At 48.0% G+C, this 121,896-nt stretch overlaps 2 protein-coding genes, 1 long non-coding RNA gene and 1 other non-coding gene across 9 annotated transcripts; 2 read left to right on the top strand and 2 right to left on the bottom strand.

Moving 5' to 3' along the window:
* Window positions 1-5,075: 5,075 nt before the first annotated feature.
* LOC116581559 lies at window positions 5,076-5,215 on the bottom strand. The gene has a single exon (XR_004282105.1). It is a non-coding gene; the product is annotated as a U4 spliceosomal RNA (small nuclear RNA).
* A 38,341-nt stretch (window positions 5,216-43,556) lies between these two features.
* On the top strand, window positions 43,557-69,307 carry CYTH3 (cytohesin 3). Its single transcript, XM_032328743.1, has 12 exons — window positions 43,557-43,615; window positions 45,232-45,296; window positions 45,826-45,892; window positions 54,307-54,425; window positions 59,886-59,966; window positions 60,349-60,461; window positions 60,578-60,726; window positions 60,848-60,959; window positions 65,739-65,815; window positions 65,925-65,996; window positions 66,076-66,230; window positions 66,450-69,307. Exons 2-12 carry the CDS (start codon window positions 45,259-45,261, stop codon window positions 66,520-66,522), a joined length of 1,056 nt encoding a protein of 351 aa, XP_032184634.1. The 5' UTR covers window positions 43,557-43,615; window positions 45,232-45,258; the 3' UTR covers window positions 66,523-69,307.
* Window positions 69,308-69,526: 219 nt separating this feature from the next.
* Window positions 69,527-121,051, bottom strand: USP42 (ubiquitin specific peptidase 42). Of its 6 annotated transcripts, XM_032328742.1 has the most exons (18): window positions 120,904-121,051; window positions 116,293-116,542; window positions 113,419-113,619; window positions 90,139-90,249; window positions 87,578-87,680; window positions 86,648-86,715; window positions 85,900-85,970; window positions 84,945-85,027; window positions 83,746-83,857; window positions 82,820-82,960; window positions 82,538-82,638; window positions 81,317-81,470; window positions 78,834-79,550; window positions 78,594-78,688; window positions 75,293-76,801; window positions 74,005-74,306; window positions 71,748-71,791; window positions 69,527-70,536 (listed from the first exon to the last, which is right to left on the bottom strand). In XM_032328742.1, the coding sequence occupies exons 2-17, from the start codon at window positions 116,531-116,533 to the stop codon at window positions 71,784-71,786; spliced, it is 4,017 nt and encodes a 1,338-aa protein (XP_032184633.1). In that variant the 5' UTR covers window positions 116,534-116,542; window positions 120,904-121,051; the 3' UTR covers window positions 69,527-70,536; window positions 71,748-71,783. The 6 variants fall into 6 exon arrangements, 4 of the variants coding, with proteins under 4 accessions (XP_032184633.1, XP_032184632.1, XP_032184630.1 ...); XR_004282097.1 differs by having other exon boundaries at window positions 71,748-74,306; window positions 75,293-76,789; XR_004282096.1 differs by having other exon boundaries at window positions 71,748-74,306.
* Window positions 79,546-82,542, top strand: LOC116581537. The gene is made up of 3 exons (XR_004282099.1): window positions 79,546-79,736; window positions 81,142-81,604; window positions 82,050-82,542. It is a non-coding gene; the product is annotated as an uncharacterized LOC116581537 (long non-coding RNA).
* Window positions 121,052-121,896: the final 845 nt, after the last annotated feature.

Consider the following 121,896-nt stretch of genomic DNA (forward strand, 5'->3'; position numbering starts at 1 on the left):
GGCATCCTCCCTGGCACGGTGGACAGCACCCCATCTGTCTGGAGCAGCAGTCTCGCCAGACGGAGAATCTCATACAGACATGAGATCCCAGAACCGACCCAGTCGCCTCGCGGAGAAGCAGACTTGCAGGGATGAGGTTCCCCCCGGCAAATGGGGATGCCTTTGTAGTGTCTCAGCCCTCTCCTTGCAAGCTTAGAGCGGGACAAACCACCAGACTCGACGGCGTCCTACAGAGAACCAGCTGTCCTGTTCTGGAGGGCGGTTGGGCCTGCGTATCATTGTTTAAATTAAAAAAAAAACCAAAACAACCCAAACAACCTGTCGCCAAAATAAAATGAGTGGTGTGGTATTGGGGGGAGGGGAGGGGCAGGAACATACTTTTTGAGGGAGAGGAAAATACCATTTTGAGAAAGGTTAATTACAGAAACTAGAAGTAAATTTCAGGTCGAATCTGCTTTGTGCTGTTTTTGATAAAACTCAAGACAGACTCTGATATGAGGAAGTGAGGAGGACCTACCTCACAGGACACGAGGTCGGCCACCAAATGGAAAACGAGCTGGTTGGGAGGCAGATGAAGCAAGACACCTGAGCGGAGAGAAAGAAACTGTGATGGTACTAAATGCTGCACCCAAAGGAGGTTCCCTTTCTTTTATTTTACTGTATTTTAAATGTAGGGAAAGGGCTTTATTTTAATTTTTCAAACTAACTTTATATAGGGGTAGACTGTCGGGCAAGGGAGAGACAGAATCTCAACCAGACTCCACACTCTGTGTGGAACCTGATGCGGGGCTCGATCTCATGATCCTGAGATCAGGACGCGAGCTGAGATCAGGAGTCAGATGCTTAACCGACTGAGCCACGCAGGCTCCCCCATCTGGAGAAATTGTAAGACTCCCGTTAGGGTCCACAAAGAGCAACGTTTACAACATAGAAGGTTCAAGGAGTGCTGTGAGCTCAGGAAGCATTGCTCTTGAAGAACCCACAGAAAACCTCTCTTGGGAAAGCGTCTCTCTGAGCTGGGGAAGGACACCAGCCGCAACCACGGGGCAGAAAGGCTCATCACTTTGTATTGGGTGAAAAGGGGAAAAGCGCAAGGGTGTGCTGGCGCCATTTTTAACGTCGAGAATATAGTGACCTACAAACAGAGGGGGGTGGGGGGAAGCATACTGCAAAGAAGGAAACTTCTGGATGGTTTCAGGCTCTCCTGTAACATTGCTGGAAGACAGTGGAGTGAAGATATAGAGTTCAGGGGTAAATGGTTGTAACCAGAAATGAAATAATCATGCTTCGTGGTGTTACTGTGTGAAGGTAGCAGAAAGCGGTTCTCTGACGGTACAGAGTCGGATCCGCATGTTGCCTTCGATGCTAGCGCGCTCTGCCTTTGGACTTCATTGGGCCCTGACGTTTCTTTACTGCTGAAGGCCATTCGAACCCCCCCTGCACCCCCCACCCCACAACCTGTAAGTTGAAATTTTCCTGATAGAACATCAGTGAGTTTTTCTTGAATAAAACTTTCAAAGGTATATTCTGATCCGCTAAAAGATTACTGGGAATAACTCAGGAAGGGAATGGCTGTGATACAAAATAACCGATGCTGCCCTGAAACCATTCAAATGTAAATAAGTCTAAATAGTTATAAATTTAGTTGCAGATAAAAACTCCAGTAATTCTCAAAAGGGAACATATGTAGTGAAAATGTAAAAAAAACCCACCCAGTTATTCAGTAAACACTGCCACGAATAATAAGTCTGGGCTCAGGTTCTGCAGATGAAGCTGAGAAGTGGGTGATGGGAGTGGCGGGGTGGGGGCGGGGGAGTAAAAGCCGTCTTTCCTTCTTACAATGCAGGGCAATCATATCCTGTTCTATTGTTGACATTGACAACAAGAATAATGCAGGTAGCAGTGTGTTTTGGGGGGAAAAAGGGGGAAGTGGGTGCCTCGGGGCTCAGTCAGTTATGCGTCTACCTTCAGCTCAGGTCATGATCCCGGGGGTCCTGGGGTCGAGCCCCGTGTCAGGCTCCCCGCTTGGCAGGAGTCTGCTTCTCCCTCCCCCTCTTTGTGCACACTCACTCTCTCTGTCTCTCTCAATCAAATTTTAAAATAAATAAAAATAAAGGTAACCGCTAAAAAACTTAGAAGTAGAATGTTCACATTCCACATCATGAGAAGGAGAAAAACCTATAAATTTGATCATGGGATAAGGTCATGTCAGATAAAAGTAGCTCAGCCTGTTTATGTGTTCTTCATTTTTAAAAAATCTTTATTTATTTATTTGAGAGAGAGAGAGAGGGGGGGGGAGCACATAGGCAGAGAGGAAGGCAGAGAAGGAGAAGCAGGCTTCCTGCTGAACAGGGAGCCTCTTGTGGGCTCGATCCCAGGACCCTGGGATCATGACCTGAGCCAAAAGGCAGTTGCTTAACCGACTGAGCCACCCAGGCTCCCCTCTTCATTGGGTTTTAAACTTTGTTCAGAGTACAGTCACCTACTTAAAATCTTGGATCCACATTTTGGAAAATCTTTAAGAAACAAATGCCTTTTGGAGGGTTGGGCTGGTGGGAAATGGTCCATTTTGCAAAGTGAATTTGTTCAAAAATTTGGGTTCTCTGTGACTCATCCCCATACTGTTTTGAAGTATTTTGGGGGAGACCTTCAGGAAGGTCTTTGAGGTGGAAAGCCTTGGGATGGGTGGCAGTGTGTCAGGAGATAAGGTAAGGGAGAATCTGGCATGGTGGCCACTTCCCTGTCCCTTTCCTCAAAGGAGAACCTTCCAAGGGCAAGGCAGGCTGAAGAGAAGGAGGTGGAGAAAGCCCTGGATTGCCCAGTGGAGCACTGGTCAACTGGGAGGAGCCGGCTTCCTGGGCCCTGAAACTCTTACAAATTGGAATGTCCTCTTTAAGAAAAATAATACAAAATTGGCTATTGAAGTGAAAATTTACTTAGGAAGGAAAAGTCACAATAGCTTATAAGTTTTAAAAACCTCATAAAACCACAAAGAAGTCAAAACCCAGAAAAATCCTATAATCCCTTTCTTTCTTTCTTTCTTTCTTTTTTTAAAAGATTTTATTTATTTGACAGATTTCTAGTAGGCAGAGAGGCAGGCAGAGAGAGAGAAGGAAGCAGGTTCCCTGCGGAACAGAGAGCCCAATGTGGGGCTCGATCCCAGGACCCAAGGATCATGACCTGAGCCAAAGGCAGAGGCTTTAACCCACTGAGCCACCCAGGCGCCCCCTACAATCCCTTTCTATTCTTGGCACAACTTTATAGTCCTTTCCCCCTATGTTTAGGGTTGCCCACTCTGGCTAATTGATGTCTCTTCCCATAACAGTACTCTTAGAACATACTTTGTTGTAAAGGGGATAGAAAGACCATCCAGTCTTTCCTCTAGGATGGTTGAATGAAATTTTTTTTTTTAAATTATTGGTAATTTAGGAAAGTTTCTTTAAGATTTCAGTCATCAAGGGCACCTGGGTGGCTCAGTGGGTTAAGGCCGGCTCTTGGTTTTGGCTCAGGTCTTGACCTCAGGGTCCTGGCATTGAGCCCGAGTTGGGATCTGCGCTCAGCTGAGGAGCCTGGTTCAGGATTCTGTCTCCCCCTGCCTTCCCCTCCCCCGCTCCCTCACACGGGTGCTCTCTCTCTCAAATGAATAAATCTTTACAAAAAATTTGTCATCGTGGGGCGCCTGGGTGGCTCAGTGGGTTAAGCCGCTGCCTTCGGCTCAGGTCATGATCTCAGGGTCCTGGGATCGAGTCCCGCATCGGGCTCTCTGCTTAGCAGGGAGCCTGCTTCCTCCTCTCTCTCTCTGCCTGCCTCTCTGCCTACTTGTGATCTCTCTCTGTCAAATAAATAAAATTAAAAAAAAAAAACCTTATTTAAAAAAATTTGTCATCAGTTTTAAGTTTCCATTGGAATAAAAACTTTTCTTCTTCTTCTTCTTTCTTTCTTTCTTTTTTTTTTTTTTTTTAACATTTTGAAGATTTCCCCTGTTTTCTTCTTCTCGTTTTGGATTTTACCAGTTTTTTGAGTTCCTGGACCCAATTATAACGTGGGATGGGCATTCCTCACACACCAAGTAATTTTCAGACACCAGTGGGGTGTTTGGGAATTCAGCTCAGTTCTGACACTGTCCACCAGGAGACAGCATGGCATCCCACAGGTTAAGGGTTTGGTCCTACAGGACTGCTCCTCACCCCTCCCCTTCAGAGGCCATTGGAAGGCGCCAGGCTGTCACCTGTGCTTCTCACCCACCCGCTCCTGCTTGGAGTTTCCCATCACCCCCTCCTTAGGTCCCACTGATTTGCTAGAGGCTCACAGAACTCAGGAGACACTCACTTTAGGTTCACCAGCTTGTTAAAGGATATGTAAAGGACTCAACAGCCAGATAAAGGGTGGTGTCCCCAGCCAAGGAGCTTCTGTGCTTGGGAGGTTGGGTGTGGCTTGGTCACGCATGGAAGCATTCTGAGTCCCCAAGCATGGAAGCTCTCCGAAGAGGACCAAGAAGCTGTTGGTTTTTATGGAGCTCTTGGTTTTTATGGAGGCTCCATTACATGATCATCATTGACTAAGTCATTGGCCATTGGCTGTGTCAACCTTCACCCCTCTCCCTGGAGGTAATAAGTAGTGGGGACTGGAAACTTCCAACCCTCTGATCACACGGTCTCCTGGCAACCAGCCTGTGGCCTTGGTGAGGTCTAAGAGTCACCTTCATTAATAACAAGACACTCATTTCACCTTATGGCCCTGATGCATTTTTTAGGGACCATGGATGAAGACTAGGACTACCAGAGAGCAAGATTTTAGTCAACTAAGTGACCAAATAATACATTTCTTATAAATCACAAATTTCTTATAAAATATACAAATCAAGATTTGTATAAAATAATACAAATCTTATAAATCAGCTTGGATCCTTCCTTCCCATTGTGTTTGCAATTTAAAAAAATTTTTTTTAAAAGATTTTATTTATTTGATAGATCACAGGTAAGCAGAGAGGCAGGCAGAGAGGGGGCAGGGGAGGGTGGAAGCAGGCTCAGGTAGTAGGTTCCTGACAGAATTTGCATTTTGAGAAGACTTGGGTAAGAATCCCATGTTCTGTTTGAAAATTTACGCGATGATGGGAAGAATTTGCCATGACCTTGTGACTCTGTCTGGTTCAATTAGCAATAATCGCGCCTCGGATAAACCTCATTGGCTATGATACTGCCACTGGTTCAAACCTGATTTGTCCTCCACCACCTTCCTTTCTGGTGCTGGGCACTGGAAGACCTGGTCATATGGGACCACGGCCCCTGACCGCCTCCTGCTGCCTCACGTGGTCAGTTTAGTAGGTGCTGAGGGCAGAGGGAGATTTCCCGGAGGTCATCTGTCTCTGTGGGTTGGCTGCCTGTAATTGTACTCAGAAGTGGCTGGAAAACACATAAATATATCCCAAGGATCCAAAACTAAAGTGGCTGGAAAACACATAAATATATTCCAAGGATCCCAAACTAAATCCCAAACTATTCCCAGATCGGCCTCCCCGTGGATCTTGAGAATGCCCTCCCGTGCCAGGGGGAGAGGACAAGGCAGCGTGGGAAGAGTGGTCCTAACCCAGTCCTGCTTGCTGGAGGTTCAAGTGCGCAAATGGGTGAGGAGGGGACGCGCCTCTGGGGCCTGGCCAGTGCGCAGGATGCTGGAGCCTGTTCCTGCCTCAGCTCCGTGGTCACTGATGGGTGCGGGTGGCCCGACCGCAGAGCCAGCCCAGGCTCAGCCAGGTGCTGCCCTTTCAGAGCTGGCCTCTTGCAGTGACGCGGGTCCAGTCCCACCTCAAGACCAGCTTGCTTTCTCCCGTCCGTAGGTGTTAACCCTACACTCTGCTCTAGTTCCATTAGCTTCTCCGTCCAGATCCGTGGCAGAGAGCAGCTGGCGTGGTGCTTTTGAGGGGAGTGGAGAAGCTGTTTGGAGCCCCTAGAGTTAGCGGTGGGCGAGGCTTGCATCTCTGCAGCCCATCTGCCTTGGGAGGGCTCGGGGATGGGAGGAGTGGAGCCTGCGTGAGCGCAGGTCTCCCTACCGGAGCCCAGTTGTCTTCGCAGCGTGGAGGCTGGATTGGTGGCCGGGGTCCCGTCCGGAATCACAGCGTGGTAGCCAGAGTCAGAGCCTCTTGGAGCAGTAGGGTCGTAAAGGAGCTGGGAGGCAGTGGGCACGGGGGCGCTGTAGCATGACCGAGAGTTTCTGTTAATCAGAGCTCCTTGCCCTGTTCTTGAGCTCACCGCCGTTGGGCTACGTTTATTGGACGCAAACAGGCCTGGGCTCTGGGTGCTTTATGAACAAACACGAACCTGTTTTCTCCTCATCCTGCTTCTTAGAAGTTCGTTCGTTTGTCCATACAACCTTTATTGATACAATTTAATAAAAATCACAGGGGCGCCTGGCTGGCTCTGTTCCTAGAGCATGTGAGTCTGGGCCTCAGGGTCATGAGTTCAAGCCCGCGTTGCTTAAAATATATGTAAATTCTTACTGATGCTTTCTCTTCACCTGGCCTTTCTCATTTAATTTCCCGGAAGTCCTTCGTTATTGGTACCTGGTACCTGGAGATCTCTCTCCCTTCTTAAATTTTTTTTTTTTTTCCTTTTTCCCTGTCCCTTGTAATCATGGCCTTAATCCCAACTTTTTTTTCCTTTTTCCTCTCATTTTTGAGAAAAACAGCTACAGAATATTCTATTGTGCAGATGGGCCAGTTTGTTTAACCAGCACCTTATTAAGGGATGGGCATTTGGTTTGTTCTGATCTTTTGATACTAAATTTTAGTGAATAATAGCCTTGTGGATATGCCACTTTTTTGGTAAATATATCTGAGAGAGGAGTTTCCAGCAGTGGTATTCCTAAGCCAAAAGGAAAATGCATTTGCAGTGTTAGTAGACACTACCAGCCTTGGCTCCACACCCCTTTATTACTATTTTTACTTCCCACCACCAATCCGGGAGACTGCTGGTCGCCCACAGCCTCGTGGCCAGGGGATGCGGTCCAGCTTTTGGATTTACAACTCGATGGGTCAGAACTAGCCTCTCAGGCTCTCGTTGGCTTTTCTCATCATCTGGCCATTTATCTAGCAGGCTACTGGTCTTTCCAGCTTCTAGAAGGTCTGTGTTAGAGTAATTAGTTCCCATGGTTTGCAAATGTTATTTCCTGATGTGCCATTTCTCTTGTGACTTTGCTTAATGCCTTTTCGTTGGCTTCATTGTTTTTATTTTGTTTTGCCATAAAGACCACCTTGCTTTTCTATTTAGTCAAATATACTCATTTTTTTCTTTGGTGGTGTCTACATCTGGAGTCATACTTAGGAAGGTCTGCCCCATTCCAAGATGATAAAGGAGTTTGCCCATGTTGTCTGTTTTATTTTATAGTTAATCTCTGGAGATTTGGAGTTTATCCTGGCGTGTTCTGTAAAGTATAGATACAACTTCATCTTTTTTTCTCAACACCATTTATTAAAAAGTCCGTCTTTACTTCACTGCCTTTATCATATACTGAATTTCCAGCCGCTTTGAGCCTTTCTGGACTTATTCTTCTTCTGCTCCCTTCATCTGTCTTTTGTTAGACCAGTGACTGTCTCTTTTCCTTATGTGGGAGATGATATTTTTATTTTTAAAAAATATTTAAAAACTTCTTGGTGGGCAGGGGAAGGGGCAGAGGGAGCAGGGGAGAGAGAATCCTAAGCAGGCCCCGTGCCCAGCAGGGGGCCTGACATGGGGCTCGATCTCAGGACCCTGAGATCATGACCTGAGCTGAAACCCAGAGTTGGACACTTAACTGACTGAGCCACCCAGGTGCCCCGGCAGATGGTATTTTGATAACCCTTAGGATTAGTCTTTTAGCCCTCATTTTTCTTCCTTTTCAGAATTTTCCTGGCTATTCTTGTGTGCTTGTTTTAATTTATGACCCTTAGAGTCTGCTAGTCTACCAACAGAATTTAAAACAGGTGCTGTACAGAGTCTCATTAAATTTACAGATGACCTTGGGGAGAAGGACCTCTTTCTGATAGTGCGTCTTTTTATCCAAGAACATGGTATGCCTTTTCATTTGCTCAAACCTGTTACGTCCTTCAAGAGCATGTTTGCATTTTCTTTCCACTTCCATATGTTTTGTGCATTTACTTTAAATCTGTTTCTGGGGGTACCTGGGGGCTCAGTCAGTTAAGCGTCTTCCTTCAGCTCAGGTCATGCCTGGGATCGAGCTCTGTATCAAGGGGCCTACTTCTCCCCTTGCTGTTCCTTCTGCTTGTGCACGTGCTCTCTCCCTGTCTCTCTGTCAAATAAATAAATAAAATCTTTTAAAAAAAAAATCTTTCTGGATATCTGATGTCTTATTGCTGTTGTCATAAAGGTACCCTTTCCTGTTGATTATCTAACTGGTTATTTGAATTTATGAAAGGTTTTGGTTTTTGTACATTAATTTTATATCTCACTAGCTTATTGAATTGTTTTGTTGTTTGTAGGAACATAGATTTTCAGTTTGTTCTCTTGGATTTTCCACCAATATGGTCATTTCCTTGGCAAGTGATAACTTTATCTCCTCCTTTCCAGGTTTGGTTTCACGATTTTAGTCTCTTGTCTCAATTGCGCTGGCCGGTGAGTTCTGTTTGGAAAATGTTCATTTTGCGATTTTAGTGAGCCCTTCATATGGAGATGTAGGCTTGGCTCTTGGGAGAGAGATAATAGGGTAAAATCAGGTTTGGAAGCCATTGACTAGAAAGATGGTGCTTAAACTGGGAGCATATATGTTTATTAAAGAAGGGGCAGCAGGGAAAGGGGACGGAGCTGAAGAGGGCACCATGGTGATGTGTGGCAGAAGCCCCGGAGGAGAATGGAAGAAGGGCTGCCCCTCCCCGCCTTTAAAACAGACCTTCTATTTTAGCTTCACAGCAAGATTGCGCAGAAAGGGCACAGATCTTCCCGTTTCCCACTGCCTCCTCTTGTCCCCGCGCTGCGGACCTCCCTCATGGGAGTGGTACCCTTGTAAAGGTTCCTTCCGTGAACTTCCAGTGATGCGTCCCGATGACCCAAAGCCCACAGGTTACGTTTAGGCTTCGCTCTTGGTGTTATACATTCAGTGGCCTTGGACAGATGTAAGGTGACGCGTGTCCATCCTTAGAGTGTCCGACAGGATAGTTTCTCCGGGAGCCTTTCTTCCTGAAGCCCTCCTGCCGGCTCAGCCTGCTTACCGCCGTCAGGGTTTCCGTCTCCTCGCTCGTGTTTCCTTGCTGAGCGCGCCACTTTGCTTAGTCTTTACTGAACCTCATCTTGTTGATCAGCAGTCATTTCTTTAATCTTTCCATGTTCCCCTCCTCAGTCCTTGATTCTTTTTGAAAGAAGGATTTCTTCAGTGGAAATTGTTGGATCCATCACCTGCCGGGAGGAGACACGTTTGAACGGGAGCCTGAGGGTGGTTCTCCAGGTTACAAATGAAGCCAGCGAAACAGATAGGAAGATTCACAGTGTTTTTCCGGGTCTTCATGGACTTAAAAGCAATTCATTTAAAAAGGTTACAACCAAGTCTTAAAATAGGAATAGCTCATTCTTACTCCATTAGAGTGTTGGAATGACTGAACACTGGTGTCTTTGCCTCCCACAGGACCCTGTCCTCGTGGCCTAGCAGCGCAGGCAAACTGATTTGCAGGCTTGTGTTCTAGCAACACAACACACGTGCTCCAGAGTGGAGGTCCGTCTCTGCTTCTCTCTCGGGTTTGCCTTTCTTGCCATCCCTGGCAGCTGGCAGAGTTAGGAGACTATAGGAAGAAAGTAGTCCAATTACTACATCAGCATGTAAGTGGACCTTTCTAATCAGCCGGAGCTCTTGTGAGAATAAAATCTGTGTTTTCGGTGGAAACCAGAGAGTAAGATGGACGAGCGGTGGGTGCTGCTTCTCAGTCAGGAACTGCGTTGACGAGGCCATTGGTTTGCAGAGCCTCGTGAGTGGGGCCATGAGCTGTCTGAGCGCGGGCTAGAGCTCAGACGGCACCAGGCAGCCGTGCCCTGCAGAATCTGGCTGCGCCGTGTCTCTAGTCCCTGGTGGGCCACACGGCTCCAGCCTCCTCTCCCGTGGGCCATAGAGGCGCCCAAGGGTGCTGGCCGTTCAGCTCCTGCACCACACGTGGCTCCTGGGATCAGGACGTAGCTGAGCCACTTTTCACCCGGCCTTCCTCTGCTTGGACACAAGCCTTCTCGGAGCTGTTGAGTGAAGAAACATGCCATTCCCCCCGCCCCCACCCAGATAGAAGCTGGTCCAGCCAGGCTTATTGACGGCTGACCTTGAGGCGATTGTTCTGACGAAGTTGGCTTTCATAGGAAGCTTTATTTGTTTGTGTTAAGAGAAGAAAGACTTCTTTTTAGGACAGTAGTTGGGAAATTCAGAAGTTTCAATAATCTCTTTGAAATCGTGCCCAGCGGCAGGTGGATGTAAGTAAGCTCTCAGAAGAATGGGGGCTGCCAAGTTAATCATACGAAATGGTTATTTGCGATTCATATAATCTCCAGAATTTCTAAATCCCTGTCTGTGTCTGCATGGCATGGTTGGTTAAGATTTCAAAGCTTAGGATTCATGCTTGGGATGTAATCCTAGAGTAGTAAGTTGAAAAAAGACCGTTAAAGTGGCCTGCTGGTCTATACCTCCCCACCCCCCCTGCCGCCCCACAAAGTACCAGGAAGTCAGGTTTGCTGAAGCTCTTAGTCGCTGGAGGGTTATTCGCTTGTGAGGTCCTCAGCTGGCTGGGCAGGTTTGATTTTTAAGCAAAAGATAATCCCATCTATATACACGCTTGAGAATTCCTTTAAACAGTGGTGTATTTGTAAATCCCGACCTCGACTGGCTTTCCATAATGCGAGGCTTTATTATTTGGTGGTATAGAGCGGTAGAGAGAACACACAGGAAACTTTGTGCCTGAGCGGGGCTGTTTTCCCAGACTGCTCTGCCGGATTTCCAGAGAAGCAGCAGCTACGTAAGTTAGCTCTCAGCTGTGGGGTTACTTGACTGACGCGTGGCATTTTGTTTTGCGTCTGGGAGTACCTCTGCAGCGGCTACCACGGATGAGAAAGCTCCTGTGGTAGGTGTCTGAGAACCACGGATGACACTGACACAGGGCTCTCTGGTGGCCCAGTGCAGGGTGGCGGGGGGGGCTGTGCGCGGAGACGACTAGCGCGAGACGGGAGCACGGGGCAGCAGGTGCCGAGCGGACGGTAAGCGGATGTGCAGGTGACACTGGACGTGGAGCCCCAAAGGGTGAGAGGTTGTCCACAGGGCAGGGACACGCATGGCAGAGAAGCAAGACATACTCAGGGAGCGAGCACTCGGTGTGGCTGTCGTTCGGTGGGAGCAGAGACTGGAAACCTCTAGGCCGGGATGAGAGATGCTGGAATGATGCACCCGAGGCTCTCGGTCTTTCGCTGAGTCAGTGGGGAGGAGCCGCTGACGGCGGGGTGACCTTCCTCATCAGCTTGGGCCACATTCCTTGTTTATTTATTTATCTATCTATTTATTTATTTATTTATTTCAACAAATCACATAAGCCCTCTCATTGCTGATAATTAGGAAGTCCACTGCTTGTTTTCGGGATGACTCTTCTCGACTAGGAATTGTCCTGTAGAGCTCCACGGATCCCTTAAATCACAAGGGTCAGTTCAGCCACTTGCGGTGAGAACTGAGGACCCTCGAGTTACAGCTCCGTAGTCGGGGCTTCACGTTCTCCGCTCTCTTCCCTAAGCACAGCTGCCTGGCAGGCTCCCTGGGTCCCAGGGGCTTCTGGTGGTGGGCACGAGTTTGTACTGAAACCCGGCCCTTGGTGTGAGCATCGAGGCCTCGACACTGAGCACACGTTCCCTGTGGTGACATCCTCTTGAGGGTTCTGGTGTCCTTGCTTGCCAGCAGACCTCAGTTGGGGACACACAGTCAGGTTTTCTTTGAACTTGTACGAGAAAAGAATGAGGGTCTCTCTCCTTTTTGTTCTAGAGATTCCTCGGCCCAGAGGCACATTTGGCAGGTAGGTTTTGAGTTATTGGGAGGGCAGCCCTTGGCCAGAACCTGGCATGTCCTTGAGCTCTTCTTCCAGAGCTGTGGGTTCCTACTGGCCCCATAATTGCTGGGTAGTAGAAGGCCGGCTTGCAGGACCTCCTTGTTAACAGGATCTCTGGCGACTTCTAGAACGGGGCAGCCCTGTCTCACCAGGCTCCTGCTCCGGCGGCAGAGGTTGCTGCCTGGGGCTCTGTGCGCCGGGGAGGTGGCTCTGTCAGCCCTGTGCGGAGGAAGGTAGCTGTATATTAACGGCTGGATTAGGGGTAAGGTCTTGACTGAGGATAGAGGCGGGGGCTACAGATGAAGACACAGATACACGGTGTCAGACAAAACAGACTTCTTATTGAGGCAGAATTGGGGGGGATTTGGTGACCTCTTGGATGTAGGACCGAGCAGACCTGAAGCTTGTCCAGTGTGGTTTCTAGTAAAGGCTTGGGTCAAGGCGTGCAGTAGAACAAACAGAATGTGTGGGGGATAAGCTGATGGGTTAGTTTGAGGCACGTTGATGCATGCGTGGGGTCGCCTGGGGTAGGTGTCCGGCAGGCAGAATACACTGGAGGGATCAGTGGCTCGGTGGCTTGGTGGTCACAGCATGGAGGTAACCTGCGCAGTGTTGGGAGGTGGAGGGGCGACAGCCGAGCGGTGGGTTTCAGGGAGCAGCAGTATTACAGGAATTGGGAAGCAGGGCGAACTCCTGGGTACCAGGAGACTGAGACAGAATGGGTAGGGAAGTGAGAGACACGGGGCAGCGGTTTCACGGAACCCGAGAAGTGGAGTGCCACAGGGAGGTGCGCAGAGCGCAGGGGACGCTGGACACGACCGTAGACGCGTGCCGACCGGAAGTGGACGTAGCACCTGTGGGTTTTGATTGCAAATCACAGAAAAGTGACTTGCTTATTTCAGTATATAAGGAAATCATGGAAGTATACAGGGGAGTTACAGAACCTACGGGAAGTCTGGGGAGCCAGGAAAACTGACCGCAGCCAAAGGAGGCCGGGCAGTGAGAACCACAGGCACAGCGGGCCACGTGAACGGTGTGGTCTAGGTTGCCCACGGCTGCTGCTTAGCTGCCGTCCTGTGCAGATGGGGGATCAGGCCAGGATCCTGATGCCCTTAAACTGTTGTTTGAGCTCTTCCCTCTGGGTTTAATTCCACGGCAATTTTCCAGTTATAAATGGGCTTCCCACTTGGGAGCTAGTGAGAGGGTCATGTGAATTTCTAGTCTTCTGTTACCCGTGACAGGTTTATATTTATCTCTGTGAACTGGTCCGTTAGCACTGAGGGAATGCAGTGAGCGGATGCTCCGGGGCTCCCGTTTGCTTGGCGGTTTGTGTTTCTTACTGTAAATTGATAAACGAGGCATGCTGATCTGCAACAGAGAGTTCTCGCGTGTGATTAATGTGTGTGAGGGCCTGAGAGATGGATCTGCTCCGGGCACGTGAGCATCTAAGTCCAGCTTCTGGGCTTGCAGAGGCCCGCAGGCAGCGAGGCTCCTCGGGAGACTGTTCTCCCCAAGAACCGTGGTCACGATGGCCCACGGGGTGCCAGCGGGTTTCTGACCTCCTGCAGACCCTCGTGTCTTTGCACTCAAGCGGTTCCCCCTTGCCCGGGATCCTCTTCGTTCTCCCTGATCCTGCTCTTGGTCTGCGGACTCCCTCTCAGCCTCGGGTGTCCGTGTGACTGAGGTCTCCTTAGCCTTCCCAGACCCCAGTCAGAGTTTTCTGTTATCCTCTCTTTCCGCTCCTAGAACTTCTGGGCATTTTGTAAAAATGTATGCATGCATGTATGTGGGAACGTAGCCTTTCCATTTTACTGGACAAAAAGCCTGGTTTTTCTCCCCCTGTATCGCAGGGCACAGAGCCTGTCACCAAGCAGGGGTTCAGCAGTGTTTGGTAAATGAAAGGAAGTCCAGGGTGTGGTTGGCCCAGTTGGGTGTGGGAAAGGCCGAGAGGACCCCAGGGCGACCCTGGGCACCTGAAGGGAAACGTGGAAACCCTTGCAGGAAGCTTGCAAGAGAAGCTGTTGGCCGTGTGCTCACTTCCCTGGCCACACAGTGCTTAGTTCAGGATGGAAATAGCATTATTGATTTCTTTTTTCTGATTGTTAAGACTTCAAGCTTCCAAAATTTTTCAGAAAATGGCAAATAGGTAGAAATCACCCGTAATTCTACTGCTTTCACATTTTGGGTCGTGAAACTCCTCTTTCCTGTGAGTGAATGAGTATATTTTTCGAAACACAGACAGGATCCTGTGTGCTTATGACCTGGTCCCCGGCCCTCTTCGCTCGTGTCCGTGGGCGCTGAGTGGCCGTGCGGTGCTGCGTGGCCCGAGCTCGCGCCCTGTGTCCCGGGAACACTTGGGCTCGGGACCCGCTTTGTGCGGAGCGGATGGTGGGGTGAGGAGCCGACTTCTTGTCCCTGACGTCTGTCTTCCAAGACACAGGGCTTTCCTTCAGTCTGGAGCCTCCTAGAGGAGGCTGGGAATTGTGGTTCCAAGCTTTTGTGACCAGTTCTGTCTCTCTGGGGGTTTGCGTTAGTTGTTGGATGTTCTCCACAGAGCCAAAAAGACCCCAAAAAAGTTCCTCCTTCTGCCCCGCACCTCCCGCCCCTCAATGAGGAGAATGGGTATTTTTAGTCTTTCAGGGCCTGAAGCTCCACTTCAAGAAGGAGAAACTGCTTTTAAGCTTCTGGGTGAGGATGTTAAGAGTGATTACTTACCCTGATGGCAACGCAGTCCAGGACCCCGTGGTTACACTGACTCAGCCTCTGCCAGGTGCCGGGGCTGCGCTGGCACTTCGCGTCTGGAGCATTAGCTCACTCGTCATTCTTTTTTTTTTTTTTTTTTTTTTTAAGATTTTTTAATTTATTTATTTGACAGACAGAGATCACAAGTAGGCAGAGAGAGAGGAGGGAAGCAGGCTCCCCGCTGAGCAGAGAGCCTGATGCTGGGGCTCGATCCCAGAACCCTGGGATCACGACCTGAGCCGGAGGCAGCGGCTTAACCCACTGAGCCACCCAGGCGCCCCTCACTCGTCATTCTTGCAGGAAACCTTGAGGTGGCTGTCCCCAGCCCCCAACGCACAGTAGAGAAACTGAGGCTTAACGAGATAAAATAAACTTGCTCGAGGTTTGCAAGGGTGGAGTTCCCTTGGCAACATTATATTTTTAAAAGGAGAAGCAGAAATGTTTTATCCTTTTTTAGAATGTGTTTAAAATGAAGATGTAAGTGATTTTATTTATTTGGCTGTCGGCGGCAGTGCCTGGAAGAAGCAAGCCCGGCAGGGTAGGCTGGGGCCCGGGCTCACTGGCGTGACTGCGTGTTCTCTCCCTGGGTTTCCCTCCCCGTGCCCTGGCGGGTCCTGGCTTCACCTTCTGTTCCTCTGTCCTGCCCTGTTGCCTGGCAGCATCTGTTCCTGTCCGCTCTGAGGACGTGCGGTTGCTGTGGGCGCAGGACAGCGGCCCTCAGTATCCTGCTTGTGTGTGCCCAGGAGCCTTCAGAACACCGAGGGGGCTCCCTCAGCACTGCTCTGTGTTCTACCGACGCCGTGTCCCCAGCAAGTCACCCGCTACCAGCGAAGACGTCTAACAGGATCAGGTACTTTGCCCCCCACAGGAACGAAGGAAAAGAAGAGAAGACAGAGCACAAGGAGGACATCTATAGAGAAACGGGCGGGTTTGACGTTCTCAGAAAGCGTGTTCTCAAGTGTGAGGGAACCCTGTTGTGATCTGGATGGCGGGAGGGCACTTGTCAGAGGGGAGCAGCCCGGATTTCCAGAAGCTAAATGTTAAAGTTCAGCATGGTTTGGATGCAGATAAGAAGTTCTCCCGCCTCCTCTACTGGCTTTAAAACTCTTTTTTTTTTTTTTTTTTTTAAGGTCATCTAGGGGGAGCCTCTTTGCTACCAGCTTTGCTCTTTGAGTGTGGCCTGACCCCTGAATCTTACCCTCCCACACAAACTGGAGATCTTGATTCTTTTCTTACAAAGACTTCTTTCCAACCCCTGCCCTCCCTCCAAAATACTCCATATTTGGAGCTAAGTATTTTGAGCAGAGCCTGGCTTCAGGGCTTGTTAAGAACGTTCTTCTGCCCCATGGATATGGCAAAGTATGACGTAAAGCAAATGTATATAAAACAGGAAATGTCCCTCTACGCTGGGGACGCGCTCTTTCCCCTTATGAACGCTCTGCACCGTGGGGGTCTGTCCTCTTGGACAAGCCTGTCTGCCGCTGGAGAGAAGGTGATCAGCCGTGGCTGCGGTCCCAAGAAGAACTAGAGTATGGAGAAAATCCGGTTTCTTAGACCGTTCTTCTCGTGAGCCTCGGGTTAGCAGAGTGAAGCACTTACACTGGGATATCAAATGAGGGAAAGCTTCACACTCTCACGTTCCTTACTGACAAAGTTTTCCTATAGGAGAACCTGACTCAGAACGCACCTGAGCGGTTGTTCCTGCTGGTGGTGGAAATCTCGTCTACCTACCACACGCTCATGATGAAAGAAACAGACCCAGACCGAAGATCAGGGGCCGTTAATGCATTCTCCAGAAAGTTGGGGCTTGTGCTTTGTCTGAGGTCCAGTACGGTTGTTTGTTTTCATTCACAGTAAGAATATTCTACTTGAGAGAGAAGTCTTCAGGACATTTTCTGGGTGTTTTCAATGAAGTTTCCTGAGGTCTTACTGATTTGGAAGATAGACGAAGAATTTGACAGCCCATTTGGGCTGAGAAATGCAGATATGCAAATTATTACCAGCCTAGCTGATGTAAATGCTTCCTTTTGGTTTCCTAACCAGAGCCCCGACCCAGATTTGGAGCACGTGCCAAGCCGCCTGCACAGAACAGCGCCCGGGATAGGGGCATCTGCCTTTCGGTCCCGTCTTGAGTGGGAATGCTTCCAAGTCTGATGCTTGCTGGCGGTTTCTGCAAGAGATCCTTCACTTAGGTTAAGAAAGCTTCCATTCTTAGTTTACTGGTTTTTTTTTTTTTAATCAGGAAAGGCTGTTGAATTTTATCAAATGCTATCTTCCCATCTCTTGAGATGGTCATATGGTTTTCGTTATGAGCTTTTCTGTCCCAGTTGACTTTTTATTTTTAAACCGTTTGCGCACAGCATGCCCACCTACTCCAGGCTTTAGGACCCTTTCGAGTCACCAACTTTGCAGTAGGAATACTGCATGTGTTTTTCCCTGGACTTGATTTCTCTTTCACTCTGTTCCTATCTGCTCTCTTTTTGGTAACGATTTCCGCTTTTCTAGGCAGTTAATGATTTATTGATCGACTGATGTGAAAGCCTCTCGTGCCAGTCCCAGGGTTTTGGGGTGAGTGGGGGCACACCCACCTGGCAGGTCGGCCAGGCTCAGGGACGCTCCAGCCCCCAACCTTCCTTGTGTAGCTTCTGCCCAGGAACTGATGTGGTCTTGTGACCTTCTAGGTGTCCTGTTGCTTTACCTGGAGATCCTGACTGCGATTCCGAGCTTGGAGTTGCATTATAGAGCCTAACCACTCCGCCTGAAGTTTCAGGAGAAAACTGGAAGTTTCCTAGGACCTCAGCCATGGAGTAACTGCAGGCCTCCCCGGTGGGGTGTCCAGCCCCGACCGCTGACCGCACCGTCCTTCCTGGGCTGTGAGATAGAAACCACATGGATTCCACCCTGCTTTGCCCTAAAATAGCATTCCCCACTTCCCCACCCCCAGTCACCGTGAAATTCCTCAAGCATTCCACCTTCCAGATGTTTGAGAATGGGAAGCCGAATGCCAGCTGTTGTACCTCTGTATCCAGTCTGCTTTAGACCGAGCTGTGGTTCACACTTCCCGGCAAGGAGTCAGGACGTTTCTGCGTTGCTTTCCAAGCGAGGTCACTGGGGCATGTTGTCTGTGGGTATGGTTGTATGGTAGGTGTGGGGGGAGTTCTGGGTCTTCAGATGGAGACCTCTCCCATTCTTCCAGCTTGAAGCAGAAGCCAAGCACAGATGCATTGCCTTTTTTCTTTTTTCTTTTTTTTAAAGATTTTCATTTAATTTGACAGAAAGACACAGCAAGAGAGGGAACACAAGCAGGAGGCGTGGGAGAGGGAGAAGCAGGCTTCCCGCTGAGCTGGGAGCCCAATGCGGGGCTCAGTCCCTGGACCCTGGGGACATGACCTGAGCTGAAGGCAGATGCTTAACTGACTGAGCCCCCAGGCACCCCAATACATCGCCTGTTGAAAGTATGCCCTCTTTGCCTGGGATGGGGTTTTCCAGGCTAGTGACGCAGATTGATGTTTTTCTGGGCCAATCGTAATGAACATCTCAAATTGGGTGTTCTTTGTTTAGAGTCAAAATGACCTTCCTTCTCCCCCTTATTTATTTTACAGAGATTTATTTGAGAAAGAGAGCGAGTGAGCGAGCGTGTGCGTGAGCGGTAAGGGCAGAGGGAGAGGGAGGGAGAATCAGAAACAGACTCTGCGTTGTGTGTGAAGCCTGACTCGGGGCTTGATCTCAACCCTGAGATCACAACCCGAGCTGAAACCAAGAGTCACATGCTTCACCAAATGAGCCACCCAAGTGCCCACCCAACTTCTTTAAAAAAAAAGAAAAAAAAATTTTTTTTTTCAGCATAAACTTTCTTCACCTTTAATTTTTGCAAGCTTCATAGTAACACAGGCCGTGTTTGGACAATGTTTGTCCCATAGCTTGACCTTTGTACCCAGAACAGTCTCTGTGAACACCTCATTGGATATGTGGCAGAGAATATATACGCATCTCGCTGGACAATATGACTTAAGTAATACCGAATTGTCTGGATTTAGCTTATAATTCAGGCTTTACTAACACTAGGCATTTAATTCAAAATACAACAGGTTAACCACTGGTTTAGAATTTGTTTTGAGGCCCAGCATTGTGGGTTGCGTGTTCCAGACTTTCTCCTTCCGTTGGGTTGCATCAAAAGTGCAGATGACGAATAGGTAGAGTAGGGAACCAAGGAGCCCAGATCGCGACAGGATCCTACCACAGGGAGACTCACCAAAAACCTTATGTTTTCCCTAATAGCTTTATTGAGACATAGTTTATATCCCCATAAAATTCATGGATTTGTAAGTTTTTAAATTTTAAGTAATCTCTACCTTCCATATGGGGCTCCAACTCACAACCCGGAGATCAGGAATCACATGTTCCTCCAACTGAGCCAGCCAGGCACCCCAAAGCTCACCCATTTAAAATGTGTAGCTCAGGGGCGCCTGGGCAGCTCAGTGGGTTAAGCCTCTGCCTTCGGTTCAGGTCATGATCTCAGGGTCCTGGGATCGAGCCCTACATCGGGCTCTCTGCTCCGCAGGGAGCCTGCTTCTTCCTCTCTCTCTGCCTGCCTCTCTGCCTATTTGTGATCTCTTTCTGTCAAATAAATAAATAAAATCTTTAAAAAGAAAGTATAATTCAAAAAAAGAATAAAGTGTATAGTTCAGTGACTTTGGTTAAATTTACAGAGTTGTGCAATCATCACCCAATTTTAGAATCTTTCCATCACATCAGGGAGATCCCCGGTTACTGGTGACAGTCCAGCCTTGCACCAGCCCCAACCAATTCTGTTCTGCTTTCTGCCTAGACATTCGCCTTTTCCGGACATTTAGCATCCGTGGGAACATAGAATACGTGGTCTTTTCTATCTGGCTTCTTTGACTTAGCATCGTATTTTCAAGGTTTGGATATGTGGTAGTAGGTATTAGTAGTTCTCTTTTTTCCCTAAATAATATTCCATTTTGTGCATACACCACACCCTGCTCATCCATTGATGGACATCTGTGTCCGCCTCTTATCTGTTGTAAATCAATGCTCCTGTGAACATTTGTGGAGAAATATTTGTTTGAATACCTGTTTTCAGTTCTTTGGGCTACATACCTATCAGACTTCCTGGGTCCTTTGGTAATACTGTGTTTAACTTTTTAGATTGCTAAACCATTTTCCAGGCCAGCGGAACCATTTCACTTTCCTACCTGCAGTGAATGAAGGTTCTAGTTTCTCCACACCCTTGCCAAGGCTTGTCAATCAATACCTTTCGTTTAAAAATTACCGTAGCCGGCCTGGTTGGTGTGAAGTACAATCTCGTTGTGGTTTTGATTGGCATTTCCTAATGACTAATGATGTTGAGAATCTTTTCATGTGTTGTTGAGTGTTTGCACCTCAGTGTTGAGGTGCTTTAAATTTTTTAATCGGGTTGTCTCCTGTTGAGTTGTAGGAGTTCTTTCTGTATTCTGGATACTGGACCCTTATCACATGTATGATTTGCAAGCATTTTCTCTCCTTCTGTCATCCATTCACTTTCTTGATAATGTTCTTTTTTGTGAAAGTTCTTAATTTTGATGAAGTCCAGTTTACTTACTTTTTTCTTCTGTTGTTTGTGCTTTGGGTGTCCTGTTTCAGAGTGCATTGCCAAATCCAAGGTCAGAGAGATGAACCCCTGTGTTTCCTTCTAGACTTTTATGGCTTTAGCTCTTACATTTAGCTCATTGATCCATTTGGAGTTAATTTTTAAAAAAAGGTTTATTTACTTATTAGAGCACATGCAAGAACTCATGCATGAGCAGGGAGGCAGAGGGAGAGGAAGAGAGAATCCTAAGCAGACTCCACGCTGAGCTCAGAGCCCAATGCAGGGCTCAATCTCATGACCTTGAGACCACGACCTAAGCTGGAACCAAGAGTTGGATGCCCAAGTGACTGTGCCACCCAGGCACCCCAGGGTTAATTTTTCTATATGGTGTGAGGTAGGAGTTGAACTTCATTCTTCTGTGTGAGGATATCCAGTTGTTCTAGCACCCTTTGTTGAAGAGGCGGTTCTTTTAAATATTTCTTTGTATGTGACTCTGTTTTTAGGCTCTATATTCCTTTTTTTTTAAATTCTTTTTTTTAAAAGATTTTATTTATTTATTTGACAGACAGATCACAAGTAGGCAGAGAGGCAGGCAGAGAGAGGGGGAAGCAGGCTCCCCGCTGAGCAGAGTAGGCTCTATATTCTGTTCCACTGATCTTTTAACCTATTTTTGTACCAGTACATACCACACTATTGTTTTTAGTGCTTTAATACATTTTAGTCTATACTTCAGTATGTGTAGACTTAAGCTTATTAATGTGTCCAGAACATCTCTATATTTAAGAAACAGAGTGTAAGTACAGACTACTCTTTCTAGTAATTTATGTGGGAAAAAAAGATACTGCACCCATTTTCCTTCAGAATGGTCACACAGAGTAGATGGGAAGGGGCAGATTTGAACATGTTTACAGATTGCTGGAAAGAAGCTGGTGGGAAAGAGAAAGTTGAAGTTCAAAGAGAGAGGCTGTGGCTTAGGGACAAGGTTTTGGAAGAGGAATGAAAGGTAAGGACACAGGCTTGTATGTGGTGAAAGTTGCCCACTTTTACCTGACGCTGTACAGACTGTCACTCCCAGTTAAGGCTAAAACTTCAGTTCTGCAGAATAACATGAACACACTTTGGTTTTTGTAAACCAAGTATGGCTTGGATACTGGCATTTAAAATAAGTAGATGCACGAAAGCTTGTCATTCTTTCTCTGTTCGATCTTGCTGTTGAAATTAATTTTTACATTAATGAGTGCCTTCTTTTCCCTCTGGTAGTGAGTTTTGATTTAAAATAAACTAAGAAGGATTGAGATTAAATTTTGACCTACCGAACTGAGTTTTGAAATAAAAGCCATGTCTCAGTCCTGTGATATTTGAGACTTATATTTTGTTTTTATTCATACAATATCTCTACAGAGTTGTGTGGGTTTTCTTTTTTCTTTCTTTTTTTTTTTTTTAAGGGTAGAATGGTGTTTTATGAAGTCCTAGTTTGTGTGGTTAAGAGAAGAGTGAGCTGCTAATGATAAGAAAACAAGGGCCATGGGACCAAGGCACACTGGTGCAACCTGGCCCCCTCTTGCCTGAGGCATCAGAGACTGTCAGACAGATGTTTTGTGATCTTTCTTTTTCTTGTCTGATTTTGCATATGTGACACTTCACTGACTGAGCCACCTAGGTGTACCCTGGGGAACTTTTAAAAAATGTTCTTTTGTCATATTAGCTGTGTTGTCCAGTAAAAAAGAACCATTACTGGAAATGTGGAATATTCCGTTACTATAATGAGCAGTGTAGCCTATAATGAATTGGTTCAGGTAGGCTATTCCTTTAAAAAAAAGGGGGGGGGTGCACCTGGGTGGCTTGGTCGTTAAGCGTCTGCTTTTGGCTCAGGTCACGATCCCCGGGTTCTGGGTTTGAGTCCTGCATCTGGCTTCCTGCCCCCAGGGGGTGGGGGGGGAGTCTGCTTTTCCCTCTCCCACTCCCCCTGCTTGTGTTCCCTCTTTCGGTGTGTTGTTGAGTGTTTGCATATCTTTGGGAAATCTTAAAAAAATCCTTAAAAATCTTTAAAAAATCTTAAAAAAAAAAAAAATAGGCACTTCACAGTACTCTTGCCAGGCCTGCTGTCTCCCTAGATGTTACAATGTCACGTGAATCCTCCAGGTCTGTGGATGACAGGGATGTCACTGAGGAAAGCAAGGCGCTTGCCATGTTCAGCACAGACAGTGGTTGGGTGTGGTCTCCCTGTTTCCATTTGGTGCTCCATTTCTGGAATCAGTCAGCCCTGTTATTCACCTGGTATAGATGGACCTTGACATTTCTTGACCCTGAAAGTCTAGGTGGTGTTTCATTCGCACCCTGTCTGGTCCCAACCCCCGCCTCCCGCCCCCAGGCTGTGATGTCCCCCCTGGCAGGAGGGACCGCATCTCTCTGCCCCTGACCGCAACGTCTCCCTCCCCCCCGTGCTCCCTCTCCTCGGGGTGGCTCCCAGGGCCTGTGTGACTGGAGATCTGAGCATCCCAGTTCATTCTTCCTGGTCATCACAGCGTAGAAGACACTTAGGTGTCTTTTTTCCTTAGGTGATATGACTGCTTTTCAGAAGTGGTAAATTTTGAATGACAGATTCACAGAAGGTTGTTGCAAAGAAAGTTGTGCAGAGAGGTCTTACTTGTCCGTCACCCCTCTCCTCTGGTTGGTTGTGTCTTGTGTCATTGTAATACAGTATCAAAATCAGGACATTGTGTGCGTGTGTGTGTGTGTGTGTGTGTGTGTGTGTGTGTGTGTATCATCTTACCACTCCCGTAGACTCATGTAACCAGGACCGCAGTCAAGACCCGGCAGTGTTGCGTCACCACGAAGATCTCCATCTTTGTCCTGCTAACCCACTTACCGTCGCCCCTGGTGTCCTTCCTCCCAGACCGTCCTGAAAGCCAGGCAGCGACTAATCTGTCTGCCATCTCTGTCGTCTGTCATTTCAAGAGTGCCATGTCTGTGGAATCATACAGTCTGTAATCTTTTGAGGTTGGGCTTCCCCCCCCCCCTTCACTCAACATAATGCCCTTAAGACCCATCCACTTGTTGCCTGTGTCACTTTTACTGCCAAGTCCTATCCCAAGGTGTGGTCGGGCCGCAGTGTGTTCATTCCCTCACGTGCTGCCCGACACCTGGGCTGTTTCCACTTTGGGGATATTATAAGCAAAACTGTGAGGAACATTTGCATATAGGTTTTCGTGTGCACAACCTTTTTTTTTTTAAGTTTCCCTGGGGTTAATGTCCGGGAGTGGTATTGCTGGGTCATTGGTAGGTGTGTGCTTACATTTGTAAGAAACTGCAGTTTTCCAGAGAGTTTTCACCATTCTGCAGTCCCATTAGCAATTTGTGTGAGATCCGAGTTCTCGGGATTCTCCCTTGCTGCTCTTCAGGTCAGCCGATGTAGCAGCTGTGTAATAATACGTTCTAGATGTGAGTCCTTCAAGGGGTGTGTGGCTTACGGACACCTCTCCCACTTTGTCTCCCGCCTCGTCAGCCTCTTAACAGCGCCTTCTGCAGAGCAAAGGGTTTTTTTTTTTTTTTAGTTTAGTCGAGGTTTGGTTTACTGACTCTCTTGTATGATTAGAGCTCCTGGTCGCATCTAAGAACTCTTCACTGAGCTCTAGCACCTCAAAGATTTTCTTAGATCTCCTTCAGAAAGGTTTATACTTTTACATTTGCCAGTTAAGTCTGGGATCCGGGTTGTTTGGGTGGCTCAGTGGGTTAAAGCCTCTGCCTTTGGCTCAGATCATGATCTCAGGGTCCTGGGATCGAGCCCCGCATCAGGCTCTCTGCTCAGCGGGGAGCCTGCTTCCTCCTCTCTCTCTCTCTCTGCCTGCCTCTCTGCCTACTTGTGATCTCTGTCTGTCAAATAAATAAATAAAATCTTTAAAAAAAATCTGTGATCCGGGGCACCTGGGTGGTTCAGTGGGTTAAGCTGCTGCCTTCGGCTCAGGTCATGATCTCAGGGTCCTGGGATCGAGCCCCGCATCGGGCTCTCTGCTCAGCGGGGAGCCTGCTTCCTTCTCTCTCTCTCTGCCTGCCCCTCTGCCTGCTTGTGATCTCTCTCTGTCAAATAAATAAATAAAATCTTTAAAAGAAAAAAAAAAAGCTTTAAAATAAAAAAAAATTTAAAAAAAATTTTAAAAATCTGTAATCCATTTTGAGTTAATTTTTATATAAAGTGTGAAGGTTAGGTGGCGGTTCCTTGTTTTGCCGGTGAAGATGCAGTTACTTCAGCCCCATTTGTCGCAAAGCCTATCATCCTCTGTGGAACCTCTGTGGTACTTTTGTCAAAAATCAGTGGGCTGCATGCGTGGCTCCTTGGAGGGTTCACTGAGTGTTACTCCAGTTTAATCTTTTTCAAAATTGTTCTGCGTATTCTGATTTCTTCAACTTGGCATATAAATTTTAGAATAATTTTCACTATATGTGCCTATGGAAAATCTTGCTGGGATTTTTTTTTTTTTTTTTTTTTAAGATTACTTATTATTAGAGAGCACGAGTAAGGGTAGCAGCAGAGGGAGAGGGAGAAGCACGCTCCTCACCAAGCCTGGAGCCCAACACGGGGCTCGATCCCAGGACCCCCGGATCATGACCTGAGCCAAAGGGAGACGCTTAACGACTGAGCCACCCAGGCGCCCCATCTAGCTGGAATTTTGACAGGAATTACATCAAACCTGTTATTTTCTGTTTTCATGTTCATTGACTTCCGTTGTTTATTATTTTTCTCTTTCTGCTTGATTTTGGTGTGTTTTGCTTTCCCTTTTTTGGTGTTTGAGATGGGAACTTAGATTATCCATTTGGTCCCTTTTCCCTTTCCTAATGTAAAAATTTTATTGCTATAAATTTCCCTCTTAGCGCTGCTTTAGTGATGCCCCCAACCGCTCATGTGTTAGATTTTCATCCTCACTCAGTTCAGTGTATTTTTTTTTTTAATTTCCCTTGGGATTTCCTGTTTATCCCATGGATTAATTAGAAGTGTATTTAGTTTCCTGGTATTGGGAGACCTTCCTGTTATCTTTCTGCTACTGATCCCTGATTTGATTCCATTGTCATTAGAGAATACTGTGATTTCAGTTCTGTTAAGTTGAAGGTTTGTTTTATTCACCGACATGTGGTCTATCTCACTATGTGTGTTTGTTTAATTTATAGTAGATTAGGTTCTGGATGTGGGGGAGGGGATGTTATCCCTCCTACCAAAGATCCGTCCCACACCCAAAATACATTCATCCCTCACCCAGCATCGTCTGAAGTCTCAGCCCATTACAGCATCAAACCAAAGTCTCTTCTAAATATCATCAGATCAAAAGTCCTAAATCTTGGGGCACCTGGGTGGCTCAGTGGGTTAAAGCCTCTGCCTTCAGCTCAGGTCATGATCTTGGGGTCCTGGGTTCGAGCCCCACATCCGCCTTTCTGCTCAGCAGGGAGCCTGCTTCCCCCCAACACTCTGCCTGCCTCTCTGCCTACTTGTGATCTCTCTCTGTCAAATAAATAAATAAAATCTTTATTTTTATTTTTTTAAAAGATTTTATTTATTTATTTGACAGATCACAAGTAGGCAGAGAGGCAGGAAGAGAGGGAGAGGAGGAAGCAGACTCCCCGCTGAGCAGAGAGCGTGATGCGGGGCTCGATCCCAGGACCCCAGGATCATGACCTGAGCCGAAGGCAGAGGCTTTAACCCACTGAGCCACCCAGGTGCCCCATAAATAAAATCTGTTAAACAAAAGAGCAGAGTCCTGAACTCTGCTCAAAAAAAAAAAAAAAAGAAAAGAAAAGTCCTACATCTCATCATCTCAACCAGGTGCGGGTAAGACTCTGGTATGGTCTATCCCGAGGCAAATTTCCTCTCTATCTGTGGGTCTGTAAAGTTAAAAACCAATTTATCTGTTCCCCAGATAGAGAGCTGGGCAGGCACAGGGTAGCACCTACACATAAACCCGTTCCAAGAAGAACAACGATGGAGAGGGAGAGGAGGAGGGACAGTCACTGGTTTCCAGCAGTTTCACAATCCACCTCCGCAAGCTCCGTGAGGTTTCCCGGCCCAGGAGTCCTCCTCTCGTGGCTTGAGGTCCCGCCCTGCAACCCCCAAGGCTCTGTGCTCCGGGTCGTCTTTGCCCTGAAGGCAGCCTGTGTGAGCGTGGAGGGGAGTGGTCGGAGCAGCCTGGCTTCTGTCTGCAGAAACGGGGGAGCCTGGCAGCCTCCTCGCATTCTCTCGCTCCTTTTCCCTTCCAAGTTGGCAGTTTTTCTGCTGGTATAACATTCTCAGAAACTGGGGCGCCTGGCTGGCTCAGTGGGTTAAAGCCTCTTCCTTCAGCTCAGGTCACGATCCCAGGGTCCCACATCAGGCTCTCTGCTCAGCAGGGAGCCCGGTTCCTTTCCCCTCTCTCCGCCTACTTGTGCTCTCTGTCAAATAAATAAATAAATAAATAAATAAATCTTTTAAAAAAAAATTCTCAGAAACCTGTGGGTCTCCTGTCGCGTGTCCCAGGGCCTGACTCCAGTAGACACCAGGGTCCTCCGTGGATCGTTCCTGTATGATCCCGTCTCTGTTCCTGGCCTCTGCTGAGTTGGGCAAAAGGATCTATGAGTGACAGGCTTACTCTCGCCAAAGAGCCTCCTTCTGTCCTTTGATTTCTTCCGAGAGCCCTAGCGAGATGTGAGCTGGCTACCTCCTTGCCTTTCCTTTCAGAGCACAATCCCCAAACCATCGCATCCTGGTTCCTTTTTGCCTCCTAGTGTTTTCCTCAGTTTCTCTCTCCTCCCTTATGTTTTACTGTAAGCAGCAGGAAGACACCGGCCCCTGCCTCTGACAGTTTGCTTGGAAATCACCTCAGTTACACCTCCAAGTTCATTGCCCACAGGCTCTGCTTCCCACGCAGTCGCAGGTGCCATTCCGCTGGGCTTTGCCCTTGTCTGTAACAGATTCCAGACACTGGTACCTCCTTCCTCGCCGATCGAGGCATCCTCCGGCGATTCAGACTTTCTGCTCTGCTTCTCATTTCCTCCTCAGCCCTCCATGGCCGAGTCTGTGACGCCCGCATTTCCACCATCCTGTTTCAGGCGGTCCAGGCCTTTTCCATGATTCAGGTCAGAAGTTCCTCCTACACTGTGAGGCTTCGGGCGCAACAGAGCCCTACTTGTCGGCGTTGAAATCTGTATTTCTTTCCTACAGCTGATCTGACAGACCTGGCGGCCTAAAGCAACAGACCTTTGTTCTTGTGTGCTTCTGGCGGTCCGTAGTCTGAAATCCGTTTCACTGAGCTGAATAAAGGTGTCAGCAGGGCTGGGCCCCCTTTGGAAACATCCGTTTTCTTCCTTCCTTCCTTCCTAACTTTCTTCCAACTCGGGTTCTCCATCTGTGGAGCCAGCAGCCTGGCTGGCGTCTTGCTTCTGTCATCCCATTGCCTTCTCTGGGTCAGATCTCCCCTGGTTCCCTCAGGGAAGGACCCTCGTGGTGGCGTTTAGTGCCCCTTCCCCACAAACCAAACTAACCTTGGATTGACCCTTTTATTGTTATATGACGTCTCTGTCTCTGGACATTGTTTTTGGTCTCAAGTCCACGATATCTGATACTGAGGCAGACAGTGGTCAGACGTGCTTTCTTAGTTTGTGATAATGTGAAAGTGATACACGTTCAGGAGAGAGCAAACTTCAAAATTTTGAAATTTGACCTTTTCCCAGGCTAGTAAGAGGTGGTATGATATTCTGTTATGGTGCTGGGCAGTGCCGGCCATGCGATCCCAAGAGTGAACCACCAGAATAGTGAGAATCCTTCTGTACGCTCGTAACCATCCTGTTTTTCCAGTCTCGGTGCAGAATTCTCTACATTTCCTGAGGGAGTGAACACTTCATTATAAGACAGGCTTCGTGTTAGATGATTTTGCCGAACTGTAGGCTAATGTAAGTGTTCTGAGCACGTTGAAGGTAGGTTAGGTGTATCAAGTGTTTTCGACTTAGGATATTTGCAGCTTACTGTTGGTGTACTGGGATAGAAACACATTGTAAGTTAATGTAGATGTATATAGCCACTTCTGTTTTCTTTTGAGTAAGGTTTGCACAATCCTTTTTCATCCTTTTACTTTCAACCGACATATATTGTCATATTTGAAGTGGGTTTCTTGTAGCCAGCATACAGTTTGGCCATTTTTAAAAAAATCTGCCCATCCGTGTCTTTTAGCTGATATATTTAGACCTTTTATATTTAAGGTGATTATGATATATATATTATGATATATTATGTTGTCATGTCTTTTTCATGTTCTCCTTTTTTCATTCCTCTGAATTTTTTCCTGTGAGTTACTTGGACCTTTTCTTTAGAATTCCAGTTCAGCATAGACATACTGTCTTTTTGTGTATCTCTTCATAGAGTGTTTTCTGTGGATGCTCAAGGTGTGTGTGTATGCGTGTATGTGTATAAGCTAGAAACATGAAATACCTAATTGTATAGTTTTTAAAAAAACATTTTGTTTATTTATTTATTTGAGACAGAGTGAGCACACGGGATCCAGGGGAGAGACAGAAAGAGAGGGAGAAGCAGGCTCCCCACTGAGCAGGGAGCCCTGATGCAGGACTCGGTCCAAGGACCCTGGGATCATGACCCGACCCAAAGACAGACACTTAACTGACTAAGCCACCCAGGCACCCCTGTAATTACATATTTATATAATTATAGTGTACTGGTATCATTTTTTCCAGTTCAAATGAACTAAAGAAACCTTACCTCTTTTTATATCGCTTAACTATTTTTTCTACATACTCCATCAGAGTTCTAATTTTTGTCTCACCCGTAATTTAGGAAACCCGAGAAGGAAAGTTTATTGCACTTGCCCACATTTTTGCTCTCCCTGCTGGTCTCCCTTCTTTTCTGTATTCCAGGATTCCTTCCTTCGTCATGTCCTTTCTGTGTAGAGAACTTTAGCCATTCTTGTAGGACAGGTTTGCTGGTGACAGATTCAGTTTTCCTTCCCTTAGAATGTTCCCTCAGAATGTACCTTCACCAGGTACAGAATTGAGAGTTGACTGTTCTTTTCTTTCTTCACTTTAAAATTGTTGCAGTATCTCCCCTCGCCATCATGGCTTCTGATGAGAAATCCAGTCATTCCAACTGTCCTTGTCCTATAGGAAAGGTGTCATTTTCTCTGGCTGATTTCACACTTTTTTCTCTTTCAAAAGCACGTGGAAAGGGGCACCAGGGTGGCTCAGTTGTTAAGCATCTGCCTTCAGCTCAGGTCATGATCCCAGGGTCCTGGGTTCGAGCCCCGCATCGGGCTCCTGCACGGTGGGAAGCCTGCTTCTCCCTCTCCCAACTCCCCCTGCTCGTGTTCCCTGTCTTGCTCTGTCTCTCTCTGTCAAATAAATAAATAAAATATTTTTTTTAAAAAAGCATGTGGATGATCATGACTTGGCATAGGTCTCTGGGTTTATGTTATTTGGAGTTTGCTCACCTTCTTGAATTTGGGGATTTTTGTTTGTGGTTTTGTTTTTCTTTTTGTTTTTTGGCCAATTGGGGATGTTGTCAGTCACTTAAAAAAAGACTTTTTCCAGCATTTCCTCTTTGTCCTCATTTGTTTCAGGGAAATTCTTTGTTGCCTTCTTGACTGTTGAATGCCCCTTCGAGTGTGGAGCATCTTCTGCTCTTGGCTCATGAGAGATCACGGAGAACTTTCTGGTCATGTTCATCCCTCTGGGATTTTCTTTGATGACTCAGGTGCCCCGCATTGGAAGTGGTGTCTCTAAAACCCTATCATTACTCTTTCCAAAACACTTGGGAAGTAACAGATATAATCCCCCTCAAAGGAGGAGGGGGCATCCTGTTCCACTTTCTTCACAGGCAAAATGACTCTCGTTTTGCATAGGATGGGTTTTGTTTAAATATTTTCTTCTGGTTTTTCAAAATTACTTTCCTGAAAGAAATTCACTCTTTGGTCCAAAGCTGATCAAAATAAAGACAAAGGGGGCACCTGGCTGGCTCAGTCCATGGAGCATGCGACTCTTGATCTTGGGGTTGTGAGTTCGAGCCCCACGTTTGGTGTAGAGATTACTAAAAAAATTTTTTTTTTAAATCAAGATAAGAGACACCTGGGTGGCTCAGTCGATTAAGCGGCTGCCTTCAGCTCAGGTCATGATCTCAGCGTCTTGGGATGGAGTCCCACATCGGGCTCCTTGCTCTGCCTGCCTTTCTTTCTTTCTCTGCCTGCCTGTGCCCACTCGCTCGCTCTCTGACAAATAAATAAAATCTTTTTAAAAAAATCAAGATGGGGCACCTGGGTGGCTCAGTTCATTAAGCCTCTGCCTTCAGCTCAGGTCATGATCTCAGATTCCTGGGATCGAACCCCGCATCGGGCTCTCTGCTCAGTAGGGAGCCTGCTTCCCCCCACCCCGCCCCGCCTGCCTCTCTGCCTACTTGTGATCTCTGCCTATCAATAAATAAATAAAATCTTTAAAAAATAAAAAAATTTAAAAATCAAGATAAAATACTGTTTTCTCTGTACTAATGGTATGAATGGGCAGCTCTTGCCTGTAGTGGCAAGAAAGCACAGAGCTTCCCAAAGCAGAGGTTAGCAGTAGCCTACATGGGGATCGAATCAGTTTTATTAGTGGTAATCGGATATGACTGTGGGAAGTCTCATCAACCTTTCGCTTACTTCAGGTTAGATAAGAAGAAAGCAGTACATCTAAGCTCCCCTCCATATCAGGTTTCCCTACTGTTAATATCACATGTTAGTTACATTTGTAACATTTGTAATGACTGATGAGCCATGAGCCGGTATTGAACATTTTTATTACCTAAAGCCCATAGTTTACAGTAGGGCTCTACTCTTCGTCCTGTGTAGTTCTGTGGGTTTTGCATAATGACCTGTATGCACCGTGACGGTGTTATACATGATACAGTCACCACCCTGAAATCCCTGTGCTCGCCTGTTCGTCCCTTCCCTTGTCTCCCTAGCCCTAGCCACCATTGCTCCTTTTCTGGGCTCCCTTGCCTTTCCTAGAACATCATGTAGTTGGAATCGTAGGTGATGCAGCCTTTCCAGACTGGCTTCTTTCACGTACTAACATGCATTCAGACTCCTCCGCGTCTTTTCTTGGCTCGTTATTCTCTTTAGTGCCGAGTAGTATTCTCCTGTCTGTTGTACCACAGCTTACCTCGTCACCTGCTGAAGGACCTCTTGTTTGCGTCTCGGTTTTGGCAGCTCTGAATAAAACTGCTGTGAACATGGTGTGCAGGGTTTGGGAGAATCCCTGGCATTGCGATGGCAGGGTTGTGTTATGAGACTGTGTTTAGTTCTGCAGAACTACCAAGCTGTCCTCATGCGATTTTTATTCGTGCCTCTTTGTGAAGCTGCCCCCCCCACCACCACCCTGACCTTCTACCCTGCACTGCACCTTCTGGCTGTGGGGAAAAAACAACAACAATTAAAAAGGCTTGATGTCCCAATGTGTATTTTGCACTATCATTCAGTTATGTGGGAGAGAAAATCTCATTGTTCATTATTAATATTTCATGATCGAGGTAAAAATGTATATGTTTTAAGATCTCTAAATACGGGCGCCTGGGTGGCTCAGTGGGTTAAGCCGCTGCCTTTGGCTCAGGTCATGATCTCAGGGTCCTGGGATCGAGTCCCGCATCGGGCTCTCTGCTCAGCGGGGAGCCTGCTTCCCTCTCTCTCTCTCTCTCTGCTTGCTCTCCATCTACTTGTGACTTCTCTCTGTCAAATAAATAAATAAATAAATAAATCTTAAAAAAAAAAAAGATCTCTAAATACTTGTTTAAGAGTCAGTATTTATTTACAAATTTCATATGACATTCAAGAAGAGAATTTTATTTTGGTTAGCTTTTTTACATAGTGATAAATATTATTCCACTTATAGACAGGAAACTGAAGCACAGAGAGGCTAGGTGAGTTGTCTGTCGTGGTCACAGCTGGTGGAGACAGGGACCAGCTTTGAGATGGGTAGTCAGGCTCCTGAGGACTCTGTGAGGTTGCCTCTGTATACTGTGTTGTGTTCGTGGCCTGACATGTCTGTAGCCATCTTTGTAGCAGGGCTTCTCAAATTCCAGCATCCAACAGAATCGTTCGGGAAGCTTGTTAAAAATGGGGAGCCCTAGGCCTCATACCCAGAGGTTCTGATCCAATAGGCATGTGATCGGAACCCTAACTTAGACCCCTCCAGGAGCTGCTGACAGGCGAGGCCAGCAGACCCTGTGTGGGGAACTGCGCTGGAGAACGAGCCGGAGTCCCCGGTTTCAGATAAGGAACCCCGAGAGCTGGCCAAGTCACCCATTCTTCTGTGTGGTCTTACCGGGTTGGGTCAGGGAATGAACTGTCCCTAACCACAGCTGTCCGTCCTTGGGGATCAGCAAACAGTGACAGCTGTGGTTGGCGTAGTGGTCGTCAGAGGGGGTTTCTGTATGAGGACAGAGGCATCGGTGGGGGCGGGGGCTGACCCGTGTGATGCAAGACAAAGCAGTTCGCCTTAGGAACTTGCCTGGAGCGCCCTGGTCTCAGCGTGTGGCTGATTTTATCTGTTACCTTTGTATTGTGTAGACATCGTGCCCTGCCTTGTCCAGTGATGGACGTGCAGATCCAAGGTGGCCGGGGACCTGGGAAGAACAGCTGCAGGACACGAGGCAGGCATGGCAGTGAGCCCATCTGGGACCTGTGTGTCCCTCAGGCCGCATTGTCCTCAGGTCATCCTAGGTGCACGCGCATCAGTTCGGGGAGCCGGTGGCAGCTTGCTAGAATGTCGCTTTTGTGTCCTTTGCAGGAAATGTATTCTTCCTTCTCTTTATTGAGGAGTAAAAGGGACTACTTGGGGCTCCTGAGTGGCTCAGTTGGTTAAGTGTCTGACTGTTGATTTCATCAGGTCGTGATCTCAGGGTCCAGGGATGGAGCCCCACATAAACACGTTGAGCTCCATGCTCCGTGGGGAGTCTGCTTGAGACGCGTTCTTTCCTCTCCCTCTGCTTCTCCCCCTGCTCTCGTCCACACACACTCTCTCTGAAATAAATAAAATTAAAAAAACTTTTTTAAATAAAGGGATTACTTATCCATAAGTAGATTTCCAGGGGCAGTAAATACAGTGCTCCCATGTTAAGTGTGCATAGAAGTCCAGGTGTTTTACACGTACATGTGTGCAGACACTTGTGTAACTGCCACCCGGATCAAAATCTAGAACGTTTGCAGTGACACACAAGGCTCTTCTGTGCCCTTCCCCATTCAGTACCCCCCTCTGCTTTCCAGAGTAACGTTCTCCTGATTTCTGTGACTGCAGATGGATTTGTCTGTCCTTGGCCTATTCTGGACACATCAGTGGAGTCCTACGAAGTAGAGTCACTTGTGGCTGGCTGCTTTTACTCGGCGTAATGTTTTCAGGCATGGACCCATGCTTCATTCCTTTTTGTGGCTGAATACTACTCCGTGTGTCGGTGGTCCACACTGGGTTGGTCCATTCATCTCGAGATGGACATCTGGGTTGTTGCTGCTCTGTGGCTGTTGTGCCCAGTGCTGCTGTGAAATCCAATTCCACTCTGTGTGCACCTGCGCCCCGGTGCTCTTGGTAAAAACCCAGGAGAGGGGCTGGAGGGTTGTGTGCGGACTTCATGGTTTTTTGTTTTGTTGTTGTTGTTATTTTTGAAGAGTTGCTGAAGTGGCTTCAAGGCATATTTTGAATGAGTTTCTTCTCTGTATTATTTTCTCCTTTGGGTTTAAACACTTGTGATTTTTTCCAATCTCTGGGGGTGAATGCTTAGCTTATTTTCAGCTTTTTTTCTAAAATAAGCATTTTCAGTTGTGACTCCGGGATTTCCTAACACACAGGCACTGGTATTTTCTTCATTATTCTCACCTCAGAATTTTGTCACTTTATATCTTCTTGGATCAATGCATTCTTTAGAATGGTGCTTCTAAGAATGGTGCATTCTTTAGAATGTTTGTTCTCCAAACAAAAATTTTTTTCCTGGTCACTGATTACTCTTTCTATCGGAATTATTCTGTGGTCAGAGAATGTACTCTTCACGATACCAGTTTTTTCCAGTAAGAGTTCCGTGCAGGGAGCCTAAAGCACGCCAAGTATTTGGAGCAGGAGGGGAGAGCGTAATCCAGAGAACTGGGTAGCCATTGGTCTCCAGAATGCAGTCACCAAAGGAATGCCTCCCTGGCAACCCCTGGAACCACTGGTTCTGGGTATGTCCCCAGCTGCGATGGTCCCCCAGAGGCTGAATCAGGAAGCCGCTGCTCCTGCAGTGCAGCCTTCGCAGTTCCTAGGGTGCTGGAGCCCGAGCATGAGAATGCTGTTCCAGAAAACCCTCCGTGTTCACATCCTTGCTGACTAGCCAGGAATAAGGTGGGAGGAGGAGCTCCTGAGAATCTGGGCTCAGCCCCATTCATCCTTAGCAGCCTAAATGTAAAGGAGTCTGGGAATGTAATGTCCAGTTTTCAGAGAAAGGCACCTGCAGAGGTTGGATCCACCCTACCAGTGCTGGGAGGTGTACTGACTTGTTCTGACGCAGTGCGCAGTCACTGGGCTTGAATGTGCCACGTGCCCTCGAAAAGTGTGTGTGTGTCCCCCCGCCGTCAGGTACGGGGATCTGATTGGATCTCCGTCTCCATCACTTGTAAGGGGCATCATTATTTTCTGTACCACTAAGAATAAAAAAGCTGCCAATTGAACCAGACTTCATGATTTCTTATCACTTAGAATTTTTCATTTATACTCATGGAGTACTTTAAATTTATTTCAACTTCTTAAAAATAAACTTTTCCATTGTGCATTCATATAAAAATTAAGATATGACCAAAATAAGTTGGTCAGGGTATTTCCAAAACTTCTTTACAGAGTCCCACTCTTCAGATTTACTCTATGGAGAGTGTTTGTGCTTTTCTGCAAAGCCTTGTGCTCTGTGCCACTGAAGGCATGGGTGACGCAGCATTCTGAGAAGAGGGCTTCTTTGTTGTCTTTGGGATTTTTCAAATTCTGGAAGTTTTTATGCTGTGACTTTGGTGATTCTACCAGAAGGTATCAATGAAAGGTTTGAAGCAATAACCAAGCAATAACCTTTCATCAGATGGCTCTTACATTGTGTGTGTGACAGAAACGTCAAGTTCAATTATGCTTATAGCAATAAGAAGCATATTCACAGATAAGGCGGCGGTGACCTATATATGTCATAGCTGATTTCAAAGATGTTAAAATATGAAAAAAAAGTGCACCTTAAAATTGTTGAAATACATTATGTCCATTAGTGCAAGCCTGTGAATTGTGTTAGTCAAATCTGTATATTTCCTTTTTTTATTTTTTGGGAAAAATGCAATTTTTACATATATGTCAATATCTGCTTTATGTATTTTGAGCCTATTTTGTTAGTGGTATACAAATTCAGTCTTGTTAGTCATGTAATTAAATGAACCACAGTATCTAGTGACTGTCTTCGATTTCGTATGTTACTGTAGTGGAAGCAACTTAACTTTGGTTAGGGTTCGTCTGGCTGCCCTCACACCATCAGTCATTACAGATTCTGTTCTGCGTGTGCCTCTTGTAGAGAACATATAGTTGGGTTTTTCTGAGTCTGTGTTTTGAAACTTGGTCCTTTTTTCCATTTATGTATGTTGTAAATATATCAGTTATTTATTACTGCATAATATAACAAAGTATTCCAAAGTAAATGGCTTAAAACGAACACTGGTCTGTTTTGTGCCCCTATTCTGTGAGTTGGCCGGTGGTTGACGGGCATCGCTAGTCTGGGTCCCTGCCTGTGGTGGCGTTTCAGCTGGGAGCCTACAGTCTTCGTTTCTTTTCTTTGTATGATCTCAACACTTCAGTAGTAGCTAGGAACTCAAGCTAATTTAACCTGTTCTTTTAGTGTTACAAGGTAGGTATTATTTCTATGTGGGTTAAACCACAGCTTGTACAGAATTCCTGTGGAATGAGTCAGCAGGACCAGTTGCCAAGCCCAGGCTCTGCCCGTGTCCTGTGTGCCCCGTGGAGCTGGTCCATCTCTGAGCGGACCGAAACTCTAAAACACAAAAGCAAAACCAAAACAACGAAAAACCCAAATGAGGAAAAAAAAATAGTTAGTATTGATTAGTAATCACAGTAAAATTTAAGGGTAAGTGACATCACTTTCAGTGAGGCCTGGGTAGCCAAAAATGGGGGGTTGTGAGTTAGCTGCCTGTGATTATTTGAATTCTATTTTATCAACTTTTTATCAAACTTTGGTGCAATGGGTAATTTATTAGATACCACATTGGACATATTGTGACTAAAACATAATGAGGGTTTCTGCCTGTGGTTCATACTTGGGGACCGTTCTTGTTGCCTGGAAGAAGTTGGAGAGCCACTGATGCACTTTAAGGAAGGGAGAGAGAGAGAGAGAGAGAGAGAGAGAGGGAGTGTGTGTGTGTGTGTGTGTGTGTGTGTGTGTGTATCAGGTTTGCAAGAGTCCTTAGATATGGGGCACCTGGGTGGCTCAATAGGTTAAGCCTCTGCTCAGGTCATGGTCTTAGGGTCCTGGAATTGAGCCCTGCATCGGGCTCTCTGCTCAGCAGGGAGCCTGCTTCCCTTCCTCTCTCTCTGCCTGCCTCTCTGCCTACTTGTGATCTCTCTTTCTGTCAAATAAATAAATAAAATTTTTTTAAAAAAGAGTCCTTAGATAGTTACAGTAGTAAACCAAATTGCGGCTTCTTAGTAGATTGGAATGTTAGATAAGTGGATTATTAATATAATTTGAAAATTAGAAAATACTTAATTTTAGAATACCATCTGCTTATATTTTAATGTGATAATCTTCCATATTAGTGTGAGAATCTTCCATTGTCTGATTTGTTAATTTTCCACATTTTAACATCTCTGAAATGGAGGATTCATCTTACACTCGATGAGGTCTTTGATGTTATTAAATTTGGTAAAGTAATGATTCTGATTCTGAATTTCTTGATGTAATACTGCTTACTCTATTTCAGTGGATTATTTTCATAGTTTTTAAATACTGATGGTTATAAGATATCATATAGCTTTAATTTATCAGTCTACCCTGAAATGATATTATGCCACTTTACATCTATGATGAGGACCTTAAATCACTGTACTTTGATTTTTCCCCTCCCAGGGAGAAATTAACCTAACACATTTGTCATTATTTTTGCTTTTAACAGTAACAATAAATCTATTAAAGAGACTCACTCACATCATGAGGGAACAGTGTTTACTCACATAGTTACCATTAATAGTACTCTGTTCTTTTATGGAGATACAGATTTTCATCTTCTATAGTTTTTTTTTTCTTCTCCTGCCTGAAGGACTTTCACATTTCTTGAATTCTTTCAAGTTTTTTATGTCTGAAAATGTGTTTGTTCTCCCCCCCACCTTTTTTTTAATAGTGAGAGAAGCAGGAAGGGCAGAGGGAGAGGGAGATAGAGAATCTTTTTTTTTTTTAAGATTTTATTAATTTATTTGACAGAGAGAGATCACAAGCAGGCAGAGAGGCAGGCAGAGAGAGAGGAGGAAGCAGGCTAGCGGCTGAGCAGAGAGCCCGATGTGGGGCTCGATCCCAGGACCCTGGGATCATGACCTGAGCCAAAGGCAGCGGCTTAACCCGCTGAACCACCCAGGCGCCCCTAGAGAATCTTTTTTAAAAAATTTACTTATTTTAAGGCACCTGGGTGGCTCAGTGGGTTAAGCCTCTACCTTCAGCCCAGGTCATGATCTCAGGGTCCTGGGATCGAGCCCCGCATCGGGCTCTCTGCTCGGCGGGGAGCCTGCTTCCCTTCCTCCCTCTCTGCCTGCCTCTGCCTATTGTGATCTCTGTCTGTCAAATAAATAAATAAAATCTTTGGAAAAAAATTTCTTATTTTTAGGGAGAGAGCATGAGTGGGGGAAGGGGTCAGAGGGAGAGAGAGAATCCTAAGCAGACTCCCCATTGAGTGTGGAGCCTGACATCGGGCTCAATCCCAGAATCCTGAGATCATGACCCAAGCTGAAGTCGAGAGCGGAGCCCGCTGCCTAACTGGCCCACCCCGATGTCCCAGAGAGAGACTCTTAAGCAGGCTCCATTCCCAGAGCAGAGTCCAATCGGGGCCTGATCTCACAGCCATGAGATCATCACCGGAGCTGAAATCAAGAGCCGGATACTTAACTGACGGAGCCACCCAGGGACTCCTTCCCGTCATTTCTGAAAGATATTTTGCCGGGTGTAGAATTGGGTCTGGGTTCTTTGCAGAGCCATTCTAGGCAGGAGGTAAATCTAGTCACTGTTAACTCCATCTTGGCTGGAAGCGGATCTCACTTTCTTACTTCAGTTAAGTTCAGACAGTCCTGAACCCAGAACATAACATCTCACCACCTGTGGTTTTGCTGATCTCCGTCTGTGTAGACTAGAGCAGGAGAAAAGCCAGAACCTAGCCCGAATTCCCTGAATCTGCCCCTGATGCTCCCAAGGAAACGTCACTGGAGCATTTTTGTACTAAGATGGGGAATTTTTGCCTTCTTTTCCCATAGCCTTTCCTTTGTGAAAATACTTACATTTGCTGAAACTACACCTGCTCCTCCGAGGCTAAAAGACTCATTCTGCTTTGGAGCTTGCAGTGATGATCCAGTCCTGGAGTCCTTCCAGCCTCCCCGGCATTCTGCGGGCGGGGAACTGAGGCCCGGGTGGTGAAGGGCCTTGCTCTGTCTCTGGGAAGTCGGGATTCTATTTGGAAGCACACGATAGGCGCGTTCAACGGTAAAGTGACTTCACTGAATTTTGCCAGTAATTTCCAGTTAATTTGCCTTTTTGAAAAAATTTTATTTATTTGACAGAGACACAGCGAGAGAGGGAACACAAGCAGGGGGAGTGGGAGAGGGAGAAGCAGGCTTTCCCAGTAGCAGAGAGCCCAATGTGGGGCTCGATCCCAGGGTAGTGGGATCATGACCTGAGCTGAAGGTAGACACCTAACGACTGAGCCACCCAGGTGCTCCAATTTGCCTTTTTTTTTTTTTTAAGACTATTTATTTGTCAGAGAGAGAGAGAGAACAAACAGGGGGAGCAGCAGGCAGAGGGAGAGGGAGAAGCAGTCTCCCCCCTGACCAGGGAACCCAGTGCAGGACTCAATCCCAGAACCCTCCGCCTAACCCCTAATTTGCTTATTTTTTATTTTTATTTTTTTTAAGAGATGGGTTGTATTGAGGCTGGAAGGGAAAATTTTATCATATGTCCGTGTGTGTGTGTGTGTGTGTGTGTGTCTATCCACGGATTAGGTTTTCAATTCAATAGGACCAGCTTTTTGAGGAGGGGGAAAAAAAAATCAACCGTGAGACTTTTCTGTTTGATCCTACCTAACGGTGTCAGCAGGACAAAATGATGGTGACGTCAGGCAGCGGATGCAAACGCTTCCGCCGCCGCGGGTGCTGCGATAACCAAGGACGCCTGCTCTGCGCACCGCCCCGGGCGGGCGAGCACCTGCGTGTCAGCAGATTCTGCGGATTCTGCGGCTGCGGAGTTATTTTGGATGCAGAGAGATGCTGCTGGAACTCCCCCCTCAACAGCCGGAGCCAGAGCTGAATGTCGGTTTTCACTGCACATCTTGGGTGTCAGGAGAAGGCGTGTAGGATAGTGAGGTAGTTAAGTGACAGGATCTGGGCAGAGATCGGTCTAGTATTTTATCACGTATTTCTGTTCCGCTTACTTCTTGATTCTTGGTAATGCACGAGGGAGCGTCCCACGCTTTCCTGTTCATAATTCAGCCGAATGCCCCAGTAGCCAGGGACCGTAAGAGATGCTCCTGGCCAGTGAATACCAGAACTTTCTTTTTTACTCTCTGCTGTGAAGGACCTCAAACCCTTAGAAGATGAAACACGATGGATACCGTCAGTCTGTCATACAGGCTTAATGATTGTTGTCATTTGCTCAAATTTTTTTTTTTTTTTTTTTGCAGAAGTATTTAAAGTACATAGTATCCTTACAACCCTTAAGCGGAACAGCGTGAAGCTTGAGAATAAGAACCTTATTCTACATCTCATCCCACCTTACAAAACGTTTCTTTCTTGTAGACCAGCAAAATCTGGTCGGAAGTGCTGGTAGAGTAGATGGGCCAGTACTTGATCTGTTTAACCCCCTTGGGGCCTTCCGGGACAGGAGAAGGTGCGAGTCAGTGGAGAGTTGAAGTGGTGGGTACAAGCTTGAGGGTCTAGTGTCAAATCACCCGGTGTGCTCCAGCCAGCCCTCCTCAACCTCGGGGCCGGCGGTGGACTCTGAAAAGAAAGGAAAAATGTCTGTTGAGGATGGTGTGACCGCCCTCGCCTTGCAGTCTTATGTTCCTCTCCCTGCGTGGAGGGCTGAGCAGAAGAAAACCGAAAATAAGAACTCTCTGTGGCTTCTTGAGGGAGGGGGATCTGGCCAGTGGTTTTGCTTCTTGACCGTTGGTTTTAATGACTAATACACTTGGTCGCACCTGCATAAGCAAGATCTTTCCCTGGGGCCTGGGGGCTCAGTGGGTTAAGCCTCTGCCTTAGGCTCAGGTCCTGATCCCAGGGTCCTGGGATCGAGGTATCGGGCTCCCTGCCTGGTGGGAAGCCTGCTTCTCCCTCTCCCACTTCCCCTGCTTATATTCCCTCTCTCGCTGTGTCCCTCTCTGTCAAATAAATAAATAAAATCTTAAAAAAAAAAAAAAAAGATAAAGATCTTTCTCTGCTTTAATTCTCAGGGTTGTTGTAACTACTCCGTGGAAGAATGGAGTCTGGACGGTCACTCAAGGGCCAGGAGCTTTGCCTGGCTGCTTTTTACAAAATGTTTTCATTAAAGATTTAGAAATTAAATTTTTATTTGAGAGCAAGATGAGTATTTGTTCTCAAAAGAGCGTTCCTTTGGAGCATATACTGCTCCTTTCGAAGTGTCCAGTGTGTCCCTTTCTTGCCTCCTAAGAAGTCAGACCGCTTTGAATTCCGTATTTATTTTTCCAGCGATTGTCTTTAGTGCGTCACTGTGTATATATTTGTATTCCCGAACAACATAGTTTAATTTTTTTTTTGTTTCTGAAATTGATAGCGTTCATCTCCATATTATTTTCTTGAGATGATCTCTTTGTGCTTGTGTGTGATGTTTTTTCCAAGGTTCAGGAGTCTCTCACCTGAACGTACAGCGTATCTTTCCATCTTCTCTCTTCTTCTACACAGAGTGCTTCTTTGACATTACCGTAAGCATCTCCTGTTGCAGCCACCGAGCATGTAGTATATACACACCCAGGGGTAAGACAAGCACTGGCCCATCGCATGGGCCGCCTTCGGTAGGGACAGACAGCACCAAATGGTTTTCCAAAGTGGTGATGCCAGTTTCCACTCTGAGCAGACTTCTCCTCTCTCCCTCTCCCAACCCCTTTCTCTCCCCACCCCCGCCGGTGGGTGATTGGGACATGGCGTGTGTTTTTTTAGGTTTTTACATTTCTCAGTCATGTACGCATCAGTCCGTGGCTCCGCAGGGCCGCCATCAGGGGAGATGAGTGTCACCCTGGCTTCCCACGTGTCTTGCTCCCCAAGGTGTAACCACCGTGACCTCTGTGTGTCTGTTCTGGTATTTGTCCTGCATGTTGGAGGCTGAGCCCAGGAGAGTGCGGGGCTGGAGGTTACTGGGAGCTCTGAGTGCGTCAGGAGACCTTGTTGGCCGGTTTCTCTGTGGGGTGATCTAAGGGTGCTGGTTGCTGGTGGACCATCCCCCCCCAAACCAAGTCTCTGCATCTAAAGCTGGTCTGATTCTGCAGAGAACAGCCTCCTGCCTCCAGCCCAGGATGGTGCAGGTTGGTGAGGGCGGTTGCTAGTAGTCCGGGGGTCCCGTGGGGAGGGGACAGGTGGTGGTGGGGACGGGGGCGTCATCCCTGCTCATGTCCCTGCTCGTTGGCATGGTGCGCTCTCTGGTGTGGGGGTGAGCCCTGGGCCTCCTGACTGACTCGGAGATGAGCAGTCTTCTGTGGAGCTGCAGGAGATGAAGGGGGTCCCGCAGCTCTCACACGGCCCCGTCCGGTCCTCTCCGCAGCTCACTCCTCTTCTCGGCCCGCCCCAGCCCGAACCTGCTGGCTCCAGTCCCCAAGCTCTTGGACACTTGAGGAGTCACGTGATGCCTTGGTGGCCTCCGACTCCACCTCTGGCTTCAGATCTTCTTGCTCACCTGGGTTAAGCAAGTCACTGCTGGTCACTAGCCTCAAAACATGTTGTTTCGTTTTTCCCCATTATCTTTGTTCTTAGGGTTTTTGAGTTTTAAGAAATTTACCTTCCTGTGGTTCCAGGGAGCTCTGCCGCCATAGGAGAGCTCTTAATAGAGGTCTCTCTCCTGAGAATTTGAATTTGCATTTCCCCGAGGGTTAAGAGAGCTGATCTCTTTACACACGTCCGTTGATTCCCTTTTCAATTTGTGGCTGTTTCAAGGCTTTTGCCCATTTACTACTCTTGGTTTTAAATTCTCTGCCCCTTTTTTGTCAGATTTCTATATTCTGGATACCAACCCTTTGATGGTGTTTGGCTTAGCTCTCTACTTCATGGTGTGGAATTTTGGTGACCAAAGGGTTTTAGTTTTAATGGTGAATTTATTGATATCTTTATTTCAGATTTACATTTTTTTCTATATTATTTAAGAAATCCTTTCCCACTCCGAAGCTGGATACACGTTCTCCCCTAGTCTAAAAATTGTGGTGTTGCCTTTGCATTTAAGCCTTTGCTCCACTTGAAGCTGGGTCGGAAGCATGTGTGATGATAAACGGGGATTTGGCTTCAGTTTGTGCCCAAGGATAACGGACGTATGTCGCGCAGCACATGTCAGCCTGTCTGTGTGAGCCGTGCTGTCAGCTCTGTGTTACCCGTCCCTGTTCTGGGAGGCTCGCCTGTGCGGGTAGACAGAGTTCATCCATTTTTTGTTACTGCGTGGGATTCCTGTTTTAGAAGTATCCCGCAATTTATTTATCACTTGTGGATATTGGGGTGGTTGTTCATACTTGGATACAAACAAGGCCGCTACGAGCCTGTTACACGGGGTCTACGTGCTGGGGCTCCTGTGGGGCTCGATGGCTCCGGACCTGCTGGCTTGGGGTACGCCTGTCTCCATCCCTCACTCGCTGTTTGCCACCTGAGCTCAGACCGGTACTAGTCTAACTGTTTGATTTTGATTTTCTTTTTTTTTTTTCCAGTGCCCGAAGACCTCTCCTTAGAAGAGAGAGAGGAACTCTTAGACATTCGTCGAAGAGAAAAAGGAACTTATTGATGACATTGAGGTAAACAAACCGAAAAACTCCCCGTAGTTTTAGGTTTTAGGTAAATAATCAGGTAGTTTCATGAAAAGGAGAAGACTAGGCATCTCCTATGTCTGTGCACTAACGCGTGAAGGGAGCCAAGAGGGTTCCCCATGTTGGTAAAGCAGATGGGCCTCGCCGGCCAGGGTGGCCTCGGGTGCACGTCGAAGAGGCCACGGAGCTGGAAGTCTGTGGTAAGCGACGCGTGACTCCAGGGTCACAAAGGGCACGTAGAGACAACGTCTGCAGTCCCCAAACGTGTGTACTCTCAGGTTGAATAAGTCCCCATTCGTGTGCCAAAATCCCAGGCACTAGAGCCCGCCGTCGCACTTCTGGCGCGCGGATAGGCTCTGAATGAACTTATAGACTTGTCTCGCGGTCTGGCCGGGCCCCCAACGCACCCACGGCTGGTGGGAGCAGGATGATGGGACGTGGGCAAACGCCACGCTTGCCAGTGTCTGTGTCCTCGGAGCCCGTGGTGGCAGGGCCTCCCCAGAGAAGCAGCAGCACCACACCACAACTCAGGGTCGCAGTGTCTGCAACCGTGGCGGGAGGGACTCAAGAGACTAGGCCTGCTTGCACGTGGGGCTTCTGTGGGCACGTGAGTCCGGGTGTGTGGCCTCCCCCTCGGGAAGGGCCCTCAGCGTCATCAGGCCAGAGCGAATGTGGCCCCGCAGCCACATGCTGCTGGAGCAAGCCTCGTCCCTCCTCAGCCCACATCTGAGGTCTCCGCTTCCTTGGCGAACCAAATAAGTGTCCCAAGTACACATTGCCTTGTGTTTGAAAGATAATTTGTGGGACTTTATCTTGTAAGGTTACCCTTCGTTCGTGTAAAAATCACTGTTCCCCAGAATGGGCGTTTTGCTCGGAGAGTAAGGATGTATTTTAAGGCTCATGGTCCTAGCTGGACATTAACAAGAAGAGCGCCTGTGGAGGCCCAGGTCGCCCTAGTGACCGCACCTTCAAGTTGAGAACACTGAGGCCCAGAGGGGTTAAGAGGGTTGCCGAAGGTCTCTCAGGTAGTGAGTGGTGGAGCCACACGGGGGGGACACGGGAGCCTGTCCCTTCTGGTGTCCTTGCTAGGTCCAGGCGCCCCCAGTGAGTTCGGGGCATTCTGCTGAGGGCCTCCTGGGCTCTGTCCATGGTGCTCAGTCTCGGGCACAGACTGGTGGCTTGGGACCTGACACTGGTCTCAGCACCTTGGCCCTGGTCTTTCCCCAGAGGAGAGGGAGACCATGGCTGTGAAGGTGGGGGTGGGGGTGTGGCCGGGGCCGGGGGCGGGGCAGGGACTGAACAGCCGCAGTGAGCTAGCTGAGGGCCCCCTGCTTCCCTTTGCGGTTGTGTTTTACACACAGTCTAGAACCTCTCCCGGTGACCCGTCCGAGCTTGTTCTGGTGACAGGCGGACAAATGAGAATTGTGCTTTCTCCTGAGTTGGGGTCGCTCCAACTGATGGAAAATACTGGTGTTTCTGTCCCCGGGACATCCACCTGAGGCGTCAGGGAAAGCTCCTATCGGGGAGACTGAACTTTGTCTGAGTCTCGGAGGGGGTCGGTAGAGAGCGCCCCCCGCCCAAATGTCGGTCTGCTTTTTTGGCAGAGGCTGAAATATGAAATCGCTGAAGTGATGACTGAGATTGACAATCTGACTTCAGTGGAGGAGAGGTAAACAGTCGGCGCCACACCGTTGAGCTACTAACCTCTTCTCTCCCCACCTCCGCTGCCGGGTGACCTCAGCGGGGGCAAGATGGTCGGGATCGCGAAGTGGGGCGGCCATTGGGGGGCTGCTGGTGCCTCGGCTCTCCACCCCTCACCCCTTCCTGCTCTCTGCGGAGGAGTCGGGTGCTGCCCCAGGGTCCGCGGGTCTCTTCTCCCTTCCCTGGAAGCACAGGCCCCTCCGAGTTAGCCTGGGAAGAAGCGCCTCTCCGTACAGCAGGGGACGGTGCTCTCCTTAAATCGCTCTTTGTCATTGTCAGCTTTTTCTGAAGCAGGAATCAAGCGTAGGGAAGAGCCTGGCAGCCATGTGTGCCGCCTCTGCGGTGGGGGCTAGAGGGGCGGGGATGGGGGGTAGAGGGGGCCGGGGAAGCCCGGGTGGTCTTCTGCACGGAGGGGCTGGCTGGGGAGCTGCGTGCCCTCCTGCGCTCAGTGCAAATGTTCATTCACTAATGACTTCTTAACTGTTTGAAATGCGTAGCAAAACTACCCAGAGGAACAAGCAGATAGCTATGGGGAGGAAGAAATTCAACATGGATCCCAAAAAGGTAAGTGGACCTGCCAATGTTCCGGCCTGCGAGAGGTTGCGTGCGTCACCGGTTTGATCGGCTCTCACTCTGGACGGAGGTGGTCATGCCCCCTCGTAGATACGGAGAGTGGGAGTTAAACTGGTGTCGTGTAGGGGCTGTCGGCGAGTGGGGTGCAGCACAGGCATCCGTCGCCCTCGTCCCTGGACCCGAAGACCATTCTTTGGGTGTGAGGCTCCAGGTGAGGCCAGGCCCCGGCAGCAGCGGGCGTGGGGAGGCCCTTTGGTGGGGCCAGGCTGAGCCGCGTGTCCTCCCGCTGCAGTGCGGCCCCGGGGACTGTTGGACAGGGCTGCACCCTGCGTGTCTGCTCAGGGGTTAAGTGGTCCAAGTCTGGGGACTTTGCTCCTTCCATTCACTTTCGAGAGCAGATGTGCGCGTGAAGGGCCGGGCGCTCTCCCATTGAAGCCGGCACCAGGTCTTCCCTTGAGTTGGATTTGCTAGCAAAATGCCTGAAAATAATGAAACCTGCAACACGTAGGGGCGTGTCTTTGAGGTTGAAGCAGACGACTCAGCGGAGCCTGTAAATGCTTTCTGGAATGCTGGGCTCGGCCGCGGGACCATTTGGTTCTGAGACAGAAGAGTGGAGCCGGGCCAGCCACCTGGGCTCGTGGTCCCGGAGAGGAGCACCATGTCCCTGCACAGCTGACTTCATTCCGCCATGCTCTTGAGGTGGCAGTCACATCACACACCTTCCTTGGCATTTTACTTATTTATTTTTGGCATTGAGCCTCTGTGCTAATTAAGATTTGTTCGTTCAGCAAATGTCGATTGTAAGGACTGCACTGTGCAAGGTGTGAGGTCTGCACACTTCCATTTCCAGGCGCAAGCGTGGTTGCAAATGGTACATAAAGAAATAGCTCGCCGGCGTGGCTGCTCCTAGGCCTCATGGCGCCGGAGGCCGGGCTTTGTTCAGCTGGTGTCCTCCGGGCTCTGCGCGCTTCCTGTCGCTTCCTGACTCTCTGCGTAGGGGCATCCGCAGCCCCAGATTGGAATGCAGCACGCTCCAGAAGGATTCTGTGAATTTGGTAATGACGAGATTTGGAGTGAGAAGCGTTTTGTTGTTGTTTTTCCTTTCTGAAGGAGCTGAGTCGACAGAGTTGGCTTAATCAGCAGATAGGATAGGCACTGGCGGCGTCTCAAGAGGCGCTTCACGGGGTGGGGGGTGGGAGTGGGGGGGTAATGTTTCGAAAGCCGGACCTTCAGTTATATGGTGCAGTGCGGGATAGCACCTTGGGAACGTCCACGGCCTCCCCACGCAGCGTGCAGACACACTGGTGTTTCGGGGATGCCCCCCTCTGCCCGGCGCCAGCCTGTCCTCTGGTTCTGCGCTCACCGGGTGTCCACCAAGCAGTGCGGTCGGGAGGGCCGGCTCACGCTTCCTGAGGACTTGCCATGTGTCAGCAACCGCTGACGAAGGCCTGGAGTCGGCACACCGGACCTCGCTGGGTGGGCTCCGTGTTCATGCCTGGGGCGCAGGTGGCGGAAATGAGGCACAGAGCTTCTCAGATGTGCCCAGTGTCCTGAGCGGGGAATCCGCCGCAGACTTGGACCTGTGACCACCGCACTTCGCTGGGCTCCTGTGGGACCCTGGGGCCGGTTAGGCAGCAGCCCAGGAGTCCAGCCTGCGGGATCTCTCCACACAGCAGCCGAGTTACCTGCCTTGCCTGGGCTGTGGCCGGCTGCACCGCGGGCTTCGTTCTGCCTGTATACCCCTCCACCTGAGAGGTCTTTAAGATATTGATTATTGGTTCTACCCAATAATTTATTGGTAATTATTTACAAATTTAGCCTGCACATGGCCCTTTGCTGGGGAAAAATAATGAGAATTCCCTTGTCTTCTAGATGATGATGACACTTTGGCCGCTGTAACAAAATACCATAGACTGGTGGCTTAAGCACTAGACATTGCCTTTTCGATTGTTCTGGAGGCTGGAAGTCCGAGCTCAGGCTGCCAGCATGGCTGGGTTCTGGGGAGCGCGCTCTCCTCACAGAGTCCCCAACTGGCAGAGAAGAGGCAGGAGAGCGCCCCCTGGTGTCTCTTTTTTAAAAGGGCCCTGGTTCCATGGGATCGCGGCCCCGCCCAGATGGCCCCATCTGACCCTAACTGCCTCCCAGGGCCCAACTTCTAACACCGTCACACTGGGGGTTAGAGCTTCAAGATAGAGATCTTTGGGAGACGCATTCAGTCCAAAACAGCACGGGGCGTTCTCACGTGCGGTGCAAAACGGGCTCGCATCAGAGACTTTCAGGCCCTCAGGAAATAGTTGAAGTCACAGAGTGGTGACATTCTGGATGGGAGCTTCTGTTTCTGTAGGTACATGAGATACACAGGCAGCACTTGGGGTTATAAATGAGGAAGAGGAAAGGTTGATTCAGGGAAGCTGGAAACATCCTACAGCCTCTCTCTTTCATTTCCAGTTTCCTAGAAATGCCTTCAAAAATATAACATACGAATCTGTAACAAGCAGGAGTTCACCCAGTCGACTAGAAATTGAGGGAACCCTGGAAGATAAAAGATGAATGGTGGCCCAAAGGACACTCAGGAAAGATTTACTCTGGAAGGGACAGCCACCTCAGGGGCTCCGCTCCCTCGGGCAGCACGTGTGGGGCGTGGGACCACAGAAGGGACATCCAGACTGTTTACCCTTGGCTGAGCTTGTGCCGAGCAGCTGTGTGTGCCCCCAGGTGGGAGACGCAGATGTCTCTTCTCTGCTGGCCTCACCGAGGAGGAGGAGGAGGAAGAGAAACACCCACTCCCAGAAACCAGCTTCTGAGCACCCCAGCTGGCCGCATCACCTGCTCCAGAAGCAGACGGGGTTCAGTTGGGCTACCAGAGAATCGGAAATACAAAGGTAATCACCCAACCAGGAATCACCAAATGGATGAGCTGCTTGACCCTGTGAAAGAGACATGAAATGCCACAGAGCTAACACAGGAGGAATCATTGAAAGTAGGGTGTTTTGTATATTATAAAGCTCATCAGAGATGATGGGGTGGAGGCTTATCCTTGGTGCTGGGAAGGGGAGTTGTGGAAAAGACGCGCGGAAGCGAAGAGCCAGCTCCCTGTGAAAACCCACCGCGCCGGTCTGGCATGGGCACACGGGCAGGGCAGATCGAGGCTCTCCTGTTCTCCGTTGCTCTGCGGAGAGCCGTGAGATGGCGGGAGGCAGGTCTGGCCACTGAGTTCATTGAACAAAAGTCCCAGGAAGAGAGAATAGAAGACAGATTAGAGGGTGAAATCCTGGAGTATTTCAGAGCTAGATGAAGACAAAATCCTCAAAATCAAAGGGCTCACCAAATGCCAACTGGGATCAAATTTTCAGACACTGATCCATAGAAATATCCAGGAAATTACCAGAAAACTTACGGATAAAGAGAAATTCACTGACTTTCCAGGGAAGAAAGACCAGATTACCTAAGAAGAAACCAGGATCACAACAGGAACACTGGATCAAAGGCAAAGGGAAACTTTTTTCCAAGGTCTAAGGAAACGTGATTTAAAACCTAGAGTTCTGAAGAGGCTGGTGTAGATGTGGAAAAAACCAAATAAAATAATAAAAGCCAGCATTCTGAATCACAGCTGTCACCTGTGTGAGGCAGCACGTGAAGACATTACAGATGTGCAAGGACTCACAGAAGGAGCTGCTGACAGGTTCCCTGAGCTCTAGAAATAGTGTTTGGAGCAGGGCGTCTGTAAACAGGACAGGAATCCAGGATGCGGGATTAAACCACTGGAACGTTGGTCAAATCTAAAGGAGAGCTTGATTGTTGAAAGAATGTTTTAAAAATTAAAGTCCCAGAGGCACCTGGGTGGCTCAGTCAGTTAAGCATCTGCCTTCGGCTCCCATCATGATCCTGAAGTGCCAAGATCAAGTCCTGCATCAGGCTCCCTGCGGAACGTCTCCCTCTGGCCCTGCCCCTTCTCGTGTTGTCATTCTCTCTCTCAAATAAATAAGATCTTTAAAAAAAAATTAAAGTTCCAGATTACCTCAGTACAGTTGACCCTGGAGCAGCGCTCAGTTTGAGCTGGAAGAGTCCACTTAACCGTGGGGTTTTTTTTTTTCAGTACACACAGTACAGTACTGGAAATGTATTTTTTCTTCCTTAAATTTTCTTACTAACGTTTTCTTTTCTCCATCTGACTGTTGTAAGAATGTCACTGTAATATTGTGATACTATTATAAGAATAGAGTATATGAAATATGAAATGTGTTAATTGAGTGCTCACGTAATGTGTCAGGCTTCCGGTCAGTAGTGGGCTATTAGTTAGGTTTTGGGGGAGTCAAAAGTTAAATGCAGACTTTCGATGGGGGCTGGATGTGAGGACCCATACCCCCATACCCCCTGCGTTGTTCAAGGGTCAGCTGTTTGTAAGTAGCAAGGGAGAAGAGAAGCAGGTAAAGGCTGGGTAAGGTTTTGTAGATGTTCTTGGATGAGTGTAACTTTAAACATTAAAATTTTATTTATTTTTTTAAAGACTTATTTATTTGTCAGAGAGAAAGTGAGCACAAGCAGGGGGAACAATAAGCAGAGAGAGAAGCAGGCTGCCAGCTGACCATGGAGCCCAGTGCAGGGCTCCGTCCCAGGACTCCAGGATCATGACCTGAGCCGAAGGCAGATGCTTAACTGACCGAGCCGCCCAGGTGCCCTTAAGTATTAAAATTTCAAGACCAACCACTAAAAATAGGAATAAGATAGGATTTCTAAATTACTAGGAAAAATGGCATAAAGAAAACTTAATTCAACAGAAGGCTAAAAAGACATGAGAAATACCTAGTATATGTGAAGGCTCAGAAAAGGAGTGGCGACAAACCAGTAATCGCCGTCAACTTGACTGGGCTCAGTTACCTTTTATTTTTTTATTTTATTTTTTGTTATTTATTTATTTATTTATTTATTTATTTATTTATTTATTATTATTTTTTAAAAGCACCTTCGCGTTAGGTTGAGGAAGCAGCGGTGAAATGCATTTGTGTTCTGACTGAGACACACACACGGAACAGACACGGAACTTGAGAACAAGGAAGTAGGAAAAGATATACGAGGAGTAATGGGTTGAATGGTGCCCCCTCCAGTAGATTCTGTGTTTGCTTTTATAAATGATATATTTTTAAAGACTTTGTCTATTTGAGAGAGCGAGCACAAGCAGGGGGAGCGGCAGAGGGAGCGGGAGAAGCAGACTCGGCCGAGCAGGGAGCCCGATGCAGGATCAGATCCAGGAGCCCGAGATCATGACCTGAGCCAAGGCAGGTGCTTAACCGACTGAGCCACCCAGGCGCCCCCTCCAAGTGATATTTTAAAAACATGAACATTGTCTAATGATCCTGGAACATTTCCTTTGTTTTATTAGCATTCAGCTAGCGCACTCGGGTCCCTGGGCTGCTGTAGTAGATGACCACACTCAGTGGCCTGAAACAACAGAGGCCAGAAGCTCTGGCGGAGTGTGCTCCGGGCCTCCCTCCCAGCTGGCCACAGCCGCTGGCCATCCCTGGGGTTCCCCGGCCTGTGGACCCGCCGTTCTGCTCGCAGCCTGCGCGTCACGTGGACGGGGACGCACATCAGCGGCTCCCGCGTGCTCCTCTGCTTCTGCCTCTTTGTCCTTCCCACACAGTCCCGTTCTCCTTCGTAACTGCTCTCTTTGGCTCTGGCTTCTGGCTCCGTGTTCTCTTCCGGTCCCTGGCCTGGGCTCCCCCCGCCGTGTTTTCTGGTACCTGTCGGAAAGGGAGCTGGAGCTCAACTTGGGGCTCCTCTGGCTGCATTCTGTAACCTTGAAGCACGGAAGAGTTGACCTTGGGCTGGGCCTACTTGGTCTTCTCAAATCCTGGTTTCTCAGGCTGTTGCATAGCCTCTCCAGGGAGCTCCCGAGTGTTTGAATTTTAGAGCAGGTTGTGAGCATCCAGAGCTCAGAGGAGCCTCATCCCCAGGCTCGTTCAGTTCCGGGCTGGGCCTAGGCTGTTGGAGTGCCTGGGACCTTGTGACTGTGGAAATTGCCGGGCCTCAGGACTCTGGGGACCGCTGGGAGGCTGGAAAGAGCACAGGGAAGGATGGATGCAAGCCTCTGTCAAAGCCCCCACCCTGCCCCCCCCCCCCCCAGACGGTGCACAGCAGAGTCCCCTCAGCAGGCGGGAGGAGGCACGGGGACCTCACCGCGGGACAGCCTGCTGCTGGGGTTCTCCACTGCTCGGCGTCCCCCCGCCCCCGGCCGGCCAGTATGAGCCGAGGACCAGGCCCGGGAGATCACCCCAACTGTCAGCCAGGCACCCATCCCCCGGGGAGCACCGGCTTCCATTCGGCCCTTGACTGCAGGACCTTGGGCTGCTTTGGATGTTCTCTCTCCTGTCCCTTGCAGTTTGGTGGGGAGGGGCGGACAGCAGGGTCTGCCGATTCCACCTGCAGCCGGTCTGTGAGTCGAAAGGCAGATCGGGGCTGCTTTGGCCTCTGACCTCTTGGCCAGGGATGTTAGGTGAGACTGTAACTGTCTGCCCCCTGCCCAGAGCTCCCCTCCCGCACAGAGCCCTGCCTTGCTCACCCTGACAGCTGGGTGCCCACAGCGCCTTGTTTCTGGGGCCTTGCTTGACAGGCATGTCCTTGGGGTCGGAGCGCTTCCTTACAGCGTGTGCACGTCCTCTCACGAACAAGACGATCCCCGGGAGGCCTGGACTCATATGCGCTCCCACCAGAAATAGAGAGTTAATTTAGGATCATCAGACATACTGATTTTTTGGGTAAACTTCTTGAAGAACAGCATATGGTGCGCAAACTTTGAATGCACAGCCTGACGAATTTTTACACGTTAAAATCCTTGCGTAACCCAGAGCAAGATGCGGTGGTATCGGCGTCAGGAGTGTCTTTCTGGTGTCTCCGCCTGGTGAACAGGTTCCACGCTGTCCACGTAGAGCAGTGTGGAATTGAGGCGCATTCCGTGCAGTCCTTCACGCCGTGTCACGTCCGTCGGACACGTCGATGTTCTGGTGCATTTATCCTCTCTCGTTGCTGCGTCGTGTTCCCTCGTGTGGAATCTGCTGGAATAGATTTCTCTCTTTTGTTGATCAGATGTTGTTGGGTTGTTTTCCCGTTTGGGGAAATTCTAAATAAGGCTGCTGTGGACATTGACGTGTTTGAAAAAAAATAACAAGGACTCTCGGAGGGACCCTGTGGTGTGAGGGAGCCCAGGTCCTGGGCACAAAGGGTGGTGGCTGGACAGTCTTCTCCGGAATTCGCAGAAACAGAGGCAGATGGAGGGCGGAATCCCCTTCTAGCTTTGCAGCCTGTGTTCGGAAACCAGCTCACAGGCTGGGTCAGAGGTCCACGGTCGCCCGTCTTAGGGCTTCTCAGGAGAGGAGCACAGCTGATTTGGGCCAGGGAGGTGCCTCTGCAGCCTTTCATTTCGAAGCTGTCACCTGAGCCCTTGAGGGCCTTCGTGGGTGTGGATTTGCGCGGCTTCAGCTCCGTGGCACAGACCCGTTTCCGTGCTCAGCCACAGCCCACAGATCTCGTCAGTGCTGCTGTACAACGGACTATCTTCTCACACAGCAGACGTGGCCACAGGGTGTCCAGTGGCTCCCACGTGACAGGACCCTCCTCCCCTGCGCCCCCCCCAGCCCTGTGTTCATCTGGGCCTTTCCCTCATCCGCTGGCTGTGAGGGTTCCGGCCATCACATCTGCATTCCAGGCAGGAAGGAGGGAGAGGGAGCTGCTCACAAGTCCCTTTTGATCAAGGAAGCAATAGCTTCCCCGCGTCCTCTGTCCGGACTTCTTTCCGACCAGGAACATGATTATTTAGCAAGGAATGGCAAGGAAAAAGGGGAGTTTGGGAAGGGCGTGGTTGGCCAACCATATACAACATGCTTCTCTCACACACAAAGCACATCATTCTCCCGAACTTGGGAAGCCCAATATCATGAGTACCTCTGCCTTTATAATCTCTAATATCTTCTTTGTGATTCTTTTTTTAAAGATTTTATTTATTTGACAGATGCAGCGAGAGAGGGAACGCAAGCAGGGGGAGGGGCAGAGGGAGAAGCAGGCTTCCCGCCAAGTTAGGGAGCCCGATGTCGGGCTCGATCCCAGGACCCTGGGATCATTCCCTGAACTGAAGGCAGACGCTTAACAACTGAGCCACCCAGGCGCCCCTTTTTGATGCTTTGTTCCGTAACCCCTTCATTTGTCTTTTAGCACATTTAGTTGCCAGGAAGGAGTGAATGTGCTTTTCTCTGATGGACAAAATGTAGTCCGGGGTGTGGGAATGAGATTGTCCTGGTATTTTTGCCGTGTCCCAGCCAGGGAGATCATTACTTTAGATGTACTTGTGTCTTTGAAAGATGAGTCTGGGTGACCCTCCTAACCAGAGCTTCCTTTCTTATGTCCCTCTTCAGGGAATTCAGTTTCTAATAGAAAATGACCTGCTGCAGAACTCCCCAGAAGACGTAGCCCAGTTCCTGTATAAAGGAGAAGGCCTAAATAAGACCGTCATTGGGGACTATCTGGGAGAAAGGTAAGTTGAAGGAGAACCAGCAGCACAACCAGTGCCCGCCCTCCACGTCAGGGTCTGTCAGTTACCTGTTGGCATAGGGGCGCACGTGCTGCTCCCCACTACCGCGCTGGCCCAGTGCCATCACAGCCACTTCCTGCCCTTGTGGGGAGAGAGCTGCGGGCACTCTGGGGCCAGGCAGGGGCTGTGATCTCTGGAAGCTCTTAGTCAGGGAACCATGGCAGGACTGAAGCTGGGCTGCCCCTTCTCCATACCTCAGAAAGCATATTTTTTTTTTTTTTTTTTTTTTTTTAAAGATTATTTGAGAGAGTGCATGCGCATGTGTGTGTGGGCAGTTGGGGGGGCGGGCAGAGGGAGTGAAACTCCCAAGCAGACTCCACCAAGCACAGAGCATGACGCAGGGCTCGATCCCATGACTCAGTGATCATGACCTGAGCTGAAATCGAGTAGGATGCTCAACTAACTGAGCCCCCCAGACGCCCCCTCAGAAAGCGTCTTAATCTTCTTTAATGATGTGCTCAGAAATAGACCAGATCTCTCAGTGGTTTTCTTCCCCCTTTTGCTTGGGGTAGGAGTGAAGGTGGGAAGCTATTAATTTTTTAAACGGAGAGCAGCTGGTTGGGTTTATAGCCCCAGCCTTCTTTAATTAAGGGTCCATTGGCTGTGTGTAGCAGAGGTTGGGGTGTGCATCTAAGACAGTGCATCCCTGAGTCAAAGACCAAACAAAAGTGCTTTTAAACAGGAGCCTAAGAGTTGCTTACCTGGAGTGGTTTCTTTTTCTAGCTTTTTATTAAAAATAGTTGATCAAAGATAGAAAGCAGAACACTTCCTATCTCATTCTGTGTGGCCAGTAGTACTGGGGACCAAAACCAGAAATAGCACAAAAAAACAAAACAAAACAAAACGAAAGCCCTACAGAGCAGTATCTCTTATGACTACTGAAGCAAAAACCGCCCACTAACTCTCAGTAAATCTGGTGGTACAGACAAGTGGTTATACACCAGTACGTTTACTGCATACATGCCTTCGTTACCTCAGGAATGCAAGGTTGGTTCAGCATACGCAAGTCAAGGTAATATACAGGATCAGTAGACTAAAGAGCAAACCCACATGACCATTGCAATAGATACTGGAGAGGCTTTTGGCAACATTCACTGCTTTAAAACAAAGGCGTTCAACAAACCAGGAAAAGAAGGGAACTTCATCAGTATGACGCAGGCACCTGTGAAATCCACAGGCTGACTTCATGCTTTCTCCTAAGAGTGAGAACAAGATATGGTTGACTGCTCTTGCCACTTCTCTTCAATGTGGTACTGGCAGTTCTAGTTAAGCAAGAAAATGAAATTAAAAGCATCTGGTTTGGAAAGGAAGAAATAAAAGTTTGTTTACAGAAGACAGTACTGTGTCTGTAGAAAATCCTGAGGAATCATTAAAAGCATTAGAACTAAGAAACAGGTTTGGTAAGGCTGCAGGATACAAGATCAATATGTAAAATCCAGTTAGAGTTTTAAATGGTAGCAATGAGCAAGCCTGGAAAAGATACAACTCCATTTTATAATAGCATTAAAAGAAATAAAATACTTGGAAATAAATTTAACAAAAGAGGTACAAAATATTTAGTCTTAACTAGAAAACTTTGAAAAAAAAATGAAAAGACCTATCTTTCCTAAATGGAAAGATATCCCATGTTCATGGATTGGAAATTTGAGCTAGAGATTTTACTGATTCCCTATTAAAATCCCAGCTAACTTCTTTATAGAAGTTGACTTACTCATCTAAAAGTAATGTAGAACATCATGGGACCCAAAATTGCCACACCCTTGGGAAAAGAAGAACAAAGTTGCAGAACTTACATCTTCTGATTATAAGACAGACTAAAGCTACAGTAATGAAGATGGTGTGGTACTGGTATTAGGATAGACTTCCAGGTCGTGGAATAGAATGGAAAATTTAGAAATAAACCCTTAAATTTTTTTGTCACGTGATTTTTGACAAGGGTGTCAGGACAGTTCCGTGGTGGAAAGAACAGTCTTTCAGCGAATGGTCTGGGACACCCGGATATCCACATGCCAAAGAGTACCATTGGACCACTCAGGTTACGCAAAAATTAAACTGAATCAAAGAACTACATGTGAGAAGGAAAACTATAAAACACTTAGAAGAAAACATAGGGGTAGGTCTTTGTGACCTTGGATTAGGTATGAGTTTCTTAGATGTGACACCAAAAACATAAATAGCAAAAGAAAAATGGAGGTAAACTGGACATCATCAAAACTGAAAATTTTTGTGTTGAAAAGGACATCATCGAGAAGGTGGAGAGGCAATCCACAGAATAGGAGAAATTTTTATCAGCCACGTATAAATCTGATAAGGACTTCTTTTTTTAAAAAGATTTCATTTATTTATTTATTTATTTGAGAGAGAGAGAGAGAGAGCATGAGAGGGGTGAGGTCAGAGGGGAAAGCAGACTCCCCACGGAGCAGGGAGCCTGAGGCGGGACTCGATCCCAGGACTTCAGGATCATGACCTGGGCCAAAGGCAGTTGCTTAACCAACTGAGCCACCCAGGCGCCCCCTGATAAGGACTTCTATCTAGAATACATGAAGAACTCCTACGACTCAATAATACGGCAGCTTAATTATAAAATGAGCAAAGCATCTGAATGGACGTGTCTCCAAAGAAGATACGTGACTACGTGATAAGGCCAGTCAGCCCACGGCGTGATGTTCGGCATCCTCAGCCCCCATCAGGGAGCTACCACTTCCCACCCACGAGGGTAATAATAAGACACGCACCGCCCAGGATGTGGGAAAACCCAAGCCCTCACATGCTGCTGGTCGGCTAGGAAGTGCCAGGGCCATGGGAAGCAGTTGGCAGTTCTTCAGATACTCCGTCACCATGCGACCTGCTCGTTCTCCTCCCCGGTGTTCACCCAAAAGAAGCAGAAACGTCCGTCTGCACAAACACGCACGAGTGCTTGTGGCCGCGTGGCTCTCGGTTGGCAGAAGCGGGAACCGGTTCCGATATCCATGCGCTCGGGTGTCCCTCGGCTGGTGGGTGGACCAGATGCGGTTCATCCGGGCGGTGGGCTGCTGCTGGGCGGCAGGGAGGGCAGCAGAGTGCGGGCCGTGCAATTCCCTTTATGCAGAGCGCTCGGGCAGGCGAACTTAGGGAGGGAGACAGCAGACTCGTGGTCGCCTGGGCCTGGCAGATGGGGTGATGGGCTTTCTTTTGGGGGCAGCGAAAATGTTCAGAAATCTATCGTGGTGACAGTTGCACAGATCTGTAAATATATTAAAAGCCATTGAATGGTACGCTTGAAATAGGACTGTTGTACGGAATGTGGATTACGTTTGAACAAAGCTAAAAAAAAAAAAAAAAGAAAAAAGAAAGAAAGAAAGAAAATCCACAAGAAACCCTGAGCAGCGGCCCAGGGCTGCAGCACCCACTCGTCTGTGCCACGACGGCCAGCATCTGAGGTCGTCATCACTGTGGCAGGTGCCTGAGACGGACAAGGACGGTTGTGGGATACGCTGGCTGGCTGGCGGCTCCTGCTGTTGGCAGGTAGTGTGTGTATGCAGGTTTTGAGTTCCAGAAAATGTCAAGTTCTGAGTTTGTGCCAGGCTCTATTTTAGGCACATGGGTTGTGTTGTTTTAAAAAAAAAAAAAAAAAAAAAAGACGGACTCATCCACTCGTGAGCAATCTTCTGCTGGGACGATGCAGTGGGAACCACTTCTCCCGTCTGCTAGAAGGTGGTGGGGCCGAGGAGGAGCAGAAGCATGGAAGGGCATCGGGTGGGCTGCGGTTGGCAGTTAGGCCGGCTGGTCAGGCTTGTCCTGTTGAGAAGGTGACGTTTGTGCCAGACCGTGAAGGGGACGGGGGTATACTGCAGGCAGGTGTTGGGGGACAGCAGGACAGGCAGAGGGTCAGCGTCCGGGGCCTTGTGGCTAGAGCAGAGGGAGAGGAAGGGTGGCAGAGGTTCTCAGGGTGATGACGGCCCCCTCTGCCCCTTGCTTGGGGGTGGGGGGAGGTTCCCAGTCCAGGAAGGACGTGGTCTGATTCACAGCTCAAAGCCGTGGGGAGTTGGGGGGCGTGCATCCCGGTGTGTAGGTTCAGAGAGGGGCCCGGCAGGCAGGAGCCCAGAGCGGGAGGTTTGCAGGTACCGTTTGCATTGCGGGGAGTGTGGCGATAAAGGACCTGTGGACTGAGGACCGAGCCTCAGGGGCCACCCTCGAGGGAGGACCGGCTACAGCGGGAGTGGGGGTGCAGCCACCCCTCGGATCACTTGGCCTCTCTGGTCCCGCCTTGGGGTCTTCACCACCAGCTGTAGCCTGTGCACCTGAGCCCAAGAGGGGGCCAGCTCCTACTCAAGGGACGTGCGGTCCCCCAGCTCTGCACCCCGCACTCGGCAGCGCTGGAGCTGGGACGGTGGGCACTCGCCTTTGACGCGGACCCCCATGGCTCTGACTTGGTGGGCGCTGCCCTGCGTGGGCGCTCAGCCCGGTGCGGGTCTGCTCCCCAGTCTTCGCTGCTGCCTGCCTACGATGGGCGGGTGCTCGCCGCCTCCAGGGCCGGTCCCCCCAGCAACCCCAAGGCCTCAGACAGCCGCTTGCCCCAGAGAAAGGAGGGGAACGTTGCAGCATGTGCTGTGCCCGGGCCCCTTCCTGAGGCCGTGGTCATCCTTCAGCCCCAGGGGCAGCTGGTGGGTGTCCTTTTGCAGGTGCCCCTGGGCCATGGCCTTTCCTCACGGTTGACAGTGGCAGGCATGTGCCTGTGGGGAAGCAGCACCCTTGTCTTCAGCAAGGTCTGGTCTGCTCCGTGGTCCGGGGAAGACCCAGGGTCCCCCATCGCCTAGGGGAAGGGAAACTTCTGCATCCTGGCCTGCACCTGTGGTGACAGCAGCATTTCGCTGTCTCGGGCTGTCCTTACTGTCCCTTGTGGCCAGGACCCGGGGAAAGAGCATGGAGTGAAACCCACTCCAGTGAAGCATGTTGTCCTCTTTCACGTGATGTAGAAGTTGAGGCCTTTGATGGTCTTCTCGTGTGTAGTTTGGTTTGAAAACTCTTGCGCACTGCTGGGTTTCTGCCCCGGCACCGGGCTCCCGAGTCCCGCCTGCAAAGGGGGAGCGCTGTTGGCGGCGCTGGTTGGGAGAGCAGAGGGAGAGCGTGCGCCTGGCGCTCAGGACCCTGTGGGACTGTGTGGCTCGTGCCCAGCCGTGGCGGCATCTGAAGCTTCCGATGACCCCTGTACCCTGATCCGCACCAACTGTGAAGTAAATTCCTAACATCCTACCGAGTCTCCTTTGTCCTAAGCCTGAAAACGAGCGTGCAGCACAGTGGATCTTAACTTCTAGTTGTGCAAGACGAGAAACCAGACCCTTGGTCTACGTAGTAAAGGTCTTTCTTTTGAAATGACGGGCGTTCTGCGCAGTGGCCTTGGACCGCACTTGCTTTCTTTCCCAGGGATGACTTTAATATTAAAGTTCTTCAAGCATTTGTCGAACTCCATGAGTTTGCTGATCTGAACCTCGTGCAAGCCTTAAGGTAAGTGTCGGAGCCCGGGCTGGCCGCGGGAAGTGTGGGAGCAGGAGACAGGCCCTTCCCCACCTGGGGCCCCCGGGCTGCGGTCCCCCAGAGCTGCAGACAGGCCCGGAGAGGTGTTCGTGGACCGTGGGGCACGTGTTGTTTCCCACCCAGCACTTGGCCCTTGGGTCGGGGCTGTTCTCCCGCTTCCGAGGCTGAGCCCCTCTCCCCGCCTCTGGCTGCAGACGCCAGCCTCGCCGATGCCCTGGCGTGGGCCAGGAGACGCGGGCACGGCCCACGGGCAGAGTCTGTCCCCAAGTCCCTGCCTTGTCGGGGGAAAGCCCGGCGTCCCCGCCCCGGACCCCAGGGCCGCCCTCGTCCCCCGGTGCTCGTTTCTCCACAGGCAGTTCTTGTGGAGCTTCCGGCTCCCGGGGGAGGCGCAGAAGATCGACCGCATGATGGAGGCGTTCGCGTCCCGCTACTGCCTGTGCAACCCCGGCGTCTTCCAGTCCACAGGTGGGTGAGGGCGGGCGCTGAGAGCCGCGGGCGGGCGGGCGGCTGACAGCGGATGGCCCGCACCCCGGCCTCGCTGACGGCTGGCGGCTGACGGCCCGCGCCCCGGCCTCGCGCAGACACCTGCTACGTGCTGTCCTTCGCCGTCATCATGCTCAACACCAGCCTCCACAACCACAACGTGCGGGACAAGCCCACGGCCGAGCGCTTCGTCACCATGAACCGCGGCATCAACGAGGGGGGGGACCTCCCGGAAGAGCTGCTGCGGGTGAGCCTCCCGGCCTCGGGGCCCGCCAGGCACCTGCGGGGGCCCTCGGGGACATGGAGCGGGCGGGCTCCGTGGCCCCCGGCCGGGTCCCTGAGCGCGCCGTCGCCTGTGCTGCTCGCAGAACCTGTACGAGAGCATCAAGAACGAGCCGTTCAAGATCCCCGAGGACGACGGCAACGACCTGACGCACACGTTCTTCAACCCCGACCGCGAGGGCTGGCTCCTGAAGCTGGGTGAGTGGCGGCCGGCGGGCGGGCCCCGCGCTCGGAGCCCCCAGCCCTCGGCAGCCAAGGCCCCCGACCAGAGGCAGATCCGCTAGAAGCGAAGGCCGTTGGGCCGCGTCTGCCCGCGGTAGCCGGCCGCACGCCCCCGACTCGATGCTGCTGCTTTGAGCCCTGCCCTGTGCGAGCGAGGCCGTCCCGTCCGTGTCCACGGCAGAGAATGACGCCCGGGCTGCACGAGCGTCCCAGAAAACTGCTCAGTTAGCGTCCTGATAGACCCAAGGCAGTTTTCTGTACCAGAGGCAGGTGCATTTACTGCGAGAACCTGCGTGCCTTTCTCTTGGTTTGGTGTGGCTGATTTTTGATGAGTGGTTTAAATGTGCCTTCTTGTTTTCCTTCTGCCTGTGGCTCCCACCTTTCTGTTCTGTGACGGGCTGTCCCTGCTTGTTCTGCGTTAGGAGGTACGTACCCAGTGGCTTCCTGCCTCTCCCCCAGCTGCTCGTTCCTCTCTGGGTTTCTCTCCCCTGTTGGTCTGTGTGAAGCTCTGATTTGTGGCTGCCATTCATCCGACCCGTGTGGCTTTGGACTTGCTGGGTTAGCTTCACGTAGGGCGCAGCAAACGGGACACCCGCTCCCGCGGGGCCGGGACGCCAGCTTCTCTGCGCCCAGAGCGCATGGGAATGCCGTGTGGGAACGAGCCTGCCCTCCGTGTCCTCGGGGCCCGAGCAGCCTCGGGACTGCTGGTCGCCTGCTCCATCCCCGTACATCACCGGTTGCCTCTCATACTAACCCAACAGTGCATGTCTGCTCCCCCGGACGGAGCGCGGGAATGTTCAGCGGGCTTCCTAACCACTGACTAGTGGAGTAGCGTTGGTATTTTGGGGGCAATTACAAGAAGTGATAGGGTGGTTTTTTGTTTTCTTTCTTTTTTTTTTTTGTCTTGTTTTGATCTGGGGTGGGGGGATTTCTGCATTCCTGGGCCATGAGAGCCTGTGAGATGGGACCATGTGTTCCAACCAGGTGTGGTCTCTGTAGAACACACTAAGACGCCGGGCCTGAGTGAGTCCCTGCGGCTCTGTGTTCTTAATCAGGGGGAGGGTAAGAGGCAGGTGTGAAGCCATGTGCCAGGACTTGGCCGTTCTGATTTGGGGTCTTCCTCTGTTTTGTTTTCTGGTTTAGCTGAGGTTTGGGAATGTTCTAGATCTTTGTCTAGAAACCCAGAGCCATAGCCGTGGACTTGGAGACGCATCTCTCAGGTCCCCTCAGACCTGTGGCCCCGGGGTCAGGGCAGAGGGTGGACGTGTCTGACGCTCCAGCAGCAGCACCTGGGCCCCTTCCGTCCTTGCATTGCCAAGGAGGGTCCCTCACATGACAATGACCGTATAGGCCTGCCTGGCAGCTGGTGTGGCCTTGGCGCTGGCGGGAGACACACCTGCTTCTAAAGCGGGAATGAGATGAGGCAGAATGATATGAGGCAGACAAATGCCGAGTGGGGCTTGTGTCCCCACATGTACGCAGTGCCCAGAGCACCCCGAGGAGCTACAGAGCTGGTGGGGTGCTGAGTGGGTGCCCCAGGGCCCCCAGCAGTCAGTCATGGCCTCGGCACAGTGGGCGGCCCGGGGTCCGCTCCTTCCGTGCTCCCCTGCCCCATGTACGGGTGTGAGAGGGCAAGTTGCCGCGCTGGCGTTCCCGGTAGCTGTCACAAAGCTGGTGGTGATGGTGCCACTCAGACCTCGGGCCCACCAGCCAGCCCGGTGATGGCCCAGGCTGCCTCCGTACCTTCTCTGCACACAGCTGTAGCCATCCAGAGAGTGGGTTTCCAGCAGGCCATCCAGCAGGCAGGTCCACTCTCCACAGCTGCTGGGCCTGGACACAGTGCTGCCCACAGGCAGCTCCCAGGAGTCTTGACGCTGGCCTGGGCCCTAGGGACAGCTTGTTGGCGTCGGGCTCCGATGGCCAAGGCGGCAGTAAATCTACTGGAAGCCGATGCCAGAGATGTGTTAGCTTGGCCTGGGTTAGCTCCGGGCCCTTCTCTAGCACAGGGCAGACACAGGCCTGCACACGGAGGTGCTTGACCAGGGGCCTACAACACAAGCATAGGAGACAACGTGTGTTCTGTGCACGCAGTTAAACAACGGAGGTCACCATGTGACCTTGCTTCCTTGTGTTTCATCGTAAACTTAGTCTCGGGCCAGGTGGTACTTCCACCTCTCCTGCAAGAGCACAGGAGTGTTGTGTTGCTTCGGGATCATCAAGGAGAAGTGCCTTACAGCCGCCGAGCTTTGAGAGTGGGTCAGTTGTGCTAAGAACAGGCAGGCACGTGGGTCAGAGTCGAGCTGTCCTGCAGGAGGAGGGGGTGTCGCAGGGTGTGCGGGCACAGTGTGCCTGGGAGCAGCCGTGGAACTAGCAGCAAGTTCAGAATGGAGAAGCCAGGCTGCTTTCCACAGGTGTGAGTGCTGTGTGTGTGTGTGTGTGTCCGTCCATATCTGTCCGTCTGTCTGTCCCTGGCTCATGAAGCTCAGCCAGGAGCGTGTGTAGGCAGAGCCCATCTGTTCCCCTGCAGCAAGACCTGTGGTGGCTCCGACACCAAAGGTGGGACCCCTGCTCCCCCCTTCTCCCCTGCTGGGCCTGGCCCCCAATCTGGAAGGCTACCTCGGGCTCGGCTGGGAGGCCTTTGGCCATGACCGCCAGCCCCGGGATTAGGCTCCCCAAGATGCACCACTGAACTCAGGAGCCCCCAGGGGCTAAACGCTGAGAAGCCTTCCTGGCTAACCCGCTTCTGGTGTGGGGCGGGGCAGGGTCGGCGATGGGGCTGCGGGTGAGCAGAGCCTAGACCGCGGCCTCGCAACCGTGCGGGCTGCAGCCGGAGTGCTTGTGGGCTCCCGGGGCGATTGTCTGAGAGCCTGCCTGCGGGGCGGAGGGGAGGGAAGGTGCTGGAGTCAACACTCAGGCAGCGTGGCGGCAAGAAGGAAGGGCTGGGGCTGTGAGGGGAGCCCTGGGGAGGCCCTGGAGGCCACTGAGGGGTTGGGGTCCTCGGCTGACCGTGTGAGCCTTTGCGAGCTTCGGGCGTGGAGAGCCGGGATGAACTTACCTCTTCGAGGCTTGCCTGTGGCTGCTGTTTGGAGGAGGGTTGGGGGCAGGGAGGCTGGCACGGGTGGGGGCGGCTGGCGGCCAAGCCCAGCACCCGTGCGGCCTGAGACAGCCCTGGTGGGAGAGCGGTAGAGTGCCCTGGCCGTGGGGGTGTACCTGGAGAGAATCTGTGCTGTCCCGTCACTGGAGGACTTGGGGACAAGGGTCTCCTGGGTCCCCTCCCCGTGAACGTGGGCTTCCCCAGGACGCCGCAGCGGAGGTCGGGGCATGAGCAGGACTCCTGGTGCTCCGCCCTGGGCCAGGTCTAAGAAGGAACCAGTGAGGCCCCGTCCAGAGGGAGCAGACAGTTCCGGGGTGGGGGGGGGTGAGGCTGCATGGGGGTCGGGAGGGATGGGGGAAGGGGGGATGCAGCTCGAGGCCCAAAGACCCCTGGGGACGGACATGCGGTGCGGTCTGCGGGCTGCGGAGAGGGCGGCAGGAATCCGGGAGGCACAGGGTCAGACCCCTCGGACAGGGACCAGAAGTGAGGTGCGTGGAGCCGGGGGTGTCTGTCAGGGAGGAGGGAGACGTAGCTGGACCTTCCTTCTCCACACAGCTGAGGCCCCCTTCTTAGCGCCCGGCGTGCCCACACACCAGCCTTTCCAGTCGCATTTGGGCCGGCCCAAGGCCACCCGAAGGAGGTCCGATGTCTGATCAGTGAGGCGGGGGTGAGGGGTCCCAGCGGGGTCTCCTGAGGACCTGGCCGGTGGCCCCAAATCCCAGTGGTCGTGACTCTCCCCCCGAAGTGGGAGGTCTTCCTTGCCTGGATTTCTGCAGACTCCCTGCCGGGTAGCCCTCTTGCCTCAGTCCCCCGGGGACACGGGACACGGGACACCCGCGAGTGTGCCTTTCTGTCTCTCCGTGACCCCTGCCCCCACGTGACCCCCACGACCTTTCCTCCCACACCCTGGTCCCTCCGTGTCTTAGAGCCAGGCGGGTGAGCTCCGTCCGCCCTGAATGTCACGTCGGGGAGTGACAGAGCAGGGCCAGCTGCTGCTTGTGGCCATAGATTGCTTGATTCTGTTTTGTTTAAACTTCATGTCAGAAGCAAAGGCCGGAAGTTGAAGCCCGTTTGTGAATAGCTGAGGGTAAAAGATTTCCTTTTCTGTCGTGACAGGAGGCGCAGAGGAGCGGTGTGTGTGCCTGTGTGTGTTTACGTGTGTCCCTGATCTTATTAAGAGATTAATTCAATCGAGTCATTCCCGGACCCCAGGAGTGATTGATGGCTACTGATCGCAGGGCCGGGCGGAGCCCTGCGGTGATAGGATTAGGTGGCGGACAGCCAGGGATCGGCACTGACTTCATCCTGTGGTCATTTCCATGGGGGTGGGATTAAGCCCATTCATCACGACTAACATTTCCAGAAAGGTGGAATTCAGTAGGTGGCCGTGGCGGGGGCGCCGGTGCCGGCCTGGGTGGGGGTGCATGGGGGGCCCCGCAGCACCCTGCGCCGGCTTGGGGCCAGGCCCCAGGGCTCAGCCAGGACTTGGCTCAGTGTGGGCAGAATGTCCCACGTTTCCACGAGGAAGGGAGCTTAAGACCGAGCTGGGCTCCCAGTGGCATTTCTGAAAATAGTCATTTCTGTCAGTCCCGGGCCCCCCCTTCCGGGCCGCGGGTTCCCAGCGCGTGCGGGCGCGGACTCATGAGCTCTTCTGCTTCCAGGAGGGCGGGTGAAGACCTGGAAGCGCCGCTGGTTCATCCTCACCGACAACTGCCTCTACTACTTTGAGTACACGACAGTAAGGGCGGCGGGGCTGCGGGGGGGCGCAGGGCCCCTGGGGGTTGGGGGGTGCCTGGGCCCGGGACTGCGGGCCCCAGCCAGGCTGGCCGTGCGCTCCTCTCTCGCAGGACAAGGAGCCCAGGGGCATCATCCCCTTGGAGAACCTGAGCATCAGGGAGGTGGAGGACCCGCGCAAACCGGTAAGCCGGCCCCTTCTCGCCGCTCCTGCCCTCCGGCCGTCTCCGCGCCCGGTGACGGCCGTCTGTCTGTCTCCGCCAGAACTGCTTCGAGCTTTATAACCCCAGCCACAAGGGCCAGGTCATCAAGGCCTGCAAAACGGAGGCGGACGGCCGGGTGGTGGAGGGGAACCACGTGGTGTACCGCATCTCTGCCCCGAGCCCCGAGGAGAAGGAGGAGTGGATGAAGTCCATCAGGTGCGCCCCGGCCCCGGCTCGGAGCCCCCGAGGGCCCTGGGGGAGCGCACATGCATGCGCGCCTGCGTGTGGGGGTTGCGTGCCCCGGACTGCACCGGAGCGCAGGCGCACTTCTGCGTGCGGGACCCGCCCCTGGCTGCGGAGACGGGCCAGCCCTAAGCTCTCTGCTCTGGGGCAGTGCAGGTGCCGCCGGACCTCAGCCTTCTCCTCTCTCCGCAGAGCGAGCATCAGCAGGGATCCTTTCTATGACATGCTGGCCACGAGGAAGAGGAGGATTGCCAATAAGAAATAGATCTCTCCCGGCCTCAACAGGTGAAAGTAGAAACCAAAACCCCACAGCAGAAAGTGACTGGGAGCCTCCCCGACACCCTGGGCCCCGCCTCGCTCTCCCGCAGCCTCCCCGGAGGAGGCAGTGCCTGCCCCGCCCTGGCCGCTTGGCGCCTTTGGGGGGTGGTCGCCGAGGCCCCGCCGCTGGTGTCCCGATGCCCTCTTCCCGGCTCCGGCCCGGCCGCACCTGCTGCCGTGGCCAAGGGGACCTCGGGCCCGTCGTGCCGCACGTGCTCACCCGGGGCTGCATTCACCGTCCTAGAAGCCGCTGTTTTCTATCAGAACAAGGAAGGAAAAGCTACCACTTTTTTATTCAGAGTTTTTTCTCAGATATATAGGATTATAGCTTTTATATGCCTTTTTATATTCTGAAATTATAATGAAAGATACTTTCTAACAGTAGTATTTTTAGAATGGCAGCTATAAATAACTCCCGGACACAAGTCTCTACTGTGCACTGAAGAAAAATTCTGTCTTCAAGACACACGCAGCACCAAATGGGGGCGGTGGGCGGCGCTGGTGGCAGGGGGTGCGGGTGTGCGGCAGAGTCCCCCGCTTCCCTGGGCAGGGCCGGGCTCCAGGCGGCCAGGTCCCCTAGGGCTCCTCTTTTGCTCAGATAACTTTCTAAAAAGGCAGATCGTTAAAATAGAAGCGACAGTTTCTGGGTGTTTCTCTTGTACCTGTGGTCCCGGCACCGTCTGGGTGTGGAGCCCCATGAAACGGCTGCTGCTGGCCTGTGCGGACCCCAAGCAGCAGTTCCATGTGGTTCAGCGGAACCAGGCTTCCGACCAGTCCTCGCTCTTTCAAACCTGTTGGGAAACCAGTGTTTCTTTTACTGACCTGATGGTAGTTGGACCCGATCTCTTGATATAACGCATAGACCAGTAACTAGAACAAATCTCATTCCGTGTTTTCAGAGACTTACTCTCTCGCCGTGAGCAGGGAGCGCGCGCGCTGTGGGATGGAGGCGCCGGGCACTTAGGGTTTCCTGTAAATAGTGTAAAGCCCCGGATAACGTGCAGGTGGCGGACCTTGACACGATCCCCCACCGGGCAGCTGTCAGGTTGCTGTTGATCTAATAGTAGGTGCTCAGGACGTCTGCCGGAGGGAGGATGGCTCTCAGGGCAGCACAGGGCTGCGGCGGGCCGAGGCTGGGGTGCTCTGTGCTGGGTCGTTGCTGCTGGTTCTTCAGGACGGGCACCGGGAACAGAGGCCGCCGGGACGGACCCCCTCGCCCACACTGCGTGGGCACGCCCTGCCTCTGCGGCCTTGGGAGGTCACGGACTGCCCCCTGCAAGAGGAAAGTCCCGGAAAGCAGGCTTCAGAGCGTCGGCACCTGCGTGAAGATGTTAAGTACAAGTGACTGTTCCTGTGAGTTGCCTTGGTGCTGGAACTGACCGCTGCGGGCCCCTGGCCTCAGCACCGCTGACCTTGACGTAGCTTTAAGTCACGCTAGATGCAAAGGGGTCTGAGCCCAGGGCTCTCCACCTTGCATCCAACGGAGTTTTTGTTTCATTCCCAAGCTTTTAGGCTTTGTTACCGTACTGATACCTCAAAATCGAAACTTTTAGTTTTTGAGAAAGGCAAGTCGGCATTCGCAAAATGCCCGGCTGGTATATATGCAGCTCTGGCCTCCAGTCTTCCACGAGCAGAGGGCGCCTGGAGCCCGCAGCCCAGCACTGCGCCCAAGCGCCCCTGCGGCGCCCGCCACGCCCGTGTCGCACACGGGGGGGACCTTCCCTCTCTCCTTTGTCTGCCCCTGGGGAGATGGGGCTTTTGGTCTTTGGGGTTTGGCCTCAGTGGGGTCGGGAGAAGCAAGCTTAGGGCAGGCCCCGCAGGAGTGGTTTCTGTGGGCGAAGGCGCCTCCCGTGCTGGCTGTTTCCCTGGAGCGAGGCAGAGGCCGCGGTGCTTAGACTCTGTAACCTGCTGTCCGTGTTCCGTGAGATCCTCTAATTCCAGGTTTTGTCGTGACAGTATTAACACGACGGGCACACGCGCCGGCACCCCCGCTCCACCTCAGGCCGGCCTGTCCGGGAGGCCCACCCCAGCAGGGGGCTGTGAGGCCCGGCCCCCCCGCCTGGACCTCCACACAGCCGTGTTCCTCCTCCCCCGACCCCCCGCCGCCCCATCTGCGCTCAGTGCTTGAATTTAGTCCCAACTCTGGCCAAAGACAAGCTTTCCTCCAGAGGCCAAGGGCAGGAGGCAACGGGAGGGCTGCGTTGGGCGGGCGGCCCGGGCTCTGCCAGCCTCACTTAACACTTGAGGTTTAATTGGACGACCCTGGACCCAGGCAGGCAACAGTGTCTTCAGGATCACGGAGCAACTTTCGACAGTTTAATGTGGTACCAAACTGAATCAAGATAGGAGCTATTTATAGATGAAGCAGCATTTAATGCTTCATATAAAGCAATGCATATTTTTAAAAGTTAAAATGCATATTATCTACATAGATGTGCTTTGCTGAGAAGTTAGGTCTGTTGTAGACCCGAAACCACATGTTGTGATTTCACATTTTCTTATTTTTTCTTAGACATTTCTATTTACAGCAAATATAGTTAATATGTAAATAATGTACAAAGAGATTTCTGGAGTGTTTGTTATTCATTGTATATACTCCCACGAGCTGCATGAAGAAATCCCCTATTATCTATTGATATTTTGTTGTTAAAATGAATAGCAAAATTGGAAGGTGTATGGCCATCAAATTGCAAATAACTGTGTTCACAAAATAAAAAAATGCATTGTTCAAAGAAGATTGTCTAGGACTTGGTTCTTTAAAATAGTTTGTCGTGTCCAGGAACTTGCTCCCTGTCCCTCCCCGGGCCCAGGCTCAACCTCCGGGCTGAAGGGGAGCCTGTGGCTTGGGCTTCCACAGATTCTAAGACGGTGAAGGCAGCACGACGAGGTTGGTAAGAAAGGTCTGGTAAGCAAAGGGGGAAAACCAGCAGTAAAGAATAAGACACAAAACATTTAATTTGCTGCCATTTATATACTATATAAATTTTACATGCTGTATATTTACAGTGGGGCAAGTGCTTTTTTAATCTTTAAAAAAACAAAGATCAAACTTTAGACATCTCTGAACAACACAAACTGTATAAACCATACAGATTATTCAGATACAAACTGTATTAAATACAGTTTCCCCACTCCGTCTCCTGATGCAGGACCAGTGAATTATAAGTGTATCACAGTTTGATAGCATATCCATATTAAAAATAAAATCACAGTATGATTTTGTCTGTAACTAGAAACTTTAAGGGACCAAGCTGACAACTCAGACTCCAATATCATAGTCAAGACAAGAGACACTGTATAAAAAAGTGTTAAGTAATAAAAACATACTGTAGGCTTTACAAATAATGTTTGGATTATACATTCATAATGTAAATACTCATCATAACTGGTAAATTGATTGGAATAGTTCCACAAAGTTCAAAAACAGAACTTGTCTATAAAATACATTTTCAAATCTTGAATACAACTAAAATATGAAGCAAATTAGTTTCTAGTATCAGACATTACAGAAAACAGACTGCTCTCAAGTCGAGTTGAGAGCTCGTGAATCTTTAAATAAGTCTTTAAATTAAATATACATACTGTCAGTTTGTTTGTACTTTTAATAATTCCATGGTTTCCCGGCGGGTCTTGCACCGGATGTCTGCCGTGGAGGAGCTTTCCATGGAATGCGAGCGGTCCACCTGAGTCTGATTAAGCAGCATTTGAGATGTTCCAGTCCAGGGCGTCACTGTCCGTGGGATTTATATACACGGTGTTTTACAATGGTCAGCAGTTGTAGAAAGTGTTCGTCCATTTGGAATAAGGGTAATTAAGAAAAGGTAAAAACTAAAAAAAAGTTCTCCATGGTAAAATCTGTACAGTATTTACTAAAGAAGCACCACGCAGATTTGAACAAAGTTATTTTCTATATTTATAATTTAAGCTGGGTTGGGGATGGCTTCTGTTGAACACGTTGAATCTGAAAGACAAGAGGCAGCAAGCAGCAGGCATTAGTACCTCCCGAGGAAGGCAAGTGGGCGCCGCTGGGCTGGGGGGCCCCAGGCGGGGCCTGGCCGTCCCTAACACCGTCAACTTAGTCGTGGACTTCCTTTCGGCACGGTTCCACCCGATCTCTGGGGGCAGCTCTTCTTCCTTACAAAGGTCCCTTTGCGATCACTCTGCCTTCCGGAAGAGCAGGAGAGGAAGGGGCTGCGTGCTCCGCCATGCAGGCCGCGAGTGCGGAGGGAGCCACCTGCTGGGCGCGGGCCGCCAGCTCAGCCGGCCGCTGCTAATCGGCTCAATCCTTTAATTCCCTTTCGCTAGAGCATCTAAGTCCTTACTTAGGCTTAGGAGTTTTCCTTAAGACACACCGGAGAGAGGTTAGTTAGCTGCACGTTAATCTTCCGTAGACAATTCGGGGAAATCCATTTCAAATCCCCCCGGCTGCCTACAAGTCACACACTGGACACAAGTCCCTTCAAGACCACGACGGCACACTCTCCTGTCTACCTCGACAAACGCGGGCCCCAAACGTGAGGCGCTAGCTCCAGGGCCACGGGAGCAAAGGCCGGCAGTAAGTCCCCACACTCCATCAAAGTCAGGATCTGTCCTAAGGCACCCACACTTCATTCCAGGAAGGCCAAGTCCTTTCTGTCAGAAGTAGAAATCGATGCGTTCTCTAGGGCTGCACAGGGACCCGGGGCTCCCGGCCTGGCCGCCGGGCCTGAAGGTGAACTGGTCAGGCCTGGGGCACGCGAACCCCTTGTTCTCCCAGCGTGGGGACCCGTGGCCGTGTGTGGGAACGGGGCTGCCGGGGGCTCCTCTCCTAGGCCAGTTGGGTAGGTCTGGGTGGAGGAAAGGGGCTTTCCCTTCTGTGTTAGTCCTGGCCGTCCGGGGCCTGCAGCCTTCCCTCCCCTTCTTAGGGTTAGAAGAAGGGGAGGGGGGAGCAGGGTGGCGGTGCCCGAAGTAAGGGCCACCCTGTGCCCGAGCCAGAACGGAGGAGGAGGGATCCAAGCACAGCTCCAGCGGCGGGCCTGGGGGTCGGAGGAGTCTGCTACCCTTGCCGGGGAGCCTCCCGCACCTGCTCCCCGCAGCACCGCGTGTCTCCCCGAGGCCCCAAACTCCTCCATCTGGGTCCCCTCGGTGCCTCTATGGACAAGTATAAAACATACAGATAGGAAAACTGCTTACCATAACTAGTGAATTTTTTGTTTTGAGGCCAAGTTTTCAATCACCTAGAAAGCAAAGAATCAGGAAAGAAATTTTAATGATAGTTCTGCAGCATTTTTCATGCCTGTGCTGTGCATGGGCATCGCGTGAGGACACTCAGGACCCGTTCTTGGCCGGATGCTCACAGCCTGAAACCCGTCCCGCACAGACTGGGCACGCGTACCCTGTCGCACGGCGATCGCTCCCAGTGTCTGACTGAAAACAAGACTTTACGTGATGCCTGCGACCCAGCGAAAAGCCACAGCCTGCGGGAACAGTTCGCTCCCAGCCCATCAAACTGATCAGCATTTTAACAGCAGGACAGAACAGAACTCAAGCCAAAGACACTGACGTGAGGGTTTCATGCACCCGGAGGACAGGAGTCTCAGAGGTGAGTGGTCAAGGTATCAGAAATAGGGAACACGTGGCAGGCAGGCAAAGGGGTCTGGCATCCTTGGCCAGAAGATAGGGGTGCTTAGCATGGAAGCCCAAGCAGGTGCCCCCTTATCCTTGAGGACAGGAGGGTACAGACACATGGGTTCCTCAACCTGCTCCCCTTGGCCACGCCGGCTGCACAACGCCCATCGAGCGCAATCGGACAAGACAGACACGGCCACTGCTTGACCCAAAGCCTGACTGCGGCCCTTAGACACATGTCTGGAGCCCCACAGGCCAACCACCGAGGTACACAGCAGCCTGCTTTCGCTCCAGAGCCGTGTTTGTGGGGGAGCTGCCCTCCACTGTGCTCTGGCAGCCTCTGAGTGTGCCCCTTACGGGACTGCAGCCGGGCGGGGAACATTCTAGCAACAGAGAATTCCCTCAGGCGCCGCCCACTGCTTCCTCCCAAGCACCAAGGAGAGTTAGAAGGGACTCAATCCGCACCAAGCCAAGCCCTTCCCTAAATCACCAAAATGCTCGTGGGACACAGACCAAAGATTCACATGATTAATCTAAAAAACCCAGAGCAGACAACAGCCAATGTCACTTTCCAGCTGGCCACGGCCACCCTCGTCCTCTACCCTGTGCCACCCGGGCTCCCCACAGCACGTCCCGCTGCACAGCCCCACCGGCTGGGACAGCGCCACGGCGTCTGCTCCTCTAAAGCCAGCGCTCCGGCCCGTCTGGCCCCCCTCCGTCCACAGCCGCACTGACAGCGGGCCGCGGGGCAGACGGGCCTGCCCCCAAAACACGCGCGTCTCCCCCAAGTTCACAACACAAAGAGACTGTGGGCAACCAAGACGCCGTATCAAAGTCACGAAAGCGCCCCTCGGGCGTCTAGGGCAGGGCTCAGCGAGCTCCTCGTACAAAAGGCCAGAGGACCACCCCGTCCCTCTCTGGGGCCACACAGGCTCTCGGCAGCGACCTGCCAGGGCAGCGCGGCGCGGTGCAGGCGGGAAGGCTGGGCTCGCCCCCGCACGGCTCCGGACACGGGCGTGTCTCACGGGCCGCGACATCTCATTTGGGCTCCGCCAGCCATTTCAAACCTGCGAAGGCCTTGGCCTTCTTCACCAGCAGGCCCCGTGGAGACGGGCGGCACCCGCAGGCTGCAGCAGGCTGACCCCACGGGGCACAGAGGCCGCCGAGCCCGCCACCCCACTCCAGGCCCGCACTCTGCGGCCCGGGCGAAGAGCAGATGGCGCCAAGGGGCTGCTTCAAATGCGGTCAGAACAGAAAGGGCTAAAAGGTGACATCGGAAGACAGCGGTGCCAAGTGGGTAAGAACCCAAGCCCCCCACGCTCCCAACGTGGAGGGGTTTGCTCAGCGGGAGCCAAGGCCCCACAACACAGATGCCCGCAAGGCCTCGGCCCGGCCAGGGGCCGACAGGGGACATCCCTCCCACGGAGCTTCAGCTTCCACTCAGAATGCCAGAGGTTTAACTACTCCGGAGGGAAAGCACACGCTGTGTAACTACTTTGATCAGAAATGGCTTAAGAATAAAAGCCCCGGTCCTTCAGGAGACTCCCACACAGCCAGGGCCCCAGACCAGAGGTCTTGCCACAGAGGCTCCGCCGAGCCCAGGTCCGAGTCCCTGCGGCTTCACACACGTGCTACGGGGTCGGCCTGCAGCACCCCACTGGGCAGCTGAAGCCCGCGCCACACCCGGGAGCCGAGGCTGGAGCTGACGGGGGGCGCACGGGCTCCCGCGAACACGCACCCCCTTCGACGCCAAGTGAGGGTTTCTTCCCCGGTGTTAACAAGAATCATTTCTATAGTCTTAATTCCAAGTGTCTCCTCTTACCCTGGCCACACTCAGACAGAGGACCCCTGTCATCCCTGCTTCCCATCCTTAAGTGTTTTCTCTTCTCACGGAAAGGCCCAGCACCTTCCAGAGGCAGGCCGTCGGTGAGGGGGAAAGCGCCGTCCGTTCTCCGGAAACGGTCAACAGTCTCATGGCTGACGGCCTTGGGCAGGTGCGGCTCTGAGTCTTTAACAAAGTCCTCGGACTTCCTGGAGTGCCTCTTCTTTTTCTTCTTCTTTTTTTTGTGTCTGTGGAGATCAGCATCAGAGCATGCTACTGAAAGATCGGAGTCCTGCTGATGCCTGCGGAGAAGAAGCCAGAACTCAAACCACCAACGAACCAAACTCATCTCCGAGCGGCCTGGTCCTCGGCTTCCACCACCCCCCGGCAGACACTCAGCTCGCACGCGCCGGGGAAGGCCCCAGCTGGGCGCCAGTGCGCGTGCTCGCCGGAGGAGGTGCCTGGGTCCAGGGTGTGAGGTCACCCACTTGGACCCCCCTCCCACTCCAGAGCTCGGGAGCGAAGACTGCCGGCCCCACGTCCGGAAGAAGGAAAATGGGGGGCTGAGGGACAGAACGCTTTCGCCAGGAGACTCGGGCACACGGGGGGAAGGAGGTTTCCCCTCGGGTAACCGTGTCTGCGTCCCTCCGGCTTTCGTAACCGTTCCCCAGGGTTTCCATCTCAAGACATGTCAGAGGTCAGGCACCTCATCGTGGAGAAGTCATTTTTAAGACAATCGATTTCTGCCCAATTTCGTTTTTTAGAAATACAAAAACAAACTTCCCCACGAGATCTCAAACTGGGAAACGGAGCCAGAGGAACAGACAAGGCTGAGGCAACCCGTGGTCGTCTCGGACCCGCGCCACCAGCGGGCCGGCCAGCAGCACAGGGACAGCGGGCCCCGAGGTGCGAGAAAACACGAACAGGCACGACAACATAACCGCATCTGACGAGGGACAGGAAGAACACCAGCTACACAGTCCGGAACGTGAGCTCTCAGTACGGGCCGGGGCACACACGCTCCCAGAGATGCCGCAGCACGGGCCGCGGCGGCATCACCGTCCTGCAGCGCGGGGTCCGGCGGCGACACTCGCCGCTCTGCGGCACCGTGAAGCGCGCCGGAGCGGCGGCTCGGAGCTGCGGTTTGGCAATCGACCGCGGCGGCAGCTCACACCCCGCAGAGCGGGCCACAGGAATCCAGCGGTCAGCGCCGCGGCCGGCCCCGCGCGGGGGTGGGGGGCCAGGCCCGGCTCCCGGGCACGGAACCGGAACTGGGCCTCACCCTCACCTGGAATCTCGGCCTCGGTGTTTGTCTTTGGATTTCTTTTTCTTCTTTGATTTTTTGTGCTTCTTCACTTTAGGCTCTTCCAAGGGATCCTTCTGGAAGCCCCTCCAGGCCTTTCTCTCGAGGTGACCGTCACTGTTCTCCAAGCTGTCGTATCTCCGTTTCCGGGACTTGGCATTCTCGTGTTCGTGGAAGCGATCGGCGAGGTTACAATTGGTGTCTTCGGCTACAAGTGCAATTTTCTCGTGGGGGTACTTGTCGGGGTACGGGAGGAGGGTGTGCGGCGGGCCTGCCCGGGGGCTGCCGAAGCGGTGCCGGTCCTTCCCCTTGGCGAGCAGCTCGTGGCCCTTCCGCCCCCTGTAGTAGTCCTTGTAGGGCCGGCCGCCGGACGGGCCCGCCTTGGCGTACTCACGGGCGCCGGGGAAGGGCCTCCACTCGCGCACCTCCCGGGCCGCGTACAGGGCGTACCTGTCGTGGTAATGCCTACACTTGTCCCACCGCAGTCTGTCGGGGTAGTACTTCTCCCGGGCCCAGGAGTGCTCGCCTTCGGGGTGGTGGTACCTGCTCCACTCCTGGTCCGAGCCGCCTCTGCCGCGGGAGTGGTGGTGGCCGTACCTGCCCAGGGAGCGGTGCTCGCCGGGGCTGAGCCTCTCGCCGTGACAGGGGTGGTGCTGGCCCCCGCTGCCGTGCTCCGTCCTGTAGCGGTCCTGCTGGGGGCCCCGCTCCCGCACAGACGAGCGCCGCTTTTTGTGGTAGCGCTCCTCCGTCTTGCTCCTGCTCTCCCGCGCACGCTCTCCGCTGGAGGAACGATCTCTTCGGTTGCGATAATGTCCTCGATCAACTTTTCTGAGGATACTGATTTTTTCCTTAACTGGAGAATGATCTGGAACTTTTTGTCCGACCATGTTTTCTTCACATTTCTCCCCGTTACTTTGTTCGGGGCCCCCTTCTGAATGATTTTCTGTGATCTTGTCTGCTTGAGGAGAGGGCAAGCCCTCGGCCGCCGCGCCTCCGCTCCGAGGAGGGTCCTCCAAGTCCGAGCACGTGTCTCGACTGATGTAGACTAAGAGTTCGTGCTCACAGGCATCCTCGGAGTGTACCGGGGCACTCGGGCTGGAACTCCCCGCAGCCTCCACTGCGGCCGAGGCCCGGGGGCTCTCTAGTAACACCCCCGATCCGGCCTGGGGTGGTCTGCTCTGGTCATCTGTTAAGTCCCCAGGGCTGCACAGTTTAGGGAGTGGATCGTCGCCGACGGTATTCTTAGTGCTGCTGCAAAGGGTGTTGGCACTGGGCAAAGACTCCTCGGGTTTTGCTAAAATGTTTTCAGAGACTTCTTCTTTGGTAGATTTGACACTGGGGTCTAAGGGTGGCAAAGCCTTCTTTAACTTGCTGCTAAGGCTCGTGAGGGTCTCCGGTTTCTCATGGGACTCGGGAGAGGGACTGCCAGGCTCCAGCTCCATGCCAGGATCGTCTGCAGGACCTTCCTCTGTTCCAGGAGCACTGCAGCCCCATGAAAACAAAGAAATCAATAGATCAGTCAGTGGCTTGATCGCATTATGGTTCACAAGGACAAAAACTTCAAAACATTCCTTTACTTTAAATAATCTGTGCCTTTAACATAGCTGGCTGGAGCTGAATACTGGATTTATCATTTTTGGAAACTCTAACATTCTCTTTCCCTCATTAAACAAAAACATGAAATTCTCTATCAGGCTTAGTATCTACTATCCCATTTTTCAGCTACAATAATCCTGCAGTCGTAGGCTCTTTCTGTTTTCAGATATACTTCTAATTCTTAATAACTGTGAATGATCAGAAAAGTCAGATTGGCGACCAGAGGCTCTAACTTTTCCTCTGCGTTTCTCCCGAGCCTCCAAAAGAATCACTGCCTCCAAACCCAGCCAACGGCCCCTCGGAATGTAGGAAGCGGGAGGCTCTGGTAGGAACAGTGAGGCTTTAGAAAGCCTTCCTGGAGGACATGAACTCTGTCTGCCCTTGTCTGCTACAGGGTCCCTGAGGTCTGCTTGAGGTTAATGAAAACTGCCAGCCAACATCAACAACCCTCCAGGGGCCCCACTTTTTAGTGGGAAAATCCCTGGGGGAGAGAGCATAGATGAGGTCAGTGCAGACAAGTCACCTCGGTACGGCCTGAGTCTCGTGCCAGCATGTGAGAGCAACACCCGCTGGGTCACAGCCCATGCGTGGTTCTGTCTACATAACCGTCCACAGTCATCCTCACACATGTGACATCTGAGGAGAAACTAAGCTAGACTGGGGAAGGGATGAAAAGAAAGCCATTACCAAGTGACTGGGGAGTCACGCCGTCCCCTCTTGAAGGTAATCTGAAGGGAGGGTTCTTTGCCTACAGATTGGCTCCACTCCATTTTAATAATTAAACCTTCCAGACCACTGTTCAGTAAGGGCAGACCCCCTGTCGGGGGCCACTCTGAGATGTGGGGTGCATTCTGGTTATCACAGAGATGGGGGAGCCCAGGGACAAGCAGGCAGTGGCATGCAGGGAGTAAGGAAGGGCCCCACGTCCCACAAGCCGACGTCCATGTGGGCGAACACCCCGGCTATGAGACTATTGGCAGTCTTCATGGACGTGACATTTTCCAGGGACACAACTACTGTGTAAATCCAGAGACAACCAGAATGTCACCAAAAGTTGTCCCTTATGAGGACATCACACCCCTGATGGTGAAATGTGCGCGTGGGACTGTGCTCAGGACACCAGGCCACGTCCCACATGGCAAGGCTCACAGCGAACCCACTTGGGGCGTCGTCACGCACTCGTGGGCAAACCAAAACGCCACCAGCTGGTATATTCCTCCTTTCACTCCCGTTTCATTACACTCAGGAATTGGACCGTTTAAAAAAGCAAACAAAGCATTCAATGTGGAGATAGACTGTCTTATCTACGAATGAAATTTCAGGATTCTGGAAGGAGCAGAGTATCTGTAACTTGATGGGAGTTGAGAAGCCCTGTCCTACAACCTTATCGAGTCTTCACATTTGTCGCTGGAAGGCTACGTGTCAGACCTGGAAGCAGGCCGCAGCGTCCCTAAGCCAGAGAGACGGGGCTAGGCTGAACAAAGCGTTAGCTCAAGGACATCGTTTTCACAGAAAAATGGCAATTCATCCGGTAACTTTTTTCTTTCCTTTTCTAAGAGGCACTTAACAACTTCTCTAGCTCATGAACAGATTCACGGGCTTCAAGAGGTCCACGATGAGACGTGCGCAGTCGACAGCGGCGCACGGCACACGGGCACCATCATGGTCTCCTCGCCCGTCATCATCTTACCTGGTTTCTTCTGTCGAACCTTTCACCTTGTTGCTGAGTTTGAAGGTCTCTAAGATTTTGTCTTCTGGGAGAGGCGGCAGAGGAGCAGGCATCAACTACGATAAAACACAAAGCTCTTTCAACCCTTACTGCCGCCGGGCGCCTCCCTATCTCTGATCTGTAGCGGGGGAGCGGCTGGCTGGCCGTGGGAATCCAAGCCAAGCCCCCCTCCCTACCCCCGGGCCACCCCACGATGCTCACCTTTCCCGGCAGACCATTCGCCTTAGAAAAGGGATTTTCTGAGTGTAGAGTAGGCGGGACTTGGCAACTGGCACCATCACAAGGCAGACCGTTTTCCTTCAGGTCGCTGTCTGTACTGTCAGCACCGTTCAGAGCAAGGGGCTCTCGAAGCTCGAGCGGACAGGCCTCGTCGTCTTCCGCACCCTGCACAGGAGAGTCCGAGCTCTCGGTTGCACCGAGACCGTTCTCCTTGCCTAGGCCCTTGGCCTCCTCGTCGGACTCTTCGGACGACTCGGCGCCATAGGGCACCAGGACGCTGGAGCTCAGCTTGGACTTGCCGTTCATCACGGGCTGAGAACAGGACTCGCTCGGGGGCATCTGCTTTGTGACTTTACTAGAAACCGCCGTCGTAGGCGCGCTCGAGGTAGGCTGTATTGCAGAAGAGTTGGTAATGGTAGAAGAGGGAACAGGCTTGGTTGGGTTCTCCAAAGAACTGCTGTGAAGGTTGGGCTGAGACTGGCCTTGGCGAACAGGTAACTTGTTGTGAATACTGATCGTGATTTTTTGTTTCTTGGGGTGTTCCGGAATCACTGATGGCCTGTTAACAGACCAGTTTTGAACAGAAGTCGAAGCATTAACAGAACCAGCCCGGCTGACACTAGAATTTCCACTGGGACTCGACATGGAACTGCTTGGTGCTTCCTTCAGTGGCCCGGTCCCATTTAAGTGAGGTGGATTCTGGAAGAAAGAAGACCCCAGGTGGTGAGAGCCCCAGGAAGGGTCACAAAGAATCCAGTCTGGCTAGGGGCCCTGCCCTTTCTGCTCATCATATTCTTTATTAGAATATCACGTTTCCCACACCTAGAATCATCTCCTCCTCCTGTCCGCTTTGACCATAAACCTTCCACGGGTCCCTGATTTTTGGTAAGTAATCAACAACTATTTCTTTCCAGAACAAACCCCAGCCCCAATTCTTTCTGCTCCAATCTGACAGAAATGAAGAAGCCCCCTCGGGCACAGAGTCACGCATGCTTCCCTTGGCCGGGCTTCCTGGAAGCCCACTGCCGTACAACAGAAGGAAGTGCCGGCTCGTGGGGAGAGGGGTGGTGTGGGCAGACAGAGCGCGCGGCCTGGGGCGCCATCCCCCCCCCCACGTCCCCTCTGCGTCCTACTCTTGAGCTGTTCTGCTCCATACCCCACCTATGCTGCTCTATCCTAGGGGGCAAACTGGTGGCCGTGGGTGAGACCGCAATTCACAGAGGTGTTCTGCGTGGCCTTCACAGAGTTTTGTCAAATACCTGAATTAGTTGCTATCTTAACATCCGAAGGTTTCCCGTGAAGGAAAACAAGAAACTTGGAAAAGAATCAGTATTCGCCACCCCTCCACCCAGCGCTCGTGCGTCTAGCTGACCGGGGTGCTGGAGTCACTATTAAGCTGAGCCGAGGCAGAGCCCAGCTCCCGCCCAGCTCCAAGAGGCACTGGATTTGTGACTCTGGCTACAATCCAAACACTATCCCATGTCCATAAAATACAGTACACAACTAGACCATCTGCTGACTCAAACAAATCACACTCGAGTGGAAAGGCTGTCACAGCACTATGGTATTGATGGGGGTTGCTTCCACACACAGACGGTGACCATAATCACTGCATCAGGCCAGCAAACGCCAGGCCTTCCCTCCTGAAGGTCTGTGTGTCACTGATACAGGCACTGACCACCAGGGGGTGCGTCTGAGCCGCTGGACGGCCGACAGGACACACCACACTCCTGAAAGGGCTACATGGATACACTGAAAATAAACTTTTTGTGAGTCGCTTTCCTGTTTCTAGCATTCATCAAGAATCCCCAAATATTGGGGCGCCTGGATGGCTCAGTCATTAAGCCTCTACCTTCAGCTCAGGTCCTGATCCCAGGGTCCTGGGATTGAGCCCCACATCAGGCTCCCTGCTCAGCGGGAAGCCTGCTTCTCCCTCTCCCACTCCTGCTGCTTGTATTCCCTCTCTCTCTCTGTTAAATAAATAAAATCTTAAGAAAAAACAAAAACAACAACAACAAAAGAATCCCCAAATATTAAGTCCACTCTGAATGAAAAAGTCCAAAGTGAGAGCTAAAATCCCTAGTGTTGGGGCGCCCGGGTGTCTCAGTCAGGTAAGCAGCTGCCTTCATCTCACATCATGATCCTGGGGTCCTCGGATCAAGGCCCACGTCGGGCTCCCTGCTTGGCGGCGAATCGGCTTCTCCCACTTCCTGTGCTCTTGTGCTCTCTCGCTTACGCTCTTGCGTTTAAATCTACACCCACACCCAGACCTTTTTCTTGGTCGTTACAGTCATACCCGGAGATATTCTGCATATTTGAAATATTTTATAATCGATGGCTTGTATGAACTTTTTTGACAAGGCATTCGGTGCTATGAGGACACGGTGGCTCCTGCAGCGCTGACCGGAGGCTCTGAACAATACCCAAGTTGCCACAGAGATTACATCCCACCTCTGGAATGTTACCTTTATCATGTGAGAGGGGAGCTGTGGTCCGATAAACCCTGACGCAGCCTGCTTGTTGTTGACAACACGTTGGCTGATCACAGGTCGGGGTGAGGACTGGCCGGGGCTGTGAGTGGAATGAGTGAGTTCACCTCCATTTTTCACATCGTGGGACCTGGGGACAGAGAGGGACAGCAGTTAAGGCTTCACAGGGCACGTCCTTAGGAGAGATTCACCTGGAGCCCCCCAGAGACCAGAACGAGAAGCTGCAGCGCATGGAGCTTCGCACAGGATCCCCTCTGGGTCAAGGTTAGTGGCAGGTGCCCCCACAGGGAGGCACAAAGGTAACCGTGCAAGTAGTATTTTTGATTGTGTGTTCCAGAGATGCCACTACCTGAAAGCAATTCTTTTCTGTTTACTTTTATTTTTCTAAATGTAAGTACATGCTCTTACAGAAAGTCTGTATCCAGGAGTGAAACACACAAATACTATGCCTCATCACACCCACGAGAGGCTTCTACCGTTCCGATTTACTGGAATATCCTCCAGGCTTTAGCCTGTACTTTTTTTTTTCAATTCCACTGTGAAAGATTTCAAACTGCTTTTTCTCCATATATATAGAACACTCTCTTGTATCACTTTGAGAAAAAAAGGGTCATCATAAAAATGATTTTTAACAGCTACATAATAGTCCAACACATGGATATGCTACAATGTACACACTCATTCTCCTTAATTTGTTCTTAATTTTCAGCTACTATAAATGAACACCTCAGAGCACACATCAGAGTTTTCCTAAGACCCCGCACTTCCAGAAATGGAATTAGTGAGACGGAGTGTGCAGCAGCAACGGGGAGCAGTGAGCCGGTGCCCAGCCAGGCCCGGCCAGGAACGTGGCTAGCTGCCTACGCCCAGTGGTTGAGAGGTAACCCCACCCAGGTCCTCAGAGGCCCCTTCCTGAGGCCTCCACACCCTGCCTCCCTGGCCCCAGGCTCCTACCATGTGCTGCCCGCGGAGCCCACCCTCCTCCACCATCACTGGGCACCTTCTCTGCGTGCTTCCCTATCAGCTGGCCACGGGGCTGGAAGCTAAATCCTAATCCACATCCAAAAACTACCTCCCTGACTCTGCTGGCCCCAGTAAGCTGATATTTCAATAACCGAATACAGAATTTAAATATGCTGTTGAGATAAAGAGAAAGGACATAACAGAAAATGTGAAAATCCGTTTTCCTGCCAGTACCTGATATAAAAGAGAACGTAAGCTTGCTGACTGAGTACCGATCTAATATCACTGGTAGATACGATGGAGTCATTCATTTGGTACCAGAGGCCATTGCTCGCCTGCAAGAGAAAGGCAACAAAGGAGGAATTAGATACGATCGCACGAAGACGGAACACCAACCAAACAGGAAAGTAAGAAAAATGGGTCTTCGTATTTTCACTGGCAAAGCCCCACCTTGCCCCCCAAGAGCCAGTGCTACCTTAGAGTCTATTTTAAGACAGCAAAACCTGCATGGCTTACTTTGATGTAGCAGAAGTAGTGGCCGGCATGGCAGTTAAAGCCGGTGTGCACCAGCACTGCGTACAGAACATAGATGATCGGTTCTCCATTCGGCTGAGACATGTACGGTCGGATATCAAGATATTCAGGGTATTTCACATCCTGCACAGAAACGGGGAGAGGTTCAGGAATGCCGCTTCTGAAGGCCCAGATCATTCCGCATATCCCCACGGAGGCCCACACACCACCGGGCTCTGTGCCCTCGAATGTTCCAGCAGAAACCTAACACGCTGAACCACACTTCAAAAGGCACAGTCAGCCTGGAGCCACCCTGAGCCCGCACGTCCTTCGTGTGCTCCCCGCCTTCCTGATTTCCCTGAAGCAGACACGGCTCTGCATTAAGCAAACCCTCTGAATTGGCCACGGGATGGAACGCTAATTCTGGACGTCGGTCGCACGTGGCTTTACTACTTTGGGAAGGGACTGTTTAGATCTCTTGCATACTTCTGATTTCTGATACATCCAGTCTTCAGGAAGTGGAAAGAAAATATGAAAATTCAGTGTGCTACCCTGAGAAAACCTCGACAAAGAAAGCCAACTCTGACAAGAGTGTGAGATCCCGCAGGGCCGCCCTCTTTGGACTGCGAATGACACCGGCTCTCCCTGTGAGGTCTCCCGCTTTCCCTGACCACGATGCCCAAGGGCAGACCGCAGTTACCAATTCTGTCATCAGTAGAGTCCAACCAGGACAGAGAAACTGCACTCAAGAACGCACACGGCACACTACACCAGCTCAATGCTCGGACACGTTTCTCCCCAGTAAGTACTAGAACCCAGGAAATCAAGGTAACAAACTGTTCAGTTAGGTCGCATATAACCCTTGAGAGCTACTGACACATAAGCCTTGACAAAGACCACATAAAAGGTTATTAATATTATCTACCTACCTTAGCAATTTTTCCACCAGTAAAATTTGCAAAACGTTTCAGAGAAAGTGTAAGAACATTAGAGGATCTGTGTATAGTGAACCTCTTTGAAGCTGGAACCATCTTTTTACACCTTGAAATAAACAGAAACAAAGGATTAAGAAGATGTGTGTAAGTACAGATGTATTTTTTAAGTCTTTCCCTTGTTGTTTTTCTGAAACATTTCCCACCAAACCAAAAGAAAGTTACTAGTAAAAAATACCACCCCTCCTCTCAGCCAACAGTGAAAACACTATAATTTGGGGCGCCTGGGTGGCTCAGTGGGTTAAGCCTCTGTCTTCAGCTCAGGTCCCAGGGTCTTGATCCCAGGGACATGATCCCAGGGTCTTGGGATCGAGTCCTGCATTGGGCTCTCTGCTCAGCAGGGAGCCTGCTTCCTCCCCTCTCTCTGCCTGCCTCGCTGCCTACTTGTGATTTCTGTCAAATAAATTTTTTTTAAAAATCTTTAAAAAAAAAAAACACTAAAATTTACGACAGGGGGCGACTGTTCAATTAGCATGAAAGAAAAAAGGAAGCCTAGGACAGATTCTGAGAAGCCCCAAAGACACTGATAATTTTAAAATTGGGTTAAATACAGAATTCTCTCAACTCAAACTGAACATCCGTGGAACTCAGAATAGGAGAGGTGCCTGTGGCTGTGGGAGCTTTCCCCCCAAGATGTGAGTGTTTGGTAACGATCACCCATAGTACCAGCTTCTAAAAAAATGAAAATCTACTGAAACATGTGAAACAGGACTTTCTTCAAATAGAGGCTCTCCTGACTTCACAGGGCAACACAGCAATGAATCCTCAACACTGGACGTTTCCAGCAGTTACCACCCTGAATCCTGGGTGAGAAGCAGAGGAGAGAGCAAGAGCCTTAACTGCTCTCAGAGAAGGCGAGCCCCACTCCATCGGCGCCTCTAGCAAGGAGTCCACAAAAACGCCGAGCACCACAGACGCGTCAGCCGGGCCGCGCCAGGCCGAGCAGCTACCGTGGACGGCCCCCCGCAAACCCGCCCAGTCGTGGGGCACGGGCCCTCCCGGGGGCAGAGGTGCAGGCAGACACTGAGCACTCCGGCCCTGGGAGCGCGGAGACCCGACGTCCTCCTAGACAGCACGGCAGCTAAGAGGGCTCCCCCATCCGCACCGCGAGCCGCCCCGCCGCCACACCCGCGTACTTGCTGCACTTGTAAGAGTTTTCCCCGTCGAGCTGCTCCGGCTTCACAAACTGCTCCAACGCCTTGTTCACGCTCTGAGCGGCCTGGGAAGAGAAGAACAGCATCAGCACACGGGACCGCTCACTGCCACTCGACAGAAGGAAGAAAAAACACGACTCAAAGGTCTAAAAGCCAATGTGAATTTATATGTAGAAATTTCTCTTTTATTAGACATGGACTTTTATACGTGTACCCATCCCATGACTCTCCCTTCGTGAAACGCCGCGCACATCAAAGTGAACGACGTGTGAAGAAGCTGCTTGCTGCAGTGTTATTCCAAAGAGCATAAAACAGGAAAAAAAAACCCACACACACCAGCAAGGAAGAGGGCCTGCGCCTGGTGGTGCCCATGCTCAGGGGGCCGCGGCACCCCCAAGGCACATACCCTTGGAGAGGCCGCTAAGTGGAAGTACATGAAGGTGGCCAGTGGCCGAACAGGCCTAAGGTGTAACTGTGTTGTTAGAGTCGGTAAATAATAGGTTCTGGAACAGTTTATATCAGATTGTTAAGGGTTCATCCTGAGGGACGGGACCCTCTACACATCTGCAACGTTCCTCATTTCCATCCTAAGCACATATTACATTTGTAATCAGAAAAGCAAGAGATTAACAGAAAATAGGAGCTTAGAGAACGCACGAAACAAAGGAGTTTCTCAACAGTGACAATCATCTAAATTAAGCTAATGCAGGCAACAAATTCTGGTTTTTTCACAATTAAGTGAAAAGGCAAAGGGCAAGAAAAGTCCCTACGCTCCCTGCTACAAATCTTACATTATTTCCTCTAAATCCAGTCTCGGCATATGAACAGTTTCAATTCGTACTCTCTAGCAAGTGCAGTGAAGTTATAAATGAACCACAGATAAAGTCACACGAAGTCTGTTTTTTTCTAACCTCACCACCACAGCTAGCAAACGTACCTTTATCTCCAACGTTATATCGAGATATGGGTCGAACGTATCCGAGACACCTTTGCAATTTAAACACTTGACTGAAATAAAATAAAATGCAAAGAATTAGCAAAGTGTAACCCTTATGGCGATACCAACTACTGACACAAAACAACACAAAAATATGATTTTCAAATAAAAAACTTAAAGTACATTTTTCAGACTGCACAAGAGTGTTAATATGAACCACAGTGTGAGCCAAGGTGACGTGGGTGCAGCCCCGGGTACTGCCGGCTGGAATGCGAACGGGGAGAACCTCTTGGAAGAACGATCTGGAGTATCAGAATTTAAAACACACACACCACCCTTCAATGCAGAAATTCTAATAACTAAGAACTCATCCTACGTAGACACTTCTCCGTGAACAGAAAGGCATTGTAGAAGGATGTTCCATGAATGACTAATGGTAGTAACACTGAAGAATTACAAACAGCTTCAAAATCCATTGTTAGGGGACTTAAGTGAATGGAATTCTACTTCAGCAGTGAGAGACCGTGTTACCTGCATGTACCGAGATGTAAAAAGATTTCTCATGGTAAGAGAAAAAGGGAAGAGATCCATCTAAGACACTCTCAGTCTGCTCGTGCATAGGAAAGTACTGGAAGGCTATATTCTAAACTGGGGGGAAGGAGACACACTGTCCATTGCTAACCCTTTCCTACTGCACTTCTTTAACCACGTGCATGTACCTCTTTATCAACCTTAAATAAAACTTTACCTCTCGATCTTAGGTATCCTCCAAATATCTGACAAACGAGGGTGGTAGCCTGGGTGTGTCTGTCTAATCTGAAAAATAAACGGTGACATGAGACGAGTTCTACAATAATTACAGATGCTGTGACATCTCTAAAGAACAAGAATTCAAATAGGAAGGCACGAAATAAAAAGACAGCAGTATGCTTGGCAGCCAGAGAGTCATCTCACCTGGACCCTCACAGTGAGGGTTTGGGGAGAGGCAGAAAGAGACAGGACAGTACTGAGAAGGGAGCTGACACTGAGGCAGGAATTTGGCCGGGAAGCGAGCAGCAAGGCTGTGACACTGGACGTGTGGACCAGCTGCTGAAGGCAGGGAGCGCAGGGCGTTCTCCTCTGCCCTGGGGTCTGTCATCCAAGTGATCAGAGCCCAGCCAAGGGACAGCAGCGGTGGGAGCGGAACAGGAGATCTACCAGGTGTGTTTGGGAAATGCAGGTGGGTTAGGATTTGGTATCTAGTTGTACTTGCAATCTTCCTCTTGAGTCTACATTTAGATTTTAAGGAAGAAAATGTAAGAATTGGTAACTGACCAGCGAAAGAAAAATGCAGGGAACACACAAAGATTTCAGAGGCTGGAGAGGAGCAGAAAACATGCCAGAAAAGAAAAGTGGATAGTTTTAGATCTGCAAAGGGATGCTGATGCTGAGAAACGGAGTAAGGGCAAAATCGACCCCCAATTCCTGACTTCCGTAATTAAATCCACACTGTTACAGTAAGCATATCCTTAAAATTTTTCCATCATTTTAAAATGATGGCAATCGCTTGAGGAAGAGGCAGTGCAAAGTCAAAGGGAAGCAAACACAGAGCTCGGGACATTCATGTAAAAGGCACAACTGAACTCCAGTGAGCCAGCGATGCCAAGGGAAGACGTGACCGATGCTTCGCTGTACTCACTTATTGCTGCCATTCAAGCATGCTTTTTGCATAGCATCAACAGTGTACTGAAGGAATTCGTGGGCATCTTCTTGGTTTCCAAAGCGGAAGTGCCTAGCTATACCTGTGAAGTTTCAGTAAAGACAAAGTTTTATCTTCACACAGGATACGCCCCAGCTGTACCCCCCAGACATTCCCCCTAATGGCCATCTGTCAGCTAGGAAGCAGGTGACTATTTTATGAGGACGCAGCACTCACACACACTACCCTGAGAACAGCAAGGCCCACGCCCCGTAGACCATTACTACACGTGGCCTAGAGCTGCAGAGAGCCCAGAGGCTCCAGGTCTGCAGCTAACAAAACTATACTTGAATAAATTCAACTTCAGCTGCATTGTCTCAAAACTTTGTGCAAAATGTTAACGTTTGTTTGAGATGAGATGTTAGTGCACACAATCTTAAATTCAGTGCCAGGTCTCCCTAAGAGACTCCACAGCAAACATAACTGTCTGAGTGCATCTTGGTTCTGTCTCAACAACCCACAGAACACACTGTGTCCTCAGAATCTCTGCAGCCTTGTTTCTTTCTTTCCTTCTTTTTTTTTTTTTTAAGAGATTTTATTTATTTATTTGAGACAGAGACAGAGAGAAAGCACGAGAGGGGAGAAAGTCAGAGGGACAAGCAGACTCCCCATGAAGCTGGGAGCCCGATGCAGCACTTGATCCCGGGACTCCAGGATCATGACCTGAGCCCAAGGCAGTTGCTTAACCAGCTGAGCCACCCAGGTGCCCAGCAGCCTTGTTTCTAATGGACTAAATGGCTACAAGACAAAATGAGAATAAAAAACAAGTGCCTAGACAATGTCACACTAAAACATGAACAGACCAATTTCTATACGTGAATATACAGAAACATATATTAGCTTGAGCCATATGAAACTGCCAGTTCTGCCTACAAAAATGGCAATCTCATGCTCCCGCCACGTGTGCGGGGGTTATGTGAGCTTGTGAATACACATGCACACAAACAGCAATGACCTTTTCTTAAAGTCTAGGTTTAAAAATAATTAATCATTCTTTATATATACAAAATTAAACAAACAAAATTTCCCCTGGCTGAAATTCTGCCAGGATCCAAAATTGTTTAAAAAAATGTTTGTGCTGGGAAGCCTGGGTGGCTCAGTCGGTGAAGAGTCTGCCTTCGGCTCAGATCATGATCCCAGGGCCCTGGGATAGAGTTCCGCATCAGGCTCCCTGCTCAGCGGGGAGACTGCTTCTTTCTCTGCCTGCTGCTCCCCCTGCTTGTGCTTGTTCTCTCTTTCTGACAAATAAATAAAATCTTAAAGTAAAATGTGTGTGTTGTCTCCTCCGACCTGTTAATACTACCGAGGGCCAATAGAACACCTCTTAAACTTCAGCAGCTTTTTAGGCAAAAGGATTATAGATTGTTGCTGTATAATTATCCAGCCCTGTAATTACCCCGCTAGATTCCAGATTAACAGTTAGGGTTTCTTTTTTATTTGCACACATTTTTTCCTTCTAACTCAATTAAGATGATGTAAAAGTTTATTACAAAAACACACAAAGAGTGCATTAAAGCAGTTCACATACCCTATCGGGGTCGTTATAATGCAAAAGAAAATTTTCAAGTCATTTAAAAATGAAATAGAAAAAGTGAAATTTATCCACAAATTTGCTGTTACGAGTTTAAATGTTGCTTTAAGAGTATAATTAATTTCAGTTTGATAATATCTGATGCTATACATAGCACAAGACTCATTCACTGAATTAAAACCAATTCAAAACTATTTAAAGAAACCTGTGGGACAAGGGGTGCCTGGTGGCTCAGTGGGTTAAGCCTCTGCCTTTGGCCCATGTCATGATATCGGGGTCCTGCGATCAAGCCCCACTTTGGGCTCTCTGCTCAGGGGGGAGCCTGCTTCCCCTTTGTCTCTCACTGCCTGCCTCTCTGCCTACTTGTGATCTCTGTCTCTGTCAAATAAATAAAATCTTAAAAAAAAAAAAAAAAGAAACGATACCTGTGGGACAGTATTATAATATTATTTATATATATTATATTATAATAATATATAACAATATTATTATACTATAATATAACTCAGCATAGTAATCCAAATACCTGGAGCATGGAAATCACTGTAAAATTTATCAATGATTTTATTAACAAAGTGAGTTTTTAAAATTTTTAAATTTGCGGGGCGCCTGGGTGCTCTGTCAGTTGAGTGTCTGACTCCTGATCCTGGCTCAGGTCTTGCTCTCACAGTCGTGAGTTTGAGCCCCATGTTGGGCTCCACACTGGGCGTGGAGCCTACTTAAAAAAAAAATTAATTAATTCGCTTATATTAAACCGAATACCTTATTACACTGTTATCTTTTGTGGTTTCAAAGTGTGTTTCTATACTACATGTTTTACTAAAGACTTGTTACTAATTAAACCCATACCCACATATGATAAAACACGTTGGTTTTCCATAATATACCAGGAGCTCATCTTTTACCAGTTAGGCCATTAAGACCAATTACCTAATAAATACTAACATAAACTACTACAGCTGATACTTACGCCGCATCTCATTAATGACGAACATCGGCTTAATAACATCCCCAGGATTACTGAGCGCCTGGGTGATATGTGCTTGCATTGTACACATCATACAAAATCCTTCTGCATGACCTGAAAGATAAGACCACAATCCACCAAATTAGCAAAATAGGACTCCATACAGACATCACAGAATATTTTAAATACGGGCCCCACGCATTAAGTGAAGTAATTACAGCTACTGCAGGTCACGCCTTGAGCTACATAGTTTCATTCATTCTCATTTAATTCTCCAACAAACCCAAGTGATAAGTATGTACTGGTTCATACTGGTTTTATAAGAGAATAAACTGAGGCTCAGAGAGTTAAAATTTTGCCCAATGTCAAATAGTACTAAGTGGAAGACACATTCTGGACTCAAATATTTCCTTCATATTCAAAACCTGTGCCTTAACTACTCTTTCTACTGGAAAAAGAAGTTTTCTCTTATACTAGCATTTGTCTCAAAGAGTTAAAAAAAAAAAAAAAAGTCACTCTAAAAGAGTCTGAAAGCCTCTCCATATATATTCTGGTCTTGTTGGCCACATATGGGGTCTCTGCTGCAAAGTCTTCTTCTTCTTCCTTTTTACAACTTTAGAAAAATGTGAAAAACAATTTTAGCTCAGGACTAACTGGTTCTACTGGTATCCTGTGAGCAGAGGCCACAAATGCCGCTAAACATCCTACAAGAAGCCCAGGCCAGCCCCCACAACAAAGCATTATCTGGCTCTGAACATCAATAGTGCTGAGATTGAGAAACTCTGCCTTAAACTAAAGACCGCTCAGAACCTGCCTAACAAAGCTTTAAAAGCACTGAAAGGCTCAAACCATTTCCAAATGATATAACTGTGTCCCAGAATAAAGCTCAAAAATATTTATAGGGATTTAAAAAAACCCTCCAGCACCCCAAAACATAAAGTTCTAATCAAAGACCACAAGGCATACAAAGATGCAGGAATGACCAACAACAAGGAGAAAATAAATAGAAACAGACCCAGAAATGGTACAAATAATAGAATCAAAAGACAATGACATTAAAAAAAGACATTGTACATATAATCAATCACATGTTTAAGGAGGTAGAAGAGAATAAGATCATGTTAGGGAGAGTCATAGAAACAGAGTCAGACGTATTTTACAGGTGAAAAGTAGAATCTCTGAGATGAAAAACACACCAGGCAAGATTAACAATAGATTAGACAGGAGGGGAGAAAAGATCAGTGAACTTGAAGACTTAGCAACAGAAATCTTCCATAATGAATCATACACACACAAACTCAAAACAACAACAACAACAGATATGCTTATCAGTGAGCAGCGGGACTCCAAGTTAGTCCCTTAACACACATGTAATTGGAGTCTGAAGAGACAGAACAAATATCTCAGGAAATAATGACTGTACAGAGTGCGCAAGGGAGACTTTTAGAGTGATTCTACAGTTTTGTGTCCTGAGGAGGTGGGGGTGTGCATGAATCTAGACCTGTGTTAAAATTCACAGAACTATACACCGGAAAAGGTTAATAATGGTGCTCCAGTTACAAGCATAAAAGTTTTTTTAATGACTAAAAGCCACACAAATTTGAAACAGTATACTGACAGATTTAAGAACCTCAACAAATCCCAAACAGAAGACAAGCGACAACTACACAAAGAATCACTCAGTCAGACTGCTGAGGACAGAGATAAAGAGAGCATCATAAAACCAGTAAGTAAGGGCGCCTGGGTGGTTCAGTGGATTAAGCCTCTGCCTTCGGCTCAGTTCATGATCTCAGGGTCCTGGGATCCAGCCCCTCATCGGGCTCTCTGCTCAGCAGGGAGCCTGCTTCCCCCATCTCTCTCTGCCTGCCTCTCTGCCTACTTGTGATCTCTGTCAAATAAATAAATAAAATCTTTAAAAAAAAAAAGCAGTTAGTAATAAAAACATATACATAGAAACAAAGGTAAAACTGACAACAGACTTCTTGTCAGAAACAACACGAGAAAATGCAGTCACATCTTTGGGGTTTTAGAATAAAAATGTCAACACAGAGTTCCATACCCCATAAAAACATCTTTCGAAAACAAAGACAAGACTTTCACTTCTGGGAAGATGATGTAGAAGTTCCTTTCCTTATTCCTTCCACTAAGTAAAAAAGACCTGGACCCCATACGTAAAGCACACATAAGAACGCTGTGCAAGGTAAGAGTAAAAGACAACCCAACAACTCTGGAACCCAAGGGATGACACTGTGGTGAGTTCCCTGGGTTTTCTTTGCACCTCATATAGTCCAGAGCCAAAGAAGCCAAGAACCTGGAAACACCAAACGGGACAAAGCCCCAGTGAAAGCCTACTCTTGCTAGCCAAAAGACCAAGATAAGGGAACATGGCAAGACAGAAAACTTTTAGATAGTAATTCTCTATACCACTGGCTATAAGCTTCAGAAAAACTATGACCCACCCCCACCGACCCCTAGGTCAGCAAAGGCCAACCGGGCAGCCTAAACTTCCACTTGCCAGGCTGTAATGAGGCAGACCAAGCCACCCACTAGAGCCGTGTTAGAGAAGATGGATTAGGAGATGGGACTTTCATCCACGCTGGGTGGCAACACACCACCCACCCCATCCCACAGTCAAGATCAAGTCAGGAGCCTGGACTTCTACCCCACCGCCTGGTAGTAAGGACAACTCCCCCCAATTCTCTGCTGGGGTAATTTCAGAATTAGGACTCTCACCATCACCCTGTAGTACAAAGCCACTGCGGTGTCAGTGGAGACCATGGAGAGCAGGAATGAGGAGCCCCAACCCCCTGCCTCATCCGTGAGTGTCAATGGAGACTGAGGAGGGAAGCTGGACTTCTACCTCAATCTAATACAATTTCCTCTGCCAGAGCGGTATCACAGAAAGCCAGCTAAAACAATCATCAGATAATACTCACATAAAATTTCTAACACTAAAATATCCAGATTTCAACTGAAAATCACTCATCACACCAAGAATTTCTCAACTGGGGTGAAAAAAGACAATAAATAAAAGGCAACAAAAGGGGCGCCTCGGTGGTTCAGTGGGTTAAGCCTCTGCCATCGGCTCAGGGCATGATCTCAGGGTCCTGGGATCGAGCCCCACATCGGCCTCTCTGCTCAGCGGGGAGCCTGCTTCCCCCTCTCTCTCTCTGCCTGCCTCTCTATTTGTGATCTCTGTCTGTCAAATAAATAAATACAATCTTTAAAAAAAATAGAGAGAGACAGGTCAACACTAAGATGACAGACAGAAATATTAGAATTATCTAACAAAGAATTTTAAAAAGCCATGATAAAAACAGCTCAACAGATAGTTATGAACACACTAGAAACGAATGAAAAACATAGAGAGACTCAGCAAAGAAACAGGAGATAAAAAAAAAAAAAAACCCAAATGGGAACACTAGAAATAAAAAATACAATAATTAAAATAAGCTCAGTGCATAAGCTAGACAGAAGAATAGAGATTACAGAAGAAAGGCGCAGTAAACATGAAGACAGAACAACAGAAATTGCGTACTCTGAACAACAAAGAGAAAACAGAGGGAAAATGAACAGGGCACCAGGGACCTATGGGACTCTAACAAAACATCTAGTACACCTGTCAGCAGAGTCCCAGAAGGAAAGGAGAAACTAAGATGGGCTGAAAAAGTAATAGAAGAAATGAAGAAAGTGTATGAAATAAAGAAAAGAAAAAACGAGAGAAGATTTCAGATCAAAAACCATTGAGGCCGGGCGCCTGGGTGGCTCAGTGGGTTAAGCCGCTGCCTTCGGCTCAGGTCATGATCCCAGGGTTCTGGGATCGAGTCCCGCATCGGGCTCTCTGCTCAGCAGGGAGCCTGCTTCCCTCTCTCTCTCTCTGCCTGCCTCTCTGTCTACTTGTAATCTCTGTCTGTCAAATAAACAAATAAAATCTTTAAAAAAAAAAAAAAAAAACCATTGAGGCCAGAGGAAGAGGCAAAACAATTTTCAAGGTCTGAAAGAAAATGACTGTCAAGCCAGAATCCTATGCACAGTGGAAAAACTCTTCAGGAATGAAGGCAAAATCAAGACCTCCTCAGATGAAGCAAAACTAGGAAAATTTGTCACCAGTAGACATACCCTAAAAGAATGACTAAGGGAAGCTCTCTCAACAAGAAGGAAATGATTTGTTTTAAAAAGAAACCCTAGGGGCACCTGGGTGGCTCAGGCAGTCAGGCATCTGTCTTCAGCCCAGGGCATGATCCCGGGGTCCTGGGATTGAACCCTGCATCAGGCTCCTTGCTCGCCAGGAAGCCTGCTTCTCCCTCTCACACTCCCCTTATTTGTGTTCCCTCTCTCACTGTCTCTCTGACTCTTTCAAATAAATAAATAAAATCTTTAAAAAAAAAAAAAAGAAAGAAAGAAAGAAACCCTAGAACACTGAAAAGGAAGAAAAGGGGCACCTGAGTGGCTCAATCAGTTGAGCATCACTCTTAGTTTTAGCTCAGGTTGTGATTTTGGGGTCATGGAATTGAGCCCCACATCAGGCTCCACACTAATGTGGAGTCTGCTTACCCCTCTCCCTCTCCTCACTTGTACTCTATTAAAGTAAGTAAATAAAATCTTAAAAATAAAAGAAAGAAAGAAAAGTCCTGATCTGCTGAATTTTCTAATACACCAATTAAAAACCCATATTAACAATGTAGATTGAAAACATGACTCAACCATATGATATCTACAAGAGACTCATTGCAAATGTTACCAGTATAGGCAGGCTGAAAGAAGGATGAGAAAAGATACGTCATGCAAACATTAATTCAAAGAAAGTAAAAACAGCTCCACTAATAGCAGATAAAGCACACTTCAGAAGAAAGCAAGCTACAAGACATAGGGACATTATCAAAAATCCATATATAGATATTGATAGTTATCTGGCTGTATTCAAGGAATGAGGCAAGCCTAGGCCCCTCCTACTTGGCCGCCATCTTTTCTTCTCTCCTCTGAGGTGTAATTATTTTTGTATTTTGTTGAGTTTTATTTGTAATATTTATTAAGGGTTTTTACATATCCATGATATACGTGTGTGTGTGTGTGTGTGTGTGTGTCTATGTGTGTAGCAATACTAAATGTGTTTGTACCAAACAACAAAGCGGCAATATACATAAACCAAATTCTAACAGAACTAAAAACAGACATAGAGAAATCCACAATTACAGCTGGGAACCTCAACACCCTTCTGTCAATAAATGAAGAACTAGAAAATCAACAAGGGTACAGAACTGAGCAATATCATCAGCCCATGGGATATGGGCAGTTTACAGAACACTTCACACAACAGTGGAATACAAATTCATTTCAAATATTTGTGGAACATACACTAAGATAGACCATATCCTGGCCCACAAAACAAATGTCAAAAAATTTAAGAGAATTGAAATAATAAAAGGTGTGTTTTCTGCCATACTGGAATCATACTAGAGATTAGAGAGAAATAACAAGAAAAACAATAAACACCTGGAAACTAAGTAACATGCTTCTATATAATCCACGGATCAAAGAATAAGTCTCAAGGGAAATTAAAAAATGCACTGAACTGAATGAAAATGAAAAGACAACATATTAAAAATGTGAAGACACAGCTAAAGAAGTGCTGAAAGAGAAATTTACAGCAATTACCAATATCAGAAACAAAACCAAGGATAACAATACAGACCTTACAGATACCAAAAATTGAATGTGTAATTTAAAAACTCACAAAAAAGAAATCTCCAGGCCAATACAGTTTCACTGATAAATTCTACCAAATGTTTAAATAAGGATTTTCATTAATACTATACAATCTCTTCAAAAACACAGGAATTAATATATCCCAAATTCATTTTGTAAAACTAGTATTACCCTGATACCAAACAAAAATGGTATAAAACCAGAAAATTATAGACAAACATCTCTCATGAATATGCAAAAAACCTTCAATAAATATTCAAATAAAACTCAACAAAATACAAAAATAATTACACATTAGAGGAGAGAAGAAAAGATGGTGGCCAAGCAGGAGGGACCTAGGCTCACCTCATTCCTTGAACACAAGAAGATAACTATCAAATCATCCTAAATATCCTAGAATCGATCTGAGGATTGGCAGAACAAACTCCACAATGGAAGGTACAGAAGAGGCCAAATGAAGGCGACAGGAAGTGCACAGATACAGACTGGAAGAGAAAATGTGGCAGCTGCAGTGGGGAGGGAGCTGCAGTCACAGAAAAGGGTGCAAGACAAACCAGCACACAGGCCAGCGCACGGGGAAGATGAATCCCCATAGCAACTGGCTTGGAAAGTGAAAGGATCCAAGTTTCATGAGTTCTTACATAGGGAGTACTTAAAGCCTGAAGTGTTAAAGGTCAGAGTGTTTGGCTCTGGTAGAGCTCAAAAGACACTGGTGTTGCTCTTGGAAAAACGGCAGGGCAAACAGCCTCCAGACACACAGCATGGAAACAGCCATCTGAAGAGGAGCTAGGGCACACAGTGGGGAGGTTAGCTGCTCATCTCGAAGAGTGTTCCAGAAAAACAGCATTCACGGGGAGGCCCCCGCATAAGAAACAAAGGAACTGGCTGGTGCCATTTCCCTCTCCCAACCTCAGCATAAACACAGACTACCTGCGGGAACCAGCGCAGCACCAACAACGCCAAGCTCCCCTGTGCTCTGGAACCACCATTCCCAGGCACACTTGCCTCAGTCCCGCTACAGCAAGTCCTTCCCCAAGAAGACTGGCCCCAAACCCCCGCCAACACCTGTCTCCGCACAGGACGTTCTGCAAGGCCTTGGTTCCACGCAGCAGCAGTAACAGGTCTCATTCTACTAGCAGACCAGAGCACAGCTAGTTAAAAGTTGCCACAGTCAAGCCAGGACCAAACACTGCCAGGACCAAACACAGGCAAAGAGAGCCTCTGCAGACAACTGGATGAAAAATAAAGGGACTAAAATACAACAGCAGAATGCACATAGCACACACTGGATACATCCCAGAAGCATGGGGCCTTGGGGACCAGAAGACACTACACTGCAGGGCACAGGCATTACAAGACCTCTTCTTCATAAAGCTTACCCTCTAGAACCAGGAGCCATAAGTGACTTTCCTAACACACAGAAACAGGCACAGAGACTTAGACCAAATGAGAAGACAGGGGAATTTATATCATATGAAAGAAGAGGAAGGCCATAGGCCAGAGATCTAGGCAAAACAGTTCTAAGTAACATGGCTGATGGAGAATTTAAAGCAATGATCAAAGGATACTCACTGGATTTGAGAAAAGAGTGGAGGACATCAGTGAGACCATTAACATAGAGATAAGGAATAAAAGCAGAGATAAAGGACTCAATAAATGAAATGAGAAACACACTCAATGGAATGAACAGCAGGCTAGAAGAAGCAGTCGAACAAATTAATGGCCTAGAAAACGAAGTAATGGAAAGTAATCAAGCTGAACAAAAGAGAGAAAACAAGAATAGACTTGGAGAACTGAGAAATTGGAGAACTCAGTGACTCCATTAAACATAGTAACATTCATATTTATAGGGATCCCAGAAAAAGGAGAGAGAGAAAAGGGGGCAGAGAATTTATATGAAGAAATAATAGCTGAACACTTCCCTAATCTGGGGAAGTAAACAGATAGATCTAGGAGGCACATAGAGCCCCCAACAAAATCCACAAAAGCAGATACACACCAAAACATATTATAATTAAAATGGCAAAATATAGTCATAAAGAAAAAACATTACAAGCAGCAAGACAAAAGAAGACAGTTACATACAAAGGAAACCCCTTAAGGTTATCAGCAGATTTTTCAGCAGAAATTTTTCAAGCTGGAAAAGGGTGGCATAATATATTCAAAGTATTGAATGGGAAAAACCTGCGGCCGAGAATACTCCATCCAGCAAGGATATCATTCAGAATAGGAGAAACAAAGAGTTTCCCCAACAAAAACTAAAGGAGTCTGTGGCCACTAAACCAGTCCTGCAAGAAATTTTGAAAGGGGACTTTTTGAGTGGAAAAGAAAGACCAAAAATGACCATATGAAGTTAGGAAACATAAAAGCAGTAAAAATGAATATTTCTATAAAAAAATCAAAGATCTAACAAAACAAAAGGATGTAAAAGATGACACCATACACCTAAAACGTGGGGAGGGGTAAGAATGGGTTCAAACTTAAACAATCACCCACTTAATATAGAATGCTATATGTAGAAGACATTATATACAAACCTAAATGTAATCATAAATCAGAAAACACTAATAATTAGGCAAAGAATAAAGAAAAAAAAATCCAAATATATCACTAAAGAAAACCAGAAAACTATGAAAGAGAGAAAGACAAGAAAGAATCAGGAAAAGTCTTCAGAAACAACAAGCAATAAAATTGACACACACCTATCAATAATTACTTTGAATGTAAAGGGACTAAAGACTTGAATCAAAAAACAGAGGGTGACAAAACGGATAAAAAAACAAAACTCATCTTATGCTGCCTACAAAATACTCATTTTAGACCTAAAGACACCTAAAGATTGAAAATGGGGGGATGGAGAAATATTTATCACGCAAATGGATGTCAAAAGAAAGCCAGAGTAGCAATATTTATATCAGACAAAATGGATGTTAAAACAAGGACTGTAAAAAGAGACAAAGAAGCTATACATAAACTATGTAATAATAAAGCAGACAATCCAACAAGAAGACATAGTAATTGTAAATATTTACACACCCAACATGGGCGCACCCAAATATATAAAACAGAAAATAATAAACATAAAGCAGTAATTGTAGGAGACTTTAACACCTCACTTACATTTAAACAGATCTTTAACAAGGAAACAATGTCTTTGACACACTGGAACAAATGGATTTAATAGATATATTCAGAACATTCCATCCTAAAACAAAATACACATGGAACACAAAATACACATAGAACACATGGAACAAATCACATATTAGCCCACAAAATAAGCCTCAGCAAACTTAAACAGACCAAAGTTACACCATGCATCTTTTCTGACCACAACACTGTGAAACTAAAGTCAACCACAAGATAAAATCTGAAAAGACCACAAATACATGGAGGGTAAATGATATGCTACTAAAAATGAATGGGTCATCAAGGAAATAAAAGAAAAAGTTTAAAAATAACAGAAATGAATGAAAATGAAAAAAGATGGTTCAAGACCTCTGGGATACAGCAAAAGCAGTTCTAAGAGGGAAAATTCTAGCAATAAAGACCTACTTCAAGCAAGAAAAATCTCATATAAATAACCTATCCCTGCACCTACAGAAATTAGAAAAAGAACCACCACCAAAACCTAAAACCAGCAGAAGGAAGGAAAATAAAGATTAGAGCAGAAATATATTATATAAAAACTAAAACTAATAATAAAACAGATCAATGAAACCAGAAGCTGTTTCTTTGAAAAAAAAAAAAAATCAGTAAAACTGATAAACCTCTAAGCTAGACTTATTGAGAAGAAAAGAAGGACCCAAATCAATAAAATCACAAATGACAGAAGGAAAAACAATAAACAACACAGAAATATAAACAATCATAAGAGAACATTATGAAAAACTATTTGCCAATAAATTGGACAACCTAGAAGAAATGGATGTGTTCCTAGAAATAATAACCTCCCAAAACTGAATCAAGAAGAAACAGAAAGGCTGAACAGACTTATTACTAGCACAGAAATTGAATCCGCAATCAAAAAACTCCCAAACAGAAGTCCAGGACCAGATGGCTTCACAGGCAAATTCTACCAAACATTTAAAGAGTTAGTACCTATTCTTTTCAAATTATTCCAAAAACACAGGAAAAGAATGAAGTTGGAAGTTTTCCTTCCATGAAGCCAGCATTACCCTGATACCAAAACCAGATAAAGACACCACTCAAAGAGAGAATGGCAGGCCAGTATCTCTAACGAACACATGCAAAAATCCTCAAAAAAATACTAGCAAACCAAATCCAACAACACATCAAAAGACTCATTCACCACAGTCAGGTGGGATGTATTCCTGGGTTGTAAGAGTGGCTCAATATTTGCAAATCAGTGTGATCCAGCACATCAATAGGAGAAAGGATGAGAACCACATGATCATTTCAATAGAGGCAGAAAAAGCATTTGACAAAGTACAACATCCATTCATGATAAGCACTTTGACAAAGTAGCTTTAAAGGGAACAAAACTCAACATAATAGAGGCCACATATGAAAAACCCACAGCTAATATCATCATTAATGGGGAAAAACAGAGTTCTTCCTCTACGGTCAGGAATAAGCCAGGGATGTCCACTCTCAACGCAGTACTAGAAGTGCTAGCCACAGCAACCAGACAACAAAAAGAATTTATAAAAGGCATCCAAATCAGTAAGGAAAAAAGTAAAACATTCACTATTTGCAGATGACATGATACTATATATGTAGGAAACCCAAAAGACTCCACCAAAAAACTGCTAGGACTGATACATGAATTCAGTAAAGCCGCAGGACGTAAAATCAATCTACAGGAACATACTACATTTCTACACACCAATAATGAAGAAGCAGAAAGAGAAATTAAGAAAACAAACCCATTTACAACTGCACCAAAAATCACAAGATGCCTAGGAAAAAGACCTAACCAAAGAAGTGAAAGATCTGTACTCTAGGGCGCCTCTGTGGCTCAGTCGGTCAAGCATCTGTCTTCAGCTCAGGTCATGATCTCAGGGTCCTGGGATGAGCCCTGCATGGGGGTTGTCCTCTGCTCAGCCCTGCTTCCCCACCCACCCCACCCCCCGATTACTTGTGATCTGACCTCTCTCATCCTGTCAAATAAATAAATAAATAAATAAAATCTTTAAAAAAAAAAAAAAAAAAGACCTACAGCAGTTTTCACAAATTTAGAATCTACAATCCTAAAATTTGTATGCAACCACAGAAGACACTGAATAGCCAAAGCAGTCTTGAAAAAGAAAAGCAAAGCTGGAGGCATCACAATTCCAGGCTTCAAGTTACATGACAAAACTGTAATAATTAGAACAGTATGGTCCCAGCACAAAAATAGACATATAGATCAATGGAATAGGAGAACCCGGAAATGGACCCTCAACTATATGGTCAATTAATCTTTGACAAAGCAGGAGAGAACGGAAAAAGATGGTCTCTTCAACAAATGGGTGTTGGGAAAACATGACTACAACAAGCTAAAGAATGAAACTAGATCACTTCCTTATACCATAAGTGATAATAAATTCAGAATGTATAAAGGACCTAAATATGAGTCCTGAAACCATAAAAATCCTAGAAGAGGACACAGGTAGTAATTTCTCTGACACTGGCTATAGCAACTTTTTTTCTAGACAGGTACCCTGAGGCAAGAGAAACAAAAGCAAAAAATAAGCCATTGGGATTACATCAAAATAAAAATCTTCTGTACAGTGAAGGAAACAATCAACAAAACTAAAAGCCAAGCTACAGAAGGAGAGCAGATATTTGCAAATGATGTATCCAATAAGGGACTAGAATCCAAAATCTATAAAGAACTTACAAAATTTGGGATGCTTGGCTGGCTCAGTCGGTTAAGCATCTACCTTTGGCTCGGGTCATGATGCCAGGGTCCTGGGATTGGGTCTCACATCGGGCTCCTTGCTCAGAGGGGAGCCTGCTTCTCTCTCTGCCTGCCTCTCCCCCTGCTTGTTCTTTACTCTCTCTCGACAAATAAATAAAATCTTTAAAAAAAAAAAAAAAAGAAAGAGAACTTCTAAAACTCAATACCCAAGAAACAAATAATCCAGTTAAAAGATGGGCAGAAGACATGAACAGACACTTCTCCAAAGAAGACATACAAATGGCCAACAGACACATGAAAAGATGCTCATCATCAGGGAAATGCAAATCAAAACTACAATGAGGTATCACCTCACACAGAATGGCTAAAATCAACACAAGGAACAACAAGGGTTGGCAAGGATGTGGAGAAAAAAGAACCCTCTTGCACTATTCACAGGAATGCAAACTAGCACAGCCACTCTGTAAGACAGTATGAAGGTTCTTCAAAAAGATAAAAATAGAACTACCCTACAGTCCCACAACTGCACTACTGAGTATATACCCAAAGAATACAAAAACACTAATTTAAAGAAAGGAATACATGCACCCTTATGTTTGTAGCAGCATTATTTACTATACCCAGGATATGGAAGCAATCCAAGTGTCCACTGGTTGATGAATGGATAAACAAGATGTGGTATATATACTGGAAATATTATTCGGCCATAAAAAAGGATGAAATCTTGCCATTTGCAATAACATGTATGGACCTAGAGAGCATAATGCTAAGTGTAAAAAGTCAGTCAGATAAAGACAAACACCATATGATTTCACTCACATGTGTAATTTGAGCAACCAAAGGGAAAAGAGAGACACGAACCAAGAAATACTGTTCAGCTACAAACAACAAACTGATGGTTACCTGAGGGGAGCTGAGTGGGGCAAAGGGGAAACAGGTGATGGGGATTAAGGAATGCACCTGTTTTGACGAGCATCAGGAGATTAAAATAAAAACTTAAAATAACAATTACACATTATGACCAAATGGAATTCATTCCAGGGATACAAAGATGACTTGATACTGGAAACTATTGGTATAATCTACCATATTAACAGACTAAAGAAGAAATATCACATGATCATATCAATTCAATATCGAAAAGGCGTTTAACAAAAATCAACACTCATTCATGAAAGAAAGCAAAAATCAGAAAAAAAATAGAGGAAACTCTTTTAACTTAAAAAAACAGAGAAAACTCTTTTAACTCTTTTAACTTAATAAGAGCATATACTGAAAAACCTACCACTAACATCAAACGAATGCTCCTCTTCCTAATACCAGAAATGAGGCAAAAATGTCCACTCTCCTTAAAGTTCTAGCCAGTGAAATAAGAATAGGAAATAAGCATACCAATCAGTAAGGAATAAGTAAAACCGTCCATACTTGCATATAACATGACTGTCTACTAGAAAAATCTAAGGAGTCTACCAAAAAAAAAAAAAGTCTTCAACTAATAACTGAGTTTGGCAAGGTTACAGGATATAAGATCAACATAAGAAAATAAAATGTATCTTTACAACCAGCAGCAAACATATGGACAGCAAAATCAAAAATATAATGCCACTAACAATACCTCAAGAAAACAAAACTATGTGTAAACCTAACAAGACAAAACGTCATGATATTACACAGCAGGGATAAAAATAACGAAGATTTAAATAAATGGAAATACCATGTTCACAGACTGAAAATGTCAACTTTAGTAAAGGCATTGATTCTCCCTCTCCAAACTGAAATTCAGGTTTCACACATCACAAAATCCCAGAAAGACTTTTTGTAGGTATTATACTACTATTCTATAGTTTATAGGGAAAGACAGACAAACAAGAATAGCTCAAATAATTTTGAAAGACAGTAAGTGGCTGGAATCATTCTATCTGATATCAGGACTTACTACAAAACTAACAGCAAGACTGTGTGGAGGGACGAACGCATACCTCAATGGAATAGAACAGGAAACCCAGAAAGAGACGCACACGAGAGTGCCCAAGTGATTTTTTTTTAAAGATTTTATTTATTTACTTGACACACAGACAGAGATCACAAGTAGGCAGAGAAGCAGGCAGAGAGAGGAGGAAGCAGGCCTCCCGCTGAGCAGAGAGTCCGATGCAGGGCTCGATCCCCGGACCCTGGGATCACGACCTGAGCAGAAGGCAGAGGCTTAACCCACTGACCCACCCAGGCGCACCAGGAAAGATAGCCTTTTCAACAAATGGTGCTGGAGCAAAAGGCATTTATAGACAAAAAACTGACTTCACCCAAATCTCAAATTATACAAAAATTAAAATGGATCACGGACCTAAGTGTAAACTGTAAAACTATAAAACTTTCAGAAAACAATATTAGAGAATCTCCAAGATCAAAAGCTAGGCAAAGATCTTAAACTCGACACCAAAAGCACAATCCATAAAAGGAAAAGTCAGACTTCACCAAAATTAAAAACTTTGTTCTGTGAAAGACCTTGTTAAGGGAATGTAAAGACAAACCCCGGGGCACCTGGGTGGCTCCGTGGGTTAAGCCTCTGCCTTCAGCTCAGGACATCATCCCAGGGTCCTGGGATCGGTCCCACCTAAGGCTCCCTGCTCAGCAGGCAGTCTGCTTTACCGTTCCCCCTGCTTGTGTTCTCTCTCACGCACTCTAACAAAATCTTAAGAAACAACAACAATAATAATAATAAGACAAGCCTCAGGGTGGGAGAAATTCTTCGGAGCCTACATATCCAACAAAGGCCTTATCTAACTATATAAACAACTCTCAAAACTCAATGGCATAAAAACAAAAAATGCAACAGAGAATGAGCAAAAGATAGCAAGGAGGTATTTCACCAAACGGGATATACAGATGGCAAATAAGCACATGGAAAGATGTTCTAGACCTTTAGGCATTAGGGAAATGCAAATTAAAACCACAACAAGGTATCATTATATACCTATCAGTATGGTTAAAATGAAAAATAGTGACAACACCAAATGCTGGCAAACATGCAGAAAAACCAGAACTCCCATACCTTGCTGGTAAGATTGTAAAATGTCAGCACACTGGAAAACTGACAGTTTCTTATAAAATCACCCTTGCAACTATCATATGACCCAGTGATGGCAATCCTGGGCATTTACTTCAGAGCAATAAAGATATGTTCACACATATGTTGTACACGCTAATGCTTACAGTAGCTCTAATCAGAATATCCCCAAAGTGGATACAACCCAGATGTCCTTCTGTGGATGACTGGTTAAAAAATGTCATGGCACATCCCATCCATACCATGGAATACTACACAACAATTAAAAAAAAAAAAAAAGCCCACAAACTATTAGTACACACAACCTAAATGAATCTTCAGGGAATTAATGCTTAGAGAATTATGCTGAATGAAAAAGCTAATCCCAAAACATTACACATTGCACAACTTAATATATATAAATAGCATTCCTGAAATGACAAAATTATAGAAATGAAAAACAGATTAGTGGTTGCCAGGGGTTAAAGGAGGACACCAGGGCACAAAGAAAGTAGGCAAGACTATAAAAGGGGAACATGAGGGATTCCGTAATGATGGAAAAGTTCTGAATCGGACTGTATTCATGCCAACAACCAGTCTTACCACTGGGGAAACTGGGTAAGGAACACGGGAGGTCTGTGTGTCATTGTTACAACTGCATATGAATCTACGATTACCTCAAAACAAAAATGTTAACTTTTATTTTTTATTTATTTTTTTAAAAGATTTTATTTATTTGACAGAGATCACAAGTAGGCAGAGAGGCAGGCAGAGAAAAAGAGGGGAAGCAGGCTCCCCGCAGAGCAGAGAGCCAGATGTGGGGCTTGATCCCAGAACCCTGGGATCATGACCGGAGCCGAAGACAGAGGCTTTAATCCACTAGCCACCCAGGCGCCCCCAAAATGTTAACTTTTTAAAAAGGCAAAACAAGGACATCTCAGACTGAGAATAAAACAAAACAAAAAGCAGAGTTCATCCCTAGCAAGCAAAGTTAAGGGAAGTCCTTTAGCCATCATGAAAAAGAGCACATGGAAATCTAAATCCACTAAAGGAATTGAAAGCAGTGGAAATGATAACTCAACAGGTAAATAACCAAGATTTTTAAACACACCTTAACTATTTTTTTTTAAGATTTTATTTATTTAATTTGACAGATAGAGATCACAAGTAGGCAGAGAGGCAGGCAGAGAGAGAGGGAGGAGGAAGCAGGCTCCCTGCTGAGCAGAGAGCCCGATGCAGGGCTCGATCCCCGGACCCTGGAACCATGACCTGAGCTGAAGGCAGAGGTTTTTTTTGTTTTGTTTTGTTTTGTTTTGTTAAAGATTTTATTTATTTATTTGACGAGGGAGATCACAAGTAGGCAGAGAGGCAGGCAGAGAGAGAGAGGGAAGCAGGCCAAGCAGAGAGCCCAATGTGGGACTCGATCCCAGGACCCTGAAATCATGACCTGAGCCGAAGGCAGCGGCTTAACCACTGAGCCACCCAGGTGCCCCTGATGGCAGAGGTTTTAACCCACTGAGCTACCCAGGCGCCCCACATCTTAACTATTTAAAGCAAAACCTTTTTAATTTAAGGCAAAAATAACACAATATATTGTGTGATTATAACACAGGTAGATGATGACAATGGCACAAATAAATGCCAGGAGAGAGGAGATGAAAGTACACTGTCACCAAGTCCTTACAATACGATACACAAATGGAATATTACTTGAAGGCAAACTGATCATTTAAAGATGTATGCCAGGGGCGCCTGGGTGGCTTAGTCGTTAAGCATCTGCCTTTGGTTCAGGTCATGATCCCACGGTCCTGTGATAGAGCCCCGCATTGAGCTCTCTGCTACGTGGGAAGCCTGCGTCTCCCTCTCCCATTCCCCCTGCTTGTGTTCCCTCTTTCACTGTATCTCTCTCTGCCGAATAAACAAAATCAAAAAAAAAAAAAAAAAAAAAAAAAAAAAAAGTATGCCAAACCCTAACGCCACCATTAGAAAAAAGAAAACAAAGTTACAGAAAATATGCCAAAAGGATTAACTATCATAAAATTATTCACTTCAAAAGAAGGCAGAAGGGCACTGGATGGCTCAGTAGGTTAAACCTCTGCCTTCGGCTCAGGTCAAGATCTCAGGGTTCTGGGATCAAGTCCTGCATTGGGTTCTCTGCTGGGCAGGGAGCCTACTTCCTCTTCTCCCTGCCTGCCTCTCTGCTCACCTGTAATCTCTAAAAAATAAATAAATAAAATCTTAAAAAAAAAAAAAGGGCAGAAAAAGATGAGAAAGGAAGTAAGGAATAAATGGGACAAAGAGAAAACAAACAGCAAGATGGTAAGTTTAAACCCAACCATATCAACTAATCAATCTCATTAAATACAAATGGGCTTACATCCCAAAATAAAACACAGAGATCGAAAAAAAAAAAAAGAAAGAAAGAAAGAAAGAGAGAAAGAAAGAAAGAAAGAAAATTACACTATGGGCATCTATAATTCTTTTTTTTTCTTTTTTAAGATTTTATTTATTTATTTGACAGAGAGAGATCACAGGTAGACAGAGAGACAGGCAGAGAGAGAGAAGAGAGGAAAGCAGGCTCCCCACTGAGCAGAGAGGCTGATACGGGACTCGATCCCAGGACCCTGAGATCATGACCTGAGCCGAAGGCAGTGGCTTAACCCACTGAGCCACCCAGGCGCCCCTACACTATGGGCATCTATACAAGAAATCCACTTTAAGTATAGACACAAATAGGTTAAAAGTAAAAAGATGGAAAAAGATATACCATGCTAACATTAATCATAAGAAAACTGGAAAAAAATAAGAAAATTGGAGGGACTCCATTTATATTAAAGTAGATTTCAGAACAAAGCATATTTGGGATAAAGAGGGTAATCTCATCAATTATGAATAGGTCATTTCATAAGGGCATCACAATAGTCTTATGTGACAGAGCTTCAAAACACAAGGCAAAACTGATAAAGAAAAAACAAATTACAAATATATCTCAACAGATCACTCTCAAAATTTGATAGGACAAGTGGACTGAAAAGCAGTAAGGACACAGAAGACAGCCTCAACAAAACGACAACTACCTGGGTAGTTAGTTACAGATTTAACTATGAAGAACCTGACTATCATTGGCATTTACAGAAACTCCAAACAGCAGAGCAGACCACACATCCTTATGAAGTACACATGGGACATTTACCAAACCAGTCCATGTTCTGGTGCATAACACAAGTCTCTAGTTTAAAAGGATTCAAACAATAAAAAATAGACTCTGACCACAAGAGAATTAAATTAGAAATCAGTAACAGGACAATTTCTGCAAAACCCTCAAAACATCTGGCAACTAAACAACACACCTCTAAATAATCACAAGGGCAATTAGAAAGTACTTGGACCTGAATAAAAATGAGCATGTGAAATACTGAAATGTCTGGAACACAAGTAAAACAGCTTTCCAAGGGAAATTTATGGCATTAAACAAAATGGAAAAGAAGATCTCAAATTAAATGACCTACACTTCCCATTTAAGAAACTAGAATAGGGCACGTTAAATCCAAAGTAGGCAGGAGAAAAAGAGTGGTAAAAAGAAGAAGAAACATCAGTAAAACAGAAAACAAAATAACAATGACACCAAGAGCTGATTTTCTGAGAGTATCAATGATAAGATGAATAAAAAAGGACAACAGAACATTATGAACAACTTTATGCTGGTACATTCGACATGGAAGGCGAATTCCTTGAGAGACACAAACTACCAAAGCGCTCTGATGAAAAAATGGATGACCTGAAGAGCCCTAGATCTATTAAAGAAATTAAATATGTAGTGAAAAACCTACCCATGAGAAAACTTCAAGGGCCAGATGGCTTCCCTGAAATCTACCAAACACTTAAGTAGGATATAACACTAATTCTACAAAAAGTCTTCCAGGAAATAGAAGAAAATAATCCCAACATAGTTCCCACCATAGTTCATGATGACGCCATGAACCCTGACACCAAAATCAGAAAAAGGCATAAGGAACTATAAACTAATATTCATCATCAATGCAAAATTTTTAAAACTCTTTTTTTCTATAAATTTTTTTTAATAAACATATAATGTATTTTTATCCCCAGGGGTACAGGTCTGTAAATCGCCAGGTTTACACACTTCACAGCACTCACCATAGCACATACCCTCCCCAATGTCCATAACCCCACCCCCCCTCTTTTAACCCCCCTCCCCCCAGCAACCCTCAGTTTATTTTGTGAGATTAAGAGTCACTTATGGTTTGTCAAATTTTTAAAATTCTTAGCAAATCCAATGATACATGGAAATCATAACACATCATGACCAGGCTGGGCTCATCTCTGGAATGCAAATTTGGCCTAGCATTCAAGTAAACACTCGGCAGGGTGAAAGGCACCTAGGAAAACTCTCCAGCTAACAATGTGCGTAAAAGTAAAAGACTAAAATGCCTTCCCCCTCAGGTGAAGAAGGAGATGTCATATCTACTATCACATCCATCCGACACTAGAATGGAGGTCCTGGCCAGTGCGTCATGGCAAGAAATAGCATGCAGACTGGAAATGAAGTTAAACTGTCCTTATGCACAGATCACATGACTGACTCCATTTAAAATCTTAAGAAATCTTAAAAAAAAAACAAACCTACCAGAATTAATAAATTTACTAAGATTGCAGGATACAAGATCAATATTCAAAAATCACTTGCATTTTTATAGTCCAGCAATAAACAATTAGAAATTCAAATTCAAAAATATTACCAATTATGATGGCTTCCAAAGATAGGAAATACTCAGGGATAAATCTGATAAAAAATGTGCACAATGTATTTGTACTTTGAGAATTAAGCAATACTACACCAAGAAAAACTAAAGAGAACCTAAATAAATGGAGACGTGTACCTTGTTTGGGGGACAGAACAGCCCTTTAGATGTCAATCATCCCAAATTAAGTCATAGATTCAACACTATACCAATCAAAACTCTAGCAAGTTTTTTGTAGACGTTGACAAACTGACTCCAACATTCACTTGGAAATGCGAAAGACCAAGAATGGCCAAAACAACTTTGAAAAAGGACAGAAAAACTGGAGGACTTTCCTGATTTTAAAAAACGTTTTAATATATAGTAATCAAGACGCTGTGTTATGGTGTCAAGATAGACCTTGGATCAGTGCAACGGAACAGAGTCCGGAAACAGATCTATATGATAGGGTCAATTGATTTTTGACAAAGAAACAAAGTCAATTCAGTGGAGAAAGGACTATCTTTGAACAGACGGAGCAAGAACAACTGGATATCCATACTGAAAAACCTGACCTTCAATTCACTCTTCACACCACACATAAAAATTAACTCAAAATGGATCATGGACCAATATAAAAGCTACAACTATAAATCTTCTAAAAGAATATAGAGAAAATCTTCATGACGTCTGATGAAGCAAAGATTTCTTTTTCTTTTTTTTTTGGAAAGATTTTACCCATTCTTGGGGCGCCTGGGTGGCTCAGCGGATTAAGCCTCTGCCTTCAGCTCAGGTCATGATCTCAGGGTCCTGGGATCAAGCCCCACATCAGGCTCTCTGCTCAGCAGGGAGCCTGCTTCCCCCTCTTTCTCCCTGCCTGCCTCTTTGGCTACTTGTGATCTCTGTCGTCAAATCAATAAATAAAATCTTTAGAGATTTTACCCATTCATTTGAGAGAGAGATCAGAGAGTTCAAGTGGAGAGGTGGGGGAGAGGCAGAGGGAGAAGGAGGAAACAGACTCCCCACTGAGCAGGGAGCCCAATATGGGACTCAATCCCAGGACCCCAAGACCACCATCTGAGAGCCCAAGGCAGATACTCAACTGAATGAGCCACCCAGGAGCCCTGAGGCAAAGGTTTCTTAATACACTTAAAACATAACATAAAAAGAAAGAGCAATGGAGCTCCCAGATGGCTCAGTGGGTTAAGGGTCTGCCTTTGGCTCAGGTCATGATTCCAGAGTCCTAGGTTAGAGCCGCGCTTTCAGGCTCTCTGCTCAGGGGAGAGCCTGATTCTTCCTCTTACTCTGCCTACTGCTCTCCCTGCTTGTGCTCTCTCTCCACTCTTTCTGTCAAATAAATAATTAAAAGCTTTAAAAAAAAGTAATAACACTGAATTCTTCAAAACTAAAAACATGCTCTTCAAAAAATAGTGTAAAAAGAATATTCTTCTCCAGACTAGAAGATAATATTTGCAAATTACATATCCAATAAAGGTCTTGTACCCAGAATATATAAAAACTCTCAAAACTAAACAACAAGAACACTGCCCAATTTTAAATCAAGCAAAAGCTTTGAACAGGCACTTTAGCCAAGAGAGTATACAGATGGCAATTAACCACACGGAAAAATGTTCAACATCATTACTCATTAGGGAACTGCAAATTAAAACCACAGTAGGGTAGTACTTGCTAAACCACACACCTACTAGAATGGCTAAGTTGGAGAGACTGACCACACCAAACATTATGGTGAGATACGGAACAAATGGAACTGTCACTTCTGCTAGGAATGTAAAATACCAGAATCCCTCTGGGAAACAGATTGGAAGTTTACCTTAAACTTTACACACATGTATTACAGGACCAAGCCATTCCACTCTTAAATATTTACCCAAAAGAATACATGTCCTTACAAAGACCTGTTTATAAATATGTATATAAAAATGTCATAGTAGCTTAATCTATGATGGCCCCAAATGAGAAAAACCCAAATGTCCATCAATAGATGGGTGAATGGAGAAACAAAATGTGGTATAGTCATATAATGGAATACTACTTAACAGTAAAAACTAACTATTGAGGGACACCTGGGTGGCTCAGTTGGTTAAGCTGCTGCCTTCAGCTCAGGTCATGATCCCAGGTTCCTGGGATCGAATCCCGCATTAGGCTCCTTACTCAGCAGGGAGCCTGCTTCTCTCTCTGCCTCTGCCTGTTTGTGCAGAGAGCACACGCTCTCTCTCTCTCTGACAAATAAATAAATAAAATCTTAAAAAACAAAAACAAAAAACTAACTACTGATACATGCAACATGGAATAATGTTAAAATAAATGCACTAAGCCAAAGAAGCCAGGCAATATAAGAATATATGCCTGTATAATCTGACTATATGACATTCTAAAAAAATACAAACTAATCTACAGTAGACAGAAAGCACACCAGTTGTTGTCTGGGGTGGAGGAGATGAAGGGCAGGAGGGGTAGAAGGAAGTGGTTTCAAAGGACCACTGGAAAACTTTGGGGGAGATGAATATATTCGTGACCTTAACTGCAGTAGTGGTTTCATGGGAGTACACAAATGTCAAAATGCACCAAACATACATTTTGAGTATGTGCAATTTATTATGTGTCAATTATACCTCAATAAAGCTAAGAGAAATATACCTAAGTTATGTACATATATAAAATTGCACATATAACAAAGAGATGTACCTAACTTATAATATATATAAATGATTATGCCTTGATATAGCTAAATGAAGGAAAAATAGGAAGTACAAAAGCTACAAACAGCATAGAAGATAGATACCTAATTCTGGGCACCTGGAGCTTCTGAATTTTTGTGTTGGTCCCTTCTCTCACGGCCCAGGTGCCAGTACTGGGTTTTCACCCACACCCTACTTACATTAAGCACAGAAGTGACAGCAAGGTTTTCTGTGGGGAATGAATGATGAACTTAGGGGGAAAGGAAGGCAAACAAACAGTCATTCTGTAATGTAAAAGCCCTTGGCATACCAAACACCTCTGGACAGTGAGATTCTAGGTGATTTTCCTTTGGTTTCTTTAAATTTTTCTGTACTTTCCAAATTCTTGACAAGCATTATTTTGCTCTCTGGTGGGCAAGGGGGTACGGGACAGTTTTAAAAGATCCAGTTTAATTTCTCCATTAAGTAAAGAACTATTCAAGAAGAAGCCTAAGGAGTTTTCATCCTGATAATTTATGAAAAGCACCCAAACACACACACAACACACACACACACACACACCCCTCAGTGTTACTGTAGATCAAAAAACAGGGAAATTTCATTTATAAGGACGAAGGATACTTACAATATATTTAGAAGCTCAAACCTCAAAAATCAGAAGCATTCTGAATCTCACAAGTCAACCACTGAGCTGGCTGTCACCTATTAAAGACATATTTTAACTAATTTCCTGGTGTTTAGGTTGAAAAGGGAGCTCACACACGCTCAAAAAAAAGTCCTATATGAATTTTCAGGAGGTTGGAGGCCATAACAAGAGGTTCCTCTCCACTAAGACTTATAAGCCTACAAATGAATCAAGAGATGGAAGCAGGAGAGACAGGATTTCTTAACTCTGCTTGTCCCAAGCTGTTGGCGGCAGACATTTATGTCACTTTTTTTTAGCAAGTGTATAGAAAGCCAGCAGGGGGTTCAGAAATGCCAAATGCTGATAAAATATGTTTCTTTTTCAATAACTTCACAGGTCAAATGAGGTGCAAAATGATTTTTATGCAGCCTGAATACAAATCTTAAGAGCCTTCGTCCATCGTTTCTAAAAGAATAAAGCAATTTCCTAGTGATCATAGAATTCTTGGCTTCATTCTTCACCTTCATTGCAGAGAAAGAAAATGAGAGTAGGTTAGCACAGAGCACACTACAGAAGTTAACGTAACGCAGAACACTTACATGTCTTGGAGTGTTCATGAGATAGCATGTAATTGGCAAGAGGCGGCGTGTAAGTCAAACACTGCAGTGCTGCGTTGGCAAAACATGTATTGCCCAAATTCTGGAGCCCAGCTCCAACTCTATGAGTCTGCTGCCACTTAAGACAAATCTTCTCAGATGGGAAAAGAACTTTTTGTGGAGGAGCAATGCCATCACCTAGGGCTAGAAAAATAAACAAGAAATATTTAAAAATAAAGCTTTGCACGCTTCTCAAGCTCAATAAACAGCAACACATCAAACTGAATCTGGTCAAAATTGGGTTTTTAGCAGCTAACCAGAAATACAGGGAAGAGGGGTGCCTGGGTGGCTCAGTGGGTTAAGCCTCTGCCTTCAGCTCAGGTCATGATCTCAGGGTCCTGGGATGGAGCCTCACATCGGGCTCTCTGCTCAGAAGGGAGCCTGCTTCCCCCCCTCTCTCTGCCTGTCTCTCTGCCTGCTTGTGATCTCTGTCAAATAAATAAAATCTTAAAAAAAAAAAAAAAGAGAGAAAGAAAGAAAGAAAGAACGAATGAACTACAGGGAAAAAAGGGAAAATTTAAAGAATAGATCCTAGAATGTGGGAAATCGAAAAGATCTGGTTTCCTCAGTAAATAAACTGCAACGACCAAAGGGGGTGTTCAAAGAAACTTAGAGACGCCCACCAAATGCAAAGTATAGACCTTGTCTGGATGTTGACTTCAACAAACCAACTGTTAAAAAAATTTTTTTGACAAGTGGACAAATTTTAACATTGACTAGAATGTTAATATAAAGATGCTTAAGTTTTTAGAAAAGAGTTTTTTAGGTATACAAACAAAAATATGTATAGAAGAAATAAAAAATCTTGGATTTACTTTACAACGATGGACAGGGGAGTCCCCGGTGAAGGCATAATCTGCTCTGAGTCGATAAAGCTGACTGATGACTACATGTGAGTTCCTTCTAACTAATCTTTCATACCTACTTAAAACTTTTTCAACACAATCTACAGAAAATGCAGGCTGAGCCCACTCTCTAGAACATTTGCTGTGGATGCTTCTACTCAGTACCACCACACTCACCGTCCCCTTCACTGGCACTGCACGTCTAGAGTCCTTACCAGCGGCCACACAGTCTCAGTGTAAGAGGTGGCAGAGACATCATCCCCACTGTACCGGAAAGGAAACCGGCTCTGAACTCAGACTGTTGGGCACCACTGTCCGTGTTCATAAGCATATTTCTATGTTGCCTTAACAGATGTCTATTTTCAAGACTTATAAACAGATTACTAATGACAACTATGCTAACAGAACTCAGGTAAAGCTCAAAAACAACTTAGGTAGGAAAGTTCAATCATCCGTATAAAGACTACCTTTCCAAAAGTTTTCCAGTTCCTTGGTGCTGCTGGAGATGGAAACGCCTTAATGGATGGTTCTCTATTTTAACAGAGAAATTAATGGGTTTAAGTATGCAAAGGTAGGCTTTGGCTCAGTGGGAGCAGAAAGAAAAATTAGGAAAAAAGAAATGAGTGCGCAGAGAATGGGACAAGGGCTCCAAAAAGGGCACGGCAGGGTGATGTGAGTTAAGGCCTGAGAGAGAGAAAGGAACCCCAGCAAGTAATGGGAAGTTGGAGTCAGTGAAAAGAAGTCCTGTGGGAAAGTCTTGGTGGTGAAGGTCTTTAAACTCCATGTGTAACATTCAACTGAATTGTTTATTTTGTGATATAACTCTCCTCCTACCCAAAACACCTTCAGCGGATCACACCACCTGCCACCACATCACAACACCACATTTACTGTGAGGATGCAAAACAATATGAGGGCCAAACTATTCTAAGCCAAATGACGTTCTGAGCAGGAACTAATCTATCTTCTTTGCATTTCAAAGCTTTCAAACCCAAAAATCTCAGAAGTACCAACTAAAGTGTCAATGTTTCATTTAACCGGATGAGTTAACAAAATGTAACCACATTTACACAGCTTTAACAAATGTAACATTTACATTATCTGCTGTCTTTCAAAGACCTTTATTACCACAGATGATTTTAACTGGCCAAAAACCCAAAACCTAAAAAAACAACCCACAGCTGGGTAGAGCCATTTGTCAAAAGGCCATCGTTTTTGTTTTTGTTTTTGAATATATACATTTATTTGAGAGAGAAAATGAGAGAGAGAGAACATGAGATGGGGGGCGGGGGTGTCAGAGGAAGAAGCAGACTCTCTGCCAAGCAGGGAGCCTGATGTGGGACTCGATCCCTGGTCTCCAGGATTATGACTTGAGCTGAAGACAGTTGCTGAACCAACTGAGCCACCCAGGTGCCCGGTAGGCAATCATTTTTAAAAACATCTTCAAGGGGTGCCTGGGTGGCTCAGTGGGTTAAAGCATCTGCCTTCAGCTCAGGTCATAATCAGGTCCTGGGATCAAGCCCCGAGTCAGGCTCTCTGCTCAGCAGGGAGCCTGCTTCCTGCCTCCCTCTCTGCCTACTTGTGATCTCTCTCTCTGTCAAATAAATACATAAGATACTTTAAAAAAAATCTTCAAAATTTTCAGAGATAGACATCTACTTAGGGAACTACAGTTAACTGACAAGTTAACAAAATGCCCATCTCAATCTCACCAAAATGAAGTTCATCCCTCAAAAAATTTAGAATAAAAGAAACTACAAATATTTTAATAACCAAAAGTAATCCACCCTGTTATAACACATGCTAATCATGACCAAGCAGCACAGGAAAATGAAGCCTGTAGGGCAACGTCACTGCTGGTCACTCGGGTGTCAACAGATCTCACAAAAGACGACGCCCTCCCAAAATGCCAACCACTGACAGCATTTACACAAGAGTTTCTTGGAGTGATTCTATCTTTAAAAAGTAGTACCTTGGTCCTTTTGTGGTGATGGTTTTGATTTATCAGGTACAGATGAATTTGAATAAACTACAGCACCAGGTACTGGTCCTAAAGAAAGTGTGTGATTTGAAACATCATTTAGCGAAGACACAGCTCCCCAGCTGGCAGAACCCGCATCCATGTCTCCAGGTGAGACCGCCTCGGAGCTGCCAGGCTGATTCTGATAGGCTGATGGGTCTGAAGATTCAGAAGCTTTGTCAACTATGGTCATTGTTCAACTCTGCAAAAGACAAAACACATGCAGTTGTTTTTAGAAATTCAGAAAAGTAATCTATTTAATCTACCATTAGATCTTGGAAAATTATCCTACCCATATTTAATTACTGTCAAAGAAGTTGCTGTAAAATAAAAACAGCCGTGTTTTTTAAGTTTGAAATCATTTCCTTGGAACATTTAGCACTGTGCTCACCTGACATTCCAACAATATTTAATTATAAAACTTTCAATTATAAAAGTTTTTGACTGGATGTTGTCATTCTATTCCAAGCCCCCTAAAAGTCTCATATTTCAGTTTATAATCAGGGACCTCAGTTTCCAATTCTATAACATTTACGAAGAACCCATATATTTTCTTCTCCCTATCACTTAGAATGTGAAATGCACTAATATATCTGACTCAATTTTCAATTCACACAGAATTCATCAGGGAAAAGTCTCAACTACATGAAGAGAAAAATCTAGTTTTAATTTAGAGCTTAAAGTCCAAAATGACTTGTTTGAAATAGATTGTTGTGTTTTGTTTTGTTTTTTTTAAATAGGAAGTCTCACATTTGAAAAGTTTTTCTGAAGAGGCTCATTTATTTGGTATATATGATTTTTTTAAATGAAGCCCGTAAGACATTACTGATATCAAACTTGAACATAAATACGTGTTAAAAAAGTAATTATAATTTTCTCTCAGAATCCTATTTTTAAATCTTGGGGCTACCACTCTCTCTCAAATGCTTAATTATGAAAATTAAGCATTTTCTATATGCTGGGCACTGTGTTAATCACTGAACATAGATTAATTTACTTAATTTTCATAATAGACCTATGAGAAATTACACTGAATCCACAGGGTCTATAAAATGGAGCAATTATAACCCAAACTAGTCAGCAACTGGAACCAGCCACCAGGCCCAACATTCCCAGCAAGGGTTCCTTCTGGCTGCTGACCTAGTCACTGGGGTTCCTTTAGGAATGTAAACTGCCCAGTGAAAACCAAAGCGAATGTGCCACTACTCTATAGATAACCTTTCTCTCAGGCATGCCCCGACTGTCCCCCAGGACAACGTCTCAACACCCAGACTTGGCAGGGCCTGGCCCCGGAACCACTTCACACACTCCCCAGCTTCCGTTCCTACCTGCGCGCTCTGGGCTCTTCACATGCTGTTCTTTTTCACCTCACACTCTTCCAGCCTTCCACCTCCAGCCAGTCACAATTATCACTTCTCAGTTTAGAATTCATTTCCTCTGGGACGCTTTCCTTGACAACATCCCTCCCCCAAGACCCGGTCAGAACCCATCCGCAGGCTCCCACAGCGCCCTGCCACCGATTTCTATGGTAGCGCTGGGGCACCTACACCGCGGCCGGTTTCACTTGTTGCTCTCCAGCACACTTGTATTTCTACGCCCGGACCTGGCACACAGAAAGCTGGCCACACATGTGCTGAACAAATGAATGAATCCCGAAGACAGGAAGTAACCAGGGTTTGCTTTTAGCACTGGCTTGTGCTGAGTGATTTATATACAGTATCTCATTTGTATACAGTATCTCATTCCTACTTTGAAGTAGGAACAGCCTTTAAAACTTGCTTTAAAAAAAATATTCGATACAGGGGCGCCTGAGTGGCTCAGTGTTAAGCGACTGCCTTTGGCTCAGGTCATGATCGCAGGGTCCTGGTATGGAGCCCCACATCGGGCTCCCTGCTCAGCAGGAGGCCTGCTTCTCTCTCTCCCACTGCCCCTGCTTGTATTTCCTCTCTTGCTGTCTGTCTCTCTGTCAAATAAATAAATAAAATCTTAGAAAAATAAAAATAAAAAATATTCAATAGACAGGTCAGAGAATAAATATCAACATTCGTGTCACCTCAACAAATGTTGTGATACAGTCTGCTCACAGTAAGGTTCTTTCAAAAGCCCCAATTTTGTTGTAATTTTAAATTACAGCATGATTATAGCCCCCTGCCCTGAGAGCACAACCTTAAGAATTTTGGGGGATCTTATGCAGAAATTTAAAAAAGTTGACATTACATCTTAATAAAATAGGAAAAATTAAACTATTTTAAGTCAATCTAAGACACAGGATCTTCATTCAAGAAGAAAGCTTGAGCTGTATTATCCAAATAAAGTCTGCACCATGAAACACAGGGGAGGTAAGCAAGAATAAGGAAACAAAAGAGAAGGAGGGAGAGAAGAAGGAGCAAAAGGAAGAAGCAAGCCAAAACAGAGACCCCAGAAAAAGTTAATTTGGCCTCATCTACAATAACATTTAAAAGCAAAAACCTCAATTTTCCTAGGATAAACATCTCTTCAGGGCAATCATTAACAACCAACCAAATAAAACCATTTTACATGTTCCATTTGCCTTTGGGGAGTGGCGGGGGTAGGGGGGGCTTTTAAATGAAAAAAAAATTAAGGAAAACATACAACTCAATCATCAATAGCCATATAACATAATTCTGGGAAAACAAACCAAAACCATCTACTCGTCTTCGTTTGTATATTTGGCCAATGACTACTTATCCTAAAACCACTGAGGATCAAACTAAATTACATTGGCTACAGAGATACACTTTCTGCAAGCCAAACATTATATAGGACCTAAGATTCTTAAGTTACATGTTCTTTACTGTTAGTAAACCTTCTAAACATCACAGTTATGATTATATTTGGCTTTTAATAAATTACTTCAATGAAAAGTTAAAATTTCTCTCAGCATCTTCTAATGATACACAAAAAGTTACAAAAACATGTTTGGAAAAAAATGAGTACATATATCAAGGCTGGAAGTGTGTGGAGGAATGAGACTAATGGACTTCGCAAATGTTTGCTTTAACTGCAATCGTTTATTCAGAAGTCTTACGATTTTTAGTCCCTTATAGTTCTATCAAATACCAGAATGCATTATTCATTCTCATTTTAAAAATCAGCATACAGCTGTTTTAAACATTGTGGCACTGCACATAAAGGTAACAGTATCAGTGCCTGTAGAAAATAAACTGATACACTCTGCTTCTTCATAAACAATGTAATCCACGTTCTTGCAACATTTGTTTAAGTGGAAAACACACAAGCGTTAAAAAGATACAGCCTTGATTTCAATTATTTTTAAGTAAATAAAACGACTAGCCTTAAACCTTTACAAACCAAACAGTGCGGACTTGATTGAATGATAGGAAAAGAAAGTGAAACTTAGATAAAAACAAATAAGTAAAACTGATTATTCATATCCCCAATGCACTTTGAATGAGCCAAGAGTGAAATTATCTTTAAAATTTAGCAGTCCTAAAAAATTGTGAGACGCCACAAAAACATATGAGAACCTGTAATACTGTTGCTACCTTGAGGAAGAGGTGTTAACTGAACAGTTTCTCAACACGTTTTACTGTTATCTGAGTATATTTACTTTAAATAACTAACATGTTTTCCCATAAACAAGTAAACGCTAAGGCCTCCCTGAATATAAAAGCGCTTTTCAACAAAAGTAATCTCAACTGCATTCATTATAACAAGGTTAAAGTCCTAGACTGTAAAACTTCTGTCCCGTCAAATTTTCATTTCAAACATCTGAAACTGATCACCCTCTCCCCCGACCCCCTCCAGGTAAGTTGGCTCTTCCTGCCCCGAAGATAAAGAACTGGACCGAGGCGCACACGCTTTTGGGGACGCGCCGCCGGGGCCGGCTGGCCCCTCCTCTCCCCCCTCGAGGGTGCCCGCTCCGCCCCAGCGGCCGGCGTGGGGAACCCGGACACTCGGCGGAGGAGCCAGGTGGACGGCCCCGCGAGGGGGACCGGCGTGCCGCGGAGGGGCGACGGGGTGGGAAAGTTTGTCTCTCTGGGGGGTGCGGTGGGGGTGGGGAGGCGAGCCCCGGGCTCCGAGGGCCGCTCGGGGGCGGGAGGTGGCAGCCACGCGGGGGGCGGCGGGCGGGCCAGGGACGCCGGACTCCGCGGCCGGCGGCCGGCACACGCCCACCGCGGGCAGACCCGTGCGGGCCAGGCCGCCCCGGAGCCGCCCGCCCGGCCCGGCCCACGGGCCGAGGGGGCGGGCTGGGGCCGGGTGGGGGTGGGAGGGCAGTGTCCATGGCAACCAGGGGGGTCTGGCCTCCCCGCGCAGCCCGGCTCTCGGGGCGCCCGACCGCCCCGGCCGCCGCCCCCTCCCCAGCGGCCTGGCCCGGCCGGCGGTAGCGGCACTGCCACCGGCGCCGCGGGGTCTCGGGCGGCCCGCGGCTCCGGAGGGGGCGGCGGGCGAGGGGCCGCGCCAGTCCCCCGCGGGCCGCGCCGGCTCAGGGGCGGCCCGGCCAGCTGCGGTCGAGGCGAGCGGGGCGCTCCGCGGGCCCCACGCCGGCCAGCGGCGGGCGGGAAGGAGGCGGGAGCTTACCTGACCCGGCTCGGCGCTCGCTCCATCCCCCTCGGCCGCCGCCGCCGCCGCCGCCGCACACAGCCCAGCCGCCCGGCGGGGGACAATGACGTGCCTCCATCCGGGCACCGCCGCCGCCGCCTCCGGGTCAGCGCCGCGCCCGCAGCGCCCCGCCGGGCCGCCAGGGGGCGCGCCAGGGCAGCGCCCGCACGCGCCGCCGCCCAGGGGCCGTCGCACAAGAGGCGCGGCACGCAGCTAACGGGCCAGGCGAGCGCGGGAGGGGCCGTCGTCAAAGCGCCGCCGGCGCAAACTGGCGCGCGCGTCACTGGAGCGCCGGGGCGCGGCGCAAAGGCCGCGCTGATTGGCGGAGCCGAGCCGCGCGGCGCGGGCCGGGGCGGTCTTTTCCCCAGGCGGTCGGCGGGAGCGGACCGTAAGGCGCGCGGCGGACGCGGGGCCCGGAACCAAGCCCTCGCCGCCCTTGCCGCGCCCGACCGGCCTGCACCGGGACGCGGCGGAACGGGGTCCCCCAAACGGACGCGACTCCGGGGAGAGCCTCCCTCGCGCGCTGCGGTGCTGTGACTGCGGCGTTCGTGTCTTGGCCTAGCCACCCAGCCTTTAAGGACGCCGGAGCCATGGGGCGCCAACTCGCGCTCAGACTTAACAGACTGCGCGACGGGAAGGGGAGAATCTGAAACCTGACTCCCGAGGAGGGCAGGGCCCCGCCCAGCTCGTCACGATTGCACCTGAGATCCAAGCCTTCCACGGTCTTTGGGGGCAACTAGACCGGTTCTGGCTCCCCAGTGCCAGATGCACACGCCCAGCCACTTACTGGACGTCTCCGCAGCGAGACTGAGCCGAAAGCTAATTAATTCATCGCTGCATTTCCCCTCCTCCGCGACCCTGCTCCTCTCTGCTGGGTTCTCTGCTTTAAGGACAAGGCACTAGTGCTGCACTAACCTGAGCCCTTCCGGCCCGTCTAATTCCTAACACCAAGTCACACCCGACCCTCCCCAG

The sequence above is a fragment of the Mustela erminea genome, chromosome 20 (assembly GCF_009829155.1).
Source record: "Mustela erminea isolate mMusErm1 chromosome 20, mMusErm1.Pri, whole genome shotgun sequence".
Lineage (NCBI taxonomy): Eukaryota > Metazoa > Chordata > Mammalia > Carnivora > Mustelidae > Mustela > Mustela erminea.

Excerpts from the sequence above, each read along its gene's own strand:
- CYTH3 (XM_032328743.1), top strand. The coding sequence starts at position 45,259 with ATGACTGAGATTGACAATCTGACTTCAGTGGAGGAGAG. Across the intron at positions 65,816-65,924 it reads ACTACTTTGAGTACACGACA|GACAAGGAGCCCAGGGGCAT; the intron begins GTAAGGGCGGCG and ends CCTCTCTCGCAG. Across the intron at positions 66,231-66,449 it reads GAGTGGATGAAGTCCATCAG|AGCGAGCATCAGCAGGGATC; the intron begins GTGCGCCCCGGC and ends CTCTCTCCGCAG.
- USP42 (XM_032328739.1), bottom strand. The coding sequence starts at position 116,533 with ATGACCATAGTTGACAAAGCTTCTGAATCTTCAGACCCATCAGCCTAT. Across the intron at positions 81,471-82,537 it reads TACGTTCTCTTTTATATCAG|GTCCCACGATGTGAAAAATG; the intron begins GTACTGGCAGGA and ends CTCTGTCCCCAG. Across the intron at positions 79,551-81,316 it reads TCCCCTCTCACATGATAAAG|AATCCACCTCACTTAAATGG; the intron begins GTAACATTCCAG and ends TCTTTCTTCCAG.